The following is a 144,179-nucleotide window of genomic DNA, read 5'->3' on the forward strand; positions in this document are numbered from 1 at the left end:
GACATTGAAGTTGTTTCCACATCTTGGCTTTTGTGAATAGTGCTGCTAGGAACATAAGGGTGCGAGGATCTTTTCAAATTATGGTTTTGTCCAGACATGCCTAGGAGTGAGATTGTTGGATTATATGGCAACTCCATTTTTAGCTTTTTGAGAAAACTCCATACTGTTTTCCATAGTGGCTATACCAATTTACATTCCCACCCACAATGCAGGAGGGTTCCCTTTTCTCCACATACTCTCCAGTATTTGCTCTTTGTAGACTTTTTAATGATGGCCATGCTGACTGGTACGAGGTAGCATCTCACTGTAGTTTTGATTTGCATTTCCCTAATAATTAGAGATGTTGAGCATCTTTTCATGCGCCTATTGGCCATCTATATGTCTTCTTTGGAGAAATGTCTATTTAGATATTCTGCCCATTTTTCAATTGGGTTGTTTTTTTTCTTTGTTGTATTGTATGTGCTTAATTATGGCAACCCACTCCAGTACTCTTGCCTGGAAAATCCCATGGATGGAGGAGCCTAGTGGGCTGCAGTCCATGGGGTCTCAAAGAGTCAGATATGACTGAGCAACTTCACTTTCACTTTTCACTTTCATGCATTGGAGAAGGCAATGGCAACCCACTCCAGTGTTCTTGCCTGGAGAATCCAAGGGATGAGGGAGCCTGGTGGGCTGCTGTCTATGGGGTCGCACAGAGTCAGACACGACTGAAGCGACTTAGCAGCAATAGCAGCAGCATGGGCTTAATTGGGCTTTCCTGGTGGCTCATCAGTAAAAGAATCCACCTGCAATGCAGGAGCTACAGGAGATATGGTTTTGATCCCTGGGTCGGGAAGATCCCTTGGAGAAGGAAAAGGCAACCCACTCCAGTATTCTTGCCTGGTGAATCCCATGGACAGAGCAGCCTGGCAGGCTACAGTCCATCGGGTCACAAAAAGTTGGACACAACTCAAGCAACTTAGCAAGTATGCATATGCATGGGCTTAATTAGCTTGGCTTTTAGATGAGGAAGTTGAGGCACAGAGAAGTTAAGTGCTTTGCCTAAGATCACAGAGATAAGAAGTGGTAGAGCTGATATTCTAAGCCAGTTGGTTTCCAAGTCTCTGCATATAATCCTCTCTCTCTTTTTTTAAAGATTTTTTTGATGTGGATCATTTTTAAATTCTTTATTGAATTTATTACAATATTGCTTCTGTTTTAGGCTGTGGTCTTTTGGCTGTAAGGCATGTGGGATTTTAGCTCCCCAATTGCACTCATCTCACACGCTAGTAAAGTAATGCTCAAAATTCTCCAAGCCAGGCTTCAGCAATATGTGAACCATGAACTTCCTGATATTCAAACTGGTTTTAGAAAAGGCAGAGGAACCAGAGATCAAATTGCCAACATCCGCTGGATAATGGAAAAAGCAAGAGAGTTCCAGAAAAACATCTATTTCTGCTTTATTGACTATGCCAAAGCCTTTGACTGTGTGGATCACAATAAACTGTGGAAAATTCTGAAAGAGATGGGAATATCAGACCACCTGATCTGCCTCTTGAGAAATTTGTATGCAGGTCAAGAAGCAACAGTTAGAAATGGACATGGAACAACAGACTGGTTCCAAATAGGAAAAGGAGTATGTCAAGGCTGTATATTGTCACCCTGCTTATTTAACTTATATGCAGAGTACATCATGAGAAACGCTGGACTGGAAGAAGCACAAGCTGGAACCAAGATTGCCGGGAGAAATATCAATAACCTCAGATATGCAGACGACACCACCCTTATGGCAGAAAGTGAAGAGGAACTAAAAAGCCTCTTGATGAAAGTGAAAGAGGAGAGTGAAAAAGTTGGCTTAAAGCTCAACATTCAGAAAACGAAGATCATGGCATCCGGTCCCATCACTTCATGGGAAATAAATGGGGAAACAGTGGAAACAGTGTCAGACTTTATTTTTTGGGGCTCCAAAATCACTACAGATGGTGACTGCAGCCATGAAATTAAAAGACGCTTACTCCTTGGAAGGAAAGTTATGACCAACCTAGATAGTATATTCAAAAGCAGAGAGATTACTTTGCCAACAAAGGTCCGTCTAGTCAAGGCTATGGTTTTTCCTGTGGTCATGTATGGATGTGAGAGTTGGACTGTGAAGAAGGCTGAGTGCCGAAGAATTGATGCTTTTGAACTGTGGTGTTGGAGAAGACTCTTGAGAGTCCCTTGGACTGCAAGGAGATCCAACCAGTCCATTCTGAAGGAGATCAGCCCTGGGATTTCTTTGGAAGGAATGATGCTAAAGCTGAAACTCCAGTACTTTGGCCACCTCATGCGAAGAGTTGACTCATTGGAAAAGACTCCGATGCTGGGAGGGATTGGGGGCAGGAGGAGAAGGGGACGACAGAGGATGAGATGGCTGGATGGCATCACTGACTCGATGGACGTGAGTCTGAGTGAACTCTGGGAGTTGGTGATGGACAGGGAGGCCTGGTGTGCTGCGATTCATGGGGTCGCAAAGAGTCAGACACGATTGAGCGACTGAACTGAACTGAACTGAACTGAATCAGGGATCAAGCCTGCACCCCCTGCATTGAAAGGTGAAGTGCTAACCACTGGACCACCAGGAAAATCCCTATAACTCTCTCTTACGAAGCCAGTCCAGCTGAGTGCAGGCAACTGGGAGACTGAGCGTAGTGGTAGGGTAAGTATGAACCATAATTTTAGTGCATTCATAGAGTCCCATGTCATGGGTAATAGGCCCCTGGCCCATGTATATTTTTGAGGGAGCTCATTAGCCTTCAGAGTCTGCACAGATGTTATCTGGGACTTGCCTGGTGGTCCAGTGATTAAGACTCCCCACTTTCAATGCAGGTATTGTGGGTTCAATCCCTGGTGGTGAAACTAAGATCCCATAAGCCACCCAGTGCCACCAAGAAATTTAAAAAATAAAAACAACAAAAAACAAGATGTTACGTTTTAGAGGGACACTCTATATTTAGGAATAAAATGATGTGATGTGTTTTCTTCCAGATAATCCTGGTTGGGAGCAGGGTGGGGTTACACAATGAACACATGGGGTGTAAGTGATATAAAATCAGCTGTGAGTTGAATTTGTTGAAGTTGAGTGGTAGATCTATGAGGGCTCTTTCTTCTCTTGAATTTGCTGACAATTTGCCATGCTAAAATATTTTTTAAAAATCTCAAATCAGGGACTTGCCTGATGGTCCAGTGTTTAAGACTTCTTGCCTTTCAATGCAGGGGGTGCAGGTTCAATCACTGATTGGGGAGCTAAGATTCTGTATGCTTAATGGTCAAAAAATCAAAACACTAAAAAATAGCAGTACTGTAACAAAGTGCTGCAGCCCACCGGCTGGAAAAGAATGGGACAGGACTTAGGGACTGAACAACAAGAACTGTAACAAACTCAATAAAAAAGAATTTTAAAATGGTCCACATCAAAAAACACTTTAAAAAAAGAATCTCAAGCCATTAGATAGCTCAAGAATGACCTTTGAAGGGACATTCTAACCCAGAGTATAAAGGTTCAGAGTAGAATATAAAGATCCAGTTCTTTGTTGGGTGTCTAACTTCTTAATTGAAAATAATATTATTTATTTATTTCTATTCTGACCTAAAAAGCTTCCCCAGTGTTGCTCAGTCTGCAGAAACATTCTCAAAGGGCACAGCTTCTCATTAAGAACCTGTCCACTGAGTGTTAGAGGTTTGTTTATTCATTCAAGAACCCTTCTTTTTGGAACTTCCCTGGTGGTCCAGTGGCTAAGACTCCGAGCTCCCATTGCAGGGGCCCAGGTTTGATTCCTGTTCGGGGAACTGGATCCCACATACCGCAACTAAGACCCAGCACTGCCAAATAAATAAATTTTTTAAAAATAAATATCTTTTTTAAAAAAAAAGAACTGTTATTTTCCTCTTGAGCAGAGGGATGAGCTGTGAGGGAGATGGCTGAGTTTGGGAGAAAAGATACATGAAGGAAAAGTTAAGCACCCAAGGTAATTGTTTAGCAAATGTTGTTTCAAACCTTAGTGGAGGCTAAGGGATAAGGGAGGAGGGCATGGGTGTGTCCCCCAACCAAGGGCTTAGAGTTCCTGAAGGAAGGAGGACCCAGCCTGGAGCCTGGATTCCGGATGGCTCTCTTTTTCGTCACTCACATCCTTCTCATCTGACCGTCCTGGGGCTGAGGACCGTACATAAGATGGTACACTTTGCAAAGAGAGATCTACTTTCTAGCCAGCCAGACCAAAACAAGAGAGCACTGCTGAGACTTGTGGACACAGTGGGGTAAGGAGAGAGTAGGATGGAGTGAGAGAGTAGCATCAAACATATATATAACCGTATGTAAAACAGATAGCCAGTGGGAATTTGCTGTATAGTACAGGGAGCTCAACCCCCTGGTCTGTGACAACCTAGAGGGGTGGGAGGGAGACTCAAGAGGGAGGGGATATATGTATACTAACAGCTAGTTCACGTTGTTGTACAGCAGAGACCAAAACATTGTAACTCAATTATCCTACAATTAAATTTTTTAAAAATAAAGCATTCAACACCACCTCTTCTCCTTATATGGTGGCAAACATTCAGATAAAACTGGCAGCTGTGTGTTTTTTCAGTGACTTTACTTATGAAGAAGACTGGCAGTGTATGGCATGTATGTAACATATTCCAAACTGGATTTTACCCTAAAAGAGATTAGATTAATAGAAAGCAGAGGTGGGATGGGCTCAGCCCACAGACAATAAACTAGTGGAGTAAACGTCTGTGCGCTCTTGCTCAGGGAAGCTCCTAGGTCTCTTAGGACCACATGCTCATGTTCCGCCAATGGAAGTTCAGTGAGGTTGCACCGTCCCCTCCTCCCTCGGGCATCCGGGCTCCTCCCTGCCTGGAAAGCCAGTGTTTAGTTTCTGACGTCACTCACTATGCTGAATGCCTGGATTCAGGGCAACACAGAAAGTTGAGATCCTGAGCACTGTAATTACACCTCTTCCTGGATTTCAAGTAGGGCCGATTTGTGAATATGCCAGATTTTTCCAGGTCTGGAGGCAGCAGGCAAGGGCCAGTCACACACGGCTAGTGAGGCTGCAGTTTCCTGCTCTGCCCCCACTGCAGTGGCTTGTGCGCCCCAGGGCCAGAGCTCAATGGCAGGGTCACTATAGCCTCCTTCCTGCCCACACCTGCGCAGTCGGCTTGGGGTGCTGATGGCACAGCTCCATGGGGGAGAGAAATGGAAAGGTGAGCCCAAGGTGGGCATCTCTGGAGTCAGGTTCTCTGTGGATTCATGAGAAGTGGCCGGGAGGGCCTGATTGAGGTTCTGCAGGACTCCAAGGATACCAGACTCAGAATAATTGGGGTCCCGAGTAGTAATTTCCATTTTGTACAGAAAGGCACACACGTTGGCGTAGATAAGGCAGAGATTTAAGCTCTCCTTGCTTCCAGTCAGTCCTGAGAGGCAAGACTGAAAGGTGGCAAAAACTCAATTTTCAAAAGCTGACTTCCTGGGCAGAGACCTATGCCTGGAGTAAGGCACCCCCACAAGTGAGGCATCCAGGGGTTTCTTCATTGGTGGGCAAACACCGGCTTTCCATGGGCACTGAAGTTTTCATAGCTCCCCAAATTCCACAACATGGACTCTTCCAGCTTTTACATGGGAAGACCATTCCCCACCCCCCTTATTCTTGGCTTTAAAGACTTCTCCCAATTTCACTAAAGTCTGTTAAAAGTTCATTTTTGAGATGCAGATGTAGAGAACAAATGTAGGGATACCAAGGAGGAAGGGGTGCTGGTGAGATGAAGTGGGAGGTTGGGATTGACATATATATACACTAATTTGCATAAAAATGGATAGCACAGGGAACTTACTCAGTACTCTGTGGTGATCTAAATGGGAAGGAAAGCCCAAAAAGAGGGGATGTATGTATATGTACAGCTGATTCACTTTGTTGTGCAGTAGAAACTAACACAGGCTTCCAGGTGGTGCAATGGTAAAGAATCTGCCTGCCAATGCAGGGGACGAAAGAGATGTGGGTTCGATCCTGGGGTCGGGAAGATCCCCTGGAGAAAGGAATGGCAACCCGCTCTGGTATTCTTGCCTGGGAAATCGCATGGACAGAGGAGTCTGGCCGCCTACAATCCATGGGGTCTAGAAGAGTCGGACACAACTGAGCACATACACACACAGAAACCAACACAATATTGTAAGCAACTATACGCCAATAAAAATTAAAGAAAAAAGTTCATCTCACCTGTGAGATCTGTTTTCTTGCTTAGGTGAAAGGACCAGGGAAAGCCCTTATTTTTCCCTGATTAAGGCTGAACAACTGAAACTTGAGTCTTTTTATCTTAAACCTGAATGTAACCTGAGGTGTATCCATTTGAAAAAAATGCCAAGTAAGGAATGAAGTTCTCCCAACTTACTGCACTGGTCAGGTGCAATCTGGAGAATTCTGTTAACTTCTGCGTTTCACTTAAAAGAAATGCTGTCTATTTTATACTTCCAGAGGAGAGACCAGGATGTGGAGAGATCAAGAACTCTGTTCCAAAAGGACTGGTCAGCAATGACAAGTCCAGGGAAGATAAAACTGGAGGGGACAGGAGAGCCAAGTCCGAAGCACTGAAGGCCAAGGTTGGCTCAGAAAGGCAGAATCAGGGCAAAGGTTTGGAGAGAGGAATGCTGGAGGACAGATTTTTACTTTCTAACAGCAAGAACCTTCTAATAATTAGGCTTTTTAAACATGAGATGAGCTTGATGAGTCAGGGCCTGGTCAGGCAGCAACCAAGCAGAGGCTGGACAGCCACTCCTAGGAGAAGTGCTGCAGGGGGATTCCTGCATTGGGCAGGAAATGAACACCAAGATTCTGTTCTTTTGTAACTCTCTGAAATGTCAGTCCTATACATCATAAGTTAGGGGACAGATAAAAAATTTCAGTGGCTTTTTAAAAACATAGAGAGTTTTTGTTTATAGAAATGAAAACGGAATGATGATCAAAAAATGAAAACCATAGATCATTTTTTCAGGCTCCTTGCAGCACTTTGATTTCCTGTGTCTTTGTGTTCTTCTTAATCTCAGACTCTGTTTTCTTTCTTTTACTTCTACCCATATATCCTTATACTCTCTTTATCTCTCCTTTTACACAGAAGGTTTTCATTTGTGCCATGGGTGGTAGGTCTTTGGAACATATTAGAGGAATTTAAGGTCTGGTTACTTGGAAATGGTTAGAGCAAAAAATCTTACCTAACCTGGTAACTGTTATACTTCTCTCTTCTCCAACCACATGTTTTGGTCAGGGCCGTGTTTTGGTTTCAGAAAAATCATTAATGCTGATAATATTACAAGTAAAGAAAAAAAAAAGGAGAATTGCCAGAATGATTCTGGAGGAATATGCACACAAGGACAACCAAACTAATCTTGACACAAAAAAAGAAAAAGAAATAATGAGAACTTTCCATAATACTAGAATTGCCTACACTGTAATTACAATAATTAACATAACGCTGGCAACAGAATACACATCAATTAAACAGAAAAGTCCAGAAAGAGACTCAGTAAGTATATAATTAAAGTTCCATTTAAAAACTGCTTAAGAAAAAGAGGTGACTTTCATGAAATGACTAACTCTTTGGAGAAAAAGAGAGTCCCCCAAAATTTCAAAGATAAACCAAGGAAACGGACGTGACTTAGCGGCTGAACAAAGTGTCAAAGCCACAATAAACCATATGGGCAAATGGCAAAACAAAAAGGAAAGTATTAACAGCATACATGAAAAAAACTTAATGTCATAACATATGAAAAGTTGTTACTAATCAATAAGAAAAAGAGGAATGTCTCAATGGAGGACAGAGTAAAGCACAAGAATAGTAAATCAACTCAGAAGAAACTCAAGTGTCCAATGAACATGAGGCAGTTGAATCTTGGACTGATGGCAAATTAAAGCTATGAGGTGCTATTTTTAAAAATCTATCCAATGGACAACATACTTTTGTTCAATGTAAATAGTTAGCATTGGCTTCAGACCAAGGAGCCTGGTGGGCTACAGTCCATGGGGTTGCAAAGAGTCGGACATGACTGAGCGACTTCACTTTCACTTTCACTCAGTTTCATACGGGCTTCTTATACTGAAGTGTGTGTGAATTGATGTCGATTTTTGATAGTATACTTGGCAACACATCTCAAAAGCCTTGAAAATAGTCAGCCTCTTTGACAAAGGAAGTTCACTTATGAGAATTTTTTTCTAAAGAATTCATTAGGGTTGTATGCTAGGGTTCAGTTATAGGAATGTTTGCATTGAGCAGAAACTAGAATCAATCTAAATATCTAACAATGGTGACTCAGTAGTGACCATTTAATCAATTTTGACATGTCCTGTGTAGCCATTAAAAATGTTATAGAAGACAATAAATGCTGGAGAGGGTGTGGAGAAAAGGGCACCCTCCTACACTGTTGGTGGAAATGCATATTGGCACAGCTACTTTGAGAAACAGTACAGAGGTTTTTCAAAAAACTAAAAATAAGATTGCCATATGATCCTGCAATCCCACTCCTGGGCATATATCTGTACAAAACCATAACTCAAAAAGATACATGCACCTGTATGTTCATAGCAGCACTGTACACAATAGCCAAGACACAAAAACTACCTAATTGTCCACAGGTGAATGTATAAAAAAGATGTGGTACATATATACAATGGATCGTCCTAACTCTGGGATCGAACCTGGGTCTCCTGCATTGCAGGTGGATTCTTTACTGTCTGAGCCACCAGGGAAGCCTCTATACAATAAAATACTATTCAGCTATTAAAAAGAATGAAATAATGCATTTGAGCAACGTAGAGGGACCTAGAGATCATATGATATCATTTATATGTGGAGTCTAAAATACAACACAAATGAACGTATCTATAAAACAAAACAGACCCACAGAGAGAACAAACTTGTGGTTGCCAAGGGGAGGAAGGTGTGTGGGGGTGATGGATTAGGAGTTTGGGATTAGCAATGCAAACTATTACATGTAGGATGGATAAACAACAAGGACCTACTGTATAGCACAAGGAACCATTAATATATTCAAAATCCTGTGATAAACCATGGAAAAGAATAAGCAAAAGAATGTATATATATGCATAACTGAGTCACTTTGCTCTACAGCAGAAGTGAATATAACATTGTTAGTCAATTATACTTCAATAAATTCTTTTTAAATGTCGAATATTTCATCACATGGAAAGGTGTTTAAGGTGTGTATTTCTGTTGCTGTTGTTACAATAACTCTTTTGTTCTAGTTAGTTTGTTCTTTCTTTAATGGCATACATTTTGAGTCAAAGAAGGAGATTGGGAGCTGGAGCAGAAATGTGGCTCCAGGGTGGCTTGGTGTCCCAAACCATTCTCCTGGACACAACCCGGGAGCACTCAGCCTCTGGTCTGAAGAACTCCTGGCCACGCTCTGCATTTTGTGTGCTCCGTGTTGGTGTCCATGGCATACCAGGGCTGGAAGAATGGACTGAGGGTGAAATATAGCAGCCCAGCCCTCCTGGTAACTTTTCCCTGTCACGTGGCTTCTATTCCACGTCCTCCAGGCCTGGAGCTGTGCGAGGTCCTGGACTGTTAATCAAGTTAAATCCAAGAACTGTCCCATCCTCCAGTTTACAGTAAACATGCCATCAGGCACGAGCGCCCAAGAGCTGGACAGCAATTCCAGGGCAGGCACTGGGGAGCCAGCATCTTCGGGGAGAGACTTATTCTCCGCTCGCTTCCCCTCCCCTCCTCATCCCTCTCCTCTTCTCCCCACCCTCCTCCTTTCTCTCTTCCCTCCAATCCCCTTCCTTATGCTCCTCTAGGGATAGGCCTGAGGCTAATACACTTGGGAGAGGAGAGCCTCTTTGAAAAAACAAGTACAAAATTACAAAATAAAATTCAAGTACAGGACCTTGAAAAGGTTCTGTGTAAGTGAGAGGCCGGAACATAAGCTTCATAGCTGTTGTTGTTGTTCAATCACCAAGTCGTGTCCAACTCTTTGCCACCCCGCGGACTGCAGCACACCAGGCCTCCCTGTCCCTTACCATACCCTGAGTTTGCAATACTGTTCTTTACAGCATCGGATTTTACTTCCGTCACCAGATATATCCACAACTGGGTGTCATTTCCGCTTTGGTCCAGCCAATTCATTCTTTCTGGAGCTAATGGTAATTGTCCTCCACTCTTCCCCAGGAGCATGTTGGATACCTTCTGGCCTGGGGGGCTCATCATTTGGTGTCATATCTTTTTGCCTTTTTATACAGCTCATGGGGTTCTCACGGCAAGGATTCTGGAGTGGTTTGCCATTCCTTCTGCCAGTGGACCATGTTTTGTCAGAATTCTCCACTATGACCTGTCAGTCTTGGGTGGCCCTACACAGCATGGCTCATAGCTTCATTGAGTTACACAAGGCAGTGATTTCATGGTAAATCCACCTTTAACTCTGAATTTGGTTTTTATCACTCGCATGTATTTCCTTTTAGTTTATATTGCTGATGTATTCCTCCTGCTGCTGCTGCCTGAACTACATTGAATATTGTTTTTCATATTGTTGAGCTTTATATAAATGGTATTCTCCATGAAATTTTTATGCAGCTTGTTTTTCTTACTCAGTGGTACATTTGGGAAGTTTATCCAGGTTGATATGAACAACTTCAGTTTCTTTTAATTGCTATATTCCATTGTGTGACTCTCAGATTGTACCTACTCTTTCCTGCTGCAGTTTTTCAGTAAAAGCAGCAGGATATGTACATATACATATATATAGATATCTATATATAGATATATATATAGATATATGCAAGTTGTAAACAAACACACAAACAGACTGCAGAGCAGGTAAATCAGTGTCGTTTTGTTGTAAGACTAGACTAGAATTAGGTAAAAAAAAACATGATTTAAAAAAGAATTCAGAAACAATCCTAGGAAATTGGTATACAATATAGAAGCATTTCAATTCAATAGAGAAAAATGGACTATTTAATAAATGGTATTGAGAGAATTGGATATATATAGATAAAATAAATAAAAGCAAATCTCTACCTTACATGATACACAAAATTACAGTTTAGATGAATTAAAAACTTCAACCCTCAAAAATACAAATTATAAATATTAGGCAAAAATGTATACCAAAATATCATTATGATCCCAGGGAGAGGGAACCTTAAATAAGTCATGGAAAGCAAAACTCACACAGTAAAAGGCCTAACAATTTAAATCAAATTAATGAATAAATGTTATCTAAAGTATAAAAAAAGAACCTGAAAAATAAAAGATACCCCAACATAGAAAACAAACATGATTATCAAAGGGGAAACTCAGGGGGAAGGATAAATTCAGAGTTTGGGATTAAAATATACACATTATTGTATATAAAATAGATAACCAACTGCTGCTGCTGCTAAGTCGCTTCAGTCGTGTCCGACTCTGTTCGACCCTAGAGACAGCAGCCCACTAGGCTCCCCGGTCCCTGGGATTCTCCAGGCAAGAACACTGGAGTGGGTTGCCATTTCCTTCTTCAATGCATGAAAGTGAAAAGTGAAAGTGAAGTCAGTCATGTCCGATTCTTCGAGACCCCATGGACTGCAGCCTACCAGGCTCCTCCATCAATGGGATTTTCCAGGCAAGAGTGCTGCAGTGGGTTGCCATTGCCTTCTCCGAGATAACCAACAAGGACCTACTATATAACAGAGGGAACTATATTCAATATCTTGAGATAACCTATAATGGAAGAGAAAAAAAGAATATATATATGTATTTATTTATTGTGGTTGTTTGGTCACTGAGTCCTGTCTGACTTTTTTCAGACCCTAAGGATTATAGCTTGCCACTCTTCTCTGTCCATGGGATTTCCCAGGCAAGAATACTGGAGTAGGTTGTCATTTCCTATCCAGGGGGTCTTCCTGACCCAGGGGTGGAACCCATGCCTCCTGCATTAGCAGGCAGGTTTTTTACCACTGAGCCACCAGGGAAGTGCATGTGTATGTGTGTGTGTGTATATATATACACACACACACACACACACATATGTATAGCCAAATCACTTTGCTGTATATTTGAAACTAACACAACATTGTAAATCAACTATATTTCAAAAAAAACTAAAAAAACAAAACAAAACCAGACATCCCAAACAACATGAAAGGCAAGCTGAAGACTAGGAGAAAATTTTGCAACTTATGTAACAAAGAATGGGTATAACAGATATAACAGATATATGTAGGAAAACAAACAAACAAACAAACACCCTTTAGAAAAATGAGCAAAGGATATGAATAGGCAATTCATAAGAGAGGAAAAACATGTAAGAAGATGCTCGAACACAGTTTTCATCAGGCATCTCCTAATGAAAACATTGGAGAGATACCATTGTATACCTAATATACTGAGCATTTTGAAATGTCTGGTAGGTGAAGCATTATTGAGACTGCTGAGAAGTGGGAACTTCTAGATTCTGTTTTCACACTTCAAGATGGTGGAGCCACTTGAGAGGCAATGTGGGCATAGCCTTGGATCCACAATTTCCTCTTGTAGGAATCTGGAGTCTTGAGACACAGAAAAGACACATAGGACATTTATTGCAATGTTGTTGGAAGTAGTGAAAAATTGTTAACAATCCTAAATATCCACTAGGGCTTCTCTGGTAGTTCAGATGGTAAAGAATCTGCCTGCAATACAGGAGAGCCAGGCTCGATCCTGGGGTCAGGAAGATCCCCTGGTGAAGGGAATGGCTACCCATTCCAGAAATATTGCCTGGAAAATTCCAATGACAGAGGAGCCTGGCAGGTTGCAGTCCATGGGATCGCAAAGAATCAGATACAATTGAGCGATTAACACTTTCAAGTATCCACTAAAAAGAGAGAGGATAATAAATAAAATACGGTATAGTAATACAATGGAATACTACTCAGCAGTTAAAAGAAATTCACCTGGTCAATATAGCAACACAATTAGATTCCACAAATACTGCTAAATTATAAAATCACACCTATAGAATAATGCCTCTTACATAAACACAGCACACAAATACATCAATATACAATGATCAGGTTCTGGAGGGCCTCCCAAGTGGAGCTAGTAGTAAAGAACTTGCATGCCAATGCAGGAAACATAGGAGACCTGGGTTTGATCCCTGGGCTGGGAAGATCCCCTGGAAGAGGTCATGGCAGCCCACAGGTGTATTCTTGCCTGGAGGATCCCATTGACAGAAGAGCCTGGTGGGCTATAGTCCATGGGGTTAAAAAAGAGTTGGACAGGACCTAGTGACTAAACAACAACAATACATATTCTTTTTCCTAAAATTTTCACAGTATTTTCTCATCACATTTGCAATAGGAAACCAGTTATTTGTCAAGGATTGTTGCAAGTTCAAAAATTCTTAAAAGATTAGCTTTAGGTTACCTTTAAATACACCCTCCTTTCTTCCCCCACCAGCTTAAATACATAGCATGTGTTTGGGAAGACTGGCATGTTTTATTGCAATATTAGGCACATTCCCCAAACTGTGGAAGTAGAGAAAAAGGTTCTGGGAATTATTTAGTTTAGTTTAGGGGGATCAGGGGAAATAGCTCTTATTTTTAACTCACCGATGTTCCATTAACCAGGACACTCCAGAGACTTAAGATTTACTGACAATCAATGTTTAACCACGGTTAAATTTAGCTACTTTCTGGGGATGAAACTTCTCAGATAGCTTAGAGATTTTCATCTCTTTTACATTTTTACACTGTAATGATCTGGAGTAGAAAAATGTATAGAATGTTTCAGGTACTTCTCTGCCTTCTTCAACAGAAAAGAGTATCGAGTTTCAGCTTTTCCAACTTTGCTATTTCTAAAGGTTGCCATATTGCAACACTGTCAGGATCTGTCTTATAGCAACACTGTCTTTCCTGCTAAGGCTTTGGAAGTCAATTTCTTGGAATTGTTTGTAAAATAATCAGTGTATGGGGCTCACACGAAGAGGATTGCCTCAGATAAAAGAACACACAAACTTCATGGCATCTATTCTGGCTTTTTCACAACCCCCCTTTTCCCCTCCTCTTCTTTCTGGTTTTCAGGGACGTTCTGAAAGTGCTGGCTGCAAGCATGGAAGGTGATACAGGTAGAGAAGAAAGAACAGGATTATTTCTTGTAAAACAGTGATCTCTATCAAGATCAAAGCTTTAGCTGTTGGCACAGGGCTCTTGCCACAGAACTGAGCTACCAATAGATGAAATGCATGCATGTGCTAAGTTGCTTCAGTTGTGTCCGACTCTTTGCAACCATATAGACTGTAGCCCACCAGGCTGGAGTGGGTTGTCATGCCCTCCTCCAGGGGATCTTCCCAACCCAGGGATCGAATAATTCTAAATGAAGACAAAAACCATAACCTTATAGCAATTGTACAGCATCTGCTAGAAAATTTTGTGATCTTATACAAGAATTTCCCAAGATACAGCAGGTGATGATTAATGAAGCCTTTGTAAGTAACAGCCTTATACATACATACAAGTGTTGTGCTCAGTCGTGTCCAACTCTTTGTGACCCCATGGACTGTAACCCACCATGCTCCTTTGTCCATGGGATTTTCCAGGCAACAATACTGGAGTGGGTTGCCATTTCCTTCTTTAGGGGCTCCTCCCAACCCAGGGATTGAACCTGCATCTCCTGAGTCTCCTGCGTTGCAGGCAGATTCTTTACTCACTGAGCCACCTGGGAATAGTCTTGTACATCTGAGTAAGGTGGGGGTCCAAGAGGGTCCATACAGAGCTGGATCTATAATCTCAGGCCTACTCTTTGTAAAACCAGAAAAGGGAAGGGAACAGAGGGTATGAAATGGAGCCACGAACCTCAAGAATCACAGATAAGGTCTTTTCTTTTCTTATGCACAGGTCATGTTCATTTTTCCTCCTATTGCAATAATCAGGCAGCAACACAGAGAAGTGATGATTCACAACTACATTCCAAGGCTCTGAGTCAGGAAGTTAGGGCTCATTTGATGTTATCAGTTAGCTGGCAGTGGTAGTGACCAAATCTAATAAAAACACAAAGGACAGAGGTTTCAAATTTCTTTCAGAAGGATTGTGCTCACTCTAAAGAGTACAGGACCTGTGCAAATTGCTCCTGCCATATGTTCATGTGAGATAAACTCACAGAATACTGTAGCAGAGAGATAGCCTGTTCAGGTATCTCATACATAGATACGATGTTCATCGGTAGCAGACGCAGAGCAGATGGTGGCTCTGAGTGAGTTGAGGTTGTTGCTCTGAAAATTCGAAGAGGATGGAGATGAAAGCATAGGAGTTAGGGATAGACAGGCTGTCTCTCCCATCTCCCTTTGCCTCAGTCCTTTTTCAGTAAACAAGGAAGCTCATCCTTTCCCAGCCTTAGAAAAGGCAAAAATAAATGATGCCTGTGGAAGTGCTTAGAGTTACTTGGAAACAAAAGTGACTGTGTTAGAATGAAGTATCATATTGTCTCTCCTTGGGCTTCCCTTGGTGGTTCAGTAGTAAAGAATCTGCCTGCAGTACAGGAGACACGTTTTTGATCCCTGGCTCAGGAAGATCCCCTGAGAAGGGAATGGCAACTCACTCCAGTATTCTTGCCTGGGAAATCCCATGGACAGAAGAGCCTGGCAGGCTAAAGGCCATGGGGTCACAAAGAGTCAGACACAACTGAGCAACTAAACAACAATTGTCTCTCCCAAGAGACCTAATCCTTGTAAGGGAACAGGAGAAAAACTTCTTTGGTTTATCAACTGTTGCCCTTTAGGGTAAGCTCAGTCTGAAGGTTGGTTCCCATTCTAGGAGATTCAGAACAACCACAGCCTTGGGATATTGTGAATATGCCTGAACTCCTAGAATATGTGTCCTGGAAAAGGTCTGAAGATCACTTCCCTCATTGTATAGACACAGAAATGAAGTCCCAGAGAGGTGAATGGACTTCTCTGAGGTCACACGGCTTTTCTCAAATACATAGCTTCAGTTGATGAGCCCAGGGCCCTTTTCACAGACTTTCTCAAATGAGGTCCTCTGAGATTGCATGTCAGAATCACCTGACATGTATCTGGGGGCACCAGGGAGGTATTGGTGAAGAGAGTTGATTATATAAATTCCCTGATCTGAATCACAAGCTTTGGGAACAAGTACCTGAGAATCTGTATTTTAGGATGAAACAATTCTTTTTTTTTTTTGGCTGCCCTGAGTCTTCATTGCTTCACGTGGGCCTTCTCTAGCTGTGGCAAGCAGTGGCTACTCTCTGGCTGCAGTGCACAGGCTTCTCTTTGCTTCTCTTGTTGTGGAGCATGGACTCTAGGCGCATGGGCTTCACTAGTTGTGGTACATGGGTTTAGTTGCTCCATGGCACGTGGGACCTTCTTGGACCAGGGATCGAACCTGTGTCCCCTGCACTGGCAAGTGGATTCTTAAGGATGTCAAGGATGGGAAGTCAAGGATGAGGGAAAGATGAGGGAAGTCAAGGGTGAGGCGATTCGTACACAGCTCTGCTTTATTTCAACAATACCTTGAAGTGTTGCTTCTAAATTGCCTACTTAAAATGGCCACCCTTAAGGAATCATCTCCTAGAGAATATGAAAAGAACATGTGCTATTAGTTGCCACCAGACAATGCCATGTCCTCAATTAGCTACATCGTATGACCGTCAGTCTCCTGTAGGGCACCATCATCTTATTGAATATTCTGAACAATCAAAGCACATTTGGAAAACAAACACAGCTCATGTGGTCCCTTTAAGAGACTCTCTTTGCCTGGGTTTGGGGATGGGTGTGCTCTTCTTTGCAGGTCACTCCCAGCTTATCTTACTGTCCCCGCCACCTCTCTGAGACATCTGGTTTCATACAAGTGTCTCTGGCCTGCAAGTAGATAGATTCTGATACAGGGCTGAACCCACCCTTCCCTTAATCAACACAGAGTGACTTGTCAGGTCCATGGGAGATAAATAAAGCTGAGATCGTCCCTGTAGAAGCCTCCTGGGAGGTTAAATAGGGTATGTAAACAAGTGATGGGGTTGCCAGCAGCTTCCACGTAATGCCCACGAAGGGCTCTTTGCACAAGGACCTCAGCTGGGCTGGGCATGTCCAAGCAGAGTTCATCTGAAAGGGATGGAAACCTCTGAACCCAGCTGGATCCCTGGTTACTCCATAATGGCTCAAGGTTAGGGAGGATCTGTCTCTTGTGTGCTCACGCACTGGATTTCTCCCTTCCTGCCTCCCAGCAGGTCCTTAACGGGCTTCAGAGTGCCCAGCTGGAGTCAGAGTGCCCAGGCAGCAACAGCAAAGATGGAGCCAGATTTCAAGAGAGGCCCCGTCATAGAGAACCACTCATTAAAAGACAACCTTCATGTCAGCAAAACCCCAGGGTGTAACAAAAGAGAACTGTAGAACTTTCCTTTGATCTGCACCTATTTTTTTTAAAAAGGTAGTTTTTAGGTTTGCAGAGAGGTCAGAAAGGGCCATTATTTGAATTTCTCTGAAATCTGCTCTAGAAAACAAAACCAGAGGCTCCAAGGAAGCAGGGGCCTGGTGTTCCCCAAAACGCATCTCAGTGTCTAGCAGCTAAGACAGTGCTCAAAAATGTGTCAGATAATAAGCCACTATCTGGGGGTGGGACTTCCCTGGTGGCTCAGTGGTAGAGAATCCACCAGCCAATGCAAGAGACACGGGTTCTATCCCTAGGTTGGGAAGATCCCCTGGAGAAGGAAATGGCTACCCACTCTAATATTCTTGCCTGGAGAATCGCATGGACAGAGGAGCCTGGCAGACTACAGCCCATGGGGTCACAAAAGAGTCAGATATGGCTGAGCGATTGAACAACATTCTGAGGGTGACCACTGGAGGCACCGCTACTTCCTGCTAAATGGCATTCATTGACACACGGTGACTGGACACACAGCCCAGGGTACGAGCTGCAGACTTCTAGACTCAGCAGCCCTGCTTTTGCTGGTGCCTCGAGAGTATTTTGATGATCAGGGGCTGATTTGTATTTATCAAACTCCCAAGAATGATATGTGGAACTGGAATGCCAAGTTACGCAGGAATCACAGTGAGAAATAAATATGCTGGGGCCTCACGTGTCCTCTTTCTGTGAGCTAACCCTCCTAGAAACCAAAGGGTGACCAGATGGTGACCTAGTGAGCAGACAACCAGAACCAGGGAGACCAAATGAATCAGATTTCTCAGGGCAACAAGATAAGTAACAGGATTTTACACAACTGCCCAGCCAAAGGCAGGCTTCCCTGGTGGCTCAGAGGTAAAGAATCAACCTGCCAATGCAGGAGACACGGGTTCAATCCCTGAGTTGGGAAGATCCCCTGGAGAAGGAAATGGTAACCCACTCCAGTATTCTTGCCTGGGAAAACCTATGGATAGAGGAGCCAGGCAGGCTATAGTCCATGGGGATCGCAAAAGAGTCGGGCACAACTTAGCAACTAAACAACAACAATAAAACCAGCTATAGGCACCAAAATACAGTCCTGCCATCAACGCTTACGACTCCAATGTGTCCTGGTTTCTGAGGGGCTGTCACAGGAGGGGACATTGAGGCTTTGCAGAGGGTGCCTCTTCCTACCTCTCTGCACAGACAGGTGCTACTGAGGTTTCCATCTCTGACTCTCCTTTCACTTCCAGATTTCAAGACCATTTCTGAACAGCCCATTGTTTTATTCCCCCAGTTTTATTGAAATGTAATTGACACACAGTTCTGTGTGAGTGTTAAGCTGTATGCTTAATGACTTGAAGTATGTATGTTGCAAAATGTTACCACAGTAAGTTTAGTTAACATCCATCACCTCACACAATTACAAAATATTTTTTACTCCTGATGAGAACATTAAGGATGTATATCTCTTACTAACTTTCATATATACCATACAGTGGCGTTAACTGTAGTCATCACGTGGTACATTAATCCCCAGGACTCATTTATCTTGTAACTGGAAGTTTGTACCTTTTGAGTCCATCCAATTCCCCTCTCCCCTCTACCTCCCAGAAACACAAATCTGTTCTCTTTTTCTGAGTTAGGTTTTATTAGAGTCTACATCTAAATGAGATCATATGATATTTGTCTTTTTCTGTCTATTTACTTACAGGTGGTGCTAGTGGTAAAGAACTCACCTGCCTATGCAGATGTAAGAGACCCGGGTTCAATCCCCTGGAGAAGGGAATGGCAACCCATTCCAGTATTCTTGCCTGGAGAATCCCTTTGACAGAGGAGCCTGGTGGGCTATAGTCCACTGGGTCACAAAGAGTCAAGTTTGCACAATGTCGGACACAACTGAGTGACTTAGCACCCACACGTGCAATGCATTTACTTAGCAGAATGCATTCAAGGTCCATTCTTTTTTTTTTTTTTTTCCCTTTAATTGGAAAATTGTTACTTAGTCAGTTTTTGGGAACCTGGGCATCCTCCCCTCTCTTTCAGGTGACAGCCCACCTCTGATGTGAGCAGACTTTGGACTTATAACCTCCAGAAGGAAGCTAAAGTTCCCTCCTTGCCAAAGTGGTGAAGGGTATCGTTCTGTAGCCACCCCATCCCCCCCCACCAAGTATTGGCGTGCGTGCTCAGTCGTGTCTGACTCTTTACAGCTCCATGAATTGTCGCCTACCAGACTCCTCTGTCCAAGGAATTTTGCAGGCAAGAATGCTGGAGTGGGTTGCCATTTCCTTCTCCAGGGGATCTTCCCCACCCAGGAAGATAATCTGAGTCTCTTGCATTAGCAGGCGGATTCTTTACTACTGTGCCACCTAGGAAGCCCCCAAGAACTAACTGATAACAGTTATAAATCATATTTCTATATAGAAGATCAATTTAGGGATTTTTTTTGTTTGTTTCACCTTTTTCTCTCTCTACCCTCTCAGTGCCATGGGTATATTATGAAGAGCTTTAGATGAATGTTGGTCAAAACCTCTAAAGTCAACTAAGGAGGCCACTGCTACTGAGAAATTCACTAGCATGGACTGTCCGATCTGCCTGCGGAGTCTCTGGTTTCTTTTGGGAACAGAAATCTTCAATCTGTGAGATCCAGCACATGGCAACAGAGAAACAACCACCCAGAAGTCACAGGGAACAGAAAAGCATAGAATCAGAAGGAAGTGATGATCAGAGAGCACCCAGGACTGTGGTCAGCGCTTTCAGGCACTTGATGTTTGTTGACTGACCGTCTGAAGGACTGAATGAATACTTGAATAACCCAACCTCCTCATTACACAGAGGAGGAAACTGAAGCCACAGGGGATGTTGATTTGCTGAGTCACATAGCATAGCAATGGCACCTGGGACTGGCTTGTAGGGGACCTGAGTCTCACCTCTGTGCTCGTGTTATCACAGTGATGGCAACCGGAAAAATTAAGGAGAGCTGGGGTGGAGTGAAGGAAATAAGGAATCATAAAAGAGTAAAATGACTTAAAATACAGGCATACCTTGCTTTATTGCACTTGGCTTTATCAGGCTTCACAGATATTGAGTTGTTGTTTTTTTTTTTTTTTTGATGAATTGAAGGTTTGTGGCCACCCTGCAAAGTCAGATGATGGTCTGCAGTTTTGACATAATGTTATGTGTGTGTGCTCATCATGTCCAACTCTGCAACCATAGATTGTAGCTTGTCAGGCTCCTCTGACCACGGAATCCTGCAGGTGAGAATACTGAAGTGGGTTGCCATTTCCTACTCCAGGGGATCTTCCTGACCCAGGGATCACCTTCATAGTTAATAGACTACAGTATAGTATGAACATAACTTTTAAAAATTAAAAAAAAATTATATTGGAGTATAGTTGATTTACAGTGTTATATTAGTTTCAGGTGTAGAGCAAAGCAAATCAGTTAGGAATATACATGTATCCAGTTTTTTAAGATTCTCTTCCCAAGCAGGCTGTTACAGAGTGTTGAGTAGACTTCCTGGAATGTGCCTGGTCTAAACTGAGATGTGCTGTGAGTATGAAATATATACCGATTTCAAGGACAATATGAAAAAAGGGTAAAGTGAGCTTGTGGCACAGTGTTAAAGAATCTCCCTGCCAATGCAGAAGATGCAGGAGACATGGGTTCTATCGCTGGGTCGGGAAGATCCCCTGGAGTAGGAAACGGCAACCCACTCCAGCATTTTTGCCTGGAAAATCTCATGGACAGAGGAGCCTGGTGGGCTACAACAGACATGACTGAGCAACTGAGCATGCATGCTTGAAAAAACAATGTAAAATATCTCATCATAAATATATTGAATAAATTGGAATAAACAACATATATTATTAACATTCATTTCTCCATTTTTACTATTTTTAATGTGGCAACCAGAAAATTTAAAATTACATTCATGGCACTGTATTTCTATTGGGCAGTGCTGGTTGACTCTGCTTCAAAGCATTTAAAGACCATCTCAAATACAGAGTGCAATGCTTATAAAATTAAAATGGGCATTGAGTGTATGGAAGTGTGTATTCTCCAGCCATTATTTTTAATCACCTTTTAAGTAAAGAAACATAGAGGTGGTGACATGGGAAATTGTGATGGCAATAACAAGGTAGCCTGCTTATTAATCAGAGAAATTGACTCTGAAAGACAGTAATGATACAGTCAGTGTTGGTTCAGGCTTTATGCCTCTCATAGGACATCTTGACCTTCGTAACATCCTCAGAAGCTGTTGGGGGCATTTGACGCCCCCAGGGAGGAGGCATAAAGAATGGGGCGGCAGCATGGAGTTACTGGAAGACCTGGCTAGCTCAGTGTAGCCTCATATAAGTCACCAAGCCTCTAGGTTTCATCCTTGGTGCAGTCTTTGTGCTATACCAAAGTGCTATCTCTGGAGTCCCATCCTCAGCCTTAGAACCCGGAAGGGCTTGAGCACAAGACCGGAGATCTCTATGCCTCCATTTCCTGTTTATAAGATGGAGACGAGGACAGTGCTTTCTTACAGACTGATAGAGACTCAACAAGATAGTTCATGCCTAGTAAATGCCTCCAAAATGTTAAAAACAAATAAAAACTTACAAACTGAAAAGGATCTTAAGGGCCACTCAGTCCAACTCCCACCCAAACTCACGAGTGCCCATGTATTTCCCCTCATATCTGGTCTCCCTTTGTTCACTGCCAATGGTGGGAATCCTATTATCTCATAGCGCAGACCTTGTTTGTTTGTCTTTAAATTTTATTTTATTGTGATTAAGTACCATAATGTTACCATTTTAATCATTTTAAAGTGTACAGTTCTGTGGCATTAAGTACATTTCCTTGTTCTTATATGAACTTCCCACCATTCAGCTCCAAAACTTTTTCATTATCTGAAATGGAAACTGTACCTGTTAAACAATAACTCCTCATTCTCTTGTCCCCCTAGACTCTGGTATCCATTGTTGTTTCTGTCTCTATGAATTTGACTACTTTAGGTATCTCAAGTAGTTGGAACCCCATAGAATTTGTTCTTTTGTGTCTGGCTTATTTCACTTAGTGTAATGTCTTTAAGAGTCATCTACACTGTAGCATGTGTCAGAGTTTCTTTCCTTTTTAAAGTTGGATAGTACTCCATGGTATGTGCATACCACTTTTTGTTTATCCATTCATCTGTCGATGGACACTCAAGATTTTTTTTAGACTGTTTTGATGTGGATCATTTTATTGAAGGCTTTATTGAATTTGTTACAGTATTGCTTTTGTTTTATGTTTTAGTTTTTTGGCCGTGAAGCATGTGGGATCTTAAGTCCCTGACCAGGGATTGAACCTGCACCCCCCTGTATTGGAAGGCAGAGTCTTAATCACCGGACTGCCATGGAAGTCCTGACCCTCAGGTTTTGAATGTCTCTAACTATCAGTTCTGCCACCAAGTAAGCTCAGTTGTGCCTTCCTGTGACTTAAACCCATCTACCCAGGTCTGCCCTTGAGTGAGAGCATCAGACTGGGTCCCTGCCCACAAAAATCCCTGGATGTGAACCACCACCTCCTCAAAGACTGAGCAGTGTTTCCTAATTTCCACACCTTCTGCCATTGTGGTTTAAGTCTTCGGATCCACTTAAGTTCTTTGGACTGCAAGGAGATCAAACCAGTCAGTCCTAAAGGAAATCAACCCTGAAGGACTGCCAATGGAAGGATTGTTGCTGAAGTTGAAGCTTCAATACTTTAGCCACCTGATGCAAAGAGCATTGGAAAAGACCCTGATGCTGAGAAAGATTGAAGGCAAAAGGAGAAGGGAGCAACAGAGGATGAGATGGTTAGATAGCATCACCAACTCAATGGACATGAATTTGAGCAAACTCTAGGAGATGGTACGGACAGAGAATCCTGGCATGCTGCAGTCCAAGTGGTCACAGAGAGTCAGACATGGCTTAGTTACTGAACAACAGCACTGATATAGAGGGGCTTCCCCGGTGGCACAGTGGTAAAGAATCTGCCTGCCAATGAAGGAGATGCAAGAGACATGGTTTTGATCCCTGAGTCAGGAAGATCCCCTGAGTAGGAAATGGCAAGTCACTCCAGTATTCTTGCGTGGGAAATCTCATGGATAGAGGAGCCTGGAGGGCTACAGTCCATAGGGTCACAGAGAGTCGGACATGACTTAGTGACTGAGCATGCATACACGAAACTTCCTGATCTCGTGTTCAAAAGGAATCACCCTAAACACATACATGTAGGAAGCTTCTTGTATTCAGAGGAATGACCATAAACTGAACTGACTTATATTCTACTCCAGGATTAACTTCCCTTTCCTTGACCCTTTACTCACACAGCTGAAGAATGCGTTGCCTTTTCCTGGCAGCCTTATTTCACCAATTCATTTATTGAACAAGTTTTATTGGTTGGCTCGTAAAGGTGAGGCAATTCAGTTAGTAGTTTAGAGCTTGAACTTGGAGGCTGGATTTCCTAGGTCAGAATCCGAGATTCATCCTTTACAATGAGTCATTGGACTTCAACTTCTCAGGGCCTTGCTTCCTTATCTATAAAATAATAATAGTAACAGAACCGGCCTCACTGAGTGGTTGTGAGGATTATGTGAATTAGTGCTCAAACATGAGAAGTGTGCCTGGCACTCAATAAATGTGCTATTTCTCTGCACAGGGCGCTGTGCCGGGTGCTGGGGGTAAGCAGTCAGCCAGACAGACCAGCTCTGGACTCTTTGTGGTTCCCAGTCTAACAAAATGGTCAGACAAGCTAACCATTACACGACAACCAGAATTTATTCATGGTTTGTTAAAGATATGTTTTTAAGTAGAAAAACACCTACTACACGACAGAGTATGAAGTCTTATGAAAAGATTGCAGGGTGAGGTGGGGGCACAGCAGGGGGGCACCTAACTCACCCCCACTTATTCACTTACTCACTAAGAATAAATTCTTATTTGTGCAGCCTCTATGAAGAACTTATGGAGATTCCTCAGAAAACTAAAAACAGTGTTGCCATATGATTCAGCAATCCCATATATTCTGGGCATATATTCTGAGAAAACCATAATTTGAAAAGATATATGCACCCCAATGTTCATTGCAGTACTATTTACAATAGCCAGGATGTGGAAGCAACCTAAATGTCCATCAACAGATGAATGGATAAAGAAGATGTGAGATATACATATATATACACACACACACAATACACATATTGTGTATATATATACACATACAATACACATATTGTATATATATACACATACAATACACATATTATATATATACAATGTACATATTATATATATACTACACATATTGTATATATATATATACAAAATGGAATATTAGTTAGCTAAAAAGAAAATGAAGTAATGCCATTTGCAGCAACATGGATGGATCTACAGAAAATCATACTAAGTGAAGTAAGTCAGAAAGAGAAAGACAAATATCATAGGATATCACTTATATATGTAATCTAAAATACAACACCAATGAGCTTACCTACTAAACAAAAAACAGAACAGACTTGTGGTTGCCAAGAGGGAGGGGTTGTGGGGGAAGAATGGATTGGGAGTTTGGAGTTAGCAGCACAAGCTGTTATATATATGTACAGCTGAATTACTTGGTTGTATACCAGAAACTAACACAACATTGTAAGTCAACTATCAATAAAATAAATATTTTTTAAAAAGCAAAAACTATACTTATTGAGTTCCTACTAGTATTAAGTATGATTGCTGATTCTGGGAAGTATCTATGAACAAAACAGAAATCTTTCTCCTGGGAAGCTTACATTCTACTGATAGGAGACAGACAACAACATAATAAATGCAACCATAAATAATAATAATTAGTCTGCACACAAATAAATACTAAATACAACTCTACTGTCTGTTGGAGGCACAGCAGGATGATTCTTGATAAATTTTACATCCTACATGAGTGACAATTAGGACTTTGGGATGACTCCAGAGCTTTCAGCTTGAGAACTAGAAGCAAAGCTGTGAGGTCAGGATGCTTCCCTGAGGAAATGGCATCTGACTGGGGACTGGAAGGACAGATAGCCACCATCCAAGTGAAGAGAGGCAGGAAAAAATCCAGGGAGCTGTAGCTTGTCCTCAGCAGACAGGCAACTCCAATATCGCATAAAGTCATATCAGTCCAGGACTCCGTCCTGCCTTGCATGTCCACAAGGCTCAGGATTTAAGGGTACAATTTTATGTTTTTAGAGATTTAAAACACAACCTTGACTTTCAGCCTTCCAAGGAGCTACTCCTCCTAGTATTGTGTCTTCTAAGGGGTTGATAAGTTTGCATTCCATGATTTTTTCCAGTAGTTGATAAAAAAAAAAATAGTTGAACCAAACTTGGTCAAGGACAGCGTAATATGTCACACCTCCTTTCTTGCTTATATTAGCTCTATTAATCAACCTCCTTGGGTAGTACAGCTTACAAATCAATCCAACCATAAGATAACGTTACATGGCCAGCATTTCTCCATCTAACTCTATAATAACAGCCCTAAGGGTCAAATGAAATAAGATACGAGAAAGTGCTTAAAAGTTCGCCACAACTGCTAAGTGGTTCAATGAATTAACTATCTATCTAACTATCATTGGCCGGGTGGTGGGGTGGGGGGGGGGCGAGGGGGGAGGTTGGGGGGAAGAAAGAAAGGGAGAGGAGGGAAGGAGGGAGAAAGGAAGGATAGAAGGAAAGAAGGAAGGGAGAATGAAAGGAAGGAATAAAGAAAACTCTCCAGAGTTCAACAAGCTGCCATTGCTTAGCATGACTTGGACACCAAACATCTGGGAATGGAGAGACACGGAGATTAATTGAGCACACTGCTGTCACAGCCCAGGTGATTAAACGACAGAGCAGCCTCTCTGTATTTCCCTCTGGATAAACGTGCAACATTGTAAAAAACCTCACACCTGAGTAAGTGCACAGCCTTTTAAAAGAAACATGCTTTACTCATGCCAAACTGATGCACTTTGAGAGAAGGCTATAGCTCTTTGAAGTGACTTTTGTGAACTTGACGCAAATGGTAAGAATCTGAATTGGTCCTTTTTATGATCTTATGGCGGAGAAGGCAATGGCACTCCACACCAGTACTCTTGCCTGGAAAATCCCTTGGACGGAAGAGCCTGGTAGGCTGCAGTCCATGGGGTCGATCAGAGTCGGACATGACTGAGAGACTTCACTTTCACTTTTCACTTTCATGCATTGGAGGAGGAAATGGCAACCCACTCCAGTGTTCTTGCCTGGAGAATCCCAGGGACGGGGGAGCCTGGTGGGCTGCCGTTTATGGGGTCGCACAGAGTCGGACACGACTGAATCGACTTAGCAGCAGCAGCAGCAGCATGATCTTATGGGGGCTTCCCTGATGGCTCAGTGGTAAAGAATCTGCAATGCAGGGGACGCAGGAGGCGTGGGTTCAATCCCTGGGTCAGGAAAATCCCCAGTAGGAGGAAATGGCAACCCACTCCAGTATTCTTGCCTGGGAAATCTCATGGACAGAGCAGCCTGGCGGGCTATAGTCCATAGAGTTACAAAGAGTTGGACACAAATTGAGCGACTGAGCGAGCAAGCAATTATCATATGAAAAAGAAGTCTATTAAATCAGGGGTCTCCAATCTCTAGAATCCAATGCCTGATGATCTGAGGTGGAGCTGATGTAATCATCATAGAAATAAAGTGCACAACAAATGTAATGTGCTTGAATCATCCCCAAACTACCCTCAAACCTGCCCCAAGCCCGTGGAAAAGCTGTCTTCCATGAAACCGGTCCCTGGTGCCAAAAATGTTGGGCACTGCTGTTAAATACAGCAAGTCGTGTTCATGCCCTCATTAAATATGCTTGCATGTATCAAAAACATTTTGATAAAAATGTTATAGACTAGCATTTTTGAAAAAAAAGAAAAAGAAAAAACTCTTAAAAAACAAAATTAACTGCTGGTTAAGAGACAGAAAATCCTTAATAAACATTAGCATGCTATGAAAAATGTCCATGGCCACAGTAAGAGCTGACAAACACTTGTCAAACACAAATGGGGAAATGACATTTCTGAATATATATATTGTTGCTGTTGTTTAGTCTCTAAATTGTGTCTGACTCTTTTTTTTCCAGGCAAGAATTCTGGAGTGAGTAGCCATTTCCTCCTCCAGAGAATCTTCCCAACCCAGGGATCGAATCTTCATCTCCTGCACTGCAGGCAGGTTCTTAATCACTGAGCCATCAGAGAAGCCCCCAAATATATTTATACATATACACACACACACAGACACACACACAGACACACACACAGACACACACACACACATACGTATAAAGTGTTCTTTATATTTCTTTTTTAATCCTACAACATAGGAATTAATGTGTCCATTTTACAATTGAGAAACTAGACCCAGAGATGCTAAGTAATTTTTCCACGGACACACAGCTAGGTAGTAAGTGATAAGTCAGGACTTTTGAGTTCAAAGTGCACCTTTTCTGCTATGCTCTGTTTCCTCCTCGATTGATTAAACACAAGCCAGTTGCTGCCCTGTTTTGTGCGGGAATCTGTGCTAGGTTCTGGGTCTATAAAGGAGCATAAACCAGAGACTCTGCTTTCCAGGACCTAGGATCCAGATGAGGGACTAAGATGTGTACTGAAACAAACTACAGTACAAGGAAGTAAGTGATAAATGTCCTGAAGGTGAGGTAGCACACAGTCCTAGAGAAGTTCAGTGAAGAAAGCTGTGAGGGCTTCAGGGTCAGGGGGGCTTCCTGGAAGAGGTGATTGTTATTAATTCATTTGCATTTATTCAGTCAGAGCCTACTTTGTGCCAGGCATGGTGTTAGGCACTGAGGACAGAGCTGTGAAGATGTGATATCCAGTGTCTATTTCCTTGAAACTTACAGTGTGTGTGTGAAATAGAAAGAGAGAGCAAGAAACAGAATAATCAAATAAGATAATTTAAGAAAGTAATCAGTGCTATACATTTAAAAAAAATGATCATGAGGCTTCTGGGTGGTCCAGTGGTTAAAGAATCTACCTGCCAGTGAGGGAACACTGATTCTATCCCGGTCTGGGAAGATCACACATGCTGCTAGACCACTAAGCCCAGGTGCCACAACGGCTGAGACTGTGCTCTAGAGCCCACGCACTGCAATGAAGAGCAGCCCCCACTCACCGGAACCAGAGAAACCCTGAGCAAAAGCAAAGACGACCCAGGGCAGCCAAAACAAAAGCAAATAAAAAGAATCAAGATTTTAAAAATGAGACTGTGGGACAGGTTTACATTGTTCTGAGGAAATGACCTTAAGGTTGAAACTGAAAGACCAGAATCTGTCCATGGGAAGAACAGGCCCTGGAGGTTCCAGATATGGGAATATCACCTCCTAAGGAGCTCCTCTGCTATGCTCAGCCATCTGGAAATATGACAACTATGCTTCCTGGAGGATCATGAACACCAAATCCTTTACCTTTCCCAAAAATTTTTTAAAAATTATTTATTTTATTTTTGGCTGTGCTGGGTCTTTGTTGCTGTGTGGGCTTTTCTCCAGTTGCAGAGAGCAGGGACTACTCTCCAGTTGTGGTGCCCGGGCTTCTCAATGCGGTGGCTTCTCTTATTACAGAGCTCGGGCTCTAGAGCGCCAGGTTCAGTAGTTGCAGGGCGTGGGCTCAGAAGCTGTGGACCCCGGGCTCTAGAGCATAGTAGTGTCGCACAGGCTTTGTGGCTCCGTGTGTGATCGTTCTGGACCAGGGATCGAGCCTGTGTTTCCTGCATTGGCATGCAGATTCTTTACCACTGAACCACCATGGAAGCCCAACAAATTCTTAATGATGGTAGGGCTCGGTTTCAAACTGCCCTGTGGAATCTGGCAAATATGGCCGTGTGCTAATGTGCTGTGTCATGTCAACATGACTAGAGAGGAGCATTGATGACTATTGATTTTTACCAAACAGGCATCTCAGATAAGACTAATGACGGCAATAAAGGAGTCTTATCAGCTTCCAGGGTTATTTCAAAAGCAGGTGAATGAAAAAGTACTGAATCGAACACCTGGGTTTTTACCCCAATTCTGCCACTATGCACTCCTGTGTCCGTGGACAAGTTATTTTACCTGTTAGATTTCTTTGGTCACTTGTGGGTTGGGTTTATGTTGTTGTTTAGTCACTAAGTTCTGTCCGACTCTTTTGCAACCCCATGAACTGTAGCCTGCCAGGCTGCTCTGACCACGGGCTTATAGGCTTTGCCATATTCCAAGTCTCTTCTACTTCTCAAGCTTTGCAAATCCACACTCCCAAGAAAAGTGTAGCACCTTCCTTTAGCATTTGTGACATGTGCTTTGGAAGAAAAGCAAATGTCCCCTTTTTCTCTCTTCTCCACCAACTTTCTGTGTTCAGAGCCTTGGGATCTATGGTACAGCATGGTTTAACTTCTTGGAGATCACAGATGCATGCACAATTTTAATGTTATTTTATAGGAATATGGACTTCCTTTGAAGGAAACGCTTATTCCTGCAATAAATCTTGATTGTTCACTCAATTTACATCCTCAAGGAACTTAAGACCATATAACTGTAAGAATAAAAGGAAGGTTGGGACAGCCATGAAGGAGGCATGAAAGAGTGGTGGGGTTCAGCTCACTTCTGAGGGTCAGAGAAGGCTTCCTGGAAGGGGAAGCATCTGAATTGAGAAATGAGCACCTTTGACAGGTAGAGACCTGAAGAGCCCTCCCTTTGGAGGGTGTAGGACCATGGGTTTAGGGAGGATGTTCAGGGATGGGTACTTCCTAAAGTATTCCTGCCTGGGGAATTCCATGGACAGAGAAGACTGGCAGGCTACACTACATGGGTCCCAAACAATTGGACACGACTGAGTGACAAACACTTTCACTTTTCAGGGATGGAAAAGCAAGGTCTGGCTAGAAGTACGGTGACCATATCCTAGTTTCTCCAAAGCTACCTTTTTCTGTCCTAGTGGAATGCTCACAGATGCCCCTTGTCACTCAAAAAGTATCCCAGTTTGGATGATAAATTACATAGTCACCATAGCTGTAAGTGACATTCTCTCAGAGGCCTGATCTTCCCCTGGTTGAAAGGATCCAAAAGGAGAAGAGTCAGGAATGACTGAACTTGCAGATCTGTCACTTGGTAAAACAGAAGTAAAATGTACAGGAAAAAGTAGCATTAGAAGGAGTTACCAAGTAGGAGGAAAGATTATGAATTCAGTTTTAGATCTGAAAGATTCAGCTGGAGGGCAATCAGAACCTCTTTGGGTCCAGCTCCTCCTCTCGCAGATCAAAGGACTGGGGGCAAAGAATCTGAGTCAGGACTGGAACCCAGGTATCTCCCACCTCGGACTGTAGCTTTAGTCTTTCTACCTCCCTGTCCTGAGCTCAGTAGTGCCCCTCCAACATGCATGTCTGCTGAGAACCTGTGGTCTTATTTAGAAATACCTCTGCAAATACAATCAAGTTAAGATGAAGTCATCCTGGTGTAGCACGGGCCCCTAATCCACTATGGCTGCTGTTCTAACAAGAAGAGGGAAATGGGGACTTCCCCAGTGTCCAGTGGTTAAGAATCCGCCTTCCTATGCAGGGGATGCAAGCTCTATCCCTGGTTGGGGAACTAAGATCCCACATGCTACAGAGCAACTAAGCCCATGTGCCACAAGTACTGAGCCTGCACGCCGTAACTAGAGAATCTCTGTCCTGCAATGAAACGTTTTGCATGATGCAACAAAGATCCCCTGCGCCGCAACTAAGATCTGATGCAGCCAAATAAATACATTAAATAAATAAATACAGAAAAAAAGAAGAAGGAAATGTGCGTGTAGACATGGAGACAAATAGGGACGTGACAACGGAGGAAGAGACTGGAATAACACTTCTAAGGCCATGGAATGTCGAGGATTGCCAGGGAGCCACAGGAAGCTAGGAACAGGTCAGGAAGGATACTTCCTTAGACTCTTTGGAAGGAGGGTGGCCCTGCCGATGCCTTGACCTTGGACTTTTAGCCTCCGGAGCTGTGAGACAGTATGATGCTGCTGTTTCAAGCTGCCCATTTAGGGTGTTTTGTGATGATAGCCCTAGGACCCTGCTCCATTGTCTGAGCTTCAGGTGGAGCTAGGTGTCTTAAAACTCAACATTCCAAAAACTAAGATCATGGAATCCAGTCCCATCACTTCATGGCAAATAGATGGGGGAACAATGGAAACGATGACAGACTTTATTTTCTTGGGCCCCAAAATCACTACAGATGGTGACTGCAGCCATGAAATTAAAAGACGCTTGCTCCTTGACTATAACTAACCTAGACAGCATATTAAAAAGCAGAGACCTTACTTTACCGACAAAGGTCCATATAGTCAAAGCTATGGTTTTCCCAGTAGTCATGTATGGATGTGAGAGTTGGACCATAGAGAAAGCTGAGCACTAAAGAATTGATGCTTTTGAACTGTGATGCTGGAGACGACTCTTGAGGGTCCCTTGGACTGCAAGGAGATCAAACCAGTCAATCCTAAAGGAAATCAGTCCTGAATATTAATTGAAAGGACTGAAGCTGAAGCTCCAATACTTTGGTCACCTGATGTGAAGAACTGACTCATTGGAAAAGACCCATCACCGAATCAAAGGACATGAGTTTCAGCAAGCTCCAGGAGTTGGTGATGGACAGGGAAGCCTGGCATACTGCAGTCCATGGGGTTGCAAAGAGTTGGACACTACTGAGAAACTGAACTGACTGAGGTATCTGGGAAGCACAAGAAAATATGGGACTGGAGTGCAGAGAAATGGTCAGAATTGAAAGCCCAGCCAGGGTTGGGAATAGGAAAATGGAAACTGAAGCGAGGACCAAAGGGAAGATAAGGGGCGCTGAGGACATCGTATGGGGAAGGAGAGGCGGCGAAGGAGGCAGAGAGCATTGTTAGAAGGGCAGGAAGAGAGTGGAAATAAGGGAGGAATTCCAGGGGAGGCTGGGTTGAGAGGTTTGTGCTGGGAGAGATGGGCTGATCTGGAAGTGTGGTCATGGGTGACCTTTTCAAGAGCTTCTTTAGAAAGGTGCAGGAGATAAAAACCACAGGAAGTCTTCAGGAGTCTAGTGAAGGAAGGGTAGCTGAGGCAATCATTCTTTTGGGGACTTCAGGATAGAGGAGTAAAATAGGGCAATAGTTTAAGGTGTGGAGCCAGAAAGAGGGATTTTGTTAGGCTACAAAGGACTCAGTATATTTGTGGGAAAAGGCTGAGGAGAGGGAAAGATTACAGGTGCAACCTCTTTCGGTGGGTGGCCATGCAGGGCCCAAGATCACCATGCAAACACACCGTTCTGGCACACCCTACCCAACACTGAGCCAATACTTTGCTTCCACTGGGGCCTCAGGGCTCTTCTCCCCCCTGCTCCCCCTTCCACCCTTGGGCCTTGAGACATCCACTAGGTGATGGGCTCTTGAGTGACAGTGGAAATGACCACAGTGCAGAGACCATGATGTGAGGAGGGGGCAACTGGCATCGTTGAGCCTCATCCATGAAAGTGCAGGGGGCAGCTGCCAGGGAGAATGGCACAGGAATCCACAAGACGGGGAGTCTGTGGATCCCACCATGTATCACAGCAAGGGGTTCCAGCCTTATCACAAGGGGCTTAAGCAGCAGGGTCTGCGACAAACTGGCAGGCTCCTGGGAGATTGCTATTGTTCATTCACTCAAGTCATGTCCAACCTGTGACCCCATGGACTGCAGCATACCAGGCTTCTCTCTCCTTCACTGTCCAGTGGAGCTGGGCAACACTTAATTCCCTGATTAAACCTCTAGCTCTGACCCTTTCTTGTCACCATCCTTTATAAAAGGAAGACCAGTAAACAGAGGCAACTCTCTGTCTTCTGTGCCTGGAGGCTTGCCCTCACCCCTTTCTTATTTGGTGGGAGGGTTCCATTTCTTCTTCGGTCTCAAGAGGAGACACATCCCTAAGGATGAATTGCAGATATAGCTTTTAGGACAGTCCTTGCTTCCTCAGCAAAGACAGTGCTGTCCTTGGGAAAGCAAAGGCTTCTGGGATTACAGGGCCAGATGTATAAATGAGTGAGGGATCCTGCATGTCTAGTGGCCCTCTCAGCCCTCCCAACATAAACCCTTGACTTAAAAATAATGAAAATGTGGAGGAGTGCACATTGCAAAACAAAAAAAAAGCAAAATGCACAGCCACACCAGGTACCCAGCACACTATGCTCTAGGAGACATCACACCATGCAGTTCCTCCACGCACCCCTCCCCCACCACCCGCCCCTGGTAGAGGAATTCTAGAGCCCCAGGGGAAGACACTGCATTGACTAAATTCTGGGCAGAGTGTTAATATATACGTGCATTGCATGAGTGGGTAGGCAGATGTCAGGACTTGAGTAATTATTGTGAGAAAAGCAAGATTTTGGAGAAAGCCTGAATGTCTTCCCTGTGTAGCATTAACTCCCTTCTGTCTTCCTTCTTCCAAACACTCTCAAATTATATATAATTCATTGTAGGCTTTTATTGTATTTTTTTGTTTCTGTATTTCTTTCACTGTGTGTCAATTCTAAAGGAAATCAACACTGAATATTCACTGGAAGGACTGATGGTGAAGTTGAAGCTCTAATATTTTGGCCACCTGATGTGAAGAGCCAAATCACTGGAAAAGACCCTGATGCTGGGAAAGATTGAGGGCAGGAGGAGAAGATGAGATGGTTGGATGGCATCACCGACTCAATGGACAGGAGTCTGAGCAAACTCTGGGAGAGTGAAGGACATGGAAGCCTGGTGTGCTGCAGTCCATGGGGCCACAAAGAGTCAGCCATGATTTAGCCACTGAATAACAACGTGTTAATCACTAATGTTCATCGTCAGCAGGTGTGGAAGCAAGCCAACCAAAAGGGCCCGAGTCACACAACTGGTCAGAGGTGGAACCCAAGCTTGAACATGTCTGTGATTCCAACTCAAGTGCTATTCCCCCTACATTCTCTGTGGCTTCCTGCTTCTAAGTGGACTCCCAGTTGGGTGAAGGCAGCTGGGAACCAAAGACATCTTCAGAACTTCAACGTTCAGGAACCTTACCTAAGATTCAGCTGGAACCAGCAAGTCATCCAAGTCTCCTGGTTCACCCCGCAGGGCAGGATCACAGCTCTGTCCCTGCATCCCTGTGATGTTCCCTTCTTGTTGGCAGTGGAGCCAGAGCATTGGCTCACAGTGTCTGGGGGATGTCACCCCCCTCCCAGCAGGCCTTCCACAGAGGTTGAGCACCAGGGCTGGCCACTGTATTCTGACATCCAGAGATACCTCCCTCATTATGATGCCCATTTGTTACTGTACAGAATATTGCTGAATGGGAAACCTAGGCGGGGTCTCCAGAGATGACTCTCAGACTCACAACTCTTAACTGGCTTCCTAAGGGAAGCCCCACCGAATCCTCCAAGGTGTAGGAGGCCATCTATGGAAGCTATGGTGCTGCCACCTTCCCTGTTGCCACTCCCATTGCCACAACTGCCTTTCAACATCCATGAACTTGGGGTCCAGACACTGTGATGCTATTGTAATAGGCAAGCCACTGCCCACCCCAACTGCTCCTGATCCAAGGGTCTAGGATTTTGCTAGGCAGCATACAACAGCAAAACAGCAGGATGGTGGTCTCTATTTGCCTTCCACCTCCCAGAACTCTCTAGTTCAGCTGTCAGAATTTAAGTCATATCTAGAAAATCCCATGGACGGAGGAGCCTGGTGGGCTGCAGTCCATGGGGTCGCTAGGAGTCGGACAAGACTGAGCGACTTCACTTTTCACTTTTCACTTGCATGCATTGGAGAAGGAAATGGCAACCCACTGCAGTGTTCTTGCCTGGAGAATCCCAGGGACGGGGGAGCCAGGGGACTGCCATCTCTGGGGTCGCACAGAGTCGGACACGACTGAAGCGACTTAGCAGCAGCAGCAGCAGACTCCAACTGCAAGAAATGTGGTTTAAATTTTCTGGCCACTACAGTACAAGAAGAAGTTTAAGGTATTGAGGGCCAAACCACTATAACTACCACATTTGGTGAGAAAAAATACTGAATATTCATAATAAATATTTTGAAGATTTTCTAAATGCTTCAGCTTAACATTTAATGAAATTTTTTAAAAATTGTATGTCTGTGAAGATTATGAGGATGTTCACAAATGCCAAGAGTGCGTTTAAGCATCTACGGGCTGACTTTTCTCCACCAATATCACCACTGCAGAGTTCAGGGGTTTTCTCATCCATCGAGAGAGTAGATCCTACAAAGAATGATCCACTTTCATTCTTTATATGTTTTTCAATTACAGAAACAATACAAGCATTGTTTGTCTGAAAAATATAGTAAACATAACTGTAATCCTACATCACTATCACCATAACCACTTCACTCTTCTTATGTGCATATTTACATCTTGGTGAATGTAGTGTTCATAGAACTCTGCTTTGTTTTCTTACCTACATCATAATTATTTCCCATGTTGTTGCATAACCACAATTAATGGCCTCATAATATTTCACTAACACAAGTATCGTAATTGCTCAGCTATTCCTCTCTAGTTGAACCCTTAGCTTGTTTCCAATTATTTATTACTATGAACAATGCTTTGAAGAGCATCCTGTATTTTCAGAGTGTTGGTCACTGAAGTGAGATGATGAGTTAATACTTACTGGTTAAAGGGTATCTATTTTTAAATGAGTATCAACAGGTTTTAACCAGTGTGTCTTGAAAATCACCTTTAGCAAAAGCAGGGAAATTTGTCTCCAGGAATGACTAAATGCAGAGCTTGTTTTTACCTATCCCATCTTTAGCACTTCTCTTGGGAGCAACTATTGGCAGCTACTGAAAATTCAGAAACAGTCCCCTAGGTCTTGAAGCCTCTATTGACATTATTCACATCACTGAATCTCAAATCCCGGGGAGCTGTCTGGGTGACTGTGACTCGAATCTTGGGACCAGGGTGAGGCCAAGGAGGAGATACAGCATCTTCAGGGTCTCCCCCACCCTTTCATATCTCAAGGAACAGCTTTCCTGACTAGAAGTCTTCTACGGATAAGATGCAGTAAAAGTTGATCAGCTCAAGCCAAATCTCAAGCCCAGAACATGCACATTTAGACACACATTTCAGGGAGCCTTAGATAAACAGACAGGTTACTCCCCTAATTTTTGATTCCTCCCTCTTCCTCCCAGATGGAGAAGACATTATTATTTAGGTTACAATAAAGTAACCTGGGTTACACTTTATTTAAGAAGATATTTAATAGCTTGGGATGAGTTTATGAACTAGAAGACCCGAGTCTTTAAAGAACTATACATGTGCACTCAGTTGCTCAGCTGTGTCTAACTCTTTGTGACCCCATGGACTGTAGCCCCTCAGGCTCCTCTGTCTATGGGATTTACCAGGCAAGAATACTGGAGTGAGTTGCCATTTCCTCCTCCAGGGGATCTTCTTGACCCAGGGATGGAACTCGGGTCTCCTTGCTTGGCAGGTGGACTCTTTACTACTGTACCACCGGGGAAGCCCAGGCAGATGCAATGCTGCAAGATTTTACTCTCTTCGTCACTTTTCTCTCTATTGTGAGGCCAGGCGTTTAAAGCCTTTCCTGCCCGAGGAAAACGTGCTGAAGGTGCCCATTCAGAAGGGCTTCATCCTGGTGACCATTTATCGTCTTCACCAGTCCAGGGCTGTGTGGCTTTAGCCCCTTTGTGAGAATAAGGAGGAATAAACTTTGCTCTACGAATCACGTGTTTTCTTTTGAGAAAGAAAAACTTTAGTATTCGCGCCAACGAAGCAGCCTGGCGCAGGATCTCGAGATTTCACTTTGTTCCCTCCACGGTACATGCTCTTGTGCTGCAGAAAAGGAGGTGCACCCCTCGTATCGCGCAGTGGGTCCTCAATTCTGGAACTCCATCCACCCCCACGTGCGCCCCCACTCCTCCTCCAGCCACAATAATTGCTCTATAAATGACATTCGCAGTAACTTAGCTGCTCCAGGCCCGAGGAATGCCAAAGCTTGCTGAGCAATACTGTTGGCAACAAAATCCCGGGGTCTGTGGGTAGACTGGCCGCTGTTCCGGATCCCCCTCCAGCCGCAAGCACTTCCCCCTCTGCGGTCCGGGTGACCCTTCCCAGCAGCTGCCCCCCTGGCCTGCTCCAAGCCAGGCAGCACCACCCCACCAGGAGGTAAGACGACTTCCCGGGACACCCCACGTCCTCCTCTCGCCCCCGTCCGGTAGCTTGGAAATTTGCACTGGACAGTTACGTCACACAGGGAGGCGGGTCCCCACTATCCTGCACACCAATGGCGCGGCCGCAGCCCGTCTCTTCATTTTCAGTGATTGGTGTCTCAGGCCCCTCTGCTCCACCCCAGCCCGCCATGGCGTCAGGCCCCGCAGCACCGGGGAGGTGGTTCCCACTTTAAAGAAGTGAAGTTTTTCGCCCCCTCCCCCGCCCCGCCCGCCTCCTGCAGCCTCCCGCGCCGCGCGGAGCCGGCGAATGGAGCTACGCCGCGGCGGCGTAGGGAGCCAGGCTAGGGCGCGCAGGATGGATGGGGACAGCCGAGATGGCGGCGGCGGCTGCAAGGACGCCGGGTCGGAGGACTATGAGAACCTGCCGACCAGCGCCTCCTTATCCACCCACATGACAGCCGGAGCGATGGCCGGGATCCTGGAGCACTCGGTCATGTACCCGGTAGACTCAGTGAAGGTGAGGCGCCAGGAGACTTCAGAGAACGGGCGAGCGCACGCGTGTGCTTATGCATCCCGCGCGGGAGCCGCCTGGAAGCAGCCCTCCGCAACCGCGCTCTCCTTAGCGCCGCGGCGCCCCCCGGATCTCCTGGGTCCCACCGGGAGCTGGCGCGCGCAGCCGGGGCGCCTGGGAGTGCGCCGCGTAGCTCCTTCCGCTGTGCGCTTGGGCCCCCGGGGGCAACCCCCCCCCCTCCCGCGCCCACGAGGGTGCCCCAGCCGGCGCCCCGCTTCGCCGCTCCCGCCGAGTTCCAGGCCCAGGCTGCTGGCGGCGCTGCCGCCGGCGAGGAGAAGGCGAGAGCACCGCTGGCCTCGGCGGTGGCGGCGGGGCTCCAGACGGAGCCGGCCGGTATGGCTTTGAGCAGTCTTACCACGTCTGGCCACGCGATCGGAGGGTTTGCGGTCCCGGCTGGTCGCGGCTCCCACTGGCGCGCTTGGTGTCCGAGCCGCGGCGAGTGGCGTCAGCTGGCCGCTGCCGGGTGATCGGGGCTCCCGCACACGTGCGCCGTCCCCGAGGGGCTCGCCGCCGGGAGCGCTAACCATACTCGCGCCGAGAAACGTGGCCCCGACCCGGCTGGCCCGGCCGCCCGCCCTTTGGCAGCCGAGCAGCTGAGAGGCAGTGAGATTTACAGTGACATTTGCCTTCTCATTTTGTTGTAGGGAGGCGGGCAGGCAGGGAGAGCGCGTGCTACGTAGCCTTTCTTATGGGTTGTGTAATAGCCGTTCAGTTTGCCCCGCGCTTCCCGGGTAGTTTTAAATGCATTGCTGTCAGGAGGTAGCTTTAACCAGGCGGATTTTTGCCTGAGCTGCACTAAGTCAGCTTGTTCAGGATACAGAATGGCCAGAGGATAGATAGAGTGCTACGGGGAAGTAATACTATTATTGATACATTGCAGTTCTGTAGGCAGAACTCATCTAATTCGTACAGTAGCCGTGGGAATTAACATGAAGAAACTGAGGCACAGAGCGGTGAACGGGATTAGCCTGCCAGGGCTCATGCACCACGGGTATCCGCCGACTCCAGCCCCGGTATGCTTCGGAGATTTGGGGACTTCTCTAGGTGGTGAGTTCCCCAACTAGCGTCTGTATCTTGTTTCTGATGCTGGCCCCACATGAGCGGTGGGAAGGCCAGAATGTCTAATGCAGAGGGTTTTCCTTGCTCTGAGCAGTTCTTAGAGCTGGCAGTCAGTGGCTGAACAGACACCAATCCAGAGAGAAGGCCATGGGCATTCACATTAAGGTGAGCCCCAAGTCTTATGTTGTGCTGCTGGGTCTTAGTCATCACCCCTCTGCTCTCCGGCATGCCAGAGGGAGATTAAAGAAACCGTCCTTGCCTGCCAGGGTTATGGAGGCCACAAGGAGATTTTTTCTCTTAGGTTTTCAAAGTCACTCCAAGAAAGACCGTGGACGGACACCAGGTGGCATTTGTATAGGAAATAATCCTTCACATGTAACAAAAAGTCCCCATATTTGAAGTTGTTGTCTCAAGTGCCTTGGACAGAGTGTGGGAAGGTTAGGAGCTGGGAGATGTCATTTGAGCAGGCATGAGCCGTCAAAGAACTAGACCACTTCTGAGGCTCTTGACCTCTGCTGTGAGTTTGGTTCAAGGCATCATTGGAGCTTGTTTTTAGGGTTAGTTATGCCTTTTGAGCTCCCTATGACACTCTTGGGTGCGTGCTAAGTCGCTCAGTCGTGTCTGACTGTTTTGAGACACTATGGACTGTAACCCATCAGGCTCCTTTGTCTATGGGTTCTCTAGGCAAGAGTGCTGGAGTGGGCTTCTACTCCCTTTTCCAGGGCATCTTCCTGACCCCAGGAATCTAGATCTCTTGGATCTCCTCCATGGCAGGTGGATTCTTTACTGCTGAGCCACTGGGGAAGCCCCTTACAAGGGGTTAGTTGCATGTGTTTGAATTGTGTGATCTGTGTTTAGTTTCTTCCCTGCCCCTCCTTCTGCTCTCTAGGTGTTGGTATGTTTTGATCCACTTGTCACTATGTACTTAGTATTGCTTTCTGTAGCAGTTTTCACTTGTGGACGGGTTAATGTCATGTGTGTGGTCCTGGGCTGTCATTTTGTGGAACTTGACTGTAAAATGAAGGTTTGGGGAACCTTCCCTGGTGGTCCAGTGGTTAACTGCGCTTCTGACATAGGGGGCACGAGTTCGATCCCTGGTCTGCGAACTAAGATCCCACGTGCTGTGTGGTGCAGCCAAAAAATAAAATAAAATTTTAAAAATAATAAATAAAATACAGGTTTGGGTTAGCTAACCAGGAACAATTTCTAGATTCTCGGATTATAATCCTGGCTCTGAATAAAGACCCTTGGGGGTTCTGGTTTTGAGCATCCCGGTTTGGCTTTAAAGTACCTCTTGGTGGTTTTTTTTTTTTCTTTTTTTTTTTGCTACAGTTTCTTTGGATTACTCTTTTCATTTTGCAGTGGGGCTAAAAAGCACAGAGAGAGTTAAGTGGCATGAGCCCCGCTGTGTGACCCCAGCAAGGCTGCAATGGAGGTGTGCTGAAACCAACACAAGTGTCGATGTCCAACATGAGATGTCAGGGGCCAAGGAAATGCTCCACTTGGGGAGACCTTCACTGTGTTCTTCTTAAATAACAGGGATGGTGGAGACTGTGAGTAACTGAGTCAGGAGCCCTGGGTTGGGGTTCAAGCCCAGCCCCTAACTTGCTTCATTCTTTAGGCACTGTTCTGTCACTAGGAAAATGGGGGCTATGGACCAGTTAATATTTCCTATTTTTCACCTGTCCTCCTTTCTACGAACACAGAATACTCATTGTCCTCTTTTTATGTTACTTGCAATTTGAAATAATTAATTACACTTGAAGCCCAATCAATGTAAATTGTATCTTGAGAGGAAAAAAAAGGTTTTGTTTTGTTTTTGTATTTTATAAGGCACACATTTTTAACCTTGATCTTGTAAAGTTCAGTGAGCGTGTTGGATGGGCCTGTGTTTTCCAGTTTTTCTCTCCTTTTTGGTGTGTGGACCATGGTGCTCAGGACTGGTCACTTTGATTTCTGAGCCCAGCAAGCTGCTGTGTTGTGTCTTAAGTGTGGAAAGTCAGCCTGGCTAATGCTTCACATTGTAATATTGCATATACTTTTCTGTGAAATCCCCTCCACCCAATGTCACCTTAATGACTTGCATTTTTCAAAGGGTGGTGACCATTAGTGGGAGAAACATTCTTAAAAAGCCAGGTTGGTGAGAGTACAAAATATTAAATAGAAGCATGTGTGGCATGCGGTAAGAAGTACTGTTGCTCTGTGACAGTCTGGGTTGTGTGTATGTGTGTTCCCTGAGTGGCTGTGCAAAATGTACCTCTGGCTAGGCCAAAAAGTCTGAGAAAACACTGAACCTCATCATCACTAACACCTCTCAAGTTCCAGCAGTCAACAGCCTGTGATTCTTAAGTGGGGATTTAGAAGACTTTTGGCAACTTTCCTCCTCCTTTCTGTGTCTTCCTCTCTCCCTTGGCCCCACGGTAGTGGCATATGACTGCTTACTCATCTGTAAAGGGACAGGCTGCCAGGACCTCGCAGTGGTCCCAAGGGAGGGAGCGAGGGGACCCTGTAGGGCTGTCACCCAGAGGTCGCCATGACTTGTTGCATTCCAGCTGGGGCTTTGCAGCAGCTCTGCCATACGCCTCTCTCCCCCTGGTGCTCCAGAGGGGCCAGTGGTGTGGTCGCCTAGACCAGCACTTAGGGTGGACGTGAGAACCCCTGGTCCGGAGCGCTCAGGACTGTGGGGAGAATGCCAGGTGGGTGGAGGAGGAAATTCCAACCAGATTAGGCACACCGCTCTCCGACCATGCCCTGCGTCCTGCGGTGGCGAAAGCAAGGGCAGAAGGAAACAGGAAAGATTTGAAGCAAGAGAACTTCCGCTGACCCTTCTCTTGCTTTGCTTGTCAGGGAAACGCAGTCCCTTTAAGCTCTGCTGGGGGAAGCCCTCCTGCCCCGCTAGGGTGCAGCCGGATGGCAGGGCACTGACAGCCAGCCGAGCTGGTTGAGTCTAAGCCTTCTCTCTAGGAGCTGGTGGGTGCTGAGCCAGTTGGAAGCCTCGCTTGGCCTCGGGGGTTTCTGTCCCTGGCAGTGCTGAGCTCCGAGGAGCAGCAGCAGCGAGGCGGGCAGGTGCCAGGCAGCTCAGTGTTCCTCCACCTCTGGCTTTCCTCATCTTGGTCTCCGCAGTGCCAAGCAGACTGCTAGGGTCCTCAGTATGGAACGGGGTGACGAAGGCAGCTGCTAGCGTCCCTCCCTCCCACCCTCTCCAGTGCTTTCAAAACCACATACAGCCCAGGAGATGCCACTCTGCTTCGAAAGAGTGTGAAATCCCAAGTTGCTCTCGTTTTTTGCGACAAAAGTTCAGTGATTTTTCAGTCTCCTTCCGATCCTGCCCTTCCTTTCTTCGCCATCCTCCTTCAGTGGGAAGGAGCACTTTTCTATAAGGTGGATCTGGGAGTGGCATGGAGTCCAGCGAGGAATTCTTTTTGAACTTCTGTACTGTTGTTTGTTTCATGAATGCCCAGGCCACGTGCTGATGCCCAGGCCTGGGGTCTCTTGGAGGAGTGGGGGCAGGGATCTGGTCCCAGAGACAGCGCTCGGCCCCCACGTGGCCCCTTTCCTGCCTGCCGCTGGCCCCCTCTGTCCGGAAATGGGGGAGGGCAAGGCCAGGGCAGAGGGCTTGGAGGGTAGCCCCTGAGATTACAGCAGGCAGCCAAGGAGACCTCAGATCTTCAATAGGGGAAGGCACTGGGGCTAACTTGGAGGGGGAGTTCAATTACATTTTTCAAATCACGCCTTGGGGTGCACAAGGGGTAGGGGGCGTGCCCTTGAGGTAGAGGGCTTGTCACATAAGGCAGAGGGTGTCGCTCTGTGGAGTGGGCATCCTATGCCTTTCTTGGTTGCCCCTGGGCACGTTTTAGCCACTGTGGCCCTTTCATTGATTAGGGCCTTTGTCCCCTCGATCTTTGGGGTGGTGACCAGTCTCCAAACTCGAGTCCTGCTTTCCTTTGTTTACAGGCTTGGGGTCTGGACCCCTCTGGCATTCCCTGACGCCCTGGATGAACTGGTTTGCTTGTGTTCAAGGAAACCTTTGGCGGTCTCTCTTGAACCCCCGAACTTTCTGGCTTTTTTCCTGTGTCCCCTGGGTCCCCAAGGTTTCCTGCCCAGAGAGTTTTCTTTTTGTTTTTAAATCTTCCTTGTGAGTTCTGCTTGGCCCAAAGCCTGCCCTCCTCTCCCAGTCAACACCTTGGAATGTTCACTGTCGCCATTTTTCATAGGAAGCTTCCTCCAATCACTTTAACTGCAAGTGAAAGTGAAAGTGAAATCGCTCAGCTGTGTCTGACTCTTTGCAACCCCATGGACTGTAGCCTGCCAGGTTCAACTGTCCATGGGATTTTCCAGGCAAGAATACTGGAGTGAGTTGCCATTTCCTTCTCCAGGAGATCTTCCTGACCCAGGGATTGAACCCAGGTCTCCTGCATTGTAGGCAGACGCTTTACCGTCTGAGCCACCAGGGAAGTCTCAGATGTGCCCTCAGACTCCTTCTGAGCCTGAATTCTCACCGGCAGAGAACTGGCTTGGGGTAGTTCAGATCCCAGGCTTTTGACTTACCGGTTGGGTGGGACACTTAGCTTTTCGGAGTTCTGGTAGTTTCCTTATCTATGAAATGCAGAAGCTAATTTCCTTCCTGCTTTCTCTTTCCTGAACCAACTTTCCCTGGCTTCCTTCTTTATTTTTCCCCTGGACCCTGTGAAAGTTCCTTGTAATTGACTCCTTTACATCTTCACTGAATGTTCCTTCCTCCTCCCTGTGCCGATAGACACCCAGCGCTTCTCCTGAGGCCTCTCCCTAATGCCTCTCAGGTAGAGATGATGCCCATTAGTTTAAATCAGGCACCTTGGGGCTGCGACCCTCCCACTGTTACTTGCTCACCCTATCAAGCTCTTCTTTCCCTTTGAGGCTCCTGCCCTCCACTTCCACCAGCATCTGTCCCTCTTCTCCCCTTGCTCACCCTATCAAGCTCTCCTTTCCCTTTGAGGCTCCTGCCATCCACTTCCACCAGCATCTGTCCCTCTTCTCCCTGTGTTACCACTCACCTTCTTCTCCACTGGGATGGCAGGGTGGGTAGAGGGAGGGACTCTTGATCCAGACTGTGGTCCTGCTTCCCACTTGGGTGTGACCTGGGGCAAATGTCTTCACCTCTCTGCCTGGTTTCTCCATTTATAAAAGAAGGAAAAAATGGTACTGATGTCCTGGGTATCTGTGAGGGTTAAGTCCTTACAGCGGTTATCATTACCTCCTGTGTAGGACTGTCCTCTGGGTGGGACCTTTCAGCTTCAGTACCATCATCATCAATGACAATGTGATCCAGCCACTTTCCTTCATCCTCTGGATGTTGACATTGGCTCACAGACTGTTCGTCCATCCTGAATTCTATTATCATCCTGAGAGTGTTCCATTTTGGTCACCACTTGACTAACATCCAAATGCCTACATTCTTTTTTTCTTTTGCCTACTGCACAGTCTGTGGAACTTCCCCAACCAGGGATCAAACCCATGCCCCCTGCATTGGAAGCACAGACCACCAGGGAAGTCCCAAATCCCTCTATTCTTTACGCCACTCAGGTTCATGGCTGTTACTTCTAAGGGCCTTGTCCTGGCCCTGAACCTTTCTGCCCCTGGAATCGTGCATTCAGACGTTTCAGAGTCTGGCCACAGCTTTCTCATGGTCACACTGTGTGAAGACTGTCTCCTCTTCTCTGTCTCATCTCATCGCATCCCTGGCTTCCTCATCCAGCCTGGCCCCCACAGCCCATCACTGCAGCCACTCTCCAGCCCATAGTTTCTTTGCCTTTGGATCTTCCTACACCTGCCTGCCCACATCTGATCCCCGACAACCCACTGCCCACAGGGAAGCCCAGCCCTTCAGGAGAAACCCTCACATTGTGTCCACTGCTGCCCTGTGTGCCAGGCGTTTGGGGCCCCAGCCTGGCCTTCCCTGTGCTCTAGTCAGTCGGCTTCCATCCTGCTCAGCAGCTGCTTCAGACCACCTTGCCTCTCAGACTCCCACCCTTCCACTTTTTTCAGCCTCAGTGTGGCATCTTGCTCTCTGTTCCTAGAGGAACCCGGACTCCATCAAATTCTTCCTCTAACTGTCCTTCCCACTAGCCTGCCAACCCCTGCCCCTTCTCCTATTGTAAAGTAAGAGGGTCCTTCCTTCTTCTAAGGAGAATCAGTGGGTGTAGCAACCAGTGATGTACACCTGGGTTTGAATCCTGGCTCTTCACCTGGGCCATCTTACTTGACCTCTCTAAGCTCAGTTTCCTTATCTACAGATTGGGAATATGAATCCCAAGACCCAGATTCTTTTTTACTGAAAAAGTGGGCATGACGTATGTAAAGCTTTTGCTGCAGTGTCTGGTGCCTAAGTTCTCAATAAAGGTCATGGTCATAGTTATTTTGGTCATCTGTCTCTTGAGTAACCCAGTTCCAGTATCTTGGCCTCTACCTCACCCCCACCTCCAGCCATTGGTTCCTTCTTAAGAGCATTTCTGAATCCATACTTGTCTCATCTTAAATAACAAACCAACCCCAGGCAGCTCACCTTGACCCCATGTGCCCCAAGAGTTTTTTCTCCTTAAAATAACATGTGTTGGGAAAGGATGGTTGACACTCAGTTTCTACCTCCTCCCCTTGTCACCTCCCCCTCCCCCCAGACCTCTGGCATTTTGCATCTGTTTAGTCACTGTCTCCTGCAGTTTGTTTAGATTCATGTCTACTGAGTTGGTGATGCTCTCTAACCATCTCATCCTCTGCTGCCCTCTTCTCCTTTTGCCATCAATCTTTCTCAACATCAGGGTCTTTTCCAGTGAGTCGGCTCTTCGTGTTAGGTGGCTAAAGGATTGGAGCTTCAGCTTCAGCATCAGTCCTTTCTGGTGAATATTCAGGGTTGATTTCCTTTGCACCCACCGCTCTGCTGAAACCCCACTAGGCTACCAGCGATTTCCTGGCTAATAAATTCAGCTACCCTTTTCCCGGTCCCTCTTGATGACAGGCAGCCTCCTGGTCTTCTTTTTGTCTCTCGGGACACATCTCTTTTTCTCCCTGGGTGCTGATAACTCACGGTTTGCACATCTGTGTCTCTGGTCGGGTCTGTCTGGGAGCTGGGTATCCTGTTGCCTTGGAGACATGTCCAGTTGGCTGCCTCAGTGTCCATCATGGACATCCTGCCCTCTCCTCTGGTCTTCCCTTTGGCCTGGGCCCCCTTCCTCAGAAGGCTGGGGATGGTCTTCAACATTTCCCGCATTTCTGCCCCTCTTCCCCTCTCCCCATATGCTTCCAAGACCTGTCCACTCCTGCATCTGTGATACTCCTTAAATCTGTTTTCTTCTCCCTCCTGCTGGTTCAGGGGACTCTGCCTCTGTCTCCTTTACATTGCAGGCTTCCCTGATCACAGAGTCACAATTGGATAAACCTGCCCTTTCTCTCCCCTCCTTTTTCGCTCTCACTTCCCTACTGCCCAGACCTGCTTTTCTCCACAGCATGTGTTACCCTGTAACCCACAATACCATTAACTTATATGTATTATTTACATAGTTTAGTGTTTTTTTCATAATTGTAATATGATCTCCATTGTTCACAGTCTGTCTTCCCTCATTCGAATGTCAGCTCTCAAAGGGCAGGAATTTTTGACTTCTTTGTTCTCTTGAGTGTTCCCTTTGCCAGAAATCGTTCCGGGCACATAGTAGGTGCTCAGTTAAGTATTTGTTGAATGAATGCCCACAAATCCTTCTTAGCTGATCTGCTCATCCCCAGTTTTCTCTCCTTAAACAGGGAAGAGTAATAATACTCATCCTACATACCTTTCAGATCTACTTAAGTCTTAGAAGAAAATGCAACCAGGTTTGCAGTGATCACAGTTTATAAAGCTTAAAGCTCTCTGCAGGTGCCAGGCTATGGTATTTATTATCAAATGAGGATCATGTTAAAGGGGCGGAGTTAGCTGATTGGAACTGAAAATCCAGCCTGTTCTCCATGGTGCAGCAGAGCCTGAGAGGGGCCTGAGGGGGTCGAGCGGCAGCCCCATTGTCTCAGTTCACTTCCAGTAGTGTCTCCACCTGACACCACATGGCTGTCCCCACTGCCTTCAGAATAAACCTGGACTACCTTGAGTGGCATGCTGAGGCCCAGACCCTCTTCCCCTCGGACTTATTCTCCAGAGACACATAAAGGTTTTCTGTGACTCTTGGTTGAATGAATCAGTTGTTTTAAAGAGATGTGAGGTGGGGGTGGGGGAAGTGCTTTAAAACCTGCTATTAAACAAGTGCTGGTTTTTATTTTGTTTTGCTTAGCGTTGTTTGGGATCCCTACTGTCCTTGGCCAGACAGAGACTCAGCCCCTTTGTCTGTCCGTTTTCTATGGTGGAACCCACAAGCCCCCGTTGAGGCTGTTTATTCATCTGGCCACCCACTTCATTCGTTGCACACTGACTGAGGGCCCTCCTTACCCAGGCAACCAAAATAAGTCCTGGCTCCTATTTCCAGAGCCTGCTCCCTGTAATTAGACCCTGAGCTTAGGTGATGAGACCAGCTTGCTTTGGGGAGAAGAATGACCCATCTTGATATTGACTTTCATATGGGTGCGAGGGCCGGGGTGGGTGAACTCAGAAGGGCTCAGGCTGCCATCTTGAAATTCTGGGGCTGGCAGGGCAGTGTCACTGGGGCTCTTTGCTGGGCCCTCTTGAGTTGGCTTCTTCCCCTCTGGGAAACAGTGGCCTTCAGTTGTACTGTGCCCCACCCCCCACCACACACACACATCCTCTTCCTCACCCCTGCAGTTGTTAGTCATTTTGGAAGCTGAAATTGGCTCCCAGAAGGTAACTTTGAGAACCACCACCCCCCACCCCGCCCAGTAATCCCAGCCTGCCGGGAAGGGCCGTAGTCTGGTCACTAAGAAGTGTTTTGGTTTCACATTCGTGCTTTCTCTCTGAAGAGAAAACAAAACGTGTTGAAATAGAGCGAAATCCCAGCAGCAGCTTGGTTGAAGCAAAAGTTGCATAACAGGTTTAGGAAATGTCTGGCCACCGTGGGTCAGGTGGAGGGACTGCCACTTCGTGTCCCTGAGAGGACGTCCTCCGGGGCCACCAGCTTCTGGATCCATCACACACAAAATCCTGTGAGCGACTGAGAAAGGCACTGTCCCCTGAGGTCTGGTGGCAGAGGCCCCTGATGGATCTCTCAGTGTGGCCTCGGCCTTTGTTCCCTGGAGATGCTGCTGTGGGCAGGCGTTGGGGAGGGGGGACGTGTGTGTCATACTTGTGCTGGTGTTGGGACCCCTGGAAAGCTGTGGAGGGTGGGGGTGGAGGGGTCAGGCCCCATGAATTTAAGTCCCCATCCTGCCACTCATCTGCTTGGAAACCTGGATGAGTTATTTCTCTGGCTTGGTGTCTCTGTGTCTCATAGACTATTATTAGCCGCCTGGACTGACATCATCTGTTTACCTACTGGACAGGGCTGTTGAGTAGATCAGGTGGGATCACGTTTGCAGGTGGCTTGTCTCAGTCGTGCCCACCTCTGTGTGACCCCATGGACTCTAGCCCACTAGCCTTCTCTGTCCGCAGATTGTTCCTGGCAAGAATTTTGGAGTGAATAGCCATTTCCTTCTCCAGGGGATCTTCCTGACTCAGGGATCAAACCTGCGTCTCCTGCATTGCATTGCATTGCATTATCCTCTGAGACACCAGGAAAGCCCAAACCTTGACAGGCCCCACTAATGACAGATCGTATCAGAGGTAATATGCTGAAATAAGGGCCTTTCAGGTTAACAGCATGGGCCCTGAGTCCAGACTGCCTGGCTGGTGCCTGGACAAATTGCTGAAACCTTTTTGTACCTTATTTTTCTCATCTGTGAAATGGGAATAAAACACTACACACCTCATAGTGTGTTGCTATGAGAATGAATTATGCTACAACTAGAATGTTAAGAATAGTGTCAGTGGTAAGTGGTAAGCTCTCACTTTATATTAGCTCCTATTATCATTTCTGAAAGTGTTATTACTTTTTTTAGACTGATTTTTTTTAATTCATTTTTTATTTGCATTGGATCTTAATTGAAGCACACGGGATCTTCGTTGCATCAGGCAGGATCTTTCGTTGCCGTGCATGGGCTCTCTAGTTGTGGCAGATGGGTTCAGTAGTTGTGGGACACATGGGCTTAGTTGCTCCACATGTGGAATCCTAATTCCCTGACCAGGGATCATACCCACGTCCCCTGCATTGCAAGGTGAATTCTTAACCACTGGACCACCCCAGAAAGTATTATTGCTTGAATGCTTGGTTATGCTTGTATGTTGCTGTTGTAACTCTATCTTGCATTATTTTCGTGTTGTTTTAACCTATATTCTGTCACTTGATCCTCTTAGCTCTCCTTTGAAGATAGGAAAAAGCACCCACAGTCTCTCATTTCATAAATGAGAAAACTAAGCTTCAGGACAATAACATGGCCTGGAACTTGTGCCTCTTTCTGCTGTACCAGCACTGAAGGTACTGGTACAGACCTTTATACCATTGACAAAGTATAAAGCTCTCTGCAGCTGCCAGGCCATGGTATTTATTACCAAACTGGGATCCTGTTAAAGGCAAGTTGAGGAAAGGAATCAGGTAGGAGCAAGCATGTGAAGTGCTGAGATGTAGACTCATGTTAATGATGGCAGAGCCCTTGAGCTGGGTTCTGAGAGGAGATTTTGGGGTTCCAGCTGCATTTTTGGGAGGGAGAAACTGGAGCTGAGGAAGCTCTGGCAAAAAGTCATAGTTTGGCATGGAACTTGGAGCTCTAACATATAGGTAGGAGTTCCTTGGTCACCTATTCCAATATGTAGGGCAAGGGGATGATCACAAATGGTTATTACCATAGGATATTTTTGGTTCTCTCTGGCTTCTTTCTCTGGAGCAAACTGCAGCTGCTATGGCACATTCTCATTTTAGCGGTGAGTCAAAGTTGGACTCAGTATAGTAACTTGATTTTGGATTAGCTTAAGGATTCCTTTCCAAATGACAGCCTAAAAATGACCTATGGAAAGAGTACTACATCATAGCTCCTTGGTCTGCTAGGGTTGCAGTATTCTCATCTCAAATAGGGAAGAGTAACAATGCCCGCTGCACCTCCCTTTCAGTTCTACTTAATACATGTGGTAAGAAAATACAGCCTGTTTTGCAGTCAACAGACCTTTATACCATTTACAAAGTATAAAGCTCTCTGCAGGTGCCAGGCCGTGGTATTTATTATCAAACTGGGATCCTGTTAAAGGGGTAGGTTTAGCTAGTTGGAATGGAAAATACAGGCTCTGGTTCCGGCCACTGTAGGATTCGCTGCAGCTGCATGGCCTTGGGCACTTAGCCTCTCTTCTTACCTTCTGTGTCTCCCATCTGTTGAATAAAGACCAGGGTGGCCGTCTGCCGCCACCTCTTTCGCTGGGTAATCAGGAAGAGCCAATTATACTCTGGGGCATGCTCAGAAATACATTTAAAATTGATGATGTCGGACCAGCGATGAGAGGCCTGCATACAACTACTGTGATTAAGGCCAGTGATTAAGGATTCCTCCAGAGAGTGGGGCCCCTCCCTTTCATCTCCATGGGGTTGTCACCTTAGAGGCTCCATTTCATTTTGCAGGTGAGTCTGTCCCCTTGAGTGGCTGGCGGGTGAGGTTGGGGACTGAGAAAGGTGGCCGATCATCCTGAAGCGTGACTCTATCTGCTGATGCCCTTACCTGCCTTGGTCCCTTGCTGCTCTGTGTGCTACGGTTACTCATGGCCACTGATCATTGAAAGGAAGAAGGGGAGGCGGTAGGGCACAGATGCCTTTGTCCTGGGGTCCCTGGTCCTCCTTTCCTCACACTGCCCACAGGGAGGGGGTTTTGCTGGCATGTTGCCTCGCTCTGGGCCTGGCAGATGGTGTGGAAGGTGGATGTGAGGGTGGGTGCTGGCAGCTGCAGGAAGCTTGCCAGCCAACTTGCTAGGAATGGAAACATGCAGGGCCCTGCCTCTGACTTGCAGTGGGGTGCTCTGCTCCCCTGGAATAGAGGCTGTATCCCATGGGTGTCCCAGGGCTGTCTCGAGCCTGAATTAGAGAAACAAGTGATTGCCTGATAATCAGATCTCAGAAGCCACACTGAAGAAATAGGGGGAAACCTTTCCAAGGGAAAGAAGATGCTGTTGTGTGTGTACATGAGTGCAAAAGTCTAAGGACGAACCCAAGGCGTGTCATGGACTGTAGAACCAGCTCTCTTTCCTTAGTCACTGTTTCCACCGCTTGTTTGCTAAGTGTTGGCTTGCATAAGCCTGATTCATGGAATTTCTCTACTGAGAAGGAGTTAAAAGCCATGTGTAAAAGTGCAGCATCATCCCCTAGTCTTCATTTTAATGAGAAAATTAATTCAGAACTGGGAACATGTGGGTGTGACTACATGTGCCAAGCACTGGAAGCCTGGAGGCTTCTTGCCTGTGAGGTCCATCCTCACAGAAGTCCCCTGTCTGCCAGGAGGACAGAGGTATCATTGCATCATTCCTGGAGGGGGGTGATGAGTCTCTTCTCACAGAAACCAAACCTTGTCAAGAGCGGTCAGGAAAAGGGCCCTGGAAGAAATAATATATCAACAGCTGTATCTAGACTGAAGGAGATATAGATGGTAGGACAGAACTGGACGATTCCCTCTCCCCTGGGATGTCACAGCCTGTCCCCAAGGTGCCTGGCCATCCCCAGGACACCTGTACCCTCCCCTGTCACTCTGCTTTTGGGTTTCTGCTCCGAACCTTCTGCCCACAGAATTAGCCGAGAAAGTTTTTGTGTTTGGTGGGGGTGGTCACACCAGGGCCTGCCCCCATTCTGAAATTCCTTCTTCTTCCCTCCCCCCACGTTCTGAATTTTAATTCACTGTTCGACCACCAAGTGACTGCTTGGCAGCATCCAGGGAGGCCCAGCCTCCCCCTGGTGGGAACTTTCCCTGCAGAGCTGAGGACCAGAGGAGTCAATAACACAGAGGAAGGGAGGAAAGCTGTCATGTCACAGGCATTTCTGCTCATAATCGGCTCCTAACTGATGGGTGACATGAGTGGCCAATGCCAGCTGGAGCAGCAGCCAGGCAAGTAGCTAAAAATTAAATACAGTCACATGATTTGGTGAGGTTTAGGGTTTGCCTGAGTAACCTTTTCAGGCCCAGATCACAGTTTAGATCACGAGAGAAATGTGGCAAAGACAGAGGTTAATCTTGAGCCCCACATGGGGACCTGTGATGGATACTCAGATTCCTGCCTCATTCCTCGTCACTTCTTTTTAATGACATTTAAAATTTTTCTATTCATTTATTTTTGGCTTTGCTGAGTCTTCACTGCTGCATGGGCTTTTCTCTGGTCGCGGCAAGTGGGGGCTGCTCTCTAATTGCAGTACTTGGGCTTCTCATTGCAATGGCTTCTCTTGTTGTTGAGCACAGGCCTTAGGCTCACAGGCTTCAGTAGTTGTGGCACACGGGCTCAGTATTTGTGGCTCCTGGGCGCTAGAGCACAGGCTCCGTAGTTATAGCGCAGTGGCTTAGTTGTTTCACTGCATGTGGAATCCTCTAAGACCAGGGATTGAACCTGCGTCTCCTGCATTGGCAGGCAGATTCTTTACTGCTGATCCACCAGGGTCGCCCCCTCCCTGTCACTTTTTAAAGGCAGCTGAATAGTTGGAAATTTTTTTTTCCTGCCCTCTCTTTTCTTTGAGTCCTTCTGTCTGTGGTGGATCCTTCTCTAAATGCAGAGAGTTCAGTTCCTGGGGCTTGTCCATACACCTCCAGTGATTCTGATAAGGCTGGAAGCTGCTGGCTCTTGAGGATTTTCCTTCTGGTGCCCGTATCAGTCCAGGTTAAGAGAGAAAAGCTGCTGGATCTCCCAGCTTCTAAAAACTGAGTCCTGTTTCTCCACAAGACCAGTCCTGTGACATGGGCAAGAACTGACCGACCCCAAGGCCAGCCTTCTCTTTCTTTGTCTGTGGATTTCCCTGGCATCTGACGTCTTTGTTACTAAACCTGCTGGGTGTTTTGAAGGAGGACGTCGGTGGGCCTTTTTCAGTGTCGCTTAACAATGCCGAGCTGTTCCCCAGGAGAAACAGTTGGGGTACAAGCAAAAGTTGGATCTGCTGGACATTAAACCATAGAAGATGCCCTGCTGGAATAGGGGTTGTCAGTGAAAGGGTTAATAACCTAAAATGAGCAAGAGAGACTAGAGAACTCTCTTTTAGTGTAAGTGTGTTTAAAAACTGTTTTCCCTAGAATCTTGGCTTCTCAGACAATCACTGAATTAATGAGTATATTTATGCCAGGAAGTGTGAAGCGTTAAATAAATTTATTTCGAAAATGACTGAAGATTTATAATGAGTCCTCAGAGCAGCAAGAATATCGGCTTCACTCAGTCAGACAGAGCAAGACAAATATCATATGATGTCACTTGTGGAATCTAAAAAAAATGTTACAGATGAACTTATTTACAAAACAGAAACAGACTCAATGACAAAGAAAGCAAATTTACAGTTACCAAAGGGGAAGGGGGATGGGGAAGGCATAAATTAGGAGTTTGGGATTAACAGATACACACTACTATATATAAAACAGATAAACAACAGGAACCTACTGCATTGCACAGGAAACTATATTCAATACCTTATAATAACCTATAATGGAAAAGAATCTGAAAAGGTATTTTATATATGTATATGAATTATATATGAATCACTTTGCTATACACCTGAAATTAAATAGCATTGTAAATCAGCTATAATTCAATTTTAAAAAATACCTAAAGCAAGATGAAAAATACATTGATTAAAAAAGAAAGAAGGTCAGCTTTAGCAATTTTTCTTCGTAAAAACAACAGAATAAGAATAAGGAATACATTGACAAGTTAGAGTGACTCCTAGTTCCTTCTTTGCCTCCAAGAAAGTCTTTTGAGGTTCAGAAGGAAGTAGAGAAGGAGTTGACACTGCAGTTTGTCACCGTGGGGTCTGTTATCCTTGGAGTTATCGCTGTTCCCTCCACTGGCATCTGTGACTGATGCTTCCCCTGACCTGGTGTAAAAATTCTCACTTTAACCTTCCCTTGAATGTTTCTTCCAGGGTCTTTTGAGTTTTATGATAATCTAATCATAAGAAAATTTCTGAAATTCCCTTTCAGAACCTAAAAAAAACGAAAGTTAACTACAGAGCTGGGCTTTTACTAGAAGTGGCTTTTAAATTGAAAACAGATTTCTGATCCTCTCTGAGCAGCCAGAGTTGAAGGGACAGGAAGAACCTTTGCCAACCCAGAGCTTGAGTATGGAGGGCAGGGAATGAAAGGAAAAACACAGCAAAATGGGTCCTTTCTCTGGAGACACACACAGAACATTTAATTTGCATTTTAGGGTGAGTTATAATTAGCTTGTGATAACCAGAAGCCCACCAGCCGAGTGACTCTTAGAAAGCATTTCAGTTGTCTGAGTCTCAGTTTGTTCATCTGTAAAATGGCAAAATGGAACTAAAACTATATGGTTTCTTAGGAAGCTTCTAGTTCTAAAAGTTCTGCTCTTTGTTTGCATGGGCTGTATAACTTTGGGCCCTGTCCTTTGATTTGGAATGTAAAGTATAGACTTAACAAGCACTTCAGCTTGAAGGAGGAAGCTAGGAAGACGACCTCCCCCACCCCAACACACACACCCTGGAATTAAAAGAACTAGATGCCCAAATACTTTTGGGGGACCTTGTTTCCTAGAGTATCTGCCAAGAAATGGTAGTCTATTTAATTTACTTGAAACTTTTTAACTGCAATACTGGAAGACTGTGAACTGTTCATTCAGACAATTCTAGAAATGCTGAATGGCCACAGTCCCACCCTGGAATCAAGGGGAGCCATGTAGCCGATGCTTCTGGAAGGCTCTGTTTATAGCTCTCTGACTCCTTCCTGCCTGGGCCATTTTATGAGCTCACAACCAGGAAGCTGAGTCATCGAGGGGTCAGCCGGCACGGCCACGGTCACCCAGCTTTGCCAGCAGCAAGGATGGGTGAGCCCAGACAGCTGGGGCATTTTGGGTGAACTTTGGTGGGAATGTCAGGATGAAGGGGCCACTCCTTACCTTGGAAGGCTTGCTGCCGCCACTCCCATCACGGTGACGGGAACACCATCACTCCCTGTGGCTTGTGTTCAGGTCAGAACCAAAGAGACTGAAACATTGCATAGAGGGTCAGCTGACTGTCTTCTTTTCAGGGCTCAGCACAGGCTGCACTGTGCTCCTGGTACCCAGCGGGCTGCAGGGTCATCACCTTCCTCGGGGCCTCTGTTCACATCCCACCTGCCGCTACCTACATCCCGAGGTGGCCCCTTTCTTCTCCCATGCTTCTTTCTGCATGACTCCCCCAGGCTTCTGGTCACTGCTTCAAAGTTGCTTCTGGGACCCTCGAATCTAAACTCGGTCCCTGCCTTTGTTGTCACAGCATTTTTACCTTGTCCTTTACTTCAGGATGGTTTGTTGTTGTTCAGTTGCTCAGTTGTGTCTGACTCTTTGCAACCCCATGGACTGCAGCACTCTAGGCTTCCCTGTCCTTCCCTATCTCCTGGAGTTTGCTCAAACTCATGTCCATTGAGTCAATGATGTCATCCAACCATTTCATCCTCTGTCACCCCCTTAGTTTGTAACTTTTTATTTGTATGATTTTGGGTTTGCTCTTTCCCTCCCCTCCTGGACTATAACCTCCTTGAAGGCAGGGACTCTCTGCCTACCCCAAGCATCCCCAGCTCCCCTAGCAGCACACTGTTTGTTGTTGGGAGAATCTGTTGGTAGACTGACCCTGTTTTACCAACACAAGACTCCTGTGGTCTGGTCCCTCACTTTCATCCCCAGCACCCATTCATCTCTCCTCCCTTCTGGAAACACTTCTTGTCATTCGACTTTGGTTTAAATCATACACTTGAGCTCTGTTTCCAGGATGAGGGTTTTCATTGATAGGAAATCTCATCCAGGATCAAACGTTCTTGCCATTCTCTTCGGCATCCAGGGAAACAAAAATAGCTCCCCTCGAACTTAGAAAATCATTTGTCTGTGTAGATAGTAGTACCTGCAAGTGGATTTTGGAGACTGAAAGGTGAGTGTCCAGAATGTTACCTTTGGCATCTTTCCTCTGAGACCTTTAGCACATCAAGCCTGGTGGTTCTGGTCTTTTGTCCTCTTTCTCTGTTATCGTCTGGTAGGAAGGGTGTGTGAAGAAACCAGAGAACATCCCCTCCAGCTGTGACCTGGCCCTGCCTGCACGTAAATCATTCAGCCTTACGGAGCTGATTTGACAGCAGTGTTTGTGGGAAATCTGGCTTCAGTAACGTCTGGAAAATTTCCCTGCGGCCCGTCCTTAGCCCTCTGGTGTTCCCCTCAACTCTGGAGCTTGGCTCTCACGGGGCTCATATCCTGGGCTCTTATCCTGCGTGTTAGGCCCCAGAAAACATGAAATGTCTCGCTCCATGGGACATAGATGCTCAGCAAGCAGATGGCCGTTTGGGGAGGAGAGTGCATCCGGGCCTTAAAATGCCCGCTTTGTGAATGAAATACAGTGTACCTCAGAGCCCTCCTCCATTGATTATTATTATTGTTTATTTATTTTTGGCTGTGCTGGGCCTTGGTTGATGTGCAGGCTTTTCTCTAGTTGCGGTGAGCAGGGGCTACTCTTATTGCGGTGGCTTCTCTTGTTGCGGAGCACAGGCTCAATAGTTGTTGTCCACAGGCTTAGTTGCCCCGTGGAATGTGGGATCCTCCGGGACCAGGGATTGAACCTGTGTCTCCTGCACTGGCAGACAGATTCTTTACCACTGAGCCACCAGGGAAGCCCCTCAGTTCTTGAGTGTCTGTTGCAGTAAAGCACAGTGCTGGGGCACAGAGATCACAGCATCTGAGGCTGCCTCTCCCTTTGTGTTTCTCTCAGACTTTAATAGGAGGCAGGCATGCAGACGCATCACCTGATATAATTAGTAGTAGAGGAATGAGCAAGAGAAGGCTGGCGACAGGGTAGCCTTGAAAAGGCTTTTTTTTCCCTGTGGGTAATAGGCTAATCGTGAGGCTTCCTTTGGAAGGTGTGGTCTCTGTGGAGGGGTGTGGAAGCCGGTCTTGCAGAAGCTGGCAGGACCACTCTTGACTGGGGAACCGTGCATGGGGCTTGTGAGGTACCCAGCTCTCTGAGTCCGTCCAGGGTGGATCCGGGAGAGCTGTCACCCACAGCCCTGAGGGGGCCACCTCTGCTCCCTGGCTCTGAAGGCAGGGCAGGAACCACCTGCGTGGTCATCCAGTCTCTCAGATACAAATGAGTGGCTGGTTTTTGGCAGCTACTGCCACACCTGAACAGGTGGGATAGTGCTTCCTGGCATGATGGCCTTGGGCTGGGACAGGCCTGTGTGTACTGGACAGGGAAGCGCTGCATCATCCAGGCTGGGGGTCAGCCTGTGGAAAAGGGTGAGCATCCCAGCTCTGCATCTTAAGCCTTTCTATTGTGTGTGTGTGTTTAGTTGCTCAGTTGTGTCTGACTCTTTGCAACCCCATGGAGTGGAGCCCACCAGGCTCCTCTGTCCATGGGATTCTCCAGGCAAGAATACTGGAGTGGATTACCATGCCCTCCTCCAGGGGATCTTCCCAACCCAGAGATGGAACCCATGTCTCTTGCATCTCCTCCATTGGCAGGCAGATTTTTTCCCACAGTGCCACCTGGGAAGCCCCAAAGCCTTTCTATCTTCCATCAAAGCTTCTGCCTTCGTTCCATCTTGGGTGGAATTTCCAGGTACTTCCTCAAGGCTGGGAATGTTACTGTGTCCATGGGGATTACATGGTGCATTTGAGACCCCTGACCACCTTCACCAAACAGATAAACAAACCCCAAACTGCTCTCCCAGGTGTTCAAGGAAACCTCAGGGAACTATTGGATTGTGGCCAGACTTCAGACTGTGATTTCAGAAACGCATGTGGAGTGAGCTATTGATTAGATTGTTAGCGTTTAAAAATTGTGGTTATTAGAAAAATTATTTTAAATTTAAAAATGTCTTAAAATTTAAAAAGTTGTGGTTAAAATACACATAAAACTTGCCATCTTAGCCTTTTTTCAGTGTGCATTTCACTACTGTGGTATATCGACATTACTGTACAACCATCATCCCCATCCACCTCCAGAACTTTTCTCATCTTTGCAAACCGAAACTGTCCCCATTAAACAGCATCGCCTCATTGTCCCCAGCCCCCTGGCAACCACCATTCTCCTTTCTGTCACTTTGCATTTGACTATTCCAGATACCGCATCTAAGTGCAATCATACAGTGTTTGTCTTTTTGTGACCAGTTTATTTCACTTAGCAGCATGTCTTTGAGGTTCATCTGTGTTGTAGCACTTGTCGGAATTTCTTTCCTTTTTGAGGCTGAATAGTATACCATTGCCGGAGAAGGCAATGGCACCCCACTCTAGCGTTCTTGCCTGGAGAATCCCAGGGACAGGGGAGCCTGGTGGGCTGCCGTCTCTGGGGTCGCACAGAGTCGGACAGGACTGAAGCGACTTAGCAGCAGCAGCAGCAGCAGTGTACCATTGCATGGATAATATCACCTTTTGTTTATTCATTCATCCATGGATGGGCACTTGGGTTGCTTCCACTTTTTGGCTATTGTGAAGAATACCGCTGTGGACTTGGGTGTGTATATATATATATATGTCTTTGGGACTCAGTTTCAGTTCTTCTGGATCTATACCCAGAGGTGGGATGACTGGATCATGTGGTAGTTTCTATTTTTAATTCTTTAAGGAGCTTCCATACTGTTTTCCATAGAGGCTGCACCTTTTCACACTCCCACTGACAATGCACATGGGTTCTGATCTCTGCTGGAATTCTTTTTTTTTTTTTTAATACAGCGTTTTAAATTTTTATTTGTCTATTTTTTTATTTTTGGCTGCTCTGGGTCTTCGGTGCGTTGTGTGAGCTTTCTCTAGTAGTGGCAAGGGGAGCTCCTATTTGTTTTGGGGCACAGGCTCCTCATTGCGGTGGCTTCTCTTACTGCAGAGCATAGGGTGTTTGGGCTCAGTAGCTGTGTGCGTGCGCTTAGTTGCTTTGAGGCATGTGGAATCTTCCCGGACCAAGGATGGAACCTGTGTCTCCTCCACTGGCAGGTGGATTCTCCACTGTGTCACCAGGGAAGTCCAATACAAGGGTTTTTAAGCCGCGGTTCTATAGTATAGATGTATAGTATCTAACGTAGCGTACATTTACTGGTGGCTCAGTGGTAAAGAACCTGCCTGCCAATGCAGGAGATGTAAAAGATGCAGGTTCAGTCCCTGGGTCAGAAAAATCCCCTGGAGAAGAAAATGGTAACCCACTCCAGTATTCTTGCCTGGAAAACCCCACGGACAGAGGAGCTTGGTGGGCTACAGTCCATGGGGTTGCAAAGAATTGGAAATGACTTAGCAACTGAGCACACAAGCACACATCAAATTAAACACTTCCCCTCTCAAGCATTTGTTTTCCAAAGGACTCTTTAGTGGCTTTATAGATTTAGAATGTTAGAAGTCAAAAAGAGACTTAGAGATCATCTAAGACTTAGAGACTCTAAGACTTAAAATCTCTAAGACTTAGAGATCATCTAAGATCAGACTAAGTCTTAGTCTTAGAGATCATCTACGGACTCTATTCACTGGATGTGTGTGCGTGCTAAGTCAACTTTAGTTGTGTCCAGCTCTGTGCGACGCTAAGGACTGTAGCCCACCAGGCTTCTCTGTCCATGGGATTCTCCAGGCAAGAATACTGGCGGGGGGTTGCCATACCTTCCTCCAGGGAATCTTCCTGACCCAGGGATTGAACTCATGTCTCTTCTGTCTCCTGTAATTGACAGGTGGGTTCTTTACCACTAGCACCACCGGGGAAGCCCATTCATTGGACAAGTATTTGCAATTGTAATGGATGGGTGACTAGACAGAGGAAATCTCCCACATCTCGGGTTTACCTGCTGGTGGGAATTCCTGTGGATACCCAGCCAGGAGTTCCTTAGGGACTTGTTGGCAAAGCTGGATGGAAATTGAGGTTTTCTGACTCAGCGCAGGACTCTCTCCTTTCTCTGGAATATCTGTGCCCGGTAGTACCATGTGGGTTTATTTATGCCCAAAATCTGAGGGGCCTGAGAGCCTGCCCCACCTATGGGCAGAGCATAGTGGAGGGAGCAGACACCCTGTGCCCAGTCCTGTAGCTCACTGTGGCCCTGGCTGCCTGTTTCTCTGCAGTTCAGAGGGTTGTGGGTGCTTGAGTGCTGGGGAGGACCTTTACCCTGTGGTGACCCTGCAGGAATGGGTGCCAGTCAGCAGTGTCAGGGAACCTTGGCACTTAAGGGCCTTACCCTTGCCGGGGCCCTGGACTTCAGCACCAGTTAAAGGTCTGAACTGTCCTGGGCTCTTAGTGAACTTTCTGCAGCTCTTTTGTCTTGGGCCCTCTGCACTAGCATAAATTGACACTAGCTTTTCCCTCCCTCCTCTTTGACTCTCCAAGTTTCCTTCCTTATATAATCAGGATTAATGTAAGCAGCAGGTTCCATTCATTTAGAATTGGGGAGCAAAGGAAGGTGAATGTGGAAACGGAGTGGGTGGGAGGGACAGAGACCCTTAGAGGCTATTATGTACAAATCCCCTCACTTTCCTGGGCTTCAGATTCTCTTCTGTTAAGATAGGCAGCAAGAATGTAAGGGCTGCCGGTCACTCCCAACAATGGCTCAGGTCATCTCATCCAAATAGGCAGTGATTTGTGAGGTGTTGCTTCCAACCAGGGTGGATTATGGGGGCACCCTTCTCTAGGAGGTGGTCATCTTTTAAAGGAATTTAAGTTAAAATGACGTCTTCCTAGGAATTTCTATATATCTCCTCCCCACCCCCACCAAATTGGGAATTCCCTGTTGGCTCAGGAAATCTGCCTGCAATGCAGGATACCTGGGTTCAATCCCTGGTTGGGAAGATTCCTTGGAGAAGGGAATGGCTACCCCCTCCAATATTCTTGCCTGGAGAATTCCATGGACAGAGGAGCCTGGCAGGCTACAGTCTATGGTGCAAAGAGTCAGACACAACTGAGCGACTAACACCCCCATCAAAAAGAATCAAAAATGTAAAGCCCCAGCAGCTGGATGCCAGACCCCAGGCAAAGGGCTTTTCATTCATTGTATTTTTTAATCTTCACAGAGACTAGAAGGTGGCTGCTGCGATGAGTGCCATTTCCAGAGAAGGAAACAGGCTGGGAGGGATTGAGTAACTTGCCAAAGGTGCAAAGGTGGGAGGAGGAAGCTGCCGGGCTGGGATGTAGGTCACATGGGGCTCCAGAGCCTGTTCCGTTGGTCTTTGAGGGTCTGGACTCCATTGGAAACCACAGGGCCACCTCCCCTTTGGCCAGCCTCTTTCTGTCGGAGGGGGTTAGAGTGGGGATTCCATTGCTATTGCTTTATTTCTTTTTAAAAAATATTTATTTATTTATTTTTGGCTGTGCTGGGTCTTCATGGCTACTTGCAGGCTTTCTCTAGTTGCAGTGAGTGGGGGCTACTTTCCGGTTTCGGTGCGCAGGCTTCTCGTTGCAGAGTATGGGCTCTAGAGCACAAGCTCAGTAGTAGTGTTGCACAGGCTTAGCTGTTCCATGGCATATGGATTCTTCCCAGAAGGGGGATCAACCTGTGTCCCCTGCGTTGGCAGGCAGATTTCTTGCCACTGGACCACCAGGAAAGCCCCAAGCCCTTTATTTTTATCTGTTTTACCACACTGTGTGGCATGCGGGATCTTAGTTCTAGACCAGGGATCAAACCTGTGCCCCCTGCAGTGGAAGTTCAGAGTCCTAACCACTGGACTTCTAGGAAAGTGTCCTGTCCCTTTATTGTGAGGTTGTAGGAACTGTGGCCTGGAGTCCTCAGTGCTCTGTGGCTGGTAGCTTATTTCTGGGACCCTGGGCTCTGTTTAATTTCTAGCCTATCTGATTCTGTAGTCTTAATGATTCAGTTCAAGCCTGTAATGAACATCCTTTGTGCCAAACAGCCATTTATGAGCAAGCGGGGAAAAATACCCACATCTCCTATCTAGGCAAGATTAAGCTAGTTTGGGTGGTGGTTCTTAATGATATTTCAAAGACATTTGTATTAACACAGGTGATTCCATACTTGCTGGAGCCCTTTTACAAAAACTTGTAGTAATGGTCACATTTACCAAGCATCTCCTCTACTGTGCTACGTGCTTTTTTGTTGTTCAGTTGCTAAGTCGTGTCCGACTCTTTACAGCCCCAAGGACTACAGCACGCCAGGCTTCCCTGTCCTTCACTTCTCCAGGAGTTTGCTCAAACTTACATCCATTGAGTTGATGATGCCATCCAACCATCTCATCCTCTGTTGCTCCCTTCTCCTCCTGCCCTCAATCTTTCCCAGCATCAGGGTCTTTTCCAAAGAGTCAGCTCTTTGCATCAGGTGGCCAAGTATTGGAGCTTCAGCATCAGTCCTTTCAATGAATACTCAGGGTGGATTTCCTGCTAAGGGATGGCAACCCACTTCTTGCCTGGAGAATCCCAGGGATGGGGGAGCCTAGTGGGCTGCCGTCTATGGGGTCACACAGAGTCGGACACGACTGAAGTGACTTAGCAGCAGCAGCAGCAAGGGACTCTCAAGAGTTTTTTTCTACATCACAATTCGAAAGCATCAATTCTTTGGTGCTCAGCCTTCTTTATGGTTCAACTCTCACATCCGTACATGACTCTTGGAAAAACCACAGCTTTGACTAGACGGACCTTTGTCAGCAAAGTGATGCCCACAAAGTAATGTACTTATTATATTTTCTCATTTGGGCTTCCCAGGTGGAGCTAGTGGTAAAGAATTCGCCTTTGCAGGAGACACAAGAGACACGTGTTTGTTATTCATTCCCAGAAGCATATGAAGTAGAGATTTTATCCCATTAGGCCACTGAATGGCAAAGAATTTTAGTAACTTCGCCAAAGGTGTGCCGTTCAAAAATAGTGCAGTGGTTGAGGATGGGGCCATTACTGTGTCCCCAGATCCTAAGACCGGAGTCTGGCATGTTGTCAGGGCTCAGTATGTGATGGGTGACCGAATGGATGAACTTCAGACCCCAGGCACTATCTGATTGGATGAAATTTCTTTGAGATTCCCCGATTGGGATTTTTATAGCAAAATAATAGTTGAAGGAGGGTCAGGTGGGCAGGATCTGGGAGTTGGAGAGCTGTCCTGTCCTGGGGCAGTGGTGACCACCTCTTGTAGCTTAGGCAAGTCACACAACTTTTCCCGCATCAGCCAGGCAGCGTTGTGTGAGCTGGAACTCTGAAATCAAGTGGAAGCCCAGAGGAAATCCGCTCCCCACCCCTGTCATGCAGAACAGGTGATGGCTGAGCTTTGGGGGCTGAAGTAGGGAGTGGGACTGTCTGGACTCTGCTTCTTCCACACACAGTCAATGTGCTGGTGCTCTGAGTGTGGGGGAGGGGCGTGATCATGTGCTCCCAGGTCACTTCCATGGGGACACTTGTATTAAACTTCTTCTTCAGTGTGCAGTGGTGGCTTAGCAAATTTGCCCAGATGCCAGGAAGACAGAACACTTGGGAGAACGAGGTGTTTTTCCAGCTCTGCCTCTGATGTCTTGTCCTCACTTGTGGGTGGGATGTTTTTAAGCCAATGATATAGACAAGGCCACTGAGTCCAGGGAGGCTTCTGGGAGGCCAAGTGAGTGAAATTCTTCCTTGCAAGCAGCCTGGTCACTGGAGCATTTTGTCTCGCGTGTTTTTGAATCTTGACTGAGTGCCGAACATTCATTGTCAGTCAGGATGTCTTTCCAGCCCACAGCCTGAATGGACAGGTGATTCAGGGTCTTTTCCAGGAGAAAGGTGAGTTCATGTTGAACTAGCTGCTAGTACCCAGTTCTGTGTGAGCCTAGTGGTGAGGCTGATGGCCAGAGTTGGAGAACAATGATGCTGTGTGACCTCCAAGGGACTAGGTTCTGACAGCCCGTAAGTACCGCCTGGATAGAGACCTCCACCCCTCAACCCTCTGCCCCTGGCCCTTCCTGGACTTCAGCATCAAGGATTTAGGTGTCTTTGAGGCATCAAGGCTACTCGATCTTTAAAAGGTTGTGTACTTGAGCTGGTGTACATGTGACTTAGCACAGTTGTAGAAGTGGGGTGGCATCCCTGGTGGCTTAGACGGTAAAGAATCTACATGCTGTGTGGGAGACCTAGGTTCGATCCCTGGGTTGGGAAGATCCCCTGGAGGAGGGCATAGCAACCCACTCCAGTATTCTTGTCTGGAGAATCCCCATGGACAGAGGAGCCTGGTAGGCTACAGTCCTTGGGGTCACAAAGAGTCAGACACTACCGAGCAACTAAGCACAGCACAGCACAGAAGCAGGGCACATCAGAGATGAGGGAGAAGTTGCAGGTCCTGAGTGACCTTTCCAGTCCACATTTTCACAAGGTGGGGGTCGTGTAGCCTGGTGGTTAAGGGCATGGTACGGAGCCAGTCTATCTGACTTCCAGCCCTTTCTGTACTCTGTGACCTTGGGGCCAGTCGCTTATCCTACTGTGCCCCAGTTTCTTTGTCTGTAAAGTGGGTAGAGTTAGCTGGTGATGTGACTGCTTAATTATTATAATTATTTATGTGTAGAGGCATTGGCGGAGAAGACAATGGCACCCCGCTCCAGTACTCTTGCCTAGAAAATCCCATGAACAGAGGAGCCTGGTGGGCTGCGGTGCAGTCCATGGGGTCGCTAAGAGTCGGACACGACTGAGCGACTTCACTTTCACTTTCATGCATTGGAGAAGCAAATGGCAACCCACTCCAGTGTTCTTGCCTGGAGAATCCCAGGGACCGGGGAACCTGGTGGGCTGCCCTGTATGGGGTCGAACAGAGTCGGACACGACTGAAGCGACTTAGCAGCAGCAGCAGAGGCATTGGGGCTCAGAGAAGTAAGGCCGTTTGCCTAAGGCCACACAGCCCTTCAGGGCTTCCCTGGTGGCTCAGTGGTAAAGAATCCACCTGCCAATGCAGGAGACATGAGTTCGATCCTTGGGTAGGGAAGATCCTCTGCAGAAGGAAATGGCAACCCACTGTAGTATTCTTGCCTGGAAAATCTCAGAAACAAAGGAGCCTGGCGGGCTACAGTCCATGAGGTCCCAAAGAGTTGGAAACGACTGGGCAACTAAACAGCAACAGCACAGTCCTTCCTGCTGCATATGGGGCTTGAACACAGGAACCCAGCCCTGGCTTGTCTTACTAGAGCCAGGCGAGGTGGGTCGCAGTGACCAGTGGTCCAGCCTTTCCCTGTACCTAGTGCCCCCTGCAACCCCCTCTCTGTTTCCCAGTGAGATCTCCAGTCCCACCCATGAAATTCCAACCCTGTTACCTGTAATCTTGGGAATTTGGCTGCCTCTAGAGCAGAGGTAATTTAATCCTTTGGGCGGGGCACCAACTAGGTGCTCCCAGCATGTCCTAGGTACACTGGATCTGAGCCAGGTACAGATTATTCCATCCCTCCCTTCTGCTATAGAATTTTCTTGAGAAAGGGAAGAAGAAGCAGGTTTGGCTCCCAAGATAAAGGTATGTGGGAATGGCATCCTTGGAGCCACAGGCGGGCGAGGTTGTGCTGTGAGCTGCTGCCGGGGGGGGAGACCTCCATGGCTGTGCTGTTACAGTGGCCTTGCAGCCTGTAACGGGACGCGGGACCCGGTGGAGAGGGCTTCTGTTGCCTGGTGCCTTCTCCCAGATGTGGCTTCTGTGCGACTCTTGTGTCAAGTGAGGGACGTAACCATGGAAAACACTTGACTGGAAAGTAAATTCCAAACACCTTAGCAAGCTCTTCAGGCAGGGCCTCCCCTAGTCCAGCCCCGACCTGCCTTTTCTCCCAGCCAGCAAATGTGTTGTTGTTGTTGTTTAGCTGCTAACTCTTGTCTTACTCTTTTTTGACTCCATGGACTGCAGCCCACCAGGTTCCTCTGTCCATGGAGCTCTCCAGGCAAGAATACTGGAGTGGGCTGCCATTTCCTTCTCCAGGGGATCTTCTTGGACCACGGATGGAACCCGAGTCTTCTGCATTGGCAGGTGGATTCTTTACTGCTGAGTCACCCAGGAAGCCCCAGCAAACGTGTATTCATCCATCATCTAGGGTTCAGCCACTCTCCTGAGTTCAGGATCCTTCTCCATCCACATCTTACTGCTGCATCCCCTGATGCATGCCCTCTGGCCAGGCCCGCCTCCATTTCCCAGACTCACTAGCCCATTCACAGCTCCCTCAGTTAGAATATTCTCTTTCTCTGCTCTGTTTACATTTTGTTCTTTTCAGTCAAAGTGACACCTACAGCTAAGTCAAAAAATCAAATAGTGTGAAAGAGATTACAATGACAGCTCCATTTCTTGCCAGTGTGAATACCATCCTTTTTTCCAGGTGTAGCTCAACTAACCCCTCTTCGGCCACCCTTTCTGGGTCGAAGGTGCTCTGGGGTTTGTGGCCTGTTACCAAGAGAAGTAGTGTTTGGTGCTGTGGCTTTTTCACTGGCAGGCCAAGGAGGAACTTGGTTTGGGTTGTCTTGGTGGAATTTGTGTATTTCTACCAAATACATCAGGGAAGCTCTTCAGTTAGTCCTGTTTTGTTTTGTTTTATTTGAAGTATAGTTGACTTACAACATTGTGTTAGTTTACTATGCAATTTACAATGTTGTGTTAGTTTCAGGTGTACAGCAATATATATATATTTTCAGATTTGTTTCCATTATAGGTTATTATAAGATATTATTCCCTGTGTTATATAGTAGGTCTTTGTTGTTTATCTACTTTATATATAGTAGTGTGTATCTGTTAATCCCAAACTCCTGATTTATCCCTCTCCTCCACTTTCCCCTTTGGGAACCATAATTTGTTTTCTATGTCTGTGAGTCTGTTTCTGTTTTATAAGTCAATTCATCCGTATTATTTTTTAGGTTCCACATGTTAGTGGTTATCATCGCTTAATCCTTTTGTCTCTATAAATACCAGCACCTCTTAAATACACTTCTAGTGGGCCTGAAACTTGCAGGATTGTGTTCTGACGATGTGTGTGAATGACAGATGACCGGGGTCCTTTGCAGTCCAGGCCCTGAGCTGTAGAGGCAGCAGATAATCAGGAGCATATGAGGCTGGTTGGTCTGATGAAAAGAGCGAGTGTGCCCTTGGTGAACATTGGGCCCCATGGGAAATAAGTGAAAAGGCAGCTTGGGCCTGAGGGTTTCCTCCCTTGTGTGTGAACCCACCCTTCCCCCACATTGGGGCCGCCTGAAACTCTGGGAGGTCTGGGCCTTCCCATAGGCGAGGCATGGACAGTGATGCCTGATTTAGCCGGAAACATGTTCCCACCCCCTCTCACCTCATTTTCTGTTCACCTTTTCTCCCTGGTTTTCCAGTGAGCTGACCCTTTGGCTGCTCCCATGTTGTTGTTGTTCAGTTGTTAAGTTGTGTCCTACTCTTTGTGACCCCATGGACTGCAACTTGCCAGGCTCCTCCGTCCTTCACTATCTCCCGGAGTTTGCTCAAACTCATGTCCATTGAGTCGGTGATGCCATCCAACCATCTCATCATCCAACCATCTCTTTGCCGCACCTTTCTCCTTTATTCCCAGCATCAGGGACTTTTCCTGATGAGTTGGCTCTTTGCATCAGGTGGCCAAGGTATTGGAGCTTCAGCTTCAGTGTCAGTCCTTCTCTGAATAATGAATATTCAGGGTTGATTTCCTTTAGGATTGACTTGTTTAATCTCCTTGCTGTCCACGGGACTCTCATGAGTCTTCTTCAGCATCACAATTTCAAAGCATCAGTTCTTCTTTGCTCAGATTTCCTTATGGTCCAACTCTCACATTTGAACATGAATACTAGAAAATCCATAGCTTTGACTGTCTGGACTTTCGTCAGCAAAATGATGTCTCCCATGTAGGGGTTCTCAACAGAGGCTTTCAGAATGCAAATGCCTGGACCTCCCCACATACCAACCCCCACATGCTTCTGATATATATTCTCCCAACAGCCCCCTGTTTTTTGCAGGGTGTGGGAAGCAAGGAAGGGCTGCTTTAGAGGAGTCATTTTTCTCTTTCTGGTTCCTAAGTTTTCCTTTTGTTTAAAAAATAACATAAACAAAGTATATTCTCCTACGTATCCACTTTTGCCAACTTGAGAGACATAAAAAGACACCATTTGGAATTTTGAACTTGGAAATATAACCCGGGTTCAATCCCTCAGTTGGAAAGATTCTGCTAGGAGGGCATGGCAACCCTTTCCAGTGTTCTTCCCTGGAGAATCCCATGGACAGAGGAGCCTGGCGGACTTCAGTCCATAGGGTCCCAAAGAGTGGGACACGACTGAAGCGACTTAGCACACAGGCACGCACCTCAGATCATCAGGCATTAAGCCCTGGAGTTTGGGAACCCTGGTCTTACAGGATTTTCTATGTTGCTCCGATCCTGGTTCATGTGTGGGGAGTGATGCTGGCGATATCCTCAACGCCTGAGTTTTTATGATTTCTGCACATGTTTTCAAAGGGCCAGGGCGTGACTGTAGGAAGTATCACCAGGATTCCATCCCCTGTAATGAATATAATAAGGCCACAGGTTCCGTCCGAGTCAGGACGCCGCTGTTTTGAACTCAAGTGCTGAAAGTTTTACTGTGCGTTAGTTCCCTTGATGTGGTTTGGGTTTCTTCATCTGCTGTACATGTCTCCTAAGGATTCTGGAAGGCAAGATAGGGCTTTCCAAGCCCTCGATGAGGTCTGTGGCTTTGCTCCGGAAGACAATCCTTTCCCCACAAAAAAGAAAAGCTAAAAAAAATGTAGAAAGTGCCCCAAAGAAGCCTTTCCCTCCTGGCCTGCGTGGGAACCGGCTCTTGGCTGCAGTCTGTGGCCCAGGCAGCTGTGCAAGGGGGCTGGGGCGTCCACAGCAGATAGATCCCACACACGGTGCCGTGGATGGACCGTGGGTAAAAATGGGCTGCAGGGGGAGGCCTTGCACCATGGGTGGGTGGCTGAAGGGCTTAGAAAACAGGGAGAGGGCTGGGGGCGGGTCCCGAAGTCCAGCTTTGTGGTTTGTTGATGATGTCAATGCTACTTGGAAACATTTGGCAGATGGGAGGGAATTAAACTCACCAACTTGATTTCTAATGCTGAAACAGCCACTGGGCGGCAGATGCTAACATTGTTTGGCATTTTCCTAGCACTTCCTGGGTGCTTAAACCTTCTATCCTTTTTCCCGGAAGGCATCTGGAGCAGAGATTCCTGAGTGACCTTCTGGAGTGCAGCCCTCGTTCCTTTATGGGAGCAGTGCCCTCTCATCATGTTTGTTCGTTCACACCATGAACTCGGAGCCCTGTGCACACCCCTCCCTGCCTGCCTCCCTATCACGCCTGCCTCCGAGGAGGAGCATGGCAACTGCATTTGAACGGATGGATGGATAGGATTTCCCAATATCTTTTTCTGGTCCCGGAAGTGCCGCATGTTAGGGGAAGTTTTCTTATTACTTGGTTTTTATTTTTGAGGGATTCAGAAAGAAAGGTTGGGAATCCCCAGCTGTGTCCAGGTTAGGTGGACAACAATGGCTCAGAGATGCCGTGGGAGCTGGGGCCAGGCTGGGCTGTCTTTTGTGGGATATGCTGGGAGGTCCGAGGGCTCCCTCCCGGGCCCAACGTGTCCTCTTCTTTTCTGGGGGACACAGACCTGTGACTCTTGGGCAAGTCCCTCTCCCATTCTAGGCCACAGTCTCCCAGCAGAAAAAGTAGGTGCTGAGCCAGCTCTGCTTTCCACCCAGCACTTGAAGCCCATGTTATACGATCCTTGGAGCTCACCTGGGACAGAAGACACATTTTCCACTCCCTCCCTGCCCTCTCTATAAGCCAACAGGCCTGCAAGGAGGGTTTCTCCTGTTCTGTCTTTTTGAGGGAGAATTTGAGGAAGGGGCTTGTCCCCTCCATTGCAGTCTTGCTGGCCATGATGGAGCCCGTTCAATAAATACAGTATTTATATCACTGATGTGAGTCTTCCTGTAGAATTGATGTTCTAGTCCTTGGGACTGTGGGGGATGGGGGCAGTGGGTGGGGCCAGGCGGGGAGGGGTACTTGCTTAGATCAGATGCACTGAATGGCAAAACCAGTCTCCTAATCTTGGGTGCATGCTGAGTCACATCCAACTCTTTGGGACCCTATGGGCTGTAGCCCACCAGGCTCCTCTGTCCTTGGGATTCTCCAGGTAAGAATACTGAAGGGGGTTGCTATGCTCTTCTCCAAGGGATCTTCCCAACCCAGGGATTGAACCTGTGTCTCCTGCATCTCCTGCACTGCAGGTGGATTCTTTTGAATCTGCCCTTTTGAGAGCAAAAGCAGTATGCAGATTGACATGGAGTAAAGCTCCCTCCCAAACAGCACAGGGCTCTTCCTGCTCATTTGTCCCCCATCCCCCTTCTCAGGTCTGGTCTTCCAAGCTGTTCCCTGCTGCCTATTCTCTGCAGGGGCTCCCCAGGGGATCCTGCTAACCCCTTGAGTGATCTCTGCACTTCCTGCTTCCAGGGTGTGTGCCCTTGGCCACAGCTGTGTTTTCTCAAGCGTATTCTGCAAGGTGTAACCCCTCATTCAGAGAGAAGAGGCTTCCATGGCCAAAGACAGATGTTGAAGTGCCTTGAAACAAAGCTCCACAGTCGACTTTCCTGCAAAACTTTCCAGAGTCCTGGACGCACTAATGTACATTATGAATTTCCAAGAGAGAATTAAAATGCAATGAATGGGTGTTTATGATATGGAAATAAGAGAGCTGGACAGCTAGGCAGGAATTGAAACCCCAGGATGGGAATGGCAGTTGGTGAAATTCTGTTTCTGTTTTTTTTTTTTTTTTTTTTTAAATTCTAATTTCTGCCCTCTCTCTCTGCCTCTTCATTCATTCATTTTATTTTTCCTTCTAGTCACCCTTACACCCTGCCTTTTTAAAAGATTGTGGTAAAATATACATAACATCAACTGTACCATCTTACCCATTTTAAGTGTCCTATACAGTGGCGTTAAGTGCGTTTATATTGTTGTGCTCCCATCACCACTATTCATCCACAGAACTCTATATCTTGCAAAACCCCAAATCCTACCTTTTACACAATAACTCCCCACATCCGCTCCCCTACCTAAGCTCCTGACAGATCATGATTCTGCTGTCTGTCTGTATGAATTAGAGGTCTCTAGGACCTCAATCACCTCAGATATGCAGATGACACCACACTTATGGCAGAAAGTGAAGAGGAACTAAAAAGCCTCTTGATGAAAGTGAAAGAGGAGAGTGAAAAAGTTGGCTTAAAGCTCAACATTCAGAAAACTAAGATCATGGCATCTGGTCCCATCACTCATGGCAGATAGATGGGGAAACAGTGTCAGACTTTATTTTTTGGGGGCTCCAAAATCACTGCAGATGGTGACTGCAGCCGTGAAATTAAAAGACGCTTACTCCTTGGAAGGAAAGTTATGACCAACCTAGACAGCATATTAAAAAGCAGAGACATTACTTTACCAACAAAGGTCCGTCTAGTCAAGGCTATGGTTTTTCCAGTGGTCATGTATGGATGTGAGAGTTGGACTGTGAAGAAAGCTGAGCACCGAAGAATTGATGCTTTTGAACTGTGGTGTTGGAGAAGACTCTTGAGAGTCCCTTGGACTGGAAGGAGATCCAACCAGTCCATTCTGAAGGAGATCAGTCCTTGGGTGTTCATTGGAAGGACTGATGCTGAGGCCGAAACTCCAATACTTTGGCCACCTCATATGAAGAGTTGACTCATTGGAAAAGACCCTGATGCTGGGAGGGATTGGGGGCAGGAAGAGAAGGGGATGACATGGGATGAGATGGCCTGGATGGCATCACCGACTCGATGGACATGGGTTTGGGTGAACTCCGGGAGTTGGTGATGGACAGGGAGGCCTGGCGTGCTGCGATTCATGGGGTTGCAAAGAGTCAGACACGACTGAGCGACTGAACTGAACTGAACTGAGGACCTCATATAAGTGGAATCATACACTCTTTGTCTTTCTGTGACTGGTTTATTTCTCTTAGCATCGTGTCCTCAGAGTTCACCCGTGTTGTAGCATGTGTCAGGTTTTCCAGGTGATGCCAGTGGTAAAAACTCTGCCTGCCAATGCAGGAGACACTAGAGACATAGGTTTGATCCCTGGATTGGGAAGATGCCCTGGAGGAGGGCATGGCAACCCACTCCAACATTCTTGCCTGGAGAATCCCAAGGACAGAGGAGCCTGGCGGGCTATAGTCCATGGGGTTGCAGAGAGTCGGATGGACACGACAGATTGAGCACGGTAGCACATGTCACAATTTCCTCCTTTTTTAACATGAATAAAATTCCACTGTGTGGGTGGAATTCTGTTTATCCATTCTTTTTATCACATTCTGTTTATCCATTCATCCATTGATGGACACTTGGGTGGTTCCCTCTCACTCCTAACTTTTTCTCCTTCTCTGGCCGACAGGTAGATAAAAAATGCCGTGCTCTCATTTGTACATTTTATAGGCAGAGTCACAGAAAAAGAAGAAAAAAAAAAGGCTACATTGATTATCTCCTCTCTGGCTTCAGTCCTTGCTGCCTCACTTTGCTCTGCCCACCTTGAGCTTCTCTCAGTCTGTCTTCTGAGACTGCTTTCCTGATCTTGTATAAATGGTCATTCTTCCCTTATCTGGTACTTTGCCCATCTATTTCCTCACTGTCTCCTGGTGCCTGACACCGAGTGGGTGCCCCCTGCAGGCAGATTGGAGAAGTGACGGTGCTTCAGAACTTAAGAGGCACTGGATTCAAGCCTGGCTGTGGGGGTTGACATGGGCTGAGAGGGGGCTTCCCTGGGTCCTCAGTGCTCATGGGCCACTTGCTTCTGTTCTGGGTATAGCTTATTGAATGTGGCCTCTCCTTGAGTAGTCCAACACCTGAGGACAGAGAAGTCCAATGAGTGTGCAGACACCCAGCTGGCCTTTTATAGGAGGATGGTTGAACCCACCTGCCAATGCAGGAGATGCTATTTTGATCCATGGTCAGAAAGATTCCCTGGAGAAGGAAATGGCAACCTACTCCAGTATTCTTGCCTGGGAAATCACATGGACAGAGCCTGGTGGACTATAGTCCACGGGGTTCCAAAGAGTCAGACATGACTAAGTGACTAAACACACAGACACACACACACACGTGTGTGTGTGTGTGTGTCTGTGTGTGTATGAAACCTGAGTCACCTTGTTGGACACCTGAAACTAACCTCACATTGTAAATCAACTACACTTCAATTAAAAAAGTTTTGAGTCAATTCATGTTGGGGTGATGCCCAGATATTTCTAGACATTTCCCAGGTGATTTTGATAATTAGCCCCTGTTCTGATCCTCCCCTTCATTTCCCAGTTGAAGACTCTGGGGACCAGAGAGACAGATGCCACAGCCAAGGCCACTGCCTTGGACCAGGATGCCTTCTCTTGGCTCCTCACTGCGGTGCTCTGTGTTCTCTCACACGGCCACACCCTTGCTTGCCAGGGTCTGCTGGGACTGAGAAAGGCCATCCTCCGTACGCTAGCCTTGCCACCCAGGCTAGAAATCGTGAGGGAGGAGGCTTGGGCCGCTGCTGCAGACCTTCGCCCAGGTGGGTCGCTCCTCTGGGAGTGGGCATGGCAGGAGCCACTTCTCATTGACAGGCTCCAGCTAAGTCCCCAGGGACAGCCTGCTTCTGCTCCCTTGTGGTTCAGAGGCTCACACTCTGGGCTTGAGAAATGCAGCCAAAGAGGATTTTTCATTAATGAGGAAAGCTCTACATATAAAGGGTGATGGAAGGGACAGGTAATTCCGGGAAAGTGTGCTTGTATTTAGGGGCTCTAAGAGACATAGAACTGCTTTACCCTCCTTGGTATCTGAAGTTGCTGGTGTGTTTGTTTGCTTATCTGTACATTTAACAAATATTTATTGCCCCCCTACCCCCACAGGTGGTGCTAGTGGTAAAGAACCAACCTGCTAATGCAGGTGATAGGGGTTTGATCCCTAGTTTGGGCAGATCCCCTGGAGAAGGAAACGGCAACCCACTCCAATATTCTTACCTGAAGAATCCCACGGACAGAGCAGCCTGGTAGGCTACAGTCCATGGGGTCACAGAGAGTCAGACACAACTTAGTGACTAAACTATATATTAGTTTATATAGTGACAACAACTATATATATATATATATATATATATATATATATATAAAACTGAAATGACTTAGCACGCATGCACCCCGTGATTAGACACTATAATAGGCGTTAGAGTGTGCTGTGACTCAGACACAACCCCGCCTCCATGGAACTTTCTGGAACTCAGTGGAATGTTCTGGAAGTCTGTGTTCAAGAACCGTATTACTTAGCCTCTTGAATGAATCCCTTATTGTCATTAACCAGAAGGATAGGAATAGACATTTAATTTTCTCAGCCATTCTCTAGAAAGAGGAAGCTGAGGCTTAGAGAGGTTAACTGTCTTGTCCAGGGTCACACCATAAGTGATAAGATCAGTTCTGTCTGATAGCAGGGCTTGCCTTCTGGGCCACCTGGTTGTACCACCTCCTGCCTCAGGCTCCTGGTTTTTATCAGAGCAGTGATCAGAAAAGGCCTTGGGAAGTAGGAAGCTTCATTTGCTGTAAAACTTGAGAAATTTCAAATATCCTTTAGAACTGAATGCTAGAGAATCTGCCGTCCCTGAAGCACCGTATCTTCCTCTTCCAAGGACGGCACTTTGCATCTCACGTACATTATTGGCTCCCGCCTGCAGTGCACTTTAGAGCAAAGCCTGGGTTTTAAGTCAGCTACCGCCCTGGTTGGCACACTCTCCCACTTCTTTGTTTATAGTGTGTCCGCCATTATTGCATACATGTGTGTGTAAGCTCAGTCGTGTCTGACTCTTTGCAACCCCATGGACTGTAGCCCATCAGGCTCCTCTGTCCATGACATTTCTCAGGCAAGAGTACTGGAGTGGGTTGCTATTTCCGTCTCCAGGGGATCTTTGCAACTCAGGGATTGAACTTGGGTCTCCTGCATTGGCAGGCAGATTCTTTACCAACTGCACCACCTGGGAAGCCTTTTGAAATGCGTTGGAATAAAAACTCAGTTAAAAAGATACAGAGACGCTGACCCCGTCCAGTCTACCCTGGGGAATGTGGGGCCCAAGTTCTGGTGGCTTCTTCTGATTAGTTCAGGGGCATTTTCACTAGTCTGTGGTAGAAAAAAAGGAGAGGGAACTAGTATTTATTAAAACTAAATTCAACTTAAAGACCAATTTGGTAATCAGAAGTAGTCTTGACTTTTTTTTTTTTTTTTGAAGCATTACAATTGTCTTGGGACTTTCCTAGCAGTCCAGTGGTTACAACTTTGCACTTACACTGGAGGGGGCAAGGGTTCAATCCCTGGTCAGGGAACTAAGATCCCTCAGGCCATGCAGCATAGCCAGAATAAAAAGAGTTCTCTCTTTTAGGAAATGATTATAAAACAGGGCAGTGGTGCCTGTAGCTTCTATTGCTATTATGTTTATGTCCTTTCTTGGCAAAATGAAAATTTGCCTGTGGTGTGCCCATTTTCTTTGTGGTTTTACTAGCTGGCAAAGTCCTGTCTGAAAATGACCACCAGTTTGGTTTTCACATTGTTCCTCTGAGCCCCGGGGTTCCTGGGGTGGGGTGGCGGGGGTTGGATTTCGGCTTGGGGAGTGAGAGGAGGGCGCAAAGCATTTTGTCTAATTTACAGTCAGAGGCTCTTCTGTTTTATAGATTAGTTTCTGTATGATTTTGTCTGGAGGTTGAAGGGTATTCCTACCAAAGTTTGGAGATGCTCTAGTCTAGACTGTGCATGTGTTTGGGGGAGAGGAGCAGGGGAGAGAATGCTGCTTTTGCAGGACTGAGCCGGTGATCTTTGTCCATAAATATTTCTTACCTGCTGTACTGGTCAGGGCTCTTCAGAGAAACAGAGCCAATGGGTTATGTGTGTGTGTGTGTGTGTGTGTGTGCATGCATGTGTGTGTGAGAGAGAGTTGGTTCACATGATTGTGGAGACTGGCAAGTACAAAATCAGTGGAACAGGCCAGCTGGGGACTCAGGGATGTGTTGATGTTATAACCAAAGATTAGAAGCAAAATTCTTTCTTCCTGGGGGACATCAGGGTTTGGTCATTTTACCCTCTTCAGGCCTTCACCTGATTGAGCGAGGCCCACCCATGCAGTGGCAGGTAATCTGCTTTATTCAGAGTCTGCTACTGCTAAGTCACGTCAGTCGTGTCTGACTCTGTGCGACCCCATAGACGGCAGCCCACCAGGCTTCCCTGTCCCTGGGATTCTCCAGACAGGAACACTGGAGTGGGTTGCCATTTCCTTCTCCAGTGCATGAAAGTGAGAAGTGAAAGTGAAGTTGCTCAGTCGTGTCTGACTCTTAGCCATCCCATGGACTGCAGCCTACCAGGCTCCTCCGTCCATGGGATTCTCCAGGCAGGAACACTGGAGTGGGTCACCAGTGCCTTCTCCGTATTCAGAGTCTACTGACTTCAAATGTTAATCTCATCTATAAAGTGATACTAATCTCATCTATTAAGGTGATGTTAATCTCATCTATAAAATGTTGCTTCACAGCAGCATGTTTGACTGTAGTTGGAGCCAGCCTGAGTACTATGACCTTGTCAGGTTGTTGACATATAAGATTAACCATCACACCTACTCAAGTGCCTGGGGGGTATGATGGGGATGACAGAAATGGGGAAGGCTGGTCTCTGCCTCCAGGAGGCAAGACTATACTTAGGAAAAAATTAACACATTATTGACCAGTGTGATGTGAGAGAGAGTTGGTTCACATGATTGTGGAGACTGGCAAGTACAAAATCAGTGGGACAGGCCAGCTGGGGACTCAGGGAGGAGTTGATGTTAAAACATGTATTAACTCCACAGGCATTAGTTTTTGCAAAAATCCCCCGGTCTTTAATGTGTTAAGAACATGACCATATATTTCAGTGCTAACTTGTAGTGATGAAATGTAAAAAGTATTTAGAGGAGATGAGGGGGCGAGGGATGGAGGATTCCATGGAGATTTATGGTAGAGGCTGAGCAGGAACTTTAACAGCACAGAGGACTCAGATAAGTGAGGACACAGAAGTCTTGAGAACCAAGTGGGAACCCTTGGATAATAATAATACTTCTATTTGACTAGGTCTCTGAGTTTATCGCCACCTTCCCTGGTGGCTCAGATGGTAAAGCATCTGCCCACAATGCAGGGGACCAGGGTTCAATCCCTGAATCTCTCCAGGAAGATCCCCTGGAGAAGGAAATGACTACCCACTCCAGTATTCTTATCTGGGAAATCCCATGGACAGAGGAGCCTGGTGGGCTACAGTCCATGGAGTTGCAAAGAGTTGGACATGACCAAGTGACTAACAGCGCTGAATTTCTTAAGAGTTTTCAGACCCATTGTTTCATTTGATGCTTGCAGCAACCTTGATTTTTTTCGTTGAGGCTCCCAAGGCCCAGAGAGGTTAAGGGATTCATCAGAAGTCACACAGCTTGCCTGGAGGAGGGCGTGGCAACCCACTCTAGTATTCTTGCCTGGAGAATCCTGTGGACAGAGGAGCCTGGTGGGCTATAGTCCATGAGGTCACAAAGAGTTGGACACAACTGAAGTAACTTGGCATGCACGCACTCACACAGCTTGCCAGTGTCTGGGCACGTCTTTCTACTCTAAATCCTGCCCCTCATCGTTTATTCGCTTTGTTGGGTATAATGAAATCCATGTGAGTGTGTGTATGTGGGTGTGTGTGAGTGCATGTGTGTGTAGGGATAGAAGATTACTCCAGGAAGGAGAAGAATAAAAGTTATCTTCACTCAGAAACCCTGTGAAACTATAAAAAAACGACTTATTTTTCTCTCCCTTTCTCCCTAGATCTTCCTTTCCCTGTTGACCAGCTTCATTAATCCCTCTCTTTCCTTTTGTCGCCCTCCCCCAGACACGAATGCAGAGTCTGAATCCAGATCCCAAAGCCCATTACACAAGTGTCTACGGAGCCCTCAAGAAAATCATACGGACTGAAGGCTTCTGGAGACCCTTGCGAGGCCTCAACGTGATGATGATGGGCGCGGGGCCAGCCCACGCCATGTACTTTGCCTGCTACGAAAACATGAAAAGGACTTTAAATGCCGTTTTCCACCACCAGGGGAACAGCCACCTAGCCAACGGTATTTGCAAGCGTTTGTCTGGAGTTAGAAAGGTCTCTCCTTCAACAGACCCTTCCCCAGGGTTCTCCTCCCTGTGACCCAGCTGCCTGACGCCTCATCTCCGCCACGCTTGCTTACGAACCAAGGACTTATGTGTGTGCACACACACTCAGACATACGCGCACACACCCACACAGACACACACACACGCACGCGCGCTTTTTTTTTTCTTTCCCCTCCTTCGCTTTCTGAAGCCTGGGGAGAATCAGTGACAGAGGTGTTTCATTGTTGAGTGGGTTTTGCCTTTTTGCTTTTTTTTTTTTTAACATTCAAAAGCAATTAATGATCAGATCTAGGGGAAAAAAAAACACCCTGAATAGGAACAAAACTTTTGAATGCTGGATTCCCAAAAAAAAAGTTATGTGGACAGCTTCTTTGAGACTATTTAAAAACTGACCCAACAGGTCTCTACAGCATCAAGATCTAACTAAGCTTTACAAGGTCAAGAAGTTTTATGGCTGACGAAGGATTTGCTCCTGCGCAAAGGACCTTTCCCTCCTAAACTTCGAGGGATCTGGGAATTTCACCCCCAGTCTCTTCCGTTTGTTGCATCTCTCTGCAAGCAAGGGCTGAAATAGTTTTCTTTTGTTCTGAGGGAGCCAGGCGGGCGGTGGGGTGGAAGGGGGAGTGAGTTGGCCACAGGCAACTGTTACGTAGGCTTGGCTTACTGGGTTCGGCTCCTGTGGGTTTGGTTCTGGTTGGTTTCTGTTTAGGTCTGGAGTGCAACTCTGGCTGGTGGCACCAGGAGTCTTTAACAAATTTATTTTTCAGCAGCGGAGAGGTAGATGTAACTGGCAGAGCAACTTTTTTTTAGTACCTTCTCCAAAACATCCTTCCCATCAGCAAACGTTGGTAAAAATGACTCCATCTGGCTGGTTGGCAGACATTTATTTTGCTTTTTAAAAATTGGCCCCTACTTCCCCATTTGTCCAAACGGTCCCCAAGATCTCCAGTCTTGGTATCTCCAAGTTCATGGTCTCAGGGCCCCGCTTTTGCTAAAACTGCCTCTTTAGCTCCTTGGCGCCTGGACCCCTTGGAGGCGAGTTTATGTTTATGTCAAGGTCTGCCTAGCGCAGTTACCACTTCACTGTGGTGTGCTCTGGTTGCATTCTGATCTTTCTGCAGATGATCCTACGTGTGTGTGGAGGAGGGAGGGGGTTACATAAGCATTTCTGAAGCTTTAGCCTGTGTCCTTCATTTCTCCCACTTTCCAGCGGTTGTCTTGATTATTGGGCAGTGTGACCTACAGAGAGAGGAAACCCAGAGTCAAAAGCAAAATTCCAGGCCGGAATCTGGCTTTTGAAGCCAGGCCAGAGGAGACCTGGGCTTGGTTGTCCCTGAGACATGAGACATGGCCGTCCCTGAGACATGTCATCGCTTTGCAAACTAACCCGGGTAATCTGCCATCGGCAGGTCTTCTGAGCCTTTTCCCCTTGGCCATTTGCTTAAAAAAAAACAAAAAAACACAAACTTGGATTTCACTAAGTAATTTTCTTAAAACTGTCTCTTTTTTCCCCCTCCTGTGTGTATGTTATTGTTGTTTAATTGGTAAATCATGTCCCACTCTGGGGCCCTATGGACTGTAGCTTACCAGTCTCCTCTTTCCATGGGATTCTCCAGGCAAGAATACTGGAGTGGGTTGCTATTTCCTCCTCTAGGGGATATTCCCAACCCAGGGATCGAACTGGCGTCTCCTGCATTGCAGGTGGATTCTTTACCACTGAGCCACCTGGGAAGCCCCTCTGCTTGTATACATGATATCTCCTTCGATTGCCCCAATTTAAGGGCAGAGTGAGTTAATCTATAGACAAAGGCCAGGGATGAGAAAGAATTAAAATTTCAGCGGTAGAAAAAGCCACCAAAGTGTGGTTTCCGTTAACATCCCATGTTGGCAGGTCTAGCCTTTTCCTAGGGAAAATGAGGGTTTCTGCCGAATTGAAATGTGTGTAACGGTGTCTGTTACCTTCCCCATTTTTATCCAGGATTTTCCATGATTGCTTTAGGATTTCAGGAGTTGGTGCTCACCAGGGTGGACGGGTAATGAGTTTTGCTTCTTGGAAAGCCAGGTCCAGGGTTCTGTCTGACTTTACGTTCCAGGAACTTCCTGAGAAGCCCCGGTCCCAGAGGGTAATTTTCTGGAGTTTGTTTTACAGGGATAGCTGGGAGCATGGCCACCCTGCTTCACGACGCAGTCATGAATCCAGCAGAAGGTAATGTTTCATGGTCCCAGGGAGAGGCAGCAGGGCCTGTGCAGAGGGGCAGGAGCAGAAGTGGGGGGCGGGGCAGCAAGTTGGGCAAGGGGACTCCTGGCCCCAGTCGGAAGATGCAGGAGAATTCTTGACCATGTTCTCAAAGGCCTTGAGAAGGGATGTCAGCATTTAAGCTCTGGGATTCCTGTTCACTTAAACAGAGCTTCTCAGGGTGGGATCCATGGACCAGTAGCATCTGTGCCTCCTGGGAGCATGTTAAAATGCTGATTCACAGATCCCACTCCAGACCTACTAAGTCAGTAGACCTGCTTAACAGGTTCTCCTGGTGGTTTTTTTATATGCTGTTGTACTACTCTGAAACCTGTGTGTGCTCACACGTGCACACACACAAACACACACCCTCCTGGTCCTTGTTCACTGTTACCAAGCGTAGACAGATTTAGAAGAAACTTGTCAGAGGTCATCCATTAGGGGTTATGTTCAATTTCCTTTGTTAAAAGACATTTGAAATTATTACGGAAAATTTCCAACAGGCAGATGTAGGGAGAAGAGTATGGTGAGCCCCTCCCCCCGCCATGCATGCATCATTCTACTTCATAAATTAACATTTGGCCACTTTATTGTAGATGTCTCTTCTCACTTTACCTTTTTTTTTCCCCTTCGAATTTTGCGAGCATTATAAAACAATTCTTAGCTGTGCAGATGAGTTCTGTTGGCTTTTTCTATAGCCTCATATCCTTAGTGAGCTCGGGTCTGAGTAGGAAGGGGTTTTTGGACCTGGTGCCGAGCATAGTTTCAGCTGGGTTAGTCTCTCTGTAAGATGTTGGCCTCTCTCCTGCTTCCTTTCCTCACCTGAAAACAGTCCCTTGCCAGAAGGGAGAATCAGAGGTTAAAAAGTGCAACATCTTAAGTATTGTAAGTTTGGTTTTGTCTTTTAAGGTTACAGTTTATCTGCTCTCAGCTGCCTCCCATGCCCCATCAGACAGGAAATGTGTTCTGACCTTCCAGGATGTAAGGGGTCAGATGGGGAGGCAGGCTGCTGCTTCCTTGGGTTTAAGGTGATTCAGAGTCAATGACCAGTTAGTTAGCCCATGTCAACTGGGCAAGAGTTTTATTTCAACTCTTTTTTCAGGGGATTAAAAAAAAAAAAATGAAGTTCAACTCTCTCCTTTTCTCCTTGACATTATATCTTTATTCCTTTAGAATTAAAGCACACTGTATGTGTTTATCTTGCAGTGCTTGGAGACAATTAAAATTCTAAGCCTAAGGGACCACAGTATTTGTCCTTTGAACCACCAGTTACTTTTTATTAACAAAGCCTGAGTCCTCATTGGAGTTTGTCATCGAACTTGGGCTAACATCATTCGAGTGTCTCTTTCAAGAGCACTGAGACCCGGAAGCTAAAAACGCTGTCAGCGGGGTGGAGACCACTGAGAATAAAAGACAGGCCACGTGTCCAGTAGACATAGTGGGACAGAGGAGGGCAAAGGAGCCAGGAAGCAGGATTGCAATCCCCGGCGTGTGAGATGCCCAAGGCAGCCAGGACCTGGGGGATCAGCTCGGGGAATCTGAAGTGGCTGCCTGGTGTGGGGGCCACCTGAACCGAGTCAGGCAGGAGAAACATCAAGAAAGAGCCACATCCTGGCTCCTGGCACTGGGTCCCGGAGGCATGTGTTGAAACCGGGATGGCCGGGAGCTGGCCCCCTGGCAGTTTCTCGGGCTGGGGCTGGGTGTGTGTGCTAGCTGTCCATGCCCATGTCTAAACTTGCTTGTTTCTCTTTATGGCTTGGCTTCCCATCTCACTCCGACCCGGGGTGGGGCCAAACCCAACCCCCCTGCGGCCCGACCACAGTCGTGAAGCAACGCATGCAGATGTACAACTCGCCGCACCGGTCGGCCCTCAGCTGCATCCGGACAGTGTGGGGGACGGAGGGCTTAGGGGCCTTCTATCGGAGTTACACCACGCAGCTGACCATGAACATTCCCTTCCAGTCCATCCACTTCATCACCTACGAGTTCCTGCAGGAGCAGATCAACCCCTACCGGGGCTACAACCCTCAGTCCCACATCATCTCAGGCGGGCTGGCCGGGGCCCTGGCCGCCGCCGCCACCACCCCCCTGGACGTCTGTAAGACCCTCCTCAACACTCAGGAGAACATGGCCCTCAGCCTGGCCAACATCAGCGGCCGGCTGTCGGGCATGGCCAATGCCTTCCGGACGGTGTACCAGCTCAACGGCCTGCCCGGGTACTTCAAAGGTGTGCAGGCCCGGGTCATCTACCAGATGCCATCCACCGCTATCTCCTGGTCTGTCTATGAGTTCTTCAAGTACTTCCTCACCAAACACAAGCTGGAGAATCGAACTCCCTACTAAAGGAACGGGCTGTGGGAAGCGACGCCGGCGTCTTTGATTGTGCAAAGGCTTTCTTCCTGCCTGCACCCACTCCCCTGCCCTCACACCAAGATTGTTGGGGCACAGGGTTGGCAGGAGGGGCCTTCCGCGTGCCCTGATCCCTTCTTAGAAGGAGGAGAGGACAGGACAGCTGCTTACCCGATGGCCATCCGCTGGGACATACCAGGTGATAGCAGATGAGGGCAAGACCGGCAGGGGAGCGAGAAATTGCTATTTCTCTTCCTCCCCCACCCCGAGAGCGATGTAGCTTTTCCTTCAGTGTAGCATCTCCTCCCCTAGAATCATCCATAGATCACACAGGAGGGAAGAACGTGTGCAGTGACTGAAAACATTAAACAGGAAACAAGAAGTTATGTATATAAAAGTCCCAGTACACAGTATAAAATAGATGGATAATGTTTATCCTTTATTTTTCTATGTAGAAGTTTTTGAATTTGAGTGTGTGCCTGTGTGTGTGTACAAGCAAGTGTTACAGCTGAGAATATAAAGCTGTTTAAAAAAAATAGAGGGGCTGAGTTTTTCCATTAGGTTAAGTCACAGGGTACCAAAGTAGTACATTGCTCCATGTGGCCTAAAATTGTGTTGAGCTCCCCATGAAAGTTCCACTTGAATGTAAAATAATAAGTATAAGGTTTATATTTTGAATTTCTCTTTTCATAGGGGAAAAAGGTACGTTGAAAAAAAATAATACTTTTAGCTACTTTTTTTTTTTAATCCTTATTCAATCAGTCACCGTCATGTGCCTTTTCCCTTTGTCTTTTGCTGGAAATTCCAGGACCAAAGATCTGACCCTGGGGCTTTTCCTCTAGCTGTGAGCTCATCCCCCGCCACACACACACATACTGGGCGGCAAGCATGGCTCATGCTGGAGCACGGTGGCCCCCAGTGGAATTAGGGTGGCCGGTCTTACTAAAACCATTTCCTTCCCTTTGGGTGACGTGAATGTACGCCTCACAGAGCTAGCACTTAGAAGCCCTTGAAATGCCAGTGCTTGTTGGGCAGGCAAATGGAATCAATCCTACCTTGATCCTTGGACTTCATTCTCCATCCACATTTTAACCCAGGCACTTCAGGTATTCTTGTCTGTGTGTGTGTTGGACTCAGTCCTGATCTGTGTTTCCCTGTTCAGTTTTAGGGATTTTAAGAAACACAGGCAGTGTATCTACGACATTTATCTGTTTCCCCTGCCCATCACGAATGTCTCCCTTAAAAAGCCTCTCGCTGCCCAGGTTCTCCTAGCAGCTGCTGAAAGGACCTGGGCCCTCGTGCACAGTCAGGATGCCTCTTGAACCGTCTTGAACCTCGTGTGATACATGCCACCTGGGGACATGCCGTCTTGTTTTCTGAAATGGCACATCTGAGCCAGATTATCCCTGGGAGCAAATGCAAGCCTGTTTCCTTCAGCTATGCCTTCCCAGGCCTCTCTTCAAGACCTAGTGGCTTCGCAGTTTTCTTTTAAAATGAGTAGGAAGCAAGTGTGTGTTTTCATTCTGACTCGGCCTGGTCCTGACCTTGACCTTGGCAGGGTCCATGTTGTGCATTGTCACCAGGCTCAGACCCGGGTTCCTTGGGGTGTGCTCTCATTCTCAGGAAGAACTCAGATGGTCCTGGGACATCAGCATCTTGAGACCTTGCACACTGTGCCTCCCAGGATAGTTTGCAGGTTATGGACAGCAGAGACCCACATCAGACAGCTCCTACACGTGCCCGATGAACAGGGTCTTCTCCTGGGCTGGGAGGTTTGACTGCTGACCTGTCCCCTCTCAGAGGTAGCCCCCACCCCCATCTCTCCAGTGGAAGTCTGTTGCAACAAGCTTCCGTCCCACTCAGGGATGCAAAATGCCCACGGAGATCAAGCTGCTGGGGGAAGTGTTTACGTCTCTCTAAACATACCCCTAAACATACTCTCTGTTAGTGTTAACGTTAGGCAAATGGAAGAAAGACCAGGTCGAATTCTGAAATAATTATTCAGCCTCCCCTCCTTGTCCACTTCATACACCACCATGCTGCAGAATGTTCCTTATTTCTTAAGGATGAGTGTGCCTGTTGAATACAAATGTACTGCTGCTGCTTAACTTGCGAGATGCATGGCGTATGTTACCGTGCTGGGCCAGTGTCGTTTCTTAAATGCCCATCGTAAATACCATGGTTTCTGCCTCTCAAGTCATCACCAACTCTTGGAAGAAGGGGAGAAATGTGTGATTCTGTGTGGGGATGTTTCTGATGTGCTGCTACAGTTGTGACACTGGAGCTATGGAAAATAAAGCCTTGATCTTTGAAGTGTCGTGGGTTCTGTGGTAGGGATGTGGACATGAGAGGGAAGTGGATGGAGAAAAGGAACCTAACTCATGGGATTTGTGCCTCCTGCAGTCTCATGCATTAAGGACCAGGCTCTATGGCTTAGATGGAAAGTACCCTTCAGCCCACTTATCAAAACTGAAGCAGGTGGCCGCCTTGGCCAGCCCAGGGATGGTCAAGTGAGAGGCCCAGGGAATGGCTGGGAGCATCCTTGGGTTTTGCTCAGCTCTGCTGGCAGCTCTTCTATCTTTGTGGGACCACGAGGTTGAGAGGCTGATGGTACCTGTGATGCCCAACCCTCTTGCCTGCTACATTCATGCCTATCTTCTCTGGCTCTCTCTCTTCCTTCTTCCCTTTGGGCGTGTGCTAAGTCACTTCAGTCGTGTCTGACTCTTTGCGACCCTATGTACTGTAGCCCACCAGGTTCCTCTGTCCATGGGATTCTCCAGGCAATAATGCTGGAGTGGATTGCCATGCCCTTCTCTAGGGGATCTTCCCAACCCAGGGATTGATCCTGCGTCTCTTTCGTCTCCTGCATTGCAGGCAGATTCTTTACCAACTGTGCTACCCCTGGGGCTTCTTCTGATTCCTTTCTAAGTCCCACCTCCACCAGGTTCAGCTGCTTTCCCTCTGAGTGCCATCCTAATGTTCATGACAATATTCCAATAGCCATCTAAGGCAATAATTGGACAAGTACTCAAAAATGCCTATCCCAGGCTTGTTCATGAAAGTCAAATCTGGAAGCACACTGGATATCAATGAAGAAGTTAAATGACTGGGGACTTCCCTGATGGTTCCCTGATGGTTAAGACTTCGTTCACCTTCCAATGTGGGGAGTGCATGCTTGGTCCCTGGTTGGTGAGCTAAGATCCCACATGTCTCATGGCCAAAAAACCAAAAGGTTAAGCAAAAGCAATCTTGTAACAAATTCAATAAACTTTTATAAAGGGAGTTAAATGATTTATAGAGCGCCTGAGCTCTCCAGGTATTGTAGTGGGAAGGAAGGAATTTTCGCCAGGGACCCCAGATCAGATACATTGTTTAAAAACTTGGACTTTCCAATACATTAATAAAATTTGAGAATACTTCCAAGCTTAGTGATTTCTCTAGTGAAAGTGTTAGTTGCTCAGTCATGTCCAAGTCTTTGCAACCACATGAACCTTAGAGCCCACTGTCCATGGAATTCTCCAGGCAAGAATACCAGAGTGAGTTGCCATTCCCTTCTCCAGGATCTTCCCGACCCAAAGATCAAACCCAGGTCTCCTGCACTGCAGACAGATTCATTACTCTCTGAGGCACCAGGGAAGCCCAGTCATTTCTCGAGTCTTACCTCCTAAAAGTAACATTTTGGGGACATGTGAGCCCCCTTTTCTGAAGGAGTGGATATGTGATGACTCATCCACGGTTTAGAATTCCATGGTTATCTGTTGACATGGCTTCTTTAAAAGGCTCTTTACTCGTGGTTTTATTCACTGGTGGCAGCCATAATCTTTCACTTTCCATAGCGTGTGGGCCATCCGAGAAGAACTACTAGAGGATATAGGACACAAGTGCCACCTTAGGAAGGACAGTCCAGCCCATGACTGCGGTCCTCTGAAACTCCTATGTGAGAAGAAAAATTATAAATTCGAGATCATAGTGGAGATTTTGGGGTCTCCATCCCAAGGCAGTTGAAGCTTGGGCCTTGCCTTAAAGTTCTTGTGAATTTCTGTTGTCAAGGACTCACTGCTGAAAGCTCGTACTGCAAAGCAGAACGCCCATGAAGCTCAGGGCGATGGATTGTGAACGCTCAGTTCTTTGTCATTGTCACCCTGACCCTTGGTGGCTGTCTTTAAGAGAAGTGCTCACTCAGTCATGTCCGACTCTTTGTGACACCATGGGCTGTAGCCCACCAGGCTCCTCTGTCCATGGGATTTCCTCAGGCAAAAATACTGGAGTGGGTTGCCATTTCCTTCTCCAGGGGATCTTCCTGACCCAAGGATTGAACCTGAGTCTCTTGCATTGCAGGCAGATTCTTTACCACAGAGTCACCTGGGAAACCCCCATACTACACTTGATCTTAGCCAAAAGGTTTTGGGAGCCTTTGTTCTCATCATTTGTGTGTGTGTGTGTGTGTGTGTGTGTGAGAGAGAGAGAGAGAGAGAAGATTCTGGCTTCTGCTGAATGTTGAGAATATTCTTTTGAAGGATGCTTCTAGCGTTGGTTGACAGGTGACAGATGTATATCTCAACATTCAAGTTTTGAACTTCATGCAATCAGGTGAGTGAAATAGGACAACAAATCCTCTCCCTTTGCCTGATTGAATCTGTATAAAGTTTGGAATAAAATAATGTATACATTTTAATAAAAGTAATTATGGATACCCATATGCCATTTTTTCCTGTAGGGCTGGACTTCACAAGGTTTTAATGGATGTTGCTTTATAGTAACTACTTTCAATAACGAGAGTCCATGACAACTGAAATTACCTGGAATTCAAAGCAATGTCCAAACTTCAACTGCCTTGGGTCTAGGACTAAAAGAACATCACCAGTCTGGAGGCTGTTGACACTCAAGTGGTAGCAGCTTCTTTTGGTTCTTCCTGATTTTCTAGCATCTCCAGTGGTCTTATCCATGGTTTAATGTAGATAGCTAGGAAAAACCTAAACAGCAAAATAAAACCAGAGACATCATTTTGCTGTCAAAGGGCCATCTAGTTAAAGCTGTGGTTTTTCCAGTAGTCATGTACGGATGTGACAGTTGGACCATAAAGAAGGCTAAGCACAGAAGAATTGATGCTTTCGAACTGTGGTGCTAGAGAAGACTCGAGAGTCCCTTGAACTGCAAGATCAAACCAGTCAATCCTAAAGGAAATCAACCCTATCTTCATTGGAAGGACTGATGTTGAAGCCGAAGCTGTAAAACTTTGGCCACCCAGATGCTAAGAGCTGACTCACTGGAAAAGACCCTGATGCTAGGAAAGATTGAGGGTGGGACGAAAAGGGGACGACAGAGATGGTTGGATGGCATCACCAACTCATGGACGTGAATTTGAACAAACTCCACGAGATAGTCAAGGACAGGAAAGCCTGGTGTGCTGCAGTCCATAGGGTTGCAAAGAGTCAGACACAACTGAGCGACTGAACACAACAAAAAATAAGGAAAGTGTATAGTCAGACTGGTGCCTTAGCTGCTAAAGAATCCACCTGCCAATGTAGGAGACGCAAGAGATGGAGGTCTGATCCACGAGTCAGGCAGATACCCTGGAGAAGGAAATGGCAACCCGTTCCAGTTTTCTTGCCTGGAAAATCCCTTGGACAGAGGAGCCTAGAGGGCTGCAGTCTATGGGGTCACAAAGAGTCAGACATAGCTGAGCACACATGCATGCACACACAGTCTTTAGGCAGGGGCCAGGGGCTCAGGGCCAATTATATGACTCCTCATGTTTTCCCTCAAGCATTTGATAGTAAATTACACACAAAGAGGATCATGATTAATGGTCCTGAGATGACAATCGTACTGGGAACAACAGCCAGGAACAAAGAATGTTCTTGATGGAAATACGGGGCCAAACTCTGAACCTGTTATTCATTGTGGTAGAAAAAGTCCCTTCACACAGCTTGGAACATGGGGTTCTAAGCCTCATGGTGTTCCAGTGAGTGAGGGTTGCCAAAAGCACTCATTCACAGAAGTTCTTGGATGCTTACTCTCACGCTTCACTTGATCCAGCTTCCTATTTTGAAGAGATTATTTTTGCTGATTTGACCTAGGCCAAAAATCTTAGTTTATTGATGCTATCTTGTAGTTCCACCTTGACCTCTGTAATTCTTTCGTCTTTATGATCAGCAAGTTTCTGAAAGCCAAATTTGAAAAGCATGTAATTACCTCATACTGAATACTAATACAAGAATAATTTTTATTGCTGGTAGAATGAGGTAATTTATTTGCTCTGGTTCATTTTAACCATTGAATCATAGCAGATGAGTGCAGTTCAAAGACCTGGACACTGTCCTGTGTGTGTGTTAGTCACTCAGTCATGTCCGTCTCTTTGCAACCCAATGGACTGTAGCCGAACAGGCTCCTCTGTCCATGGGATTCTCCAGTCAAGAATACTGGAGTGGGTTGCCATTTCCGTCTCCAGGGGATCTTCCCAATCCAGGAATCGAACCTGGGTCTCCTACATTGGAGGCAGTTTCTTTACTGTCTGAGCCATCCTGATGGATACTAACTAGCTGGGTAATCTTGAGTGACCTTGGACATATCATTTAATCTCTGGTCTAGTTTTCTCACCTGCAACATGAAAGGGTTGGGTCAGATGACCTGTAATAGCTCCTCCAGCTTCGATAGCCTGTGTTCTTCTAATCCAGGCTCTATTCATTGTTTAAGTCTGTAATTAAAGTAAGATGACATGTTTTTTATGTGAGATGACAAGAAGAATCTTCGCAGGCCTTTTAGCCTACCTGCCAGAATGAATCATTCATTATTATTTTGCTTTACAGAGACTCACATCTCACTTCCTAAACTACTCTACAAATGAAATAAAAAATCAGGAACTCAGTACAGGCAAATGATGGATGTAAATGTATTTCACATCTTTGTTTTTACTGTATCTTTATTTTTTTTTATGACAGGTATTTTACATTTAATTTCTTAGTTCCATGAGGCTTTATGTTTTTACTGTATCTTTAATGGCTGCATCTCTATGCAGTGGTAATTGGATGATTTGCCTGTGTCATTCTAAATTCTGAGTGAGGGCTGTTGTCTGTGTTGAACTCCAGGTCAGGTGCCTGAAAGAAAATAGGTCATCTTGAGAACCTGCAGCTTCGGGAACGTGATACCAGCAAACCCTTGTTTTCACGTTGTACATCACTACAGGAAGAAGTCAGTGAGGTCTTCCTGTGGCATTTTTTAATTGTAGAGTCTATTATGTCTAAACTTTTGAAAATTACATACTTTAATTTTTAGAACAATTTTTGGCTCACAGTAGAATCGAGGTACAGAGAATTCTCATACCTGCTGACCCTCTACATATGCCAGTCCCCCCCACGATCAACATCCCTACCGGAGTTGTACGTTTGTTACAACTGATGAACTTACATTGACACATGGGGCTCACTCTTTTTATTGGATCATAATTGCTCTACCATGTTGTGTTAGTTTCTGCTGTACAAGGAAGTGAATCAGTTATTTGTATACAGATATCCCCTCCGCCACCCCCATCCCACCCCTCTAGGTGATCACAGAGCACTGAGCTGAGCTCCCGTTGCTGCACAGCAGCTTCCCACTAGCGATCTATTTTATACCTGGTAGTGTATATATGTCAATGCTACTCTCCCAGTTTGTTCCACCCTCCCCTTCTTCCCCTGTGTCCACATGTTCATTCTCTATGTCTGCCTCTCTGTTCCTGCCCTGCAAATAAATTCATCTGTACCATTATTCTAGATTCCACATATATGCATTAATATATGATATCTGTTTTTCTCTTTCTGACTTCATTCTGTATGACAGACTCTAGATCCATCCACCTCTCTACTAATGACCCAATTTCATTCCTTTTTATGACTGAGTAATATTCCACTGTAGAAACCCTCTTGCACTGTTGGTGAGGATGTGAATTGATACAGTCACTATGGAGAACAGTATGGAGGTTCCTTTGAAAAACTAAAAATAGGGTTCCTTCCTGGTGGTACATTTTATGGGTTTGAAGAAACGTGCAATGACGTATGTCCACTATTACAGTTTCACTGCCCTAAAAATCCTGTGTGCTCTTCTGTTCATCCCTACTTCCCTCTAACCCCTGCAACCATTGATCAATTTGCTCCTCCATAGTTAATGACTTTTCCAGAATGTCATAGTATACAGTATATCATCTTTTCAGAGTGGCTTCTTTCAATGTATTTTAATTTTCCTCTATGTCTTTTCATGGCTTGATAGCTCATTTATTTTTAGCATGGAACAATATTCCATTGTCTGATTGTGCCAGTTTTTTAAAATTTATGTTTAATTGGAGGATAATTGCTTTACAATGTTGTGTTGGTTTCTGCCCTTTAGCAACATGAATCAGCCCTAAGTATCAGCCATAAGCCCCCCACCCCATCCCACTCCTCTAGGTTTTCACCAGGTTGAGCTCCCTACATTATACAGCAACTTCCCACTAGCTATCTGTTCTATATATGGTGATATATACGTTTCAATGTTACTCTCCAATTTGTCCCGCATTCTCCTTCCTCTGCTGTGTTCACAAGTCTATTCCAATTTTTTTTTTTTTTTTTAATTCATTCACCTACTGAATGACAACTTGGTTGCTTCCAAGTTTTGGCAATTATGAATAAAGCTGTTAAACACAGGAAGCCCAGTCTGGCGCTCTGTGATAACCTCAAAGGGTGGGATGGGGGCAGGAGAGGGAGGCATAAGAGATAAGCAATATATGTATACCTGCGGCTCATTCGCGTTGTTGTATGGCAGAAACCAACACAATATTGTAAAAATCATAGAACAAACCAAAAAAAAAATTGAATAAAGCTGTTATAAACATCTGTGGGCTGGTTTTTTTTTTTTGAGGACATAGTTTTCAAGTCCTTTGGGTTGAAAGAAATGTGATTATCAAATTATATGGTAAGATTATTTTAGTTTTGTAAAAAACTGCCAAGCTGTCTTTCAAAGGGGCTACCATTTTGCATTCCCATCACAAGCAAAAATCAGCATTAATTGTGTTTTGCAAACCCCTATTGAGTTTGGAATGCCTTAGGGCAGGAGTTCCCAGCCTCTGGAATCTAATGCCTGATGATCTGAGATGGAACTGATGTAATAAAAATAGAAATAAAGTGCACAATAAATGTAATGCACTTGAATCATCTCAAAACCTTTCCCCAACCCCAGTCCACAGAAGTTTCCATGAAACTGGTCCCTGGTGCCAAAAGGTTGGGGACCACTGCCTTAGGCGTTAATCAACACTGGATTTAGGGTGAAATGGCAACCAGTCCTGTAAATTAGAGTGGAGGAAGGGGGTGTTCAAGAAGCTTGTAAATGTCATGTGTGAATTAAGGATTATATCTGTAAGAGTAGAGTATTCGCTCAGTCGTGTCTGACTCTTTGTGACCCCATGAACTGCAGCCCACCAGGCTCCTCTATCCATGGGATTCTCCAGGCAAGAATATTGGAGGGGGTTGCCATTTCCTTCTCCAGGGGATCTTCCCAACCCAGGGATCGAAGCCGGGTCTCCCACTTTGTAGACAGACGCTTTACTGTCTGAGCCACCAGGGAAGTCTTATATCTGTAAGGATGTCATCAAAATCAGTTCAGTAGCTCAGTCGTTTCCGACTCTTTGTGACCCCATGGACTGCAGCACACCAGGCCTCCCTGTCCATCACCAACTCCCAGAGTTTACCCAAACTCATGTCCATTGAATTGGTGATGCCATCCAACTATTTCATCCTCTCTCGTCCCCTTCTCCTCCTGCCTTCAATCTTTCCCAGCATCAGGGTCTTTTCAAATGAGTCAGTTCTTTGCATCAGGTGGCCAGAGTACGGGAATTTCAGCTTCAACATCAGTCCTTCCAATGAATATTCAGGACTGATCTCCTTTAGGATGGACTGGTTGGATCTGCTTGCAGTCCAAGGGAGTCTTCTTCAACACCACAGTTCAAAAGCATCAGTTATTTGGTGCTCAGCTTTCTTTATAGGCCAACTCTCACATCCATACATGACTACTGGAAAAACCATAGCTTTGATTAGATGGACCTTTGTTGACAAAGTAATGTCTCTGCTTTTTAACATGCTGTCTAGGTTAATCATAACTTTTCTTCCAAGGAGCAAACATCTTTTAATTTCATGGCTGCAGGCACCATCTGCAGTGATTTTGGAGCTCCAAAAAAGAAAGTCTCTCCCTGTTTCCACTGTTTCCCCATCTATTTGCCATGAAGTGATGGGACCAGATGCCATGATCTTAGTTTTCTGAATGTTGAGCTTTAAGCCAACTTTTTCACTCTCCACTTTCACTTTCATCAAGAAGCTCTTTAGTTCTTCTTCACTTTCTGCCATAAGGGTGGTGTCATCTGCATATCTGAGGTTGTTGATATTTCTCCTGGCAATCTGGATTCCAGCTTGTGCTTCTTCCAGCCCAGCGTTTCTCATGATGTACTCTGCACATAAATTAAATAAGCAGGGTGACAATATACAGCCTTGACGTACTCCTTTTCCTATTTGGAACCAGTCTGTTCCATGTGCAGTTCTAACTGTTGCTTCCTGACCTGCATACAGATTTCTCAAGAGGCAGGTCAGATAATCTGGTATTCCAATCTCCGTAAGAATTTCCCAGAGTTTATTTTGGTCCACACAGTCAAAGGCTTTGGCATAGTCAATAAAGAAGAAGTAGATGTTTTTCTGGAACTCTCTTGCTTTTTCGATGATCCAACGGATTTTGGCAATTTGATCTCTGGTTCTTCTGCCTTTTCTAAATCCAGCTTGAAGATCTGGAAGTTCACGGTTCACACAAGGATGTCACAAATTAGAGCAAAAAAGTGTTTGAGAATCAATGTGGGAACACACTGTCTCCACGTGGATAGACCATGTAACTTACAGATGTTAATTCTATAGTGCTAGTATTTGATTCTCAGAACAATCTTTTTTTATTTTTTTGCTGAATTTCTATTTCTGACCACAAGGTGGCATCTGATTTTCATTAATACACAAGACACATCTCATCTCTCTTCAAACTGGAAAGCCACATTTGTCTCAGCTTCTGGACCCTAGGTACCAGAATTTTTTCAAATGGCAGCATTTCCAAAGGATATTGCATTCCTGTGGGTTTCTATAGGAGTCGAACTAAATCTTTTGTATCTGTAAGTCAGATCTGTATCAAGGCATGCTTATGAATATTTCATTTATTGATCACTGTGTTGAAGATACTTCATAGCCTGGGAACGTTTCCCATATGTTTCTTTACCTTACGCCCAATGTTGGAGACATGAATTATTTTGATATGTGCTTATTATATGCCACATGCTATTGTGTTTGGGAATGAGAGAGTACAGAGAAGTCTTTACTCAGAGATCTAACTTGCAAGATGGGTCTATTCCAGGTACATGTATGAAACAACCCCGAAGGAAAAACTCTCAAGGCAAATTGTCTAAGTTGAAGTCCATTATGATGAGTACGGTCTCTAGATCTGTGAGGTAAGTGATGAAGTGTGATAGTTTTGCCCTTGTGTTACCTGCACCTTTCACAGTACCTGCAGGAGTCATGACTCAGCTGAAAACTGTGGACTTTGGGGCCACAAGTGTATGCCTGCTAAGTTGCTCAGTCATGTCTGACTCTTTGCAATCCCATGGGCACTCCTCTGTCCATGGAGATTCTCCAGGCAAGAATACAGGAATGGGTTGCCATGCCCTCCTCCAGGGGATCTTCCCAACCCAGGGATGGAACACATCTCTTACGTTTCTTGCACTGGGAAGTGGGTTCTTTACCACTAGCGCCACCTGGCAGTCCTAGATTCCAAAGCCAGCTTGCTATTGGTGGGCCCTTGGACAAGTCGCTATGACTGTGCTCTGTGTTTTCTCTCTGTTACGTTAGGAGAGGATGATAATCAAAAGCTTAAAAAGACTGTTGTAAAGATTGAGTGAATAATATAAATGAAACCAACTGCCGGTGGGTGTTAGGGCCCTGAGTTTCTCCTCTGTTTAACCGTGTACAAACGTCTTGAGCTGTGTGTACTAAGGATTTGGCTCAGAGGTATCACTCCTGTGTTCCCTTGTGCAAGGCCATTGTATCTGTTAAGCACTGTAGATTCAGCACCTTAGGAGTGCCGGCTTTACAGAGAACATTGGGACTGTTTGGAAAACAAAAAGAAATGTATTGATTTCCGAAAATGAAACCAAAGAATCAGCATCAATGGACATTTCATTAAATATATATAAAATATTCTATCAACTTAAATGCTCCAAGCTCTTATGTCACCATGTAGAAATTATATTTAACATGGATGTGAGTAAATTAAAACTTTTTTGAGTTGATGTGAAACTAAGACTTAGGGACGCAGGCATAAAAAGTTCTAAAAAAGTTTCTACTCCTATGGCTGGTGTAGTCATGAGATCCTTAAGGATGAACCTGGCTTGGCAAGACAGATGAGACAGAGCTGGTCTGGGGGCATTTATCAGCCCTCCTGTTACTGTCCCTCAATGTCTAGATCAGATAGCATAGGGTGAGCCTGACAGAGGATGAAGAATGGATTGGAAAAGGGGTTCGGTGGATTCTTTCTCATTAGTGGATACTTCTTGACTTCTCAGTAATAAGGCAATTAACAATTTATATTTGACTTATGCTTTATTTTGAAAACCTAGCAGTATCCATCGATCCTTTCCATTTGCACTGAGAGCCCCAGAAAAAGAAATTCTCTTGGTATATGTTGGCAATATGAGAGGACATTCATGCTATAGTCTGTTTCTTCTTATTTACTAAATGCATGCTTTATTGAAGAATATCCAGGCTTCCCTCGTGGCTCAGTGGTAAGGAATCCACCTGCCAGTGCTGGAGACATGGGTTTGATCCCTGGTCCAGGAGGATCCCACCTGCCATGGGGCAGCTAAGCCCATGCGCCACAACTACTGAGCCCATGCTCTACAGCCCATGCTCTGCAAAAAGAGGAGCTGCAGCAATGAGAAGTCCACACACTGCAACTAAAGAGTAACCCATGCTTGCTGCAAGTAGAGGAAAGCCCTTGAAGCAGCAAAGACCCAGCATAGACAGAAATAGATTAATTAATTTTAAAAAGGAATGTCTTCCCCTTGGGTTGAGTTGTGCACTACTTTCTCCTTCTGTAAAGGTGGGGCGTGCTGGATGGAACTGAGAGATAAGCAGAAGCATCTGTGTGTCATAGGAAGAAGAGGAAATGCTTCATCAGGAGCCCAACAGAGTGACTACTAGGCTGCTCACCAGACAAAAACCCCACTATATGCCAATAAGGATTTATTTGCCAGAGAAATTGGCGCACGTGTGTGTGTGTGTGTGTGGCAGGAGGGGTGGCTTAGCTTCTTTGCAAAAGAAGACCTCAATGTGTAGAAGCCACACTGGTTTGCTTTATAGAGAGAGGATGTTTATACACTTAGACATCTATTATGCTCTGCCGTTGATAACAGTGAGATTTGTATCCATTGTTTTTCCAGGAAGCTATTGAGCAAAGCAAGGAACACGATCCTAGGAGGCGCTAAGGCACAGCTATCTGTGATTTTTTGAAAGACTACTGAACCTGAAACACAGCTCAGGAAAGTGAGGCCCGAGGAAACGTGACCAGGATGTGCAAACTGAAGAGCAGGGCACCTGAGCTGACTGGAGAAGGAGCAGCCACAGCACGCTGAGCAGAGTTTACTTGGTTTGTTGAACAGGTGTCATGTCTGTCATACATCACTAAGCGCCAGGTTGATACAAAGGCGACTTCCTCCTCCTTGTGATGCTGTTGTTTGCCCTTGACATCAGGACTGGCAGGGTGAGAGAAGAGAGATGGCCATAATTCAGCTGAATGGGGCTCAGGACCCAGTGATCTTTAGCTAAGAGCACAGACTAAGAAAGAGCAAGTCCTGGTGCAACCAGGTACCTGAGCCCTGCCTCCCAGTGTCCCCCATACTAAGTCAGAGGATGTGGGTGTCTCCAGGGGCTGGTCCCAGGGACTTGAAGTGCCTAAGAGTGCTCTCACTTTTTCTTCCCGTTGTATTGGAAAGGCTGTGAGAATAACTTACCTAGCCTGCCCTTGGATAGAACTGTAGGAGGGAAAAAGACTATTCTGGAGGATCATCAGAGTTGCAGAGCCACCTCACTTTAAGTGATGGTGATGATGGAGTTCAATCTGGTTTACATAGGTAACATCGAGTATCAGATGCACCTAGTTTATTTCACAAAAGGATGTACACTAAGATTCTTTTTAAAAGCAAGCTGCTTTGGTAAATTGTTAAATATTGAAATATGCAAGAGTCCCATTTGTACTCAGCTTTTAGAAATATGGATGTTGACTTAAGAAAGGGATATGAGAAAGTGAAGAAATTAACAGACTGATGAATTTTTTTAAATTATTTATAAATTTAAATTTACATTGAGAATAATTAACTTGTTTGGTGTTCGGTTTTGAGTTTTGAGAAATGCATAGAGTCATGTCACCATCACGATCAAGGTACAGAATAATTCTATCACTCCCACGAACCTTCTTGTGCTTCCCTTTCATAGTCAATTTTTTCCACCAACCCTAAACCTTGACAAACCGCTCCACCACTATAGTTTTGAGTTTTGCAGAAGGTCATATAAATTGTAGAACGTTGTCTGTTATATGGATGCATCTCAGCTTGTTTATCCATTCACCAACTGAAGGACATTTGAATTGTTTCTAGTTCGGTGATTATGAATAGAACCGCTCTAAACATATGCATATAAGTTTTTGTATAAACATAAATTTTTCTTTCTCTAAGGTAAATATTTAGGAATGGGATTGTTGAGTTATATGGTAAATGTATGTTTATAAGAAAAATAGCTTTCTTTCTGCCAAATACTTTCTAAAATGGCTATATTGTTTGCATTCTTACCACTGGAATAGTGGTAAGAATGTGGCACTAATCAATATAAAATAATTTTTGTTCTTACTGATCACACATATTTTCAAGAATTGAAGACAAGAAAAATAGGTTTTTATTCCAAGTTTTAGAATTTCTGTTGTTCTTCATCTTTCCTCATTCCTGAAGTTCTAGGTTTTCCTTTGGTATCATTTCCTTTCAGCCTCAAGACCTTCTTTTAGCATTTCTTTTAGAACAGATTCTCTGGCAATGAATTCCTACTTTTTCTTAATCTGAAAATGTCTGCTTTGCCTTGTGGAGTATAGTTAGTGGTTTTAAAGTATGGGTTGACGTCTCTTTCAGCATGTTACAGGTGGCTATTCCATTGTCTCCTAGCCTCTATGGATCTTGATGAGAAATCTTCAGTCCTTTGACTGATGTCTCATACATGTAATGTGTCATTTTTGTCTGACTGTGTTCAAGATTATTTTCTTCCTATATGTTTTCCATCAATTTAGTTATGATGTTTTGGTTTTTACTGAGTTTGTCTTGCTTGGGATTCACTGATATTCCTGACTGTGTAAATCTCTATCTTTCACAAAATTTGGAAAGTTTTTACTCTTATTTCATCAAATATCATTTCTGTACCAATAGCTCTCTTCTCATTTTGGGACTTAAAGACATCAGGGTTAAACGTCCAACATGGTATCACAAGTCCCTAAAGCTCAATTTATTTGTTTGTTTTAAAACTTGTTTTTCCTCTCTTCTTCAGATTAGAAAAGCCACTATTGATCTACCCTCACATTCACTTTTTCTCTTTTCATCTTCATTCTACTACTGAACTCAGGCAGTGAATTCTTAATTTCGGATATAGTTTTTAGTTCTACATGTTCAACCTTTGCTTTTTAAGTTTTCTCTTCTTTGATGAGAATGTCTATCTTTATATTGTCAAAAGTATATACCTATATCTCATGGTGTATATTTATAATACTGCTTTAAAGTCTTGTCTGATCATTCCAACATCTAGGTGTTGACAGGGTTGGCATCTGATAATTGTGTCTTGAGAAGTGGCCACCTTTTCCTAGTTGTTGGCATGTGGGTAATTTTAGATTGTATCCTGAACACATTGAATAGTATGTAGTGAAAATCCAGGTCCTATGAAAATCCTCTGGAGAATGTTTATTCTTTTTATTCTTTTGTTTTTTACAGATTTTTTTGATGTGGACCATTTTTAAAGTCTTTACTGAATTTGTTATAATATTGCTTCTGTTCTTAAGTTCTGGTTTTTGGCCCCAAGGCATGTGGGATTTTAGCTCCCCAACCAGGAATCGAACCCACACCCTCTGCATTAGAAGGCAAAGTCTTAAACACAGGATCTCCAGGGAAGTCCCAATATTCTTTTTAAACATTATTTGTTTATTTCGAATGCACTGGGTCTTTGTGGCTCGGCGTGGGCTTTCTCTAGTTGCAGTGCAAAAGCTTCTCACTGTGGTGGCTTCTCTTGCTGCAGAGCACAGGCTGTAAGGTACACAGGTTTCAGTGGTTGCAGCACAGGAGCTTAGTAGTTGTGGTGCCTGGGCTTAGCTTTTCCTTGGCACGTAGAATCTTCCCCAACCAGGGATCGAACCCATTACCCCTGCATTGGCAGGTGAATTCTTAACCATTGGACCATTGGGAAAGTGCCCAATATTCTTTCTAAAGGAGACAAAACTATCACTATTAAAAAACATCATGTAAACATAATGGTTTAGCTATTAATCCAAGAAAAGCAGCTAACAAGCCAACAGAATAAAGAATGAATGAAGTAAAATATGACGTTGTTCCCAAAGCACTGAAACTTAAAAGCCAGATCAATGTAACAGTATAGAGAGCCCACAAATAAACCCAGCATGAAAAAAGTTTCATATATAATAAAGGAAAAAATCACATACCAGGAGATAAAGGAAGAATCGCAAGGCTACTTGGAAATTTTCATTTAAAAAGGAAAAAATTAAATTATATCCCTACCTCACACTGTGCATGGTATACCAAAAATATTCAAATGATTAAATAATTCAGTGTAAAAGATGAAAGCAAAAAATAACCTTTAAAATCAAGGATTATTTTCTGCAAAAATTGAAAATATAAAGCAAAAGATGAATAGAGTTGACTACATGAAAAATTTTAATATATGTATTAAAAACATACAAGATTGTTAGGGGTAAATGGGAACTCTGTGTTACCTTTGCAACTTTTATGTAAACCTAAAACAATTCCAAAATAAGTCACAAAAAAATGTCACACACATACACACACTCAGACACACAGTATCTATCATAATTATGAATCTATATATCCTTTTCCACTTTGGGGAATTTATTTTCCAAATATACTTTCACGTGTACAATGTGACCATTGTCACAAACCCCTGGTTCAGTTCTTGTCATGTTATTTGCAATAGCAAAATATTGTATACAATCTACGTAGCAAGTACAAGGAACGGGATTTCCCTGGTGTCTTGTGGTTAATACTCTGAGCTCCAATGCAACAGGCTTGTATTTGATCCCTGGCTGGGGAGCTATGATCCTACATGCCATGTATCACAGTCAAAAAGAAAGGAATTATAAGGAACTACTTTAAAAAAGATGCAATGAAATGCCACCCATCTATTTACATAATAAGAAAGCTTCTGATACGGAAGAGTGTCAAAGAAAACAATTTTTTAAGTTAAAAAACACACAGAAATAAAAAAATAAATGAAGAAAAACCCCCCAGAAGGCAAAGTTTTATGTTAGTTGAGGTGTGAAAGACGAGGTGAGAAAACCTATTGATATTGCTTATCTGTTCAAAAGAAACTCTAGAAGGAGAACCTGCCATTAGAGCCATGTTCTGTCTGTCTTTAATGCTGGGTGTTGTTTTGGAGTATTTTTCTGGGTAGAGGGTTGCTTCTAGATGCACTGGAGCTTATATTTCAATTTAATTAATTAAAATGGATACTGCATCCACATGGTACAGACATTAAAGACATAACTTTTCAGGGTGAATACTAATAACGTGATGGTACTAGGATATTGACAGCAACTGGACGATGAAGGACAGGAGTGGGAAAGTGAGATTTTATGGAAATAACTGAAGTAAAAAGCAACGGCTCTAACTGCAGATTCTCAAACATTTGGCATGGGCACATATGGAAGAAATGTTATTTTTAAGTCCTGGGACTTTCCCTTAGTCCACAGAATCTCTGATCACATCAATACCCATTTGCTCCACCTTCCTGAAGGTTCTACTTTCACTTCTGCATCAGGCTAGTTGTTTCAGATGCCATGAGAAGCAGAAACTCCAGAAGTAATGAAAATTTTCTCCAAGGCTTGCTGATGAGTGGTCCCACCATGAGCCAGCCGTCTGCTTCTCCTAAGAAGACACTTAAGACGTGAGCAGTCATCTGGGATTCCCAGCTGTCCAGATATGAATTGTGGTCCTTGTAAACTCAGTATCCATTCACGTACACACACCTGTGCTTCCCAAGAACCATTATCTGGTGTTGAGTGTGTGTGTTGTTGATGTTCAGCCGCTAAGTCATGTCTAACTCTTTGCGACCCCATGGACTTATAGCCCTCCAGGCTCCTCTGTCCATGGAGTTCTCCAGGCAAGACTACTAGAGTAGGTTACCATTTCCTTCTCCAGGGGATCTGCCCAACCCAGGGATCGAACCCATGTCTCCTGCACGGGCAGGTGGATTCTTTACTAATGAGCCACCATGAAGACCTACAACACCTTCTAGGCTGTGTGTGTATGGTAGAATTATCATATTTGCACCAAAGCAGTATTTCTTTGACTGAATCTTCTCAAAACTGGATAATCCAACCCCTCATATTTTCTTGGGTCCTTTGGAGTTTCTGAGTTGCATACGGGCTCAGGAATATTTATCTGGATTTGCCCATCTTGTCTTTGTTTTTATTGTCCCTGAGAATTCTGTCTCCAAGAATTCTGTCTCCAGAGTCCTGTGGTACCACTGGGTCTCTGGATCACAGGGAGCTAGCAGTGGCTTTGGATTCTCGTGACTTTGTTACCCTTCCATTCTGTGCTCCAACAGGTGAAGGCGAAGTGTGGAATCTGCCTTCTGCCTTTACAACCTTTAACTGAGGGCACTGGAAAGCTCTGTGCTCCATGTGAGCAACTGGGACTCTGAGCAACCCCAGGCTTCCAGCATCAACATCTAGAGACTGGTCAAGAGAATAATCCTAATGCATACCTTGCTGTATTTAAAACTGCCCACCCCAGGACTTCCTTGGTAGTCCAGTGGTTAGGAGTTCGCCTTCCAACGCAGGGAATGTGGGTTCGATCCCTGGTAGGGGAACTAAGATCCCACATGTTGCAGGGCAAGTAAGCCCACCCGCCGCAACTACAGAGAAGGTCACGCACTGCAATGAAGAGCCTAATGCTACAACTAAGACCCAACACAATGAATTAATTAATTAAAAAACCACCCATCCCCCATTATTAGCCATTTCTCCCAAACAGTGCTATGATCCTCATTTCAATACACCCAGCCTGATGATTTCTGTTTTTAATCCATCTGCCTGCCAGGTGAGTCAAAGGGAAGCCTTTATTTTGTATTTTTTCATTTTTATTGGAGGCTAGTTGATTTACAATGCTGTATTAGTTGCAGGTGTACAGCAAAATGAATCGATTATACATACATACATATCCACTCTTTTTAGATTCTTTTCCATATAGGCCATTACAGAGTATTGAGTAGAGTTCCCTGTGCTATACAATAGGTCCTTATTAGTTATCCAGAAGTGATAATATATAGTTGTGTGCATATGTCTGTCCCAATCTCCTAGTTTATCCCTCCCCTCCCTTACCCCCTGATAACCATAGGTTTGTTTTCCACATCTGTGACTCCGTTTTGTAGATAAGTTCATTTGTATCAGTTTTTAAGATTCCGCATATAACAAATATTGAATAATATTTGTCTTTCTCTCTGACTGACTTCACAGATGTATGACAATCTCTAGGTCCACCCATGTTGCAAATAGCATTATTTTGTTCTCTTTATGGCTGAGTAATATTCCATTGTATATAGGTACCGCATCTTCTTTATCCATTCCTCTAGAAGCTTGAAAACTCTTGCTCCTGAGGGCTGGGAGCCAGGCTCAGGGGTCATTGAGCTGCTTCCCATGAGTATCTCAACATCACCGGATTTGCAGTGAAAGCCTTCCCTGTGTGTCTCCGTAACACACACACACACACACACACACACACACACACACACCTGCAGCAGTTGTACACTTACAGAACTTGCAAAAATGCGAATAGCTTCTAATAGTGTTTAGATACATTAATGGGTGCCATCACCATTAATGGGTGCCATCACTAACGCTTGTAATGTTTTTCTTGTTTTTTCCTCCTTATTGCTTATCTCTAGATTCAGGGCTGAACCCAGAAGTGGGGCTGCCCAGAGCAGGCCTGTTAATTGATATCCTGTTACATTATTGTTCTCTAAATGTTGCTTTTAACATTTACATTTATGGACAGGCTGATGGCTGCCTGGGGGAAAACCAGAGAAAAGAAATGCCAGGGGGTGCCCCAGCCTCTTTTAACATCTTTAACAACAGCAATCTGCTCTCTTCAAAAACCTAAGCTCATCTGGCCCCACCTTCTCAGAAGGAAGTTAAGTGGTTATGTCTTGTTGTTTGGGGGCTTCCCAGGAGGCTCAAGTGGTAAGAACCTGCCTGCCAATGCAAGAAATGTAAGATGCTGGTTCAATCCCTAGGTGGGGAAGATTCCCTGGAGGAGGGCATGGCAACCCACTCCAGTATTTTTGCCTGGAGAATCCCATGGACAGAGGAGCCTGGCAGGCTACAGTCCATGGGGCTGCAAAGAGTTGGACATGACTGAAGTGACTTAGCATGCATGCAGACGAAAGTAGCCTCAGATTGACCCTGAGTCTACTCAGTTTTATAGGTGCACCCTTGGGTAAATCTGTGTGCAGGCTGCTCAGCCTCCTCTCTGCAGATGCTCAGCTCTTGAGGAGCAGCTGCAGCCACAGCCCTATGTTCACATTTGAAAAACCTGCCATGTGTTCTCAGGAAATCCACCTGTCAAACATGGGACGGACTTGGAATTAACTAATATTTTCTGCAGTGGAATCTCCTGGTATTATTTGTAATCACTGTAATCATCTTAAAAATGTCTCTACTCTCTGCCTTTTCAAATCATACTAATCCTTTGAGCCACTACTAAAACCCACTTTAAATAAATATATTGAGCATCTGCTATGTGTTAAGTACTGGCTGGACCCCGGGGAAAGGCAGCTCTTTTATAGAGCTGACACCCCTGACCTCAGGCATACAGATGGGGGGAGGGCCATAAATGAATACATAAGTAATTAGAATTCAGGGTTTTAGAATATAAGAATTATATATACAGGATGACCTAATCTGGACATTTTTTTCTTTTTTCTGGCAGCACCGCAGGGCATAGGGATCTTAGTTCTTCCATCAGGGATCAAACCTGCACCTCTTGCAGGGGAAGTGCTAAGTCTTAACCTCTGGACCACCAGGGAAGTCCCAGTCTGGACATCTTTGAGAGCAAAAGGGGGAATCAATTAATATATAAGCAGGAACACCAGGTATAAACTGGGACTGTGGGACTTCCCTGGCAGTCAAGTGGCAAGTACTCCCTGCTCCCAATACAGGGAGCTCGGGTTTGGCCCCTGCTCAGGGAACTAAGATCCCACATGCTGAAGGGTACAGCCATGAATAAATAAATTAGGACCGTCTCCAGCAAACTGGAATATAGGATCATCCTATTAGTTAATAAAATGTTACAAGAACTTGAAAAACAGAGTACAAACTCAGATTGAGAAGATGGTAGGAAGGCTAACTAGAGAATGCAACTTTTGAAATGAAATTTATTTTTTTAATATTTATTTGACTGAACTGGATCTTAGTTGTGGCATGTGGGATCTAGTTCCCTGACCAGGGATCACACCTGGGCCCCCTGCACTGAGAGCCTGGAGTCTTAGCCACTGGACCACAGAGGAAGTTCCTGAAGTGGAATTTAAATAAATATGCTCATGGTTGTCAGATGGAGCCCTCTCAGGAGAGAGAACCCTGCAGGGACATACGTGGTGAATTCCAGGAATACATATAATGAATATTTCAGTGAGATCTGAATGCAGGGTGTAAGGTAGTGACAGATGAATCAGGAAGATTAGGTCAGGTTCTGATGGTGTGATGTCTTAATGTTTTCCTAAGATTTTTGTTCAGTTGCTCAGTCGTGGCCAACTCTTTGCAGCCCCGTGGACTACAGCACGCCAGGTTTCCCTGTCTTTCACCATCCCCCAGAGTTTGCTCAAACTCAGGTCCATTGAATCAGTGATGCCATCCAACCATTTCATCCTTGAGATGTTTGGGCTTTAAAGTGCTGGTGACAAGGAACCACCAAAGATTGTTGAGCATAAGAAGGAGCAGATAAATAAGGTAGAAGACAAATTAGTGATGTCAAAGGCTGGAGTTAGAGAAGCCAGTTAGAATATAGATCAATGGTCTAATGAGTGTAAGGCCCATGAGAGTGAAAAGAGAATGGAATTTTGACCTAGACTAGAAGTCTCGGTTCAGTTGAATATGAAAGAAAGTAGGAGAGGTCTCTGGACCAGCTGCCTGCTTCAGTTCAGTTAGTTCAGTTCAGTCGCTCAGTCGTGTCCGACTCTTTGCGACCCCATGAATCGCAGCACGCCAGGCCTCCCTGTCCATCACCAACTCCTGGAGTTCACTCAGACTCACGTCCATCGAGTCAGTGATGCCATCCAGCCATCTCATCCTCTGTCGTCCCCTCTCCTCTTGCCCCCAATCCCTCCCAGCATCAGAGTCTGCTTAGTGCTGCCATTACTTGAATCAGTGAACTCTGGAGGAGCTTGTTGAACCTGATGGAGGGATGAGCTGGTGAATTGTGCTTGGTGCTTCTGTTCAGAGACTGAAGGTGAAAAACAGCCCAGTTGTCTCCATGGAGTGTCCATGGGGGCCCTGTTGGGAGCTGCCCATGGGTGGCATGCTAAAAGATTGCAGTACAGCCCAGTCCAGGACCTTGAAGTGGTTCCAGGGACCAGAGGCACGAGCCTGAATAGGACAGGATTCTCGGGAGAACAGACCTCATTGCTGGGAACTGCTGCCAGCTCTTGGGCACTGCAGCTAAGGACAGCTGCACACAGGAGAATGGAAGAACTACTGTAATGGGCCACAGTTGACAGGGCTCCCTGAAAAATAGCCAACAGGGACTGTGAGGGACACATTATCCATCCACCCCATCTCGGCTTTCTCTGTCACTAGAGGACATCCTTGTTAAGGGTAGAAATAGTTGGATTATTCACATGATCCACAAGGACGAAGCAGTACATGTGGTGGTACTGTGGGCCCCTGAGCCAGACCCCATAGCATAAAGATGCCCCCACTCTCCCTAGCTAGTCCCGACATGGACTGAAAGTATTGTTGTTCAGTTGCTAAGTCGAGTCTGACTTGGCGACGCCATGGACTGCAGCACACCAGTCTCCCCTGTCTTTCACTGTCTACCAGAGTTTGCTCAAATTCATGTCCATTGAGTCAATGATGCCATCCAACCATCTCATTCTCTGTTGTCCCCTTCTCCTGCTTCCTTCAGTCTTTCCCAGCATCAGGGTCTTTTCCAGTGAGCTGGTTCTTCGCATCAGGTGGCCAAAGTATCAGCACTTCAGCTTTAGCATCAGTCTTTACAATGAATATTCAGTGTTGATTTCCTTTAGGACTGACTGGTTTGATCTTCTTGCAGTCCAATGGACTCTCAAAAATCTTCTCCAGCACCACAATTTGAAGGCATCAATTCTTTAGCACTCAGCCTTCTTTGTGTTTCAACTCTCACATTCATACATGACTACTGGAAAAACCATAGCTTTGACTATATGGAGTTTTGTTGGCAAATTGACATCTCTGCTTCTTATTATGTTGTCTAAGTTTGTCATAGCTTTCCTTCCAAAGAGCAAGTGTCTTTTCATTTCATGGCTATAGTCACCACCCACAGTGATTTGGATCCCAAGAAAATATACCTTCTTGCTATGTCCTCACGTGGCAGGTAGAGAGAGAAAAAAAGAGAGAGAGGGCCTCAGAGAACTGGTCTCTCTGCTTCTTCTTTTAAGAACATTTAGATAAGGTCGTGAGGGGGCCCCACCCTCATGACCTCATCTAAATCTAATTACCTCCCAAAGCCCATCATATTGGAGGTTGTGTGAGTGATAGTCGCTCAGTTGTGTCCAACTCTTTGCGACCCCATGGACTGTAGCCTGCCAGGCTCCTCTGTTCATGGAATTCTCCAGGCAAGAATACTTGAGTGGGTTACCATCTCTTTAGGGCTTCAGTATATGGATTTTTGGAGGACAAAAACATTCAGTCCATAGCACCTTGGAACTTCTTTCAGCCTTATATCATCACTTGCTGGAGGGAGAGAGGCAGCAGGGGTGATGATACTGGGAGCATTATGGTTTCTGCGAAGAACTTCTCTTTTAAAAAAAACTCTCAACCAAACCATCACAATTAATCCCTGTCTTAAGTGCACCAAAACACACTTTAAAATGGGCAGGTCTTATCCCTGGAATGTACTCTTCGGATTAGGATCAATTTTAGACATATCATTTCTTTAGCTAAAGTGAAGGGAAAACAAATTTTATTTGATCTTCCTTAAGATCTTTCCTCTCTTACTTCTCCTGCCATCAAATTCTTACCTCAACTGAAAGGCCATGTTAAGTGCAAGGCAAATTCTTTATCTCTTTGCATAGAGATTAGCAATCTCTGGGTGATGGAAGTCTCAAGTGACTGACTGCTGCCAGTGTGAGATGTGTGACCTTATGAAAATGCTATGCTTTCTGGGTTTCAGTCCTTCATCTCTACAATCATAGGTTATCCTTGTTATTGAAAATCATGGGTATAAAATCTACTTGAAATTGGGAACAAATGTCCAAATTAAAGAGTGACAGGGACTGTATATTGAAGAACCAAACTAAAAATCTTAAAAATAAGTTTACTTTGTATATAAAATATATTTTTAAAATTTAAACTGTTTTATTGTTAGAATGAACCAAGAATGACGTAAATGGTCATTCCCTTTGGAAGTACGTGGTTTTTCTGGCAAAACTGTCTGTTGGCATAATACAATAGCCTTCACTTCTTGATTGAGTTTAATCCCACGATTACAAAGAGGTTAATTTTCGGGAAAATATTCAAGAATTTCATTAATTTGTTCAAGGGCTTCTCTTAATTCAAAGTTACTCAGGTCATTCTTTTTGGAAATTATTTTTATGTCACCCTCTTTGATTTTCTCTTCTTGCGTTAACCATTGTATTGCCAGCAGCTCTTCATTTATCAACTGTTTTGCATGTGATTGAGCAGTTCAACACCAATTTGATTCAGTAAGATTTTTTATTTTACTTTTCAACCAGTTAGCATTGTGGTTGGTATTTATAATGATCAGGGAAAGAGTAGACAACAGAGATGTTGACCCAAAGAGTAAAACTAAACACCAGCACTGAGGGAGGAGGGATGTTTGAGATGGCACCCATTTTTAAGTGGAAAATCATTTAGTGAACATTTTCTGATTAAAGCCACTTTTGCTTCCTTATATAGCTTGTAGCTTAGTTCCCTGGATGATTCATGTTGGGATAATAAGGATCCACTATAGGTTTTAGAGGGGCTTCCCAAGTGGCTCTAGTGATAAAGAACCCATCTGCCAATGTAGGAGACATAAAAGATATGGGTTCAATTCCTGGGTCAGGAAGACCCCCTGGAGAAGGGGAAGACAACCCACTCCAGTATTCTTGCCTGCAGAATCCAATGGACAGAGGAGTCTGGCAGACTACAGCCCATACAGTCATAAAGAGTCCGAAACCACTGGGGCGATTTAGCACACACACACATAGGTTTTAAAATTTGAAACCCATTATGGTCATTCCTCGTACATTTGACATGGTTAAGACAAAGTGGGAGTTGTATGAATAACACGTCTTGCTTGCTTTTTTAGCCAAAAAAAGTACGAAATAATAACTATCATGTGATATTTCTTATATGCGGAATCTAAAAAAGGGTACAAATGAACTTATCTATAAAACAGAAATAGAGTCACAGACATAGAAAACAAGCATGGCTACCAGGTAATAAGGAGAGGAGGGATAAATTGGGAGACTGGGATTAACAGATACATGCTACTGTATGTAAAACAGATAACCAATAAGGACCTATTATATAGCACAGGTAGCTCTGCTTAATACTCTATAAAAACCTATATGGAGAAAGAATCTAAACGAAGAGCGGATATGTTTATATGTATAACTGATTCACTTTGTTGTACAGCAGAAACTAACATAAGATTGTAAATCAATTGTACTCCAACAAAAATTTTTAAAAATACATATTTAACATTTTTCTAAGACCTAACTAGGAGCAGTCTGCACCTACATGAATGTAAACTCCCTGGGACATTTTCCCATCTTGATAAATCCAGAAGTAAGAATTCAAGTTCTTGACACAGGCAACATGCCCAGCAAATGCTAGCTGACTACACTAAGGCGGAAGCATGAGAGGGATTCTTTCACTAAATAGTTATGTTATCGTGATAATCTTTTATTTTCCCAAAATCTCAACTGCAAAATGAAGAAAAGGGACTGAAAAACCTCCAAAACTCATATACAGTTCTAAGATTTTTTTGATGCAGACCAATTTTTTTTTTTATTGAGCTGAGTTTTCATTGCTGCACGTGGGCTTTTTCTAGTTGTGGTGAGCGGGGGCTACTCTTTACTGTGGAGCACAGGCTCTAGGCACACAGGCTTCAGTAATGCAGCACTTGGGCTCAGTAGTTGTGGTGCACGGGCTCAGTTGCTCCAAGGCATGTGGAATCTTTCAAGACAAGGCATGTAACTCATATCCCCTGCCTTGGCAGGCATATTCTTATCCACTGAACCACCAGGGAAGTCCTGATGTGGACCATTTTAAAGTCTGTTGAACTTGTTACAACATTGCTTCTGTTTTATATTTTAGATTTTTAGCCAGGAGGCATGCGGGATCTTAGCTCCCCAACCAGGGATCAAACCCGCACCCCCTGCCTTGAGAAGACGTAACCACTCTACTGCCAGGGAAGTCCCAAGATTCTTTCGCTTAGAGTGAAAAGCAGCCCCCGTACCACTTCACAAAAAGAAAAAGCCACCTGGCATCAAGGTGGCAGCGCTTTTCACTGAGTGGGGAGATTTGATACATACCCTGCACAAATAAAGTGCACATTTTAAGAACTTCCCAACACAAAAATGCACAACTGCTGGCTCTTCTCAGGCTGTCGTTTGTTCTTGGAGAACGGCAAGGACTTAACGTCCTGAAGACTGGTGTGTGTTTTAGTATCTGCCCAAAGTTCAGATCTAACCTAAAGTTTGCTTTGGCCATGCCTCTATAGAGGTGTCAAGCCATTTCTAAGCAGGGGATAAATGGGAAGAAAGCTTTGTAAAACCTCTAGTAACCCAGCTTGTTTGAAGGTTTGGTTGCATCACAGTTGATGGGCTAACAATCCTTGTCTTCCACCTGGATCGCTGGATGTTATTGACATGGGGAACATTTCCTCAATGCTTGTCGTTTAACCAACAGGTTGCTGGAATAGGGAGTTTTGCTTTTTAGACATTTTTGCATACTTTGATTATAGTATCTTGAAGCGAGTTTGGAGGGAAAGATTCTATAAGCTCTATTTTCTCTCCTTGTAAAATGCTCCATTTGGCACTTGTTACACATGGTTTCTGGGCTTCCCAAGTGGAGCAGTAGTAAAGACTCTGCTTGTCAATGCAGGAAACGAAGGAGACGAGGTTTCAATCCCTGGGTTGGGAAGATCCCCTGGAGAAGGGCATGACAATCCTCTCCAGTATTCTTGCCTGGAAAATCCCACGGACAGAGGCACCTTGTGGGCTACAGTCCATGGGGTCACAAAGTGTGTATCTGTTAGTTGCTCAGTCTTGTCCGACTCTGCAACCCCATGGACTGTAGCCCACCAGATTCCTTTGTCCATGGGATTTCCAAGGCAAGAATACTGGAGTGTGTTGCCATTTCCTTCTCCAGGGGATCTTCCCAAACCAAGGACTGAACCTGAACCTGAGTCTCTTATGTCTCCTGCATTGGCAGGCTCTTCTTTACCACTAACACCACCTGGGAAGCCCTTATTGAAGTATAACTGATTTACAATGTTGTGTTATTTCTACTGTATAGCAAAGGGATTCAGTTATACATATACAGATCCCTAAAATCAACAATAATTTAAGTGCCTCTTAACATGCACAAAACATTAACATCTTTCATTTGACACATCAGTTGAGCACCAGCTATGTGTCTGAATCTGGTTTGGGTTCTTTACCTAAACTACACTCGTGTGAAAGTGGTGCCATCAATCTTACAATACAGATAAAAGTGATTGCCTGAGAGGCAAACAAGTATATGACTTGGCCTTCTCCTTAGGAAGCTTCAGTTTAGTTGAGAACACAACATTTGCACATATGAAACAATGGCTAAATAAAAAATATTATAGTAAACATCAGCTTTCCAGAACTGTCAAAAGTTAACTCATCCTGGTAAAATAATCTAGTTTTCTGGGTATCTGAGAGATGTCCCTTAAAACATAAGATAGTAGCATTAAAGGCAGTTAGTAATCATACTTAGTTCCAAGACAACAGTTCTTTTAAGACCTACTGGAGTATGTGTATAAGACAGTTTCTATGTTGGGATCATTTGTTATTTTATTGTACCTATGTTTTATGGTTTTTCTCTCTCCCCCCTTGTAATTGGTTTGTCAATGTACCTTTTAATTTACTGATGACAAACTAGCAAAGGTTTGAGAGCAGACTGACTGATTTTATTAGGTCTGGTTGTAAAACATGCAACAAGTTAACCCTATGGATTTCTTCCTTCAGGAAAGAAGGAAGCCGAAGATATGTAAGCCTATGGATTTCGTCCTTCAGGAAAATTCCTCAATCTTTGAATGGACTACTCAGAGACCCTCTCCTCCTTGTTTCAAAACTCCTTATCTGATCCTTGCTTTTATTCTGGAAAACTGAGAAATCAAGAAAACTGAGGTGCTAGATAAATGAGGTACATTTCATTTACTATTCTGAACATGATTGAGCATTAACATGTGACGGACATGGTTATTGAAGTTATGAATAGGTAGCAGATGAACAATCTCAAGCAATGTAGGGAGAGAAAAGCAGTAATTGTGTAGATATCTTTCCTCTGGAAAGTAAGGAATCATATTTATTAGAAGCATCTTAGGCATTATCCTCATTTTTTGAAGGATATATTGAAGCCAAGAGAAGTTAAGCGACTTGTTCACTTCTGCAAGCTCACACAGAACCAGTTGTAAAATCTGGTCATTTGATCTTAGGTCCAGGTTTGGATTAGTTTTCGTCACAATAAATGACCACTTGTTTCTGAGTTGAACCAAAGGAAGTATATCTGAGGGCCCAGCCTCAGACATTTACTTACATGACAGAAGGAAAGGAAGGGGAGAGCCCATGACCGCAACCACAAACCCCCCACCCCACCCCCCACACACTCCTCTAAACCCACTAAGGAGCCTGGAAGTTTGAGCTCCACCTTCTTTTAGAGACTCTCCAGGAAAATCATTGACCGACTCACATCTCTGGCGGTGGCAGGCCTGGACCTGTGGACCAGCCTTCCAGAGCTGACACCGTACTAAGGAATCACTAGGCTAAAGAAAGAAGGGAAAGAGGAGCCTTAGAGAAACAGAGGGATTATGGAAGTTGCTTTAGAAAACAATTTTTAAAACTGCTTTATTAGGGTATAATATATATTAGATGAAATTCCTCTATTTTAAGTATAGAGTTTGATAAATTTTGACAAATATCACATAACCACTTCCAGTATCAAGTAATGTAATATTTCTATTACAGCCCAAAGTTCCCTCATGCTCCTTTGCAGCCCATTCCCTTTTTCCATCCCAGGTCCAAACAGTCACTGACCTTCTTGCCACTGTAGCTTTGCCTTTTCTAGAATTCCATAAGAATGGAACCGTGCAGGTCAGAGTCTTAGGTCTGACTTCTTTCATTAATGTGTTAATATGATGAAATATATGACTTGATTTTCAAATACTAAATGAACATTGAATTCCTGGGATGAACTACAGTTGGTCATTGTATATTTTTATCATTAAATTGATGGATTAAACTTGTTAATGCTTTGTAAAGGATTTTGTATCTATGCTCATGAGGGATATGAGTATACAGTTTCCTTCTAAAGTAATGCCTTGTAATGTTCTTGTCTGGTTTTGATAACAAGGTAATGCTAGCCTCATGCATTTTGAATTAGGAAGTATTTTCTCCTCCTCTATTTTCCGGACGAATTTGTGTAGAATTGATATATGCATTACTGTGTGTAAAAGAAATAACTAATGAAAAGAGTGTAGCACAGGAAACTCTACTCAGTGCTCTGTGGTGACTTAAATGTGAAGGAAGTCCAAGGAAGAGTGGATACATGTATGCGTTTATGTATAGCTGATTCACTTTGCTGTACAGCAGAAACTAACACAACTATTGTACAGCAAATATAGTCCAATAAAAATACTAAGTAACTAAAAAAAGACAATTATTCTTATATTAGGATGGTAGTGTTTTAAGGACTGGGTTCTCTGAGTGGGTCTTCACTTTATGGTTTCGGATATTGTGTCAACACAGAATAAATAAGAGTGTCTTGTGTGTGCTGTGCTAAGTCTCTTCAGTCGTGTTCAACTCTTTACGACCCAATGGACTGTCATCCACCAGGCTCCTCTGTCCATGGGATTCTCCAGGAAAAAATACTGGAGTGGGTTGCTATGCCCTCCTCCAGGAGATCTTCCTGACTCAGGGATCGAACCCCCATCTCTTACGTCTCCTGCATTGGCAGGCAGGTTCTTTATCACTAGGGCCACCTGGGAAGCCCAAGAGGATCTTATAAAAAGCCAAAACAAAGTGATTTTCAATATTTTCACTACCAACGACCCATTTTACTTTTTATACCTTCTACAAAGCAAGGTTTAAGAGATATCTTATGCATCAATTATTTTTAGTTAATACAAGTTAATCTGAGACATGCCACAGCCAGTTAGAGTTTCTTGTTAGAATAAACTATCTGGTTGGATTTTGTATAATATCACTAAAAGAAAAAGTCATACTAAGCACTTATCAAGAACTGATTGTGAGCGAGGCATTGTTCTAAGTGCCTTCCTTGCATCAGATCAGGTAAGCTTCACAGCCATCATGTGAAATACACACTGTGGTTATCAGTACCTTGCTGATGAGGAAATGAGTGGCTAGGACAAGGCTCCACAGCTAGTGAGTTGTGCTGCACTGAATTTAAGGCAGTCTGACTCCAGATTCTGAACTCTGAAACCTTTATAATGCAGAGTTGACACTTGAATTGGATCATGTGGTTACCTGAGTGTAAATAAATGAATGATCATCCTTAGGCTTTCTGAAATAATGAAAATAGCACACAGACATCCATTACTGCTTTGGGATCACCTAAGCAGAAGTCTCTGCTTTAAAATTTAGATACCAATTAGCATCCTGAGCTTTGCTTTGGATGACTGAGTGCATACTCCACAGCATCTTTAAGGAACCCAAAGAACGCTAAGAGACAACCCTGATGTAACTGGTAATAAACAGATACGGGGGCAACCTTCCCCAGTGTTCTTGTAACCTAACCAGAATTTTGTTTGAAAATGACTGGGCTTATTTTCTAGATTCCACATGTATGTGTTAATATACGATATTTGTTTTTCTGACTTCTCTCTGTTTGACACTCTCTAGTTCCATCCACATCTCTACAAATGACCTAATTTTGTTCCTTTGTATGGCTGAGTAATATTCCATTGTATATATGTATCACATCTTCTTTATTCATTCCTCTGTTGATGGTCTTATTTGCAAAACAGAAGCAGAGACATAGGCATAGAGAATAAATATACGGATACCAAGAGGAAAGGGGAGGGGGGAGGAATTAGAAGATTGGGATGAACACATATACACTATTGACACTTTGTATAAAATAGATAACTAATGAGAACCTACTGTATAGCACAGGGAATTCTACTTAATGCACTGTGGTGACCTGAATGAAAAAGAAATCCCAAAGGGAAGGGATATATGCGTGTGTGCGTGCTAAATTGCTTCAGTTGTGTCTGACTCTGCGACCATGTAGACTGTAGCCCACCAGGCTCCTCTGTCCATGGGGATTCTCCAGGCAAGAATGCTGGAATGGGTTGTCAGTCTCACCCCCGGGGAATCTTCCTGACTCAGCGATCAAAGCTGCATCTCTTATGTTTTCTGCATTGGCAGATGGGGTTCTTTACCACTAGTGCCACCTGGGAAGCCCAGATATATGTCTACGTATGGCCAATCCGTTTTGCTGTACAGTAGAATCTCATACAACACTGTAAAGCAACTATACTCCAATAAAAATTATTTTTAAAAAAGAACTGGGCTTGTTTAAAAGAGAAAACACCTCACCCAATGGTCTATTAACCTGCAAATATGTATTTAGGGACATTTGAAGTTGTTCTATTTACCTAATCATTACTAATGGCTACTTTGGATCTATGACAGCTCAACGTGTAAATATGGCTCTTAGACATTTCTCAAGGTATGATACTGGCCCAGTTGACCAGAACAGCTTCTTAAGAGAACAGGATTTCCTTGAAGCAAAATCTGAATATCAAACACAGCTCAGGAGGCTTTAGGAGTTTCTTAGTGGGTCATTTTGAACTGCTTCTCCTCGAGCTAAATGCCAAAATTTACCAGGAAATTTGGGTCCCACTAAGATCTGAACATTGACAAACCTAAAAGTCAAACACTGATTTTTAGAAAATGAAAACAAGGTCAGCACAATTCTTCATGGGCAATAAATAGATAATAAGCAAAGAGACATAATTCAAAAAGAGTCTGTGCGGCCAAACCAAATAGACTAGGTAGGGAAGTTATGATAGTTCTGATTACTAAATAGTACACTAGAAATTGCTGATATTGTTCAGAGGGAACGCAGATGTTATTCCAATATATTATAGTGTATTGAGAAATGATTAGCTTGTCTGGTGATGCTCACCGCTGACGCATTTCTGGGGATCCTAACATCTTCCAAAGAATCGCCTGCCCTTCTCTGCTGTGCCAATGAGGCATAGTTTCCATGGCCCTGCTCAGATCCCGTGCTAGTTGGACCAGATTCAACAAAGTGGAGATTCCCAGGTGGTGCAGTGGTAAAGAATCCGCCTGCCAATGCAGGAAATGCAAGAGATGCAGGTTCAATCTCTGGGTCAGGAAGATCCCCTGGAGTAGGAAATGGCAACCTACTTCAGTATTCTTGCCTGGGAAATCCCATGGACAGAGGAGCCTGGCAGACTACAGTCAATGGGGTTTCAAAGAGTTGGACACGACAGAGTATGCATGTGCGCAAAGTGCCACAAACTGGGGACCTTAAAAAAACAGAATTTTTTTTCTGTTACGTTCCGGAGGCCAGAAGTATGAAATCAACGAGCAGGGCTGTGCTCCTTCTGAAATCTGCAGGGGAGGAGGTTTCCCTGACTCTTCCAGCTCCTGGTGCTGCCAACAGTCCTTGGGCATCCTTGGATTCAGATGCATCACTCCAGTCTCTGCCTCTGTCATCTCATGGCCTTCTCTCCTCATGGGGGTGTGTGTGTATGGGTGTGTGTGTGTGTGATTACATGGCCTTCCCTGTCTGAATCTCCCTCTGCCCTTCTTTTGAGGACACCAGTCATGTTACATTAAGGACTCACCCTAATCCAGTATGTCCTTAATGAATTACATCCTCAAAACCCCTGTTTCCACCTGTGCCTGTACCTCTCATCTGTTCCTCACCATATATTCTCTCCTATTATTGGCTGGTACTATTCTCTGTATGTCTTGCCTCCCTAATTTTACTGTAAACTCTTTGACTGGTAAATAATTTTTACTCAAACTCCACAAAGCACTGGAAATAGTGACATGATATCAGTGGCCCCTTCTAATCTTAGAGCAATTTTATACTTTTCAAAATTCTTTCTTATACATCATCAAACATGATTCTGTCAATACCCCTGTGGATAGCTGGCATTATCCTAGTTTTATGTCCACGGGAATTAAGATGCACAGAGCGGTGGTGAGACATGTGGCTTGGGCTCAGCCAAGGCAACTTTTGTTGAAAAATGTCTCTTCCCTCCCCCTCATTCCCTATAAATTGATTTTTAATGAGTCAAGAGTCTCTTTGGGGGCTAAAAAAAAAGCCCTCTTCTTGGATGTTGCAAAGCACCCGAGCCCATGTTCCACAGCTATTGAGCCTGTGCTCTAGAGGCAGGAAGCTGCAACCCCTGAGTCCATGTGCCACAACCCCTGAAGCCCAAGTGCCCAAGAGCCTGTGGTCTACAAGAAGGGAAGTCACCACAATGAGAAGCTCATGCACCGCAGCTCGAGAGTAGCCATGGCTTGCCACACTTAGAGAAAAGTCCTTGCAGCAACAAAGACCCAGCACAGGCAAAAATGAAATAAATAAAATTATATATATAATTCTCCATACTCTGAAGGCAAAGTGAGGAAGAAAGTGAGATATGTATAAACCCAAGGTCTCCCTGTTCCACTGGCACAGCATTTGGAAGAAAGTTGCAAAGCCACCCAACCCTCCTTCTGTTTTCTTGAGCACCTCCCACCCTTTTCCTCCAGCATAACAATGGAAAACCTCAACTTTCTTAGACTTCTAACCCACCCCCTACCCTCTCAGTCTAAGAAGTAGCTGCTCCTCCTCTTTTTTTTTCTTAATAATAAGTATCCAAATAGGAAAAGGAATACATCAAGGCTGTATATTGTCACCCTGCTTATTTAGCTTATGTGCAGAGTAGATCATGAGAAACACTGGGCTAGAGGAAGCACAAGCTGGAATCAAGATTGCTGGAAGAAATATCAATAACTTCAGATATGCAGATGACACCACACTTATGGCAGAAAGTGAAGAAGAACCAAAGAGCCTCTTGATGAAAGTGAAAGAGGAGAGTGAAAAAGTTGGCTTAAAGCTCAACATACAGAAAATTAAGATCATGGCATCTGGTCCCATCACTTCATGGCAAATAGATGGGGAAACAGTAGAAACAGTGGCTGACTTTATTTTTCTGGGCTCCAAAATCACTGCAGATGATGATTGCAGCTATGAAATTAAAAGACGCTTACTCCTTGGAAGGAAAGTTATGACCCACCTAGATAGCATATTCAAAAGCAGAGACATTACTTTGCCAACAAAGGTCCATCTAGTCAAGGCTATGGTTTTTCCAGTGGTCATGTATGGATGTGGGAATTGGACTGTGAAGAAAGCTGAGCACCAAAGAATTGATGCTTTTGAACTGTGGTGTTGGAGAAGACTCGAGAGTCCCTTGGACTGCAAGGAGATCCAACCAGTCCATCCTAAAGGAGATCAGTCCTGGGTGTACATTGGAAGGACTGATGTTGAAGCTGAAACTCCAATATTTTGGCCACCTGATGTGAAGAGCTGACTCATTGGAAAAGACCGTGATGCTGGGAAAGATTGAGGGCAGGAGGAAAAGGGAATGACAGGGGATGAGATGGCTGGATGGCATCACCAACTCGTTGGACATGGGTTTGGGTAAACTCCAGGGGTTGGTGATGGACAGGGAGGCCTGGCATGCTGTGGTTCATGGGGTCGCAAAGAGTCGGACACGACTGAGCGACTGAACTGAGTAAGTATCTGATGGGAACTCCTTCAGCATCCTCCACCTACCTTGCAAATGGCTAGAGGTGGGCAGGGTAGAAGAAAGGAGGTGGGTGTGAGCAGGAACAGGAGTCAGTGGCCTCCTGACTGTGCACAAGTACTAGATACAGGTCCCCAGTCTCCAGACGCAGGGGTGCACAGGATGGAGGCCGTCCTGCTCTGAGCTGGAGGAGGGCAGACAGAGGAGCCCTGGCTCAGGAAGAGGCTCTCCTACTGCGAAAGCCTGCTGTGGCCACCTGCTGCCATTGTCTTTCTCTCTTTCCTGGGACTCACAAAGGAGAGCTTGAAAAATTATAATCAGCTTAGAGAAGACAAAAGGGGCCCTTCTCTGGTGGCTCAGATGGTAAAGAATCTGCCTGTAACGCAGGAGACCCGGATTCGATACCTGGGTTGGGAAGATCCCCTGGAGAAGGGAATGGCAACCCACTCCAGTATTCTTGCCTGGGAAATCTCATGGACAAAGGAGCCTGGTGGGCTACAGTCCATGGGGTTGCAAAGAGTCAGAGATAACTGAGTGCCTAACACTTTCTTTTCACTTTCTGGTGGGTTGAGGAGAAGTGGAGGGAGGAAGAGGAGAGACAGAGACAGAAAAAAAAAAGGAAAGAGATAATGAGAAAATTCTAAGTAGAAAAACTTAACAGATTTTTCCGAGTGGTAAGCTCAAATGTGAGATGCTCTATTGCTTCAAATGGATGCATAGTAACTAGGCTTTTTGGCTCTGAATTCTCACTTTATTCTTTTGCCTCATGACCTTCTATTCTCATAGCTGGGCATCATCAGGCAGTTAGCAGTAAGAAAGGTGATTTAAAAGAGAGAGAGAAGTTATATCAACAATGGAACAATTAAAGTTGAAAGGCTCTCCAAGTTTAGAAGGACAATCTGTTTGCACAGGTGAAGAGTGCAAAGAAAATTGGGGGAGCAGGCTAAGTGGGTGGCTGAGGCCCTTAAAGGGAGCTTAAAACTCTAAATAAAAAGGTAAGTAGAAGAGTAAGATTTCAGGCAGTGAGATTCTGTCTGCCCTGCATGCCCACTCTCTGCGCATGCCTGTGCTCTGGGACATCCACAGGTAAACACATATGCACTCAAAGCTTCTCCAGCATTCCTAGACCTAGGGTCTAGCTGGAGTCTAAGGAATGGAGCTCTGAGTAGGATCAAGCAGGGACAACTTTACTGCTGGGGGTCACATAAAATCCCAGGATCCTCATTCAGAAGTGAACACAAAATCTTTAAAAATGTGCCACAAGTCTTGAGGACTCTAGAAGCCTTAAAACTCTAAAATTAATGAGGGATTCAGGCCATGGGTCCTTGTGCTGTGCTACTATGATAAAATAGATCAGAGATAATAAACAGTTATGAGTCTGGGACTTCCCTGGCTGTCTAGTGATTAAGACTTTACCTTCCAATTCAGGAGGTGCAGGTTCAATCCCTGGTTGGGAGTGAAGATCCCATATTTCTTGGGGCCAAAAGACCAAAACATAAAAAACAGAAGCAATATTGTAAAAAATCAGACAATGACTTTTATAATGATCCACATCAAATCATCTTGAAGAAGTAAAAGGTTATTAGCCTGGAAAAGCCAGTAAAGGGCTGGAATCTAGGGAACTGAAGTGCCACCCATACCTGTTCCCTGAGTAAAGTGTTATCCTGTACATCTCCTTCTCCTGTAAGTGTTTCTATGCTTTCAGACTCCAATGTACATACAGATTACTTGGGATATTGATAACAGAAAGATTCTGATTGAGTAGTTCTAGGGCAGACCTGAGATCTTGCTTTCATAGAAAGCTCCTGGACAGCCAGTAGTCTATACAATACCTTTGCATGAATTAGAAAGATGTACCCTTTTCTGAGCAGCCTGCAAGGGCTTTTGCAAAAAGAATCCTTCTCCCATGTGAACTGGCTAGTGATAAGTAGGTTGGATTTCAGCCCCTGCACTCTTTTGAACAGTACCTTTGAACAGTGCACAATCTGCCCAACTGTACAGGGCCATCCTAAAACCTCATATGCAGCTGTCTCCTAGACTACCGCTAAGACAGCCCTGCTCATGGTCCATCAGGGATAGTCTGCTACTCTCTCTCCTTAATGGCACTACTCAGCAAGTTCATCAAGTCATACTTTCCAGCTCTTATTCTTGCATAGGACTACCTATTTTCCTTTGGAGACTGCCAGAATGACACGTGGGAATGAACTGATTCAATCTCCTACTTAAGGAGAGTTTGGCCCTTTAAGGGTTCCTCACTCGCCAGTGCTCGCTTACTCAGCCTAGAGCCCTAAGCAGGGGTCATATCGTTGTTCCCCATTCACTGTTTCTGCTGGAGTCCTTGCATTTGAAGTTTTATACCTGATGGCATGTATTAATCCAGGATCTAAACAATCAAACTCCTGTGCCTATTTTCGTATGTGATTATTATCTGGTTTGCTCAAGTCTTTTGTTTCTCATCAACTATAACTCTTTCTTTATAGGAGATTGGACATAAAAGCAGAGAGCCAAGGACCTGAAATTTCACTAAGCTGTCTGTTTACCTTGGATGGCCGGATCCAGCGTGGTGCCGGACTCGGAAAATTGTCCTAGTCACGCCTCTGCCCACGTTGCCTTGTCCTGTCCTATTATTGGGGAAAAGTCAAAAATATTTGTCTACCAGTGTGGCCAAATTCTTTTCTTTATAGGCTCTTAAGGTCAGGTGAGGAGAACCAAGGAACCAGTTAGGAGGGGTGCCCTAGCAAAAATAATCTCAGTTGCCCTGGGCTTTATTCAAAGCGTTTGGTGCTGGCTATTCACATATCTGGCTTCCCTGAAGGCTTAGTGGCAAAGAATCTGCCTGCAATGCAAGAGATGTAGGAGACACAGGTTTGATTCCTGGGTAGGGAAGACCCCCTGGAGATGGAAATGGCAACCCACTCTAGTATTCTTGCCTGGAGAATCCCATAGACAGAGGAGCCTAGAGGGCTACAGACTACAGGGTTGCAAAGAGTTGGACACGACTGAAGCGACTGAGCATGCACACACACATTCACATATCTCCGGAAAAAGAAACTTTTGGCCAAGGACAGAAAATTCTAGTTTCTCTAAGTAGCAGATAAAAGGAGCAACAAAGTAGGACCTCCAGGCTAGCAATTTGAAGGTTTCTATTCTATTCTTCAAATTGCTAGCCTTTGGTTAAATCTATGTGTATGTGTTAGTCTTCCCCGATAGCTCAGTTGGTAAAGAATCCGCCTGCAATATAGGAGACCCCGGTTCGATTCCTGGGTCAGGAAGATCTGCTGGAGAAAGGATAGGCTCCCCACTCCAATATTCTGGCCAGGAGAATTCCATGGACTGTATAGTCCGTGGGGTCGTAAAGAGTCGGACACGAGTGAGCGACTTTCACTGGCACATGTTAGTCGCTCAGTTGTGTCTGACTCTTTGCAACCCCATGGACTGTAGCCCACCAGGCTCCTCTATCCATTGGATCCTCCAGACAAGAATACTGAAAAGGGTTGCCACTGAATACTCCAGGGGATCTTCAGTGAAGCAACAGAACTACATAATGTGGATGATTACTTCTAGTTTTTAAATTGTAAGAATCTATGAAGTTTGGTGGCTTTTGCTTTTTTTTTTCCAGTTAAAGTAAATTTATGAACTTAGAAAAAAAGTATTGCATATTAAAAGACAGTGGAATGAATTTATAATATGTAGAGGTGCAGCTTTCCTAGGGCCCTGTCTGCCAGGTGGCCTCATCCCTTTACCAAAGCTTCGCTCTGTTGGAGTGCCTCTCCATCTAGCTCCCTCAGCTTCCTGTACTTGGTCCCTCCATGTCCTTTTTAGACTTCTGTTTGGGGAGAGCCACCCCAAGCTACTTCTACTCCTTTACTAAACTTCAAAATTACCCATTCTGAGAGTTCCACAGGCTTCCTGCCGGGATCATGACTTATATAGACCCCATTTGTTAAAAAGAGTCATTGAGAGCTGCCAACTTCTGCGGTGGTGGAGGTTTAGTCGCTAAGTCATGTCTGACTCTTTGCGACCCCATGTCCTCCCTTCCCCTCTTCTCCCCTCCTACAAGTAGGTGTGTGCTTAGTTGCTAAGTCGTGTCCAACTCTTTTGTAGCCCCATGGACTGCAACTCCCCAGGCTCCTCTGTCCATGGGATTTCCCAGGCAAGAATACTGGAGTGGGTTGCCATTTCCTTCTCCAGGGTTTCTTCTAGACCCAGGGATCAAACCCTTGTCTCCTGCACTGGCAGGTGGATTCTTTACCGTTGAGCCACCTGGGAAGCCCTTTTGACGCAAACCCCCAACATAATCTGTAGCCATTATTTATTCCTCACGCCCATCCCGACTGCCATCCAGTATCTCCCTGATCACCATGCTCTGCTATTTTCCCTCTTTGTCACTTTAATTCAGCCACAGAAGCCTCCTAGTTTTTCCACAGACTGCTAGACATTTTCCTGCTTAAAGCCTCATTTGGTTCTTTCTCTTATCTGGATCACTCTTCTCCAAGATGGTTTCTTGGCAAAACTGCCCATCCAAACCCAACGTTCTCATTTATCTTGCTCAACAGTCTCTCTCTCTTTTTTTTTTCATAGCGACAACTATCTTTGAATATGCCATATGGTTTATTTATATATAGTGCTTATTGTTCATTGTACCATCGCCATTGCCCTGCCCAAGGCTAGTAGACTTTGTTTATTCACTGATGTATCCTAAACATCTAGAACATGTCTGAGACATCTTAGTGACTCAATACATATTTGTTAATTGAATGAACCTTTATTTTTAGAATTCCTGTAATTGAGCAAAAAGTAGATGCAATTGAAATATGTATAATATCATATATGAAATGAGTTGCCAGTCCATGTTCGATGCACAATACTGGATGCTTGGGGCTGGTGCACTGGGATGACCCAGAGGGATGGTATGGGGAGGGAGCAGGGAAGAGGGTTCAGGATGGGGAACACATGTATACCTGTGACAGATTCATTTTGATATATGGCAAAACGAATACAATATTATAAAGTTAAATAAAATAAAATTTAAAAAAAGAAAAAAAGTAGATGCAAAATAACATATAAATATAAATAGGTATCATGAATACATGTGTATCCACTACTCAGCTCAATTTAAAAAATGACATAACCTTTACCTTTGAAATCTTTCTGTGCACCTCCCTGCATCGTTTCCTGTCTTCTCACCACTCAGAGGGGAATCCTGCCATTTTTTACCTTATCATTCCTTTGCTTGTCATCATAGTTTCACCAAATATGTTAGCATCTGTAAACAACATTTTGTTCAGATTTATGTTTATTTGATGTATATATATTATATATACTTATCATTGATGGCTCAGATGGTAAAGAATCTGACTGCAATGCAGGAGACTCAGGTTTGATTCCTGGGTCAGGAAGATCCCCTGGAGAAGGAAATGGCAACCCATTCCAGTATTCTTGCCTGGAGAATTCCATGGACAGAGGAGCCTGGCGGGCTACGGTCCAAGGGGTAGAAAAGAGTCAGACATGTCTGAGTGACTAACACTTTCACTTTTTTATTCCTATTATTACAAAATGCCATAGGCATTCTTTTTTTTTTATTTGTTTCATTAATGTTGATTTCTCTATTTTTTAAAATTATGGTAAAAACACTGACATGAAACCTAGTCTCTTAATAGATTTTAAATGTGCAATATAATATGATTAACCACAAGCAAATGTTGCACAGCAGATCTCTAGAACTCATCCATCTTGTATAGCTGAACTTTACTTGCCTTTCTTGGTTAACATTATGTTCTTAAAGTTCAACTTTGTTTTGGCATATAACTGTAATTCACTCGCTTCTCTGCTACAAAGTACTTCACTATAAGACAATGCCATAATGTTTCAATAATAATACTGTGGATGAAGACTTGTGCCCTTTCCACTGGTTTTTCTTTTTTGCTATTGCAGAAATGCTACTCTGTCATCCTTTCATCTGTGTCCCCAGAGCTTGTGTGCAAGAGTCTCTCTAGCATAACAGACCTAGGAGTAAAATTGCTGAGTCATATGGTTTGTACATCTTTAGCATTACTGAGGATGTCTAGTTGTTTTTCAAAGTAACTGTACCAATTTGTCCAACTCCCAGTGTTCTGGTTGCTCACATCTTTGTAGAAACTTGATGTTGAAAGAATTTAAAATTTTTGCTAGTCTAATAGGTGAGAAATCTCTTATCACAGTTTAAATTTTCATTTCTCACTGATTATTTTACCATGTTTATTGGCTACTTGGCTCTTCTCTTCTATGACATGTCTGTTTGAATCTTTTGCCCATTTTTTGGATGATTTATGTTTTCCATAGTATGTATAAATTCTTTAAATATTCTTTATATATATATGTACTATATATAATATCTTTTCTCAATTTGTGGTTTAAATGATATCCTTTAATTAATTTAAGCTCTTAATTTTACTGTAGTCTTTTATAGTTTATAGCTTTGTTTCTTGATTAAGAAATCCTTTTGTATCCCTACATCATAAATATACTCTCTTACATAGGCCTCTGAAAGTGTTATAGTTTGTCCTTCGCATTGAAGTCTTGAACCTACATGCAATTGATTTTTGTGAATTGAGTGAGATAGAGGTCGAATTTCAGTTTTTCTATATGGTATCTAATTTCCCCAGCAGACTCATTGGAAAAGACCCTGATGCTGGGAAAGATTGAGGGCAGGAGGAGAAGGGGGCGACAGAGGGGGAGATAGTTGGATGGCATCACGGACTCAGTGGACATGAATCTAAGCAAACTCCTGCAAATAGTGAAGGACAGGGAAGCTTGACATGCTGCAGTCCGTGGGGTCACAAAAAGCTGGACACGACTGAGTGACTGAAAAAGAGAATGGAGCCCAAAGCTAAGTTTGCCCCTTCACTATTTTGATTCTGGGTCATAATAGGTGTGCAAAGACTAATTCTTTTTTTCAATTGAAGTTTAGTTGATTCACAATGTTTTCATTGAATAGAGAAGTGATTCAGTTATATACACACACGCACATATTCATATTCTTTTTCAAATTCTTTTACATTATTGGTTATTACAGGATTTTGAATATAGTTTCCTGTGTATATAGTACATCCTTGTTGTTTATCTATTTTATTATAATGGTGTACATCTGTTAACCCCAATTTCCAATTTAATCCCCCTCCCCTTTTCCCTTGGGCTTTCCAGGTGGCACTAGTGTTAAAAGAATCTACCTGCCAATGCAAGAGACACAGGAGACAAAAGTTCTATCCTTGGGTCGGGAAGATCCCCTGGAGTAGGAGAAGGCAACTCGCTCCAATGTTCTTGCCTGGGAAATTCCATGGTCAGAGGAGCCCGGCGGGCTACAGTCCATGGGGCCGCAGAGTTGGATGTGACTGAGCACACAGCTTTTCCCTTGGGTAACCCTAAGTTTGTTTTCTATGTGCATAGACTAATTTCTTGATTGTTAATGAAGATTTTATTGCCCTCTTTTTCATTCACGTGAAATGAGCAGGACCCTGCATGGTGAGGGAACTGAACTCTGAACTCTGATGATCTAGGTCTTCTGGGCCAGAGCACTTCCCACTTTCTGAGGCTGACTGTCTTTAATCTGATACGCATGCCAGAGTGCGCCTCAAGTGATGGCAGAACCAGAGACATAAAGGTCTGAGCTGATTTTGACCCCAAGGAGACAACAACCAAAATGTTCTCTGGGAGCAGCTGCTGTAGTGAGCTAGTTCATTTAGAGATTCATGCATGGCTGACCTGAACACCTGTACTCTAGTGTGTTAGAAGAAAGTAAAAGGATGGCGGTGGTTTATGCATATCAGTGCTTCCACTGGCAAAAGCCTGCTGGGTAGCTTGACTTAAATTTACCAGAGGAAGGTAGGACTTTCTCTGATGATCAGCCTCTCTGGTAGGGCTTCCTGGGTCCCCTCCTCATTTTCTCTTATTGGAAATGCAGCTCTGGGAAGGAGGTGTCTCTAAGGAAATAATCAGAGCTGTTGTTATGCAGCTTATAGGTTCCAACTCATGGTTTTAACCAATAGCGTACTATTCCTAGTAATTTCTCTGTTTGGGCTTGTCTTCATTCTTGTTAAAGTCTTCCTTTCCCATGTTCCTTTGAAAAAGGGTTTATATGTACCGTGGCTTATGCTTTCAATGTCCCAGGTCTGCTGGGCAAATAAGACACTCTATCTCAATGCGTCCACTTGGAGAAAGATTTTATTAGGTAAATACAGTATTAAGTCACCTTTTCATCAGAATGCATACAAAGATGTTTGGCCTTTTGTCGTTTTTCCTTCCTTGCCAAAGGAAATGATCCACTTACCTCCCTGAATTGTTCTTCGTGTGTGTTCATAGGAGGCAGATGTCCTTAGGGGGAGGAGATGTGTCATCTACTCAGAAGAAACTTTCAGGGTTGAGGCTTCTGGTTTTAATCTTGTTGGCTGGAGCAGGCAGCATTTCTTTGGCTGTAAAACTGGGTACATTTAGAGACATAAACCCGGGGAAGAATTGAATCAGTGCCCTCGTGCTTGATACACAGAGTTTGCTTCTGAAGTGAGATAGTCACCGTAAGAAAGAAAGAAAGAAAGAAAGAAAGAAAGAAAGAAAAATCTCAGATTCCAGTGTAGGTAATGAACGGGCAACCACATGAATATATCAAAGAGGCAGTTATTGCTCAGTCTTTTCTCAGTCTTTACCAGAGACTAAGGCTGTGTGTTTTGATTATTTTTCCCCTTTAAACTTCTCTGGAAGTTCATTTAACATGATTTCCGTTAAATAAGAATATCATGGAAGTAAAGAATCAGATAGCAACATGACACAATTTTCTTCTGACTTTTGAAGCCTCTTGGGGCAGGCTCGGGCCCTGGCGACTCAGGTCAAGGTGAAAGGGGGAAAGAGGAAAGAAAGCAAGTTCTGGCTCTTGCTGCTTGTGCATGGAGACAGCAGAGCAGATGGGGAAAGACAGAGTCCCTTCTGAAGGTATGAGCTGACCCAGAAGACCTGTATGAAGTCTTGTGGCTTGTTATGTTTCCGAAGTGCTCTCAGAGCCAAGAGAACAGTAGTTTGAAAGAAAAGGAGAGTGGTTAGGAACTGTGCGCCCAAGAGGGACCACGTTAACTTCAGTGGTCCTTCTTCCCACCCAGGGAACACACACACCTTTTGCCTTGGGTAACCACGAGTTTGTATTCTATGTGCAGTTGGCTGCCCCATCTGGTGGGCTTTGCAGTAGGCAGTGGGGGGGATGTTTTGTTAATGGAATTCAGCCTAAAGCCTGACCACTGTTTCTCCCAAGGGTAAAAGAACTCTCAAGAACACCCATAAGTTCCAACAGGCAAGCCCTCAGCACATTCAGTTTGTTTACCTTGGTTGCTCTTCTCACTAAATGTTGCACCATTGTTATTTTTTCAAAAGGGCAACCGTGAATAATCCTTGCCTCCTTGAACCAAGCCAAGGGATGGTATTATTGAGAGCAGGTGATTGTTTAGACAGGAATCAGCAGAGTTCTCTCTGGAATGGACTGGACAGTAAATATTTTGGGCCTTCTGAGCCATATGGTGTCTTGCAACTCATCAAATAATTCAATTTGAAGTGAGAAAGCAGTCAATGTGGCTTTGTTCCAGTAAAACCTTAATATTTGAACTTCACATACATTTTATATGTACTTATACTGTGTTCTTCTTTTGATATTTTTCAGCTATCTAAAACCGGTTAAACCATTCTTAGCCTAAAGATCATGCACATGGCAGGCTGGATTTGCCTCCATGGTCCATGTAGGTTGTCGACTCCTGGTCTAAAGTAATGAAAATCAATATTTTGGAGTAAAAAAAGTGCTTTATTTATTTTTTAAATTTACTCAGTTGAATTTTATTAATTACTTATTTTTGACTGTGCTGGATTTTCATTGCTCTACATGGTCTTTCTCTAGTTGTGGTGAACGGGTGCTACTTTTCATTGCTGTGAGCAGGCTTTTCATTGCAGTGGCTTCTCTTGTGGAGCAAGAGCTCTAGGCATGCAGGCTTCAGTAATTGTGGCTTGCAGGCTTATTGAGCAGAGGCTCAATAGTTAAGATATATGGGCTGAATTAATCTTTGACACGTGGAATCTTTCTGGACCAGAGATCAAACTGGTGTCCCCTACATTGGCAGGTGGATTCCTATGCACTTACCAGCTGTTCAAATGGTCAACTGTATTGAATTATACTTTGCATACAATAAGAAGTACCCATTAAAAATTTTAGTAGACTAATTTTTAGAGCAGTTTTAAATTCACAGCAAAATTGCGTGTGAAGTACAGAGTTCTTATATACCCCTTGTCCACACTCATGCATAGCCTCTTCCACTGTGAACATCCCCCACCAGAGTGTGCATGTTACAATCAATGAACCTCCATTGACATATCACTGTTACTCAATGTCCATACTTTATGTTAGGATCAACTCTTGGTGAGGGTTTCTCTGGTGGCTCAGAAACTAAAGCGTCTGCCTGTAATGTGGGAGGCCTGGGTTTGATCCTTGGGTCGGGAAGATCCCCTGGAGAAGGAAATGGCAACCCACTCCAGTACTCTTGCCTGGAAAATCCCATGGACAGAGGAGCCTGGTAGGCTACAGTCCATAGGGTTTCAAAGAGCTGAACATGACTGAGCGACTTCTCTTTTTTTTTCTTGGTGATGGACATTCTATTGGTTTGGGCAAATGTATAATGACATGTAACTACCATTATGGCAGCATACAGAGTAGCTTCATTGCCCTAAAAATCTTCTGGCTCCACTTATTCATCCATCCTCCCCATTAAAAGTACCAATTTAAAATTTACAGTTCAATGATGCATCTTCGCTCAGTCATATCCAATTCTTTGTGACCCCATGAACTGTAGCCCACCAGGTTCCTCTGTCTGTAGAATTCTCCAGGCAAGAATACTAGAGTGGGTAGCCATTTCTTTCTCCAGGGGATATTCCCAAGCCAGGGATTGAACCTGGTTCTCCTGCAGTTCAGTAAGTATTGACAATTAATCCAATCATGTAACCAGACTGCTACAATATAGACCTTTCTAAAGCCTCATGAAGTTCCCTTGTGCTCCTTCTTAGCCACTCTACCATCACCTCTGCTGCTGCTGCTGCTAAGTCGCTTCAGTCATGTCCAACTCTGTGCGACCCCATAGACAGCAGCCCACTAGGCTCCCCCGTCCCTGGGATTCTCCAGGCAAGAACACTGGAGTGGGTTGCCATTTCCTTCTCCAATGCATGAAAGGGAAAAGTGAAAGTGAAGTCGCTCAGTCGTGTCCGACTCTTCGAGACCCCATGGTCTGCAGCCGACCAGGCTCCTCCGTCCATGGGATTTTCCAGGCAAGAGTATTGCAGTGGGGTGCCATTGCCTTCTCCATCACCTCTAGCCTTAGACAAGAAATGGTCTGATTTTTGTCATTTAATAGTTTAGACTTACCTTTTCTAGAAGTTGATATGTAGCATGTACTCTTTTGCGTCTGATTTATTTCGCTTGGTGTGATGTTTTTGAGATTCATCCATGTTGTTACATGAAGCAACTGTAATTCTTTCCTTTCTAAGGCTGAATACTCTCCATTGTGTGGCTGTACCCCATTTATTTATCCATTTTTCTATTAATGGACTTCTGGGTTTTTCTCCTTTATTTCCTATTATGAATAAAGCTGCTATGAACTTTGATATACAAGTCTATGGGTTAAACATATATTTTCATGTATTTTGTCTAGATACCTAAGAGTGGAATTGCTGCATCATATGATGTGTATATTATTTGACTTTATAAGAAACCACCAAATTTTCCACAGTAATTGTACCATTTTACATTCTCGCCAAGGGAATTCTTATTATTCCACATCCTCACCAACACTAGTGGGGTTGCAGAGGTTACAATTTGCATTTATCTGATGACAACAAGTAATGTTGAGCATCTTTTTATGAGTTTGTTGGCCATTTGCTTAACATCTTTGTGAACTGTCCGTTCACATTTTTGCCTTTTTAAATTGAGTTGCCTTCTTATATAAGTTGTGAAGTCTATATATTTTAGGTATGTGTCCTTTGTGAGATATATGTATTGCAAATATCGTCTCTCAGTGTGTAGCTTGTCTTTTCATTTCTTGATAAAGTCTTTTGATCAGCAGATGTTTAAAATTTGATAAGGTTATATTTATCAATTATTTTATGACTTTAAGGAAAAAATTCCCTTTCAATATTTAAAAATTCCGTGGATGGATCCTCATATGATGGGTATATTTTAAGATCTATAAATTGAGGAAATACATAAAACAAAGGCTACTCAAGTTTGTTTCTTTTTTAACAGCTTTACTGAGATATAATGCACACACTATCAGATCAGTTGCTCAGTCGTGTCCGACTCTTTGTGACCCCATGAATCGCAGCACGCCAGGCCTCCCTGTCCGTCACCAACTCCCAGAGTTCACCCAGACTCACGTCCATCGAGTCAGTGATGCCATCCAGCCATCTCATCCTCTGTCGTCCCCTTCTCCTCTTGCCCCCAATCCCTCCCAGGATCAGAGTCTTTTCCAGTGAGTCAACTCTTTGCATGAGGTGGCCAAAGTACTGGAGTTTCAGCTTTAGCATCATTCCTTCCAAAGTAATCCCAGGGCTGATCTCCTTTAGAGTGGACTGGTTGGATCTCCTTGCAGTCCAAGGGACTCTCAAGAGTCTCCTCCAATACCACAGTTTAAAAGCATCAATTCTTCGGCACTCAGCCTTCTTCACAGTCCAACTCTCACATCCATACATGACCACAGGAAAAACCATAGCCTTGACTAGATGGACCTTTGTTAGCAAAGTAATGTCTCTGCTTTTGAATATGCTATCTAGGTTGGTCATAACTTTCCTTCTAAGGAGTAAGCGTCTTCTAATTTCATGGCTGCAGTCACCATCTGTAGTGATTTTGGAGCCCAGAAAAATAAAGTCTGACACTGTTTCCACTGTTTCCCCATCTATTTCCCATGAAGTGGTGGGACCGGATGCCATGATCTTCGTTTTCTGAATGTTGAGCTTTAAGCCAACTTTTTCACTCTCCTCTTTCACTTTCATCAAGAGGCTCTTTAGTTCCTCCTCACTTTCTGCCATAAGGGTGGTGTCATCTGCATATCTGAGGTTATTGATATTTCTCCCGGCAATCTTGATTCCAGCTTGTGTTTCTTCCAGTCCAGCGTTTCTCATGACGTATTCTGCATATAAGTTAAATAAACTGGGTGACAATATACAGCCTTGACGAACTCCTTTTCCTATTTGGAACCAGTCTGTTGTTCCATGTCCAGTTCTAACTGTTGCTTCCTGACCTGTATACAAATTTCTCAAGAGGCAGATCAGGTGGTCTGGTATTCCCATCTCTTTCAGAATTTTCCACAGTTTATTGTGATCCACACAGTCAAAGGCTTTGGCATAGTCAATAAAGCAGAAATAGATGTTTTTCTGGAACTCTCTTGCTTTTTCCATGATCCAGCGGATGTTGGCAATTTGATCTCTGGTTCCTCTGCCTTTTCTAAAACCAGCTGGGACATCAGGAAGTTCACGGTTCAAGTATTGCTGAAGCCTGGCTTGGAGAATTTTGAGCATTACTTTACTAGTGTGTGAGATGAGTGCAATTGTGTGGTAGTTTGAGCATTCTTTGGCATTGCCTTTCTTTGGGATTGGAATGAAAACTGACCTTTTCCAGTCCTGTGGCCACTGCTGAGTTTTCCAAATTTGCCAGCATATTGAGTGCAGTTCCACACACTATATGATTTGCCAATTTAAAGTACAAAATTTAGGGACTTTCCTGGTGGTCCAGTGGTTAAGACTTCACCTTCCAATGCAGAGTGTGTGGGTTCCAGGCCTGGTCGGGGAGCTAAGATCCCACAAACCTACTGGTCAAAAAAACAAAACATAAAAAAAAGAGGCAATATGGTAACAAATTCAATAAAGACTTTAAAAATGGTCCACATAAAAAAAACTTAAAAAAAAAAATTCAGTGTCTTTTTATTATACTCACAGATAACATGTAACTGTAACCACAGTCAATTTTAGAACACTTTCATCACCTCAAAAAGAAATCCCATACCCTTTAGTCATCACTCTTTCATCTCCCCATTGTTTTCCCCAGGCCTGGGCAACCACTAACCTACTTTTTGTCTCTATAGGTTTCTCTGTTCTCAATATTTCATGTGAGTAGAATAATATAATAGATAGTTTGTGATTGGTTTCCTTCAATTAACATAATGTCTTTAATATTCATCCATGTTACAGAATATATCAGTACTTCCTTTCCTTTTTATGGTTGTATAATGATGGCACATTGATGGACATGTCACACTTTGTTTTTAGTTTCATCAGCTGATGGACATTTGGGTTGTTTCCATGTTTTGGCTATTATTAACAATACTTCTGGAAACATTTGTGAATAAGTTTTTGTTTGGACATTTGCTTTCATTTCTCTTGGGTATACAACTAGGAATAGAATTGTTGGATCATATAGTAATGTTGTGTTTAATCATTTGAGGAACTGTCAGATTGCTATAGAAAGTGTCTGCGCCATTTTAGTTTCCCACCAGCAGAGAGTGAGGGTTCTGGTTTTTCCACATTTTTGTCAACATTTATTATTATCTGAGGGCCTCCCAGGCAGTTCAGTGGTAAAGACTCCACCTGCAAATGCAGGAGATGCAGGAGATGCAGGTTGACCCCTGGGATGGGAAGATTCCCTGGAGGAGGAAATGGCAATCCACTTCAGTATTCTTGCCTGGGAAATCCCATGGGCAGAGGAGCCTGGGGGGTTATAGTCCATGGCAGCACAAAGAGTCGGACAAGACTGAGCAACTAACTGACATACACAGAGTGGATATGAAGAGATTACATTGTAGTTTCGATTTATATTCTCCTGATGACTAAGGAGGTCGTTTATTGTCTGGTTTTATACCTTCCATTGACAAGTCTATTTGTTAATAGATCTTTTGCCTACTTAAAAAATTAGGGTTTCGTCTTTTTATTACTGAATCATAAGAATTCCTTAATCGTCTGGATAAAAGTCTTTTATATATGATTTTCACATATTTCCTCCTATTATGTGAATTGCATTTTCACCTTCTTGATGTTGTCCTGTGAAGCACAAAAGCTTTTATTTTTGACGAGGCCCAATATATCTACTTTTTTCTTTGTTGCTTGTGTTTTTTGTGTGTCATATCTAAGAACTCCATGCTAAATTCAAGATCATGAAGAGTTCTCCTTATGTTTTCTTTTAAGAATGTTATAGAAGTTCGCATCAGTTTCCCGCCTGGCCTGATGTAGCCAGACCCGGTCCGGTCCGGTCCCTGCGCCTCTCAACGCCTCGGTGAGGCCGGGTCCGCAGTGCCGGTCTCGGGCAAAAAAAAAAAAAAAAAGAATGTTATAGCTTTAGTTCTTACATTATATTTTTGCTCCATTTTGTATTAATTATGTTTATGAATAAGGGTCTGATTTCATTCTTTTGCATGGGGCTATTCAGTTGTCCAGCACCAATTGTTGAAAAGACTGTTCTTTGCTCATTGAATGGTCTTGGTACTCTTGTCAAAAATCAGTGGAGCAGAGATGTATAGATTGATTTCTGGACTCTCAATTCCGTTCTATTGGTTTATGTGTCTATTTTCATGCCAGTAGCATATTGTCTTAATTACATTGCTTTGTAGTGAGTTTTGAAATTGAGAAGTGTGAGTCTTCCTACTTTGTTCTCTCTTTCAAGACTGTTTTGGCTCTTGATTGTCTCTTGCAATTCCATATGAATTTTGGAATCAGCCTGCCATTTTCTACAAAGAGTCAGATAGGATTCTTATAGGGATTGCATTAAATCTGTAGATTAATTTGGGAAGCATTGCCATCCTAACAATGTTAAATCTTCTGTTTCTCTATTTATTTAAATTTCCTTTAATTTCTTTCAACAATGTCTTAAAGTTTTCAGAGTATAAATTTGCCCTTCCTTTGTTAAATTTATTCCTTAGTATTTTAATTCTTTTTGATGTTATGGTAATGGAATTGTCTCTGAAATTTTGTTTTTTGGATTGTTCATTGTAAGCATATAGAAATACAATTGATTTTTATATATTGATTTTGTTTCCTGCAACATTGATGAATTTATTAGTTTTAATACTTTTTAGTGTATCCCTTAGACTTTTCTATATATAAGATAATATTATTCACAATAGAGATAGTTATATTAATATTTCTTTCCAAACTGGACAACTTTTATTTCTTTTTTTTACCTTGATGTCCTGTGTGGGACCCCCAGTGCAATGTTGAATAGAAGTAGTAAGAACAGATATCTTTGTCTTATTCTTGATCTTAATGGAAAAGCATTCACTCTTTCACCATAAGTGTGGTCTTAGCTCTGTGTTTTTTACTCATGCCTCTTATCAGGTTGAGGAAGTTCCCTTCTATTCCTAGTTGTTCAGTGTTTTTATCGTGAAACGGTGTTGATTTTTTAAAAATGCCTTTTCTGCATTTATTAAGATGTTCATGTGATTTTTTGTTTTTCACTCAAATTTTTAATAAATTTGTATTATTAATAACAATGACATCTACATGATCAAGAAAAATTATTTCTTCAGTGTACAGACTGATTGGTTCACAATGTAGCCTGACAAGCTCCTCAGTCCATGGAATTCTCCAGGTAAAAATACTGGCGTGAATTGCCATTCCCTGCTCTGGGGGATCTTCCCCACCCAGGGATCAAGCCCAAGTCTCTTGTATTGCAGGCAAATTCTTTACCTTCTGAGCCAGCAGGGAAGCCCATTAATAGCAATGGCATCCACGCAGTCAGGAAACATTATTTCTTCAGTGTACAGACTGGTTGGTTCACAACAGTGGATTCTTGGTTGTTTTGAAATGCTGCTGTAAATCTCAAATCCTGTAACCACAAATTCAGAAGAAGTGAAGTGAAGTCGCTCAGTTGTGTCTGACTCTGTGATCCCATGGACTGTAGTCTACCAGGCTTCTCTGTCCGTGGGATTTTCCAGGCAAGAGAACTGGAATGAGTTGCCATTTCCTTCTCCAGGGGATCTTCCTGACCCAGGGATCGAACCCAGGTCTCCTGCATTGCAGGCAGACACTTTACCCTCTGAGCCGAAACAAATTCAGAACCACTTCTCAAATAACCAGATGGATTCCTAATAATGGGGAGTGCTCAGTGCTTTACTTTGTGCTGCTTGTCAGTTTACATGGTGTTGCAGAGTCCTATAGTTAGAAGAGACTTAATTGCTTAAGCTGTATTCTGTCCAGTGCAGGAATCTCCTGTGCAGTATCCCTAACACATGGTCATCAGCTTGGAATACACTTAGTTAAGAAAGCAGATATTTTGGAAAAGGAGCAAAGGGCATTCTGTTATAAAGCTTTGGTATCATTTTCACAAAGGCACAGGTTGGGTTTTCTGTATATAGTTACTTGATATACTCAGAGTCAGAAACTCAGAATTTCATGCTTGGCCTCAACCTTGATTTGCTGTGTAACTCTAGTCAAGTCTCAGCTCCACTAAGCCTCAGTTTCTTTCTCTGTTAAATAGTAATAACAATGATAATAATGATGATAATAGCATCTCATTAAGTATATGCGTGCTCAGTTGCTTCAGTTGTGTCCAACTCTTTGCAAGCCCATGGATCATAGTCCACCAGGCTCCTCTGTCCATGGGATTCTCCAGGGAAGAATACTGGAGTGGGTTGCCATTTCCTCCTCCAGGGGATCTTCCTGATCCAGGGATCAAACCTTCATCTGTTATACCTCCTGCATTGCCAGGCAGGTTCTTTACCACTAGCGCCATGTGGGAAGTGACTTTTTCATAGAAACTGGGAGGCTTAAAACAGTAATTTATATGAAGATAAATAATATAAAATGATCTTCTAAATTCTAATTATTAGTATCAGGCTACCTTGGGATTAATGTCTTTAAAAGCTAGACACTCAGTATTCACATCAATTCCTTAAAATTTCAGAAGAGCAGAGCCCAAGAATTTGTTTTCTGTTGGTGTAGATGAAAAGTTCCATAGGTACTTGGGTTGGAGTTGAAACCTAAGTCAGGAGAAAGGGCGTTGGCTGAAGAACTTAATGATAAGGGAGTAGTATGGAGCCGGATGGAACACCCCAGACTCCACTCCAGGACAGAGCTCTTCTATGAAACTCCTATGGGGCCTCCTCCCCTCCTAGTATGTGGCAATATTACTACAAAGAAACCATCCCCACAAAGCCCTCACAGTGCTAACATTGCTTTGGCTGCTGCATTTCAAGTCTGGAAGGAAGATTATAAATAACATTCTGATACTAACAGAGAGTTGTTTGGAAGACCAGTTTTGTAGATTGTTACCTTATATTCAGTAGTTGATTTCTCCTTGTACTGACCTTACCAAGAAGAAGCTGACAAAGAGTGGAGGAGTCAACCCGTTCCTCCTAGAGCACGTAGCTTTGTTTTCCTGGTTCTTCTGCATCTGAGGACTTCATGTTGGCATTTGCTCTGAAGGGAAAGTAAGAGCTCTCAGAATATTTGTATTTCCCCAAGCAAACCATAAACCTCCAAATTTGTTTCTCACGTCTCCCTTTCCTCTCTCTCTCTATATAAATCTCAAATCTAAGTACCCATGGTGGTTGTTATTCAGTCGCTCAGTCATGTCTGACTCTTTGCGACCGCATGGATTGCAGCACACCAGGCCTCCCTGTCCTTTGCCATCTCCTGGAGTTTGCTCAAATTCATGCCCATTAAGTCGGCGATGTCATTCAACCATCTCATCTTCTACTGTCTTTTCCTTTTGACCATGGGCTCCTATTCAATTTAGACCTTGGGCATGTAGCGCCATGAAAATATTTGAGCTAAAATCTCCCAGACAGGATCAGCATCACTTGGTTTCCCCCTTCAGGTGCGATGTTCTGAACGCAAGAGCAGAGGAAATCAGATGTGAACTATGCAGAGAGCCCGCGCTTCTTTCCCAGTGCCCAGGGGAGGTTCCCTGTCCTGGGAAATTACTTTTTAGGGGGAGAAGAGGGCAGCAGAGAGCCCTTCTGCTTGACCATCTGCTGCAGGAGCTGGTTTGAAAATAGCAAAACAGTAGCAGTTGCTGGATTGATCCTGTCAGCTGGAACCCTTGCTCTCCTGAAGAGCTGAGGTTAGCAGTTGTGTTTGTTACTCTGTTACTGTTCTGTCAAGCTGGAGAACAGTCCAGCATTAAAAGGACCTGGGTGCGTGGGAGCTTAGAGCTCTTAACAGGCGCTGCACTTTTTCAAAGGAGGCACAAGTGTGTTGAAAGTGGAGCACAGCCCTGCCAAGGTCCTTCGCCAGGGATGACAGATTGCATTGTCTGTTCTTTGCTACTTTGCTCTGATGGGGTAGTGGGCATCTCTGAGTCCGTGGGAGGTGCTGGGGCCTTGTAAATGTAACATTTCCTGGGAGCCCATGGCTCCCACCTTCTTTTGCTGTTTTGTCTTAGTTTAAGGACCAAACCAGAGCTGATTGCTTGGTTTTCTTTCCCAAACACTCAGAGTCCAGTAAGAACCCTTCAAAGAGTGTATATAGCTGAAGTACTTCCAGAATCTCCTGGGTCTGCCTGGCTGGCACAGCTGGTTGGAAGCACAGTAACAAGGGCAAAGTGCGGGTCCTTTCCCTTGTGCTCCACTTAGCTTTGTGCTGTTTCATGGCCATGGGCTACACCTGCTACCTCAAACCTGCTAAAATGTCATGGATGAATGAATGCAGATTAAATGTCTAACACAGCACCCAAACAGTAGAAGATATTTAATCTATGTTTGCTCAATGAATGAAAGCAAATCCATTAGAGAATCTTAGAATGACAACAATAAAATTGATTTTAGGGTTTCCCTGGTGGCTCAGTGGTAAAGAATCTCCCTGCCAATGGTGAAGACATGGGTTTGATCCCTGATCTGGGAAGACCCCACATGCTGTGAAGCAACCAAGCCCAGGTGCCACAACTACTGAACCTGAGTTCCCAGCTCTAGAGCCTGGGAACCACGACTACTGAAGGCTGAGTGCCTAGAGTCCATGCTCTGCAACGAGAGAAGCCACTGCAATGAGAAGCCCACGGACCACAACAAAAAGCAGCCCCCATCCAGTGCTACTCGAGAAAAGCCCACACAATGAAAGAAGGACGCAGCACAGCCAAAACATAAATTATAAAAATAAAGCAATCATTCTTAGAAAAATAAAATCTTATTGCAAACCCAGGGTCACATAGCTTTTCTCCTATGTTTCTTTGGAAGTTGTTAGTATCGCATTTTATATTTAGGTCTATAATCAGTTTTGAGTTAATTTTTTGTGAAAAGTGTAAGTCTGTGCCTAGATGCTCTTTTGTTTTGCATATGGATGTCTAATTGTTACAGTATCATTATTGAAAAGACTATCCTTTCTGCACTGAATTTCCTTTGATGCTTCTTTGTCAAAGATTAGTTGGTTATATTTGTGGGGGTCTATTTCTTGGCTTCCCTGGTGGTTCAGCGGTAAAGAATCCACCTGCAATGCAGAAGCAAGAGTCTCAGGTTCCTTCTGTGTATTGAGAAGATCCCCTGGAGAAGGAAGTGGCAACCCACTCCAATATTCTTGCCTGGGAAATCTCATGGACAGTGGAGCCTGGTAGGCTGTAGTCCATGGGGTCAAAAGAGCTGGACATGACTTAAGGACTAAATCATCACCACCAGTAAGTCTTGAGGTCAAGTAGAGTCAATCCTTCAACTTTGTTCTTGATCAGTATCGTGTCGGCTCTTCTGGGTATTTTGCCTTCCTGTTGTGTTTCAAACCTCTTTGACTCTTTGCGTCCTAGCTCAGAGCCTTAAATAATCACAAGTTCTAAGTTAATTGTTAACTGTTTGTCTACCCCAGGGTACAGCTAAGGCCATTTTAATATTGCTTGAAAAGATTCTTTTTTTTTTTAAGTTGTCTTAAATTTTCCTTCTGAGACATTCTCAACACTATAAATTTTGTATGTAATGCAAATGGATTATTATTAGTACTAGGCACCAGAATTATTCTTGGAGAAAAATGTGCGTTGTTTGGGAAAATATAGAAGGCATGAGACAAAACAACAGAAGTGGTGACAATGTGCTGAGATTGAAACAGGGAGAGCACTCTCTCTGTTCTCAGGGAGACGGTCCAGAAAGAGGGAAAGAAAGAGAAAGGAAAAAGGAATTCGTTTAAAGGAGGTCCACATTCGATGAAGCAAGCAGTAGAAATTCCACAATTTAAGATTAGGGACTTTCAGTGTTAAGTTGGGCTTCCCTGTAGCTCAGCTGGTAAAGAACCCACCTGGGGACCCTGATTCGATCCCTGGGTAGGGAAGATCTGCTGAAGAAGGGACAGGCTACCCACTCTAGTATTCTTGAGCTTTCCTGGTGGCTCAGCTGGTAAAAAATCCACCTGCAATGCAGGGGACCTGGGTTTGATCCCTGGTTTAGGAAGATCCCCGGGAGAAGGGAACAGTTACCCACTCCAGTATACTGGCCTGGAGAATTCTATGGACTGTATAGTCCATGGGGTAATTTGAAAATCTTCACGTTGCTATGGTGTAACACCTATTTTTGTCTCTCATCACCTCATTTTTAGTGAAGCTGACCACACTTATGAATACTTTGAGTGAAAAGCTCTGTTTTGTTTTAGGAATTCAAGTTTTGCTTCTGCAGTGAAGAACAGAGATAGCAAATGTGGAAATTGAAAATAAGATGAATCCACCTAGAAATTGGTAACCATCTTACTGAATGTCAGGATTTTGATTGGGCAGGAATGGAAGTTTAAGCTAAGCCTATGCAGCTCTCAAGGGGCCAGGAGACCCCAGCTAAGCTAGCATCGGCATTATACATATTACAATAAAGGCTCCTTTATAATTCTCAAACTACTCTAATAGTATTTTTTCTTTGACTCCATCAACAATCATGTAAAGGGAGTCTTTTCTTTAGATTGTATAAATTTAACTCAACCTACATTAAACTGGACATTGTGACAAATTACTGAGAATCTGCTTGTATGACATCCTATGAAAGTTAAAAGTGAAAGTGTTAGTGGCTCAGTCGTGTCCGACTCTTTGAACTATAGGCCCAGTCTGCCACACTCCTCTGTCCATGGAATTCTCTGGGCAAGAATACTGGAGTGGGTTGCCATTCCCTTCTCCAGGGGATCTTCCTGACCCAGGGATCAAACCCAGGTCTCCTGCATTGCAGGCAGATTCCTCACCATTTGAGCCACCAGGGAAGTCCATGACAAGTCATATGCAAGCTTTATTTTTATGTTTTAATGCATTCAAACATATGGCAGTAGGAAAGGCCTAAGAGCTTCAAAAATGGAAGAGAAGTCATTGAATATAGACTGACAGAGCTGGAAGAAAAGTTAGGGACTGTCTTACAGATGAAGAAGTTAAGGTAAAGGGAATGAATAGTTTTCCCACAGTCACACAACTTTTGAGCAGTAGGTTTACTGGATCAATGTGAAGAGAAAGTCTTTTTTTCTCTGCTACAGGAATTTCTACAGTGGACCACCTCCCTATAGTACTTAAAGATCCTAACTTGGCCTTGGAAGAGAACTTGACCAAGTCAAGAATGTTTATGTCTTTAGATCCTTGCCTCTGTTTCATAAAATAATACTGGAGGATGGGGAGGGAGGGAAGGCTCAAGAGAGAAGGGATATATATAATTACGGCTGATTAGCATTGATGTATAACAGAGATCACCACAACACTGTAAAACAATTATCCACCAATAAAAAAATACATAAATAAAATAATACTGGAGAAAAAAATGATGCACATGATCATAAAACACTGAACTTTAGTTTTTTCAGAAGTACCCCCCTCTCTGAGTCCAGATTTTGGAGGACATTGGTGAATGAGGTGCTGGCAGACAGTGAAGTAGTTAGGTAGGCTTTTTCCCACTTACTATGTCTCCCAGGACTGAAGATAGTCAACTGAAAACCAATCAATATATGTTTCACTTTTGTTTTCTGTATAAATAGTTGTCTTATCTGAAATGACCTTTTCCAAGAGCTAATAGCCATAAATTTTTGCAGCTGGATATGTTTAGAAATGCCTCTTGGCTATTTTTGTTGATTTATTTTCTTCGTCTGTATTTGTACAGTCCAGCTTTGGGCATGGAAGCAAGCAGCCCTGGGCACTAGACCTTTACCTCAAATGATGTAAACTCAGGGAACACAGTCTCTCTCCTGTGGGAAAGACCCCATTTGGAATCCCACAGAGTTATAGCTCAGACCAGGAGAAATTACTACCTGTTGGAGAATCATATTCAGTTCCCTTCGTGGTAACTTTGGTCTGCTTCTCCCCATGCCTGTTTTGAAATCTTGTCTACCTATCTACATATCATCTGTCTTTCAATCTCTCTATCTGTAACTCCAATGTCCAATAATACAGTGGTTATACATTGAAGTGAAAGTCACTCAGTCATGTCTGACTCCATGGACTCCATGGACCCCATGGACTGTAGCCTGCCAGGCTTCTCTGTCCATGGGATTCTCCAGGCAAGAATACTGGAGTGGGTAGCTGTTCCCTTCTCCTGGGGATCTTCTCAACCCAAGGATCAAACCCAGGTCTCCTGCATTGCAGGTGGATTCTTTACCATCTGAGCCACTGCCTTCCAGTGCAGGGGACACATGTTTGATCCCCGATCTGGAAAGATCCCACATGTTATGGGACAACTAAGCCCATGTGCTCCCTAACAAGAGAAACCACTGCAATGAGAAGCCTGTGCGCTGCAGCTAGAGAAAGCCTGAGCAGCAATGAAGACCCAGCACAGCCAAAAATAAAGTAAATAAATTTTAAAAATTATTTTTAAAAAGGGCCACAAAAATGAAAAGGCAGATAGTATTTGCTATGTCACTTCATGGAAAAGCATATGTAAGATAAGTTAAGTGACCATTGCATATAATTATAGTATGCAAATTTTATTTATACATTTGGGTAAAATTTGGACAATTTTTTCAAAAAGAAGAAAATGAGCTGACAAATCTCTTTTTTTAAGTCTTTATTGAATTTTTTATAATATTTTTTCTGTTTTATATTTTAGTTTTTTGGGGCATGTGGGATTTTAATTTCCCAACCAGGGTTTGAACTCACATTCCTGAACTGGAAGGCAAAGTCTTAACCACCAGACCACCAGGGAAGTCCCTGAGCTAACAATTCTTGATGACCTAATATATGCTGAGTTATCTCACTTAATGCTTAGAATAACCCTGTAAAAAGGCATTATTGCCTCCATTTAAAGAGGAAGAATCTGAGTTCCAACAAGGTCAAATAACTTGCCAAAGGTGAGATAGCTAATATAAAGGTACAACCAGTGTTCCAGGTCAGTCCTAAAGCTAAAATCCATGTTGTTCTTACTATGCCATGCTGCACTGAGAGAAACCCAATCAATTATTGATTTAGGTAAAGAGCTTAGAATTACGATATTTTTTGGTTAAAAATTAAAATAAAAATAAATACAAAGATATTTTTGCTCTCTGTATTTGCTGAGTAACTGATTTCTGAGTGAGGGAAGGAAACAAGAATGGTACCATGGAGGGAAATCGTCATCCGTCTTTTTACTGTTACCCCTTTCTGGACATCCATTTCCCAGGCAGCAATATACAGGCTCTGAGGTCTAAAGTCAAAAGGCTTCTATGAAAAGAATGCAATCATTTAAGCCCTAAACATAAGACAGAGCAATAAAGCAATCAGTATGGTCAGGACTAAACTTAGATGCAATTTAGAAATAGAATTTTTTTTTTCTTTCTAAACCTTCAGCATTCTTTCCCCTCTCTTTTATAGGGATCCATTTTCAGTACCACAAGCTGTCTCTATTGAAATTAATAAATTTATTCCAGACTTCTGAGTGGTTCCCTGAAGATACTTTGGTTTTAGAAGCTGCTATAGATCCCACTAACACAGGCTTCCCAGGTAACACTAGTGATAAAGAACCCACCTGCCAATGCAGGAGACATGAGATATGTGGGCTTTGATCCCTGGGTTGGGAAGATCCCCTGGAGGAGGGCATGGCAACCCACTCCAGTGTTCTTGCCTGGAGAATCCCCATGGACAGAGGAACCTGGCAGGCTATGGTCCTTAGGGTCACAAAGAGTCAGGCACGACTGAATCAACTTAGCATGCACACACATAGATCTCACCAGCTACCCTAATGAGTGAGGGGCATGCATCGTAAGTTTTGAATAATAGGGTGACTCTAGGAAGAGTGAAGAAGATTCTAGAGCTACCTTTTGGGTTCTTTAAGTTTGGCTTGGTATTAAATTTGAATTATTAAACAAGTCAGTATATTTAAAAAAATAAACATTAATATCAGGGGATAAATGATTGAAGTTTAATTCACTTCTTTTCCTAAGATTATTTATATTTTAGCTGGAGATGGAACTCTTAGGGTTCAAGAATGAATCTCTAAGGGTGGGATTTCAGGTATCAATCAGCAGGTATCAATTAATCCACATGCCTCCATTGCTCCTGAAATTACAAACTTGGTTTCCCTTATGAATCAGACATGGGACCTGGAAAGCTGAATTGATTCAGTTCACCGCCATAAGGGTTAATTGATCCATTTGACAAAGGAGCAGCTGAAACTCGGAGGAGCTGTGGAAATTT

General features: G+C 44.5%; 1 protein-coding gene and 1 long non-coding RNA gene across 4 annotated transcripts; both read left to right on the forward strand.

Moving 5' to 3' along the window:
• The first annotated feature begins 37,711 nt into the window (after window positions 1-37,711).
• Window positions 37,712-85,317, forward strand: SLC25A37 (solute carrier family 25 member 37). Of its 3 annotated transcripts, none has more exons than XM_027549932.1 (4): window positions 37,712-38,063; window positions 78,148-78,376; window positions 80,569-80,625; window positions 82,478-85,317. In XM_027549932.1, the coding sequence occupies exons 1-4, from the start codon at window positions 37,854-37,856 to the stop codon at window positions 82,996-82,998; spliced, it is 1,017 nt and encodes a 338-aa protein (XP_027405733.1). In that variant the 5' UTR covers window positions 37,712-37,853; the 3' UTR covers window positions 82,999-85,317. The 3 variants fall into 3 exon arrangements, with proteins under 3 accessions (XP_027405733.1, XP_027405734.1, XP_027405735.1); XM_027549933.1 differs by lacking the exon at window positions 37,712-38,063 and adding an exon at window positions 39,140-39,164; XM_027549934.1 differs by lacking the exons at window positions 37,712-38,063; window positions 78,148-78,376 and adding an exon at window positions 78,651-79,810.
• Window positions 85,318-93,745: 8,428 nt separating this feature from the next.
• On the forward strand, window positions 93,746-113,361 carry LOC113897308. The gene is made up of 3 exons (XR_003512322.1): window positions 93,746-94,486; window positions 96,473-96,678; window positions 111,786-113,361. It is a non-coding gene; the product is annotated as an uncharacterized LOC113897308 (long non-coding RNA).
• The last annotated feature ends 30,818 nt before the right edge of the window (window positions 113,362-144,179 follow it).

Source organism: Bos indicus x Bos taurus, chromosome 8 (assembly GCF_003369695.1).
Source record: "Bos indicus x Bos taurus breed Angus x Brahman F1 hybrid chromosome 8, Bos_hybrid_MaternalHap_v2.0, whole genome shotgun sequence".
Classification (NCBI taxonomy): Eukaryota; Metazoa; Chordata; class Mammalia; order Artiodactyla; family Bovidae; genus Bos; species Bos indicus x Bos taurus.

Excerpts from the sequence above, each read along its gene's own strand:
- SLC25A37 (XM_027549932.1), top strand. The coding sequence starts at position 37,854 with ATGGAGCTACGCCGCGGCGGCGTAGGGAGCCAGGCTAGGGCGCGCAGG. Across the intron at positions 78,377-80,568 it reads GAACAGCCACCTAGCCAACG|GGATAGCTGGGAGCATGGCC; the intron begins GTATTTGCAAGC and ends TTTGTTTTACAG. Across the intron at positions 80,626-82,477 it reads AGTCATGAATCCAGCAGAAG|TCGTGAAGCAACGCATGCAG; the intron begins GTAATGTTTCAT and ends GCCCGACCACAG.